The sequence below is a fragment of the Triticum urartu genome, chromosome 7A (genome assembly GCF_056163025.1).
Source record: "Triticum urartu cultivar PI428250 chromosome 7A, HENAU_Tu73, whole genome shotgun sequence".
In the NCBI taxonomy this organism is placed as follows: Eukaryota; Viridiplantae; Streptophyta; class Magnoliopsida; order Poales; family Poaceae; genus Triticum; species Triticum urartu.
This window is the reverse complement of record NC_141879.1, coordinates 705,388,729-705,523,833: the sequence shown is the minus strand read 5'-3', so window position 1 is coordinate 705,523,833 and position 135,105 is coordinate 705,388,729. Positions and strand designations below refer to the sequence as shown.

Sequence of the window (135,105 nt, the reverse complement as noted above, 5' to 3'; positions counted from 1 at the left end):
ATCTTCTCCGCGAGGAGGTCTTGAATCCAAAGGGATCTTCTCCGAAGAGGCCGCGGTCTCTCACGAGGAGTAGATCCGATGTGGATCAAGATGGCAATGGGGCCCCGAAACCCGCGTCCCCGTGGTTTTTTACCCTATTAGGGGACGGGGATGGGCATCTTTTCATCCCCGCGGGGCTGTTATTGGGCACATTATACAACCCGACACGTTTCGTGGGTTTACACCCGTTTCGGTAGTCCCCGAACCCGAAACCCGGCAATACCCGCGAAGTTACATTATTTTTTATCACCGTAGTCATCTTACCCCCGAAATCTTAGATGCCTAGATGTGTTCACAAGATTGGATAAGAAACAAATGTAAAGGTGTGTCTTTCTTTACATATCATCATAAAGTTTATCATTATCTTGCTGCAATGTTTCATAAGATGTTCATTACTACTTATTTGGTTCTCATAGATGCTGACAATGAATAAGGACAAAGCTTTTGGAGTTGTCTTCAAGACATTCAAGAGGGAATGCAGGTGAAGTACATGTACTTGCAAATTTCATATACTAATTTGCATATTTTTCTCATGTTTAACTTTAGCTTGAGCGAGTTTTGATCTTCCCTAGTACTTGGCACTTTGATTTGGCATTGGAAGATTTGAAGATGGTCATTTGGAGGCTTGGAGATGTGAAAGATGCCATGATGATTCCAACTTTAAAGTGAGTTGTGAACTATAAGTTTTAGAACTCATATAGTTGTTGAACCATCTACTATTGTTTTTTGTTGAAATTTACTCAAGTTATGCTGCTGAAATATGCTTGTTTTGCTGCTGAAATGTTATTCTTTGTCGCCACTATGTTTGTTTAAATATTTTGATTTTATCGTGGGTTCCCCGTGGGTTCCCTGAAACCCGATGGGTTTAGGGGATGGGCAGAAAACTAGCCCCGCACACGGTGATGGAGACGGGGACGGGTTTACGATTTTCTCATGGGGATGGGTTTAGGAAGGCAAAACCCGATGGGTTTCATCCCCGTTGCCATCTTGAGATGTGGATGAGCAATGCTCTATCTCTAAAATGAGCTAAACCAATGCTAACCCTAGAAAGTCGTACGGGGTGGAGTATATATAGTCTAGGGGGGAGAAGGGATACACGGGCCTCGGCCCTTCACTGTGCGCAGACAAGGGAGGCCGGATGTCCGGGCTTTCAGGCGACGCCGGATGTCCGGGCTGGGGGGCGGATGTCCGGGCTTTCAGGCGACGCCGGATGTCCGGGCTGGGGGGCGGATGTCCGGGCTGGAGTGGTGGCATTTGTTGCTCTCGGGTTCGGAGGGGCCGGATTTCCGGGCCGGTGGCCGGATGTCCGGGGGCTCGGGAGAGGCCGGATGTCCGGGCTGTCGGGGCCGGATGTCCGGGGCCTGTAGTTTCCGGCGGCTGTGCTGCTGTAGTGGATGGCGCTCGAGGGGCCGGACGTCCGGGGCCTTGGCCGGATGTCCGGGACCTGGGAGATGCTCTTGGCTCCTTCCGTTGGTTCTCCTTATCCGTGGACTTGGGGACTTGTACATCTTCATGCGCATCTTCGGGAGGGCCCTCTTGGTGCCTAATCATGCACAACACCTCGGACTTACGTAGTAGCCATGTCTCATGCATAGAAAGTGGAAGTTCGGAGAGGAGTGAGTTCACCTTATCTTCGATAGCTTTGGCTCGGGCTCGTGTCATTGGTCCAAGTGGTGTCGTTGGAGGTGTAGGTGCGTCCATGGGGATGATCATGGGATGCTCTGCATCATCTCCCCTCCCTTGGGGAAGATCCGTCCTCGGATTGAAATCCTCATCACCATGGTAGGGCGAGAGATCTTTGATGTTGAAGATGTCGCTCACGGAGTACTTGTCATGAGGGATGTCGATCTTGTATGCGTTGTTGTTGTAGCGTGCAAGCACCTTGAATGGTCCATCCACGCGTGGTCGAAGTTTGGACTTGCGTTCGTGGGGAAAGCGGTCCTTGCGAAGGTGTAGCCACACGAGGTCTCCAATGTTGAGTATCATAGGGTGCTTGTTGACGTTGAGCGTGGTCGCAAGGCGTTGTACTTGACGCTCGATGGTATTTCTTGTATCTTCATGCACCTTCTTGAGATGGGTCGCTCGTGCACTTGCGTCCAAATTGATCCGCTCTTGGAGTGGTAGAGGGAGAATATCCAATGGTGACAAAGGGTTGAATCCGTAGACCACCTCGAAAGGGGACTTGCCGGTTGTTGAGTGTCTTGCTCGGTTGTAGGCGAACTCAGCGATGGGTAGACACTCCTCCCACTCCTTGATGTTCTTCTTGATGAGTACTCGAAGGAGAGCGGAGAGTGTGCGGTTTGTCACCTCCGTTTGGCCGTCGGTTTGAGGATGGTACGCCGTGGAGAAGAGTAGCTTGATTCCGAGCTTGGCGCATAGGGTCTTCCAAAAGTAGCTAAGGAATTTGACGTCGCGGTCCGGGACGATAGTCTTTGGCACACCATGGGGACACAATATTTCCCAATAAAGATATTAGCAACATGTGAAGCATCGTCTATCTTGTTGCAAGGAATACAATGTGCCATTTTTGAGAAACGGTCCACAACGACAAATATGGAATCTTTCCCATTTCGAGTCCTAGGCAAACCTGTTGGGGATCGTAGCAGAAATTCAAAATTTTCTACGCATCACCAAGATCAATCTATGGAGTAATCTAGCAACGAGGGAGAGGGAGTGCATCTTCATACCCTTGAAGATCGCTAAGCGGAAGTGTTGCAAGAACGCGGTTGGTGGAGTCGTACATGCAGCGATTCAGATCGCGATCGATTCCGATCTAAGCGCCGAACAACGACGCCTCCGCGTTCAACACACATACAACCCGGCGACGTCTCCCAGGCCTTGATCCAGCAAGGGGAGAAGGAGAGGTTGGGGAAGACTCCTTCCAGCAGCAGCACAACAGCATGGTGGTGGTGGAGGAGCGCGGCACGCCAGCAGGGCTTCACCAAGCACTGCAAGAGACGAGGAGGAGAAGGTATTGGAGGGGAAGGGGCTGCGCCAAGTGCTTGGGTCTGACCACCCTCCCACCCCTCCACTATTTATGGGTGGGGAGAGAGGGGGCCGGCCCCCCTAGATCCCATCTAGGGTTGGGGCGACGGCCAAGGGGGGGGGGAGGAGTGCCTCCCAAGTCAAGTGGAGGCCCTCCCCCTTAGGGTTTCCCCTCTCCCATGCGCATGGGCCTTGGGGGGGGGGGCTGGTGCCCCTGGACCATTAAGGCTAGGGAGCCCCCCTACAGCCCATGCTGCTGTATTGGACATGGTGGAACATTTTCCGGACCTCCGGAATCCTCTGGAACCTTCCGGAAGCTTCCCGGTACAATACCGAAAAAAACGAACTTTTCCTGGAACCCGAACAACAACTTTCCATATATAAATCTTTACCTCCGGACCATTCCGGAACTCCTCGTGACATCCGGGATCTCATCCCGGACTCCGAACAACATTCGGTAACCACGTACAAACTTTCCCTATAACCCTAGCGTCATCGGACCTTAAGTGTGTAGACCCTACGGGCTCGGGAATCATGCAGACATGACCGAGACATCTCTCTGGTCAATAACCAACAACGGGATCTAGATACCCATGTTGTCTCCCACATGTTCCACGATGATCTCATCAGATGAACCATGATGTCAAGGATTCAATCAATCTCGTATACAATTCCCTTTGTCTACCGGTATAGTACTTGCCCGAGATTCGATCGTCGGTATCCCAATACCTTGTTCAATCTCGTTACCGGCAAGTCTCTTTACTCGTTCCATAACACATCATCCCGTGATCAACTCCTTGGTCACATTGTGCACAATATGATGATGTCCTATCGAGTGGGCCCAGAGATACCTCTCCGTTTACACGGAGTGACAAATCCCAGTCTCGATTCGTGCCAACCCAACAGACACTTTCAGAGATACCCGTAGTGCACCTTTATAGCCACCCAGTTACGTTGTGACGTTTGGCACACCCAAAGCATTCCTACGGTATCCGGGAGTTGCACAATCTCATGGTCTAAGGAAATGATACTTGACATTAGAAAAGCTTTAGCAGACGAACTATACGATCTTGTGCTAGGCTTAGGATTGGGTCTTGTCCATCACATCATTCTCCTAATGATGTGATCCCGTATCAATGACATCCAATGTCCATGGTCAGGAAACCATGACCATCTATTGATCAACGAGCTAGTCAACTAGAGGCTTACTAGGGACATATTGTGGTCTATGTATTCACACATGTATTACGGTTTCCGGTTAATACAATTATAGCATGAACAATAGAAAATTATCATGAACAAGGAAATACAATAATAACCATTTTATTATTGCCTCTACGGCATATTTCCAACAGTCTCCCAGTTGCACTAGAGTCAATAATCTAGTTCATATCACTATGTGATTGTAATGAATCCAACACCCATGGGGATGTTCATATCTTGCTTGTGAGAGAGGTTTATCAGTCAATGGGTCTGAACCTTTCAGATTCATGTGTGCTTTACAAATCTCTATGTCATCTTGAAGATGCAGCTACTACGCGCTACTTGGAGCTATTCCAAATAACTGCTCTACTATACGAATCCGCTTTACTCCTCAGAGTCATCCGGATTAGTGTCAAAGTTTGCATCGGCGTAACCCTTTACGACGAACTCTTTTACCACCTCCATAATCGAGAAAATTCCTTAGTCCACTAGTTACTAAGGATAAGTTCGACCGCTGTCATGTGATCCATTCCTGGATCACTCTTGTACCCCTTGACTGACTCATGGCAAGGCACACTTCAGGTGTGGTACACAGCATAGCATACTATAGAGCCTACGTCTAAAGCATAGGGGACGACCTTCGTCCTTTCTCTCTCTTCTGCCGTGGTCAGGTCTTGAGTCTTACTCAATACTCACACCTTGTAACACAGCCAAGAACTCCTTCTTTGCTGATCTATTTTGAACTCCTTCAAAATCTTGTCACGGTATGTATTCATTTGAAAGTACTATTAAGCGTTTTTGATCCATCCTTATAGATCTTGATGCTCAATGTTCAAGTAGCTTAATCCAGGTTTTCCATCGAAAAACACTTTTCAAATAACCTTGCATGCTTTCTAGAAATTCTACATCAATTTTGATCAACAACATGTACTCATCAAAAATTCTATAGTGCTCCCACTCACTTCTTTGGAAATACAAGTTTCTCATAAACTTTGTATAAACCCAAAATCTTTGATCATCTCATCAAAGCGTACATTCCAACTCCGAGATGCTTACTCCAGTCCTTAGAAGGATTGCTGGAGCTTTGCATACTTGTCAGCATCTTTCAGGATTGACAAAACCTTCTGGTTGTATCACATACAACCTTTCCTCAAGAAAAACGTCGAGGAAACAATGTTTTGACATCCTATCTGCAAGATTTCATAAATAATGCAGTAACTGCTAACATAATTCCAACAGACTCTTAGCATCGCTACGAGTGAGAAAGTCTCATCGTAGTCAACTCCTTGAACTTGTTGGGAAACATCTTAACGACAAGTCGAGCTTTCTTAATGGTGACACTTACCATCATTGTCTGTCTTCCTTTTAAAATCCATCTGCACTTAACAGCCTTACGACCATCAAGTAGTTCTTTCAAAGTCTATACTTTGTTTTATACATGGATCCTCTCTCGGATTTTATGGCCTCGAGCCATTCGTCGGAATCCGGGCCCACCATCGCTTCTCCATAGCTCGTAGGTTCATTGTTGTCTAGCAACATGACTTCCAAGATAGGATTACGTACCACTCTGAAGTAGTACACATCCTTGTCGACCTATGAGGTTTGGTAGTGACTTGATCCGAAGTTTCATGATCACTATCATAAGCTTCCACTTCAATTGGTGTAGGTGCCACAGGAACAACTTCCTGTGCCCTGCTACACACTTGTTGAAGTGACAGTTCAATAACCTCATCAAGTCTCCACCATCCTCCCACTCAATTCTTTCGAGAGAAACTTTTTCTCGAGAAAGGACCCATTTCTAGAAACAATCACTTTTGCTTCCGGATCTGAAATAGGAGGTATACCCAACTGTATTGGTTATTCTATGAAGATGCATTTATCCGCTTTGGGTTCAAGCTTATCAGCCTGAAACTTTTTCACATAAGCGTTGCAGCCCCAAACTTTTAAGAAACGACAGCTTAGGTTTCTCTAAACCATAGTTCATACGGTGTCATCTCAACGGAATTGTGTGGTGCCCTATTAAAGTGAATGCGGTTGTCTCTAATGCCTAACCCATAAATGATAGTGGTAATTCGACAAGAGACATCATGGTATGCACCATATCCAATAGGGCGCAGTTATGATGTTCGGACACACCATCACACTATGGTGGTCCAAGCGGTATTAGTTGTGAAACAATTTCCACAATGTCTTAATTGTGTGCCAAACTCGTAACTCAGATATTCATCTCTATGATCATATCATAGACATTTTATCATCTTGTCACGACGATCTTCAACTTCACTCTGAAATTACTTAAACCTTTCAATAATTCAGACTTGTGTTTCATCAAGTAAATATACTCAACATCTACTCAAATCATCTGTGAATTAAGAACATAACGATATCCACTGCGTGCCTCAACACTTATTGGACTGCACACATCAAAATGTATTACTTCCAAAAAGTTGCTTTCTTGTTCCATCTTACTGAAAACGAGGCCTTTCAGTCATCTTGCCCATGTGGTATGGTTTGTATGTCTCAAGTGATTCAAAATCAAGTGAGTCCAAACGATCCATCTGCATGGAGTTTCTTCATGCATATCTACCAATAGACATGGTTCGCATGTCTCAATCTTTTCAAAAACGAGTGAGTCCAAAGATCCATCAACATGGAGCTTCTTCATGCGTTTTATACCAACATGACTCAAATGGCAGTGCCACAAGTATGTGGTACTACCATTACTATCTTATATCTTTTGGCATGAACATGTGTATCGCTATGATCGAGATTCAATGAACCATTCATTTTAGGTGCAGGACCATTGAAGGTATTATTCAAATAAACAGAGTAACCATTATTCTCCTTAAATGAATAACCATATTGCGATAAACATAATCCAATCATGTCTATGCTCAACGCAAACACCAAATAACAATTATTTAGGTTTAACACCAATCTCGATGGTAGAGGGAGCATGCGATGCTTGATCATATCAACCTTGGAAACACTTCCAACACATATCGTCATCTCACCTTCAGCTAGTCTCCGTTTATTCCGTAGCCTTTTATTTCGAGTTACTAACACTTAGCAACTGAACCGGTATTTTAATACCCTGGTGCTACTAGGAGTACTAGTAAAGTACACATTAATATAACGTATATCCAAAATACTTCTGTCGACCTTGCCAGCCTTCTCATCTACCAAGTATCTAGGGTAGTTCTGCTTCAGTGACCGTTCCTGATAACCCACAAGTATAGGGGATCGCAACAGTTTTCGAGGGTAGAGTATTCAACCCAAATTTGTTGATTCGACACAAGGGGAGCCAAATAATATTCTCAAGTATTAGCAGCTGAGTTGTCAATTCAACCACACCTGGAAACTTAGTACCTGCAGCAAAGTGTTTAGTAGCAAAGTAATATGATAGTGGTGGTAACGGTAACAAAGTAAAGACAGCAAAAGTAATGTTTTTGGTATTTTTGTAGTGATTGTAACAGTAGCAACAGAAAAATAAATAAGCGTAAACCAGTATATGGAAAACTCGTAGGCACCGGATCAATGATGGATAATTATGCCGGATGTGGTTCATCATGTAACAGTCATAACATAGGGTGACACAGAACTAGCTCCAGTTCATCAATATAATGTAGGCATGTATTCCGTAAATAGTCATACGTGCTTATGGAAAAGAACTTGCATGACATCTTTGAAGGAAATATGCCCTAGAGGCAATAATAATGTTATTATTTTATTTCCTTATATCATGATAAATGTTTATTATTCATGCTAGAATTGTATTATCCGGAAACATAATACTTGTGTGAATACACAGACAAACCAAACGTCACTAGTATGCCTCTACTTGACTAGCTCGTTAATCGAAGATGGTTATGTTTCCTAACCATAGACATGGGTTGTCATTTGATTAATGGGATCACATCATTAGGAGAATGATGTGATTGACATGACCCATTCCATTAGCTTAGCACCCGATCGTTTAATATGTTGCTATTGCTTTCTTCATGACTTATACATGTTCCTATGACTATGAGATTATGCAACTCCCGTTTGCCGGAGGAACACTTTGTGTGCTACCAAACGTCACAACGTAACTGGGTGATTATAAAGGAGCTCTACAGGTGTCTCCAAAGGTACATGTTGGGTTGGCGTATTTCGAGATTAAGATTTGTCACTCCGATTGTCGGAGAGGTATCTCTGGGCCCTCTCGGTAATGCACATCACATAAGCCTTGCAAGCATTACAACTAATGAGTTAGTTGCAAGATGATGTATTACGAAACGAGTAAAGAGACTTGCGGGTAACGAGATTGAACTAGGTATTGAGATACCGACGATCGAATCTTGGGCAAGTAACATACCGATGACAAAGGGAACAACGTATGTTGTTATGCGGTCTGACCGATAAAGATCTTCGTAGAATATGTGGGAGCCAATATGAGCATCCAGGTTTCGCTATTGGTTATTGACCGGAGACGTGTCTCGGTCATGTCTACATTGTTCTCGAACCCGTAGGGTCCGCACGCTTAAGGTTTTGATGACAGTTATATTATGAGTTTATGCATTTTGATGTACCGAAGTTTGTTCGGAGTCCCGGATGTGATCACGGACATGACGAGGAGTCTCGAAATGGTCGAGACATAAAGATTGATATATTGGAAGCCTATATTTGGATATCGGAAGTGTTCCGGGTGAAATCGGGATTTTACCGGAGTACCGGGAGGTTACCGGAACCCCCCGGGAGATATATGGGCCTTAGTGGGCTTTAGTGGAAGAGAGGAGAGGTGGCCAGGGCTGGGCCGCGCGCCCCTCCCCCCTAGTCCGGATAGGACAAGGAGAGGGGGGCGGCGCCCCCCCTTCCTTCTCTCTCTCCTCTTTTCCCCTCCCGAATCCTATTCCAACTAGGAAAGGGGGGGGGGAATCCTACTCCCGGTGGGAGTAGGACTCCTCCTGGCGTGCCCTCCTCCTGGCCGGCCGCACCTCCCCCTGCTCCTTTATATACGGGGGCAGGGGGCACCCCTAGACACACAAGTTGATCCACGTGATCATATTCTTAGCCGTGTGCGGTGCCCCCTTCCACCATAATCTTCGATAATATTGTGGCGGTGCTTAGGCGAAGCCCTGCGACGGTAGTACATCAAGATCGTCACCATGCCGTCGTGCTGACGGAACTCTTCCCCGACACTTTGCTGGATCGGAGTCCGGGGATCGTCATCGAGCTGAACGTGTGCTAGAACTCGGAGGTGCCATAGTTTCGGCGCTTGATCGGTCGGGCCGTGAAGACGTACGACTACATCAACTGCGTTGTGCTAACACTTCCGCTGTCGATCTACAAGGGCACGTAGATCACACTCTCCCCTCTCGTTGCTATGCATCACCATGATCTTGCGTGTGCATAGGAAATTTTTTGAAATTACTACGTTCCCCAACAGTGGCATCCGAGCCTAGGTTTTATGTGTTGATGTTATGTGCACGAGTAGAACACAAGTGAGTTGTGGGCGATATAAGTCATACTGCTTACCAGCATGTCATACTTTGGTTCGGCGGTATTGTTGGATGAAGCGGCCCGGACCGACATTACGCGTACGCTTACGCGAGACCGGTTCTCCCGACGTGCTTTGCACAAAGGTGGCTAGCGGGTGACAGTTTCTCCAACTTTAGTTGAACCGAGTGTGGCTACGCCCGGTCCTTGCGAAGGTTAAAACAGCACCAACTTGACAAACTATCGTTGTGGTTTTGATGCGTAGGTAAGATTGGTTCTTGCTTAAGCCCGTAGCAGCCACGTAAAACTTGCAACAACAAAGTAGAGGACGTCTAACTTGTTTTTGCAGGGCATGTTGTGATGTGATATGGTCAAGACATGATGCTAAATTTTATTGTATGAGATGATCATGTTTTGTAACCGAGTTATCGGCAACTGGCAGGAGCCATATGGTTGTCGCTTTATTGTATGAAATGCAATCGCGCTGTAATGCTTTACTTTATCACTAAGCGGTAGCGATAGTCGTGGAAGCATAAGATTGGCGAGACGACAACGATGCTACGATGGAGATCAAGGTGTCACGCCGGTGACGATGGTGATCACGACGGTGCTTCGAAGATGGAGATCACAAACACAAGATGATGATGGCCATATCATATCACTTATATTGATTGCATGTGATGTTTATCTTTTATGCATCTTATCTTGCTTTGATTGACGGTAGCATTATAAGATGATCTCTCACTAATTATCAAGAAGTGTTCTCCCTGAGTATGCACCGTTGCGAAAGTTCTTCATGCTGAGACACCACGTGATGATCGGGTGTGATAGGCTCTACGTTCAAATACAACGGGTGCAAAACAGTTGCACACGCGGAATACTCAGGTTATACTTGACGAGCCAAGCATATACAGATATGGCCTCGGAACACGGAGACCGAAAGGTCGAGCGTGAATCATATAGTAGATATGATCAACATAGTGATGTTCACCAATGAAACTACTCCATCTCACGTGATGATCGGACATGGTTTAGTTGATTTGGATCATGTAATCACTTAGAGGATTAGAGGGATGTCTATCTAAGTGGGAGTTCTTTAAGTAATATGATTAATTGAACCTAAATTTATCATGAAACTTAGTACCTGATAGTATCTTGCTTGTTTATGTTTGATTGTAGATAGATGGCCGGTGCTGTTGTTCCGTTGAATTTTAATGCGTTCCTTGAGAAAGCAAAGTTGAAAGATGATGGTAGCAATTACATGGACTGGGTCCGTAACTTGAGGATTATCCTCATTGCTGCACAGAAGAATTACGTCCTGGAAGCACCGCTGGGTGCCAGGCCTGCTGCTGGAGCAACACCAGATGTTATGAACGTCTGGCAGAGCAAAGCTGATGACTACTCGATAGTTCAGTGTGCCATGCTTTACGGCTTAGAATCGGGACTTCAACGATGTTTTGAACGTCATGGAGCATATGAGATGTTCCAGGAGTTGAAGTTAATATTTCAAGCAAATGCCCGGATTGAGAGATATGAAGTCTCCAATAAGTTCTATAGCTGCAAGATGGAGGAGAACAGTTCTGTCAATGAGCATATACTCAAAATGTCTGGGTATAATAATCACTTGATTCAATTGGGAGTTAATCTTCCAGATGATTGCGTCATTGACAGAGTTCTCCAATCACTGCCACCAAGCTACAAGAGCTTCGTGATGAACTATAATATGCAAGGGATGAATAAGACTATTCCCGAGCTCTTCGCAATGCTGAAAGCTGCGGAGGTAGAAATCAAGAAGGAGCATCAAGTGTTGATGGTCAACAAGACCACTAGTTTCAAGAAAAAGGGCAAAGGGAAGAAGAAGGGGAACTTCAAAAAGAACAGCAAGCAAGTTGCTACTCAAGAGAAGAAACCCAAACCTGGACCTAAGCCTGAAACTGAGTGCTTCTACTGCAAGCAGACTGGTCACTGGAAGCGGAACTGCCCCAAGTATTTGGCAGATAAGAAGGATGGCAAGGTGAACAAAGGTATATGTGATATACATGTTATTAATGTGTACCTTACTAATGCTCGCAGTAGCACCTGGGTATTTGATACTGGTTCTGTTGCTAATATTTGCAACTCGAAACAGGGACTATGGATTAAGCGAAGATTGGCTAAGGACGAGGTGACGATGCACGTGGGAAACGGTTCCAAAGTCGATGTGATCGCAGTCGGCACGCTACCTCTACATCTACCTTCGGGATTAGTATTAGACCTAAATAATTGTTATTTGGTGCCAGCGTTAAGCATGAACATTATATCTGGATCTTGTTTGATGCGAGACGGTTATTCATTTAAATCGGAGAATAATGGTTGTTCTATTTACATGAGTAATATCTTTTATGGTCATGCACCCTTAAAGAGTGGTCTATTCTTATTAAATCTCGATAGTAGTGACACACATATTCATAGTGTTGAAACCAAAAGATGCAGAGTTGATAATGATAGTGCAACTTATTTGTGGCACTGCCGTTTGGGTCATATCGGTATAAAGCGCATGAAGAAACTCCATACTGATGGGCTTTTGGAACCACTTGATTATGAATCACTTGGTACTTGCGAACCGTGCCTTATGGGTAAGATGACAAAAACACCATTCTCCGGTACTATGGAGAGAGCAACAGATTTATTGGAAATCATACATACAAATGTATGTGGTCCGATGAATGTTGAGGCTCGTGGCGGATATCGTTATTTTCTCACCTTCACAGATGACTTAAGCAGATATGGGTATATCTACTTAATGAAACATAAGTCTAAAAATTTGAAAAGTTCAAAGAATTTCAGAGTGAAGTTGAAAATCATCGTAACAAGAAAATAAAATTTCTACGATCTGATCGTGGAGGAGAATATTTGAGTTACGAGTTTGGTGTACATTTAAAACAATGTGGAATAGTTTCGCAACTCACGCCACCCGGAACACCACAGCGTAATGGTGTGTCCGAACGTCGTAATCGTACTTTACTAGATATGGTGCGATCTATGATGTTTCTTACTGATTTACCGCTATCGTTTTGGGGATATGCTCTAGAGACGGCCGCATTCACGTTAAATAGGGCACCATCAAAATCCGTTGAGACGACGCCATATGAACTGTGGTTTGGCAAGAAACCAAAGTTGTCGTTTCTGAAAGTTTGGGGCTGCGATGCTTATGTGAAGAAACTTCAACCTGATAAGCTCGAACCCAAATCGGAGAAATGTGTCTTCATAGGATATCCAAAGGAAACTATTGGATACACCTTCTATCACAGATCCGAAGGTAAGACTTTTGTTGCTAAATTCGGAAACTTTCTAGAGAAGGAGTTTCTCTCGAAAGAAGTGAGTGGGAGGAAAGTAGAACTTGACGAGGTAACTATACCTGCTCCCTTATTGGAAAGTAGTACATCACAGAAACCAGTTTCTGTGACACCTACACCAATTAGTGAGGAAGCTAATGATAATGATCATGAAACTTCAGAACAAGATACTACTGAACCTCGTAGATCAACCAGAGTAAGATCCGCGCCAGAGTGGTACGGTAATCCTGTTCTGGAAGTCATGCTACTAGATCATGATGAACCTACGAACTATGAAGAAGCGATGGTGAGCCCAGATTCCGCAAAATGGCTTGAAGCCATGAAATCCGAGATGGGATCCATGTATGAGAACAAAGTATGGACTTTGGTTGACTTGCCCAATCATCGGCAAGCAATTGAGAATAAATGGATCTTCAAGAAGAAGACTGACACTGACGGTAAAATTACTGTCTACAAAGCTTGACTTGTCGCAAAAGGTTTTCGGCAAGTTCAAGGGATTGACTACGATGAGACCTTCTCACCCGTAGCAATGCTTAAGTCTGTCCGAGCAATTGCCGCATTTTATGATTATGAAATTAGGCAAATGGATGTCAAAACTGCATTCCTGAATGGATTTCTGCAAGAAGAGTTGTATATGATGCAGCCGGAAGGTTTTGTCGATCCAAAGGAAGCTAACAAAGTGTGCAAGCTCCAGCGATCCATTTATGGACTGGTGCAAGCCTCTCGGAGTTGGAATAAATGCTTTGATAGTGTGATCAAAGCATTTGGTTTTGTACAGACTTTTGGAGAAGCCTGTATTTACAAGAAAGTGAGTGGGAGCTCTATAGCATTTCTGATATTATATATAGATGACATATTGCTAATCGGAAATGATATAGAATTTCTGGATAGCATAAAAGGATACTTGAATAAGAGTTTTTCAATGAAAGACCTCGGTGAAGCTGCTTACATATTGGGCATTAAGATCTATAGAGATAGATCAAGATGCTTAATTGGACTTTCACAAAGCACATACCTTGACAAAGTTTTGAAGAAGTTCAAAATGGATCAAGCAAAGAAAGGATTCTTGCCTGTATTACAAGGTGTGAAATTGAGTAAGACTCAATCCCCGACCAATGCAGAAGATAGAGAGAAAATGAAAGATGTTCCCCAGGCTTCAGCCATAGGCTCTATCATGTATGCGATGCTGTGTACCAGACCTGATGTGTGTCTTGCTATAAGTCTAGTAGGGAGGTACCAAAGTAATCCAGGAGTGGATCACTGGACAGCGGTCAAGAACATCCTGAAATACCTGAAAAGGACTAAGGATATGTTTCTCATATATGGAGGTGACAAAGAGCTCATCGTAAATGGTTACGTTGATGCAAGCTTTGACACTGATCCGGACGATTCTAAATCGCAAACCGGATACGTGTTTACATTAAACGGTGGAGCTGTCAGTTGGTGCAGTTCTAAACAAAGCGTTGTGGCGGGATCTACATGTGAAGCGGAGTACATAGCTGCTTCGGAAGCAGCAAACGAAGGAGTCTGGATGAAGGAGTTCATATCCGATCTAGGTGTCATACCTAGTGCATCGGGTCCAATGAAAATCTTTTGTGACAATACTGGTGCAATTGCCTTGGCAAAGGAATCCAGATTTCACAAGAGAACTAAGCACATCAAGAGATGCTTCAATTCCATCCGGGATCTAGTCTAGGTGGGAGACATAGAGATTTGCAAGATACATATGGATCTGAATATAGCAGACCCGTTGACTAAGCCTCTTCCACGAGCAAAACATGATCAGCACCAAAGCTCCATGGGTGTTAGAATCATTACTGTGTAATCTAGATTATTGACTCTAGTGCAAGTGGGAGACTGAAGGAAATATCCCCTAGAGGCAATAATAATGTTATTATTTTATTTCCTTATATCATGATAAATGTTTATTATTCATGCTAGAATTGTATTATCCGGAAACATAATACTTGTGTGAATACATAGACAAACCAAACGTCACTAGTATGCCTCTACTTGACTAGCTCGTTAATCGAAGATGGTTATGTTTCCTAACCATAGACATGTGTTGTCATTTGATTAATGCGATCACATCATTAGGAGAATGATGTGATTGACATGACCCATTCCATTAGCTTAGCACCCGATCGTTTAATATGTTGCTATTGCTTTCTTCATGACTTATACATGTTCCTATGACTATGAGATTATGCAACTCCCATTTGCCGGAGGAACACTTTGTGTTATACCAAACGTCACAACGTAACCGGGTGATTATAAAGGAGCTCTACAGGTGTCTCCAAAGGTACATGTTGGGTTGGCGTATTTCGAGATTAGGATTTGTCACTCCGATTGTCGGAGAGGTATCTCTGGGCCCTCTCGGTAATGCACATCACATAAGCCTTGCAAGCATTACAACTAATGAGTTAGTTGCAAGATGATGTATTACGAAACGAGTAAAGAGACTTGCCGGTAACGAGATTGAACTAGGTATTGAGATACTGACGATCGAATCTCGGGCAAGTAACATATCGATGACAAAGGGAACAACGTATGTTGTTATGCGGTCTGACCGATAAAGATCTTCGTAGAATATGTGGGAGCCAATATGAGCATCCAGGTTCCGCTATTGGTTATTGACCGGAGACGTGTCTCGGTCATGTCTACATTGTTCTCGAACCCGTAGGGTCCGCACGCTTAAGGTTTTGATGACAGTTATATTATGAGTTTATGCATTTTGATGTACCGAAGTTTGTTCGGAGTCCCGGATGTGATCACGGACATGACGAGGAGTCTCGAAATGGTCGAGACATAAAGATTGATATATTGGAAGCCTATATTTGGATATCGGAAGTGTTCCGGGTGAAATCGGGATTTTACCGGAGTACCGGGAGGTTACCGGAACCCCCCGGGAGATATATGGGCCTTAGTGGGCTTTAGTGGAAGAGAGGAGAGGTGGCCAGGGCTGGGCTGCGCGCCCCCTCCCCCCTAGTCCGAATAGGACAAGGAGAGGGGGGCGCCCCCCTTCCTTCTCTCTCTCCTCTTTTCCCCTCCCGAATCCTATTCCAACTAGGAAAGGGGGGAATCCTACTCCCGGTGGGAGTAGGACTCCTCCTGGCGCGCCCTCCTCCTGGCCGGCCGCACCTCCCCCTGCTCCTTTATATACGAGGGCAGCGGGCACCCCTAGACACACAAGTTGATCCACGTGATCATATTCTTAGCCGTGTGCGGTGCCCCCTTCCACCATAATCTTCGATAATATTGTAGCGGTGCTTAGGTGAAGCCCTGCGACGGTAGTACACCAAGATCGTCACCACGCCGTCGTGCTGACGGAACTCTTCCCCGGCACTTTGCTGGATCGGAGTCCGGGGATCGTCATCGAGCTGAACGTGTGCTAGAACTCGGAGGTGCCATAGTTTCGGCGCTTGATCGGTCGGGCCGTGAAGACGTACGACTACATCAACCGCGTTGTGCTAACGCTTCCGCTGTCGGTCTACAAGGGTACGTAGATCACACTCTCCCCTCTCATTGCTATGCATCACCATGATCTTGCGTGTGCGTAGGAATTTTTTTGAAATTACTACGTTCCCCAACAATCTTTTGTCCTACCCTCCCGTGGCAGCGGGGTCCTATTGGAAACTAAGGGATATTAAGGCCTCCTTTTAATAGAGAACCGGAACAAAGCATTAACACATAGTGAATACATGAACTCCTCAAACTATGGTCATCACCGGGAGTGGTCCCGATTATTGTCACTTCGGGGTTGCCGGATCATAACACATAGTAGGTGACTATAGACTTGCAAGATAGGATCTATAACTCACATATATTCATGAAAACATAATAGGTTCAGATCTGAAATCATGGCACTCGGGCCCTAGTGACAAGCATTAAGCATAGCAAAGTCATAGCAACATCAATCTCAAAACATAGTGGATACTAGGGATCAAACCCTAACAATACTAACTCGATTACATGATAAATCTCATCCAACCCATCACCGTCCAGCAAGCCTACGATACAATTACTCATGCACGGCGGTGAGCATCATGAAATTGGTGATGGAGGATGGTTGATGATGACGACGGCGATGAATCCCCCTCTCCGGAGCCCCGAACGGACTCCAGATCAGCCCTCCCGAGAGAGATTAGGGCTTGGCAGCGGCTCCGTATCGTAAAACGCGATGAAACTTTCTCTCTGATTTTTTTCTCCTCTAAAGCCAATATATGGAGTTGGAGTTGGCGTCGGAGGGCCACCAGGGGGCCCACGAGGTAGGGGGGCGCGCCCAGGGGGAGGGGCGCGCCCCCCACCCTCGTGGACAGGGTGTGGGCCCCCTGGTCTTCATATTTGGCGAGGATTTTTTATTATTTATTCTAAGATATTCCGTGGAGTTTCAGGTCATTCCGAGAACTTTTGTTTTCTGCACATAAAACAACACCATGGCAATTCTGCTGAAAACAGCGTCAGTCCGGGTTAGTTCCATTCAAATCATACAAGTTAGAGTCCAAAACAAGGGCAAAAGTGTTTGGAAAAGTAGATACGATGGAGACGTATCAACTCCCCCAAGCTTAAACCCTTGCTTGTCCTCAAGCAATTCAGTTGACAAACTGAAAGAAAAAAATAAAAACTTTTACAAACTCTGTTTGCTCTTGTTGTTGTAAACATGAAAAGCCAGCATTCAAGTTTCAGCAATTATTATGAACTAACCATACTCACAATAACACGTAGGTCTCACAATTACTCATATCAATAGCATAATCAGCTAGCGAGCCATAATAATAAAACTCGGATGACAACACTTTCTCAAAATAATCATAACATGATATAACAAAATGGTATCTCGCTAGCCCTTTCTGAGACCGCAAAACATAAATGCAGAGCACCTTTAAAGATGAAGGACTGACTAAACATTTTAATTCATGGTAAAAGAGATCCAGTCAAGTCATACCCAATATAAACCAATCATAATGAATGCAAACGACAGTGTGCTCTCCAGCGAGTGCTTTTTAATAAGAAGGGTGATGACTCAACATAAAAGTAAATAGATAGGCCCTTCGTAGAGGGAAGCAGGGATTTGTAGAGGTGCCAGAGCTCGATTTTTGAAATAGAGATAAATAATATTTTGAGCGGCATACTTTCACTGTCAACGCAACAACTATGAGATGGTTGTATCTTCCATACTACATGCATTATAGGCAGTTCCCAAACAAAATGGTAAAGGTTTATACTCCCCCTCCTCCACAAGCATCAATCCATGGCTTGCTCGAAACAACGAGTGCCTCCAACATTCAACGGGTCCCAGGGGGAGTTTTGTTTAATTATTTTGATTTGCTTTGATCTTTTTGGATCATGGGACTGGGCATCCCGGTTACCGGCCCTTTCTCGTGAATGAGGAGCGGAGTCCACTCCTCTTGAGAATAACCCACCTAGCATGGAAGATATAGGCAGCCATAGTTGCACATGAGCTGCTCGAGCATACAAAACAGAATTTCATTTGAAGGTTTGGAGTTTGGCACATACAAATTTACTTGGAACGGCAGGTAGATACCGCATATAGGAAGGTATAGTGGACTCATATGGAACAACTTTGGGGTTTAAGGAGTTTGGATGCACAAGCAGTATTCCCGCTTAGTACAGGTGAAGGCTAGCAAAAGACTGGGAAGCGACCAACTGAGAGAGCGACAACAGTCGTAAACATGCATTAAAATTAATTCACACCGAATATAAGCATGAGTAGGATATAATCCACCATGAACATAAATATCATGAAGGCTATGTTGATTTGATTCAACTACATGCGTGAACATGTGCCAAGTCGAGTCACTCAATTCATTTAAAGGAGGATACCATCCTATCATACCACATCATAATCATCTCAATAGCATGTTGGCACGCAAGGTTAACCATTATAACTCATAGCTAATCAAGCATGGCACAAGCAACTATAATCTCTAAATGTCATTGCAAATATGTTTACTTCATAATAGCTGAATCAGGAACGATGAATCATCATATTTACAAAAACAAGAGAGGTCTAGTTCATACCAGCTTTTCTCATCCCAATGAGTCCATCATATATCATCATTATTGCCTTTCACTTGCACGACCGAACGGTGTGTATAATAATAAGAGTGCACGTGCATTGGACTAAGCTGGAATCTGCAAGCATTCAACTCAAGAGAGAAGACAAGTAATATGGGCTCTAAGTTAAATAAACAATCATGCATATAAGAGCCACTAAGCATTTTCAATATAGTCTTCTCGACCCCCAAAGAAAGGAAAAGAAAAATAAAAACTATTTACACGGGAAAGCTCCCAACAAGAAAAAGAAGGACGGGAAATATTTTTGGGTTTTCTTTTTAATTCTACTACAAGCATGGAAAGTAGACTAACACTAATTTTTTTTGTTTTTCTTAAGGTTTATTAAACGCACAAGAAGAAAGCAGGAAAAAGGAAAATAAACTAGCATGGATATTACAATGAAAGAGTATGAGCACCGACATCTAGCAATGAGTGTGTGTGAACATGAATGTAATGTCGGTGGGAAATACATACTCCCCCAAGCTTAGGCTTTTGGCCTAAGTTGGTCTATTGCCAGGGATAACCTGGCTGATATCCGTAGATGAAGCTGGGGTCGTACTGCGATGCAGCGGCTACCGCCTGCTGAGCAGCAGCACGGCGTCGGGCTGCTTCCACTCCCCTCTCGTACTCATCTGCCTCCTCTCTGGTAATAATATATCTTCCTCTCACCTGAAAATCAAAGAAGGTAGGAGCAGGAAGAGCAACACGGACCACACGCCGTCTGTCAAAGATTAGTCGATACTGGTAAGGTGGTCCAGTCCTCTCAATGAACTGGTGGGAAAACATAGGATCAAGATCTAAATAAGAAGTGGGCAACTCCACATCACCCTCACGAATGTCTACATCAAGAAAATTAGCTAAGCGGGTTGCATAAATTCCTCCAAAGAAATCTCTGTTACGTCTATTAAGATGCAACCTACGAGCTACAATGGCTCCCATATGATAAGCTTGGTCCCCTAACACAGCACTTCTGAGAATGCTGAGATTAGGGGCACACATGTGACATGCTTCATCCTTAGCAGTTATACATCTACCAATGAAGAGAGCAAAATAATGTATAGCAGGAAAGTGAATGCTCCCTATAGTGGCCTGTGCTATATCTCTAGATTCCCCCACAGTTATTCTAGCAAGAAAATATCTATATTCAGATTTAGGGGCATCCCTGATACTACGCCAAGATGGAAGTTTGCATGCACGAGTGAAATCCTCTAAGTCCATGGTATAAGACTTGTCATAAAGGTCAAACATGACTGAAGGAGAATTACACGAAGATGAATAATCAAACCTCCCCACAAATGAACTTGTGAGATAACGATACTGGGGGCATTTATCAGCTTCAAAGTCCTCAAGACCTGCATTACGCACATATGCGTAAAATTCTTATTTAATTCCCACTTGATTCATAAAATTTTCCGAAGGCCATTCACAGGGCCTCACGAGAGCGTCTCTTGGTGGTTCCTCGTCACCATCACGCATTGCAAGTCTGGGACCTTGCTTCCTTGAAGAACCACCTTGGAACATCCTCCTAAGCATATTGTTTTCTCTGAAAATAATTCTGAAATTTTTAGTAACTTCAAACAAAAGTGAACCAACTTCAATAAGATTAATAGCAACTACTCATACAAGTGCCTAGAGCATAAATCAAGCATTAGAACTACTTGGAACCATATATATTTGACATGCAAGCTCAAGAACATGGTCACCTATGCAGCGCAAATTTGCAATGAATAAAGCACTAGAACAAAAACTAATTGGACCAATGGAGGAGTCACATACGAAGGAACAATCTCCCCAAGCAGTTTTGCGAGAGGTGCTTTGAGCAAGGAGATCGAAAATCGCAGCAAAAGTTGCTGGAACACGAGCTTGAGTTGGTTTTTCGGGTTTGTGCGAGACAGAGGAAGAAGATGGGTGCAGGAATAAGTGGAGGAGGGCCACCGTGGGCCCACGAGGCAGGGGGGCGCGCCCAGGGGGGTAGGGCGCGCCCTCCACCCTCGTGACCAGGTGGCAGCTCCCCCCGCGGTAATTTTTGCACTAAAAATCCTTAAATATTCCCGAAAAAATCATATTAAATTGGCATGGCATTCTGAGGACTTTTATTTTTGGGATATTTTTATATTGCACGGATAAGTCAGGAAACAGACAGAAAAATACTATTTTACTTTATTTCTACTAAAGAACAGAAAATATAAAGAGGGTACAGAAGGTTGTGCTTCTAGTTTCATCCATCTCATGCTCATCAAAAAGAATCCACTAACAAGGTTGATCAAGTCTTGTTAACAAACTCATTCCGATAATCATGGAACCGGAGAAATTTCGAATAACACTATGTTACCTCAACGGGGATATGGACATCCCCAACAATAAGTATATCATATTTATTTTTGACAGTAGGAAAAGGAAGTTCAAAACCTCCAAATATAATCGATGGGATTTTTCCAATAGAGTTGACACTATAAACTTGAGGTTGTTTCCTCGAAAGTGCACCGTATGCTCATTACCATTAACATGAAAAGTGACATTGCTTTTGTTGCAACCAATAACAGCCCCTGCAGTATTAAGGAAAGGTCTTCCAAGAATAATAGACATACTATCATCCTCGGGAATATCAAGAATAACAAAGTCCATTAAAATAGTAACGTTTGCAACCACAACAGGTACATCCTCACAAATACCGACAGGTATAGCAGTTGATTTATCAGCCATTTGCAAAGATATTTCAGTAGGTGTCAACTTATTCAAGTCAAGCCTACGATATAAAGAGAGAGGCATAACACTAACACCGGCTCCAAGATCACATAAAGCAGTTTTAACATAATTTCTTTTAATGGAGCATGGTATAGTAGGTACTCCTGGATCTCCAAGTTTCTTTGGTATTCCACCCTTAAAAGTGTAATTAGCAAGCATGGTGGAAATTTCAGCCTCCGCTATCTTTCTTTTATTAGTAATGATATCCTTCATATACTTAGCATAAGGATTTGTTTTGAGAACATCAGTCAATCGCATACGCAAAAAGATAGGTCTAATCATTTCAGCAAAGCGCTCAAAATCCTCATCATCCTTTTTCTTGGATGGTTTCGGAGGAAAAGGCATGGGTTTCTGAACCCATGGTTCTCTTTCTTTACCATGTTTCCTAGCAACGAAGTCTCTTTTATCATAACGTTGATTCTTTGATTGTGGGTTATCAAGATCAATAGCAGGTTCAACTTCTACATCATTATCATTACTAGGTTGAGCATCATCATGAACATCATCATTAACATTTTCACTAGGTTCATGTTCATTACCAGATTGTGTTTCAGCATCAGGCATAGAGATATCATTTGGATTATCAGGTGGTTCAGCAATAGGTTCACTAGAAGTTTGCACAGTTCTATCATTTTTCTTTTTCTTCCTTTTAGAAGAGCTAGGTGCATCAATATTATTTCTTTGAGAATCTTGCTCGATTCTCTTAGGGTGGCCTTCAGGATACAAAGGTTCCTGAGTCATTCTACCAGTTCTAGTAGCCACTCTAACAGCATAATCATTTTTCTTACTATTCATTTCATCAAGCATTTCTTTCTGAGCTTTAAGTACTTGTTCTACTTGAGTGGTAACCATAGAAGCATGTTTGCTAACAAGTTTAAGTTCACCTCTAATATTATCCATATAATCACTCAAGCGTTTAATCATAAAGGTATTCTGCTTTAATTGTCTACCAAAATAAGCATTAAAGTCATCTTGCTTAAACATAAAGTCATCAAACTCATCCAAGCACTGACTAGCAATTTTAGTAGGAGGGACTTCAACTTTATCATATCTATAGAGAGAATTTACCTTTACTACAATTTTAGTAGGAGGGACTTCAACTTTATCATATCTATAGAGAGAATTTACCTTTACCTTTACTACCGTGACAAAACCACGACAGTATTCCGGACCCCTCTGATCTGCCTAACCGGTCATAATATTCATGACCGGAACACAAGCAGCGCTTCACTCTTCGACAGCCGCGGCAACGATCTCCGGTTCAGCAGCGGCAACGGTTGCCGGGGCGGGAGGCCCTGTGCGCCCACCGGCTCAGGTTCTATCAGAACTATTTGATGCGTTGGCTGTGCTTATGACAGAAGTTAATCCGCCAGATCAGGACGCTCACAACGCGGAGAAAAGGTAAAGGAACAAATCACCCAGGCCAAAACGGATCTGGCGGCTGAGGACACCAGGATGGCCGCAGAGCGGGCCGCTTTAGACGCACAGGCCTACAGGCTTATGTTGGATCAGAGCGCGTCGCATGAAGTCATGAGGAGGAAGCACCGGTCCCGCTTACCTCCAGTTTTCGAGGCCAGAGACCTTTTCAACACTCCAGGACCAAGAGCCAGTAATCCGCTGGAGGGGAACCGGGCAGAAGCCCCTGGGACGGGTGCACCGGTTCAGCCCCGTCAGATGGACCCACCTCGTCAAAACACCGTTATACCTCGGGATGTTTTAACACCTTCGGGTCACTACTCCAACCCAATGGACAATCTTGTTGCCGCTGCTGCATGACTGGAGGCCATTCCAGTTGAAGGTGACTCGCCACAAGCAGTAGAGACGCGACGGGTCAAGGAACTTCTGAGGACAGCTTTGGCCCAATAGGAGGCGTACTTGTACAGCCGCGACCGAATCCATTCGACCCCCCGTCCAAGCCGAAGCTATAGCAGACATATGGATGAACCAGCAGTGTCGAGTAATGAACGACGTGGAGCTCCCCGTTGTAACAACCCGACGGGTGGTGCTGATGACGCTCAGGAAGTGGTGAACCGGGCCCGAGCGCGTAGGGAGGCCGAGTTAGCCGCACAGCATTTGGCTCGGCAGCTCACGCCGGTTCGTCCAACCATTTCGATCGAACCTGGTGTTCTTCTAGTTCTTTGGGGGTGCCTTGCCTCGTCCCCGCTTTACGCAACGTGCGCTTGCCCAAGGATTTCAAAGGCCCACGCAAGGTACCAAATTATACGGCGGATCAACCACCAGAGACATGGGTAGAGAGCTATGAGATGGCCATGGAGATGCTTGATGTGGATGACACGGCGTGTGCGAAATACTTCACCATGATGCTTGAAGGAACGGCCCGTACTTGGTTAAAAAGCTTGCCCGCTAATTCTATCAGTTCATGGGCCCAATTACGAGCCCGGTTTATCAACAATTTCAAGGATACCTGTAAACAGCCTATGTCGATAGTGGACTTAGCTGCATGCGTCCAGGAGGAAGGAGAGTCAACGACTCATTGGGTGCGCCGGGTTTCACAAGTGTTGCACTCCTCAGACCACATCAACGCTGACACCGCAGTATTAACCCTAGAAGGCAACTGCCGGTTTGGGCCCCTGAAGTTGAAATTGGGACGGATGAAGCGTCATTGCACCGACATGGGGACCCTCATGGCCGCTTTGGTAAAATATGCTGATTCTGATAGTACCAAGGATCCCGAATCTGATGATGACAAGACAGGGAAGGGGAAGAAGAACAGCAGCTCCAAAGGTCAGCAGCATCACTGGGTAGGCAATGGCGGAGGAGGCAAGCGTAAAGCGGATGGCAACATGGATTTTGTGGCTAATACCAACGTACAGGACAATGGCCAGCGGCGCAAGGGTAGGCCGAAAAATCGTAGTGGAGCGCCCAACCCCAACCCAAACCGCCTGAACTATCTGCTAAGCTAGCCCTGTCCAAGACATGGGACGAAGGAGGAGCCAGCAAACCACCTTTGGAAGGATTGCTTTATTATGCAGGAGTTCAAAAATTCTAATAATTTCCGGTATGATCACGGATCTGGCGGTGGTTCAGGGTCCGGGCCGGGTTACGGTGGAGGAAGTTCCGGTTCAGGATTTAATGGTAATCCGGGCGGACATAATGGTCAAAATAGTCAGAACAACCAGGGTGGTTACAACCAATAGCAGCAACAGTCAGGTTACCAAAGCAACCCAAAGCAGTTGAGTAATGGGCAGTACCATGTCTTTACCACTAGCTTGGACAAGCGAGACCGGAAGGTTCAGAGGCGGGCAGTCAACTCTGTTGAACCGGCCACACCCCGTTATCTACATTGGTCTGAACAGCCAATCATATGGAGCAGAGAGGATCACCCACTCCAGGTCGATAATCCGGGCCAGTTGGCTCTGGTGGTGGCGCCTCAGGTGGGAGGTTATAAGTTCACCAAGGTGCTCATGGATGGAGGGAGCAGCATTAACATCCTATACTATGAGACCTTCCGTCGTATGGGACTTACAGATAAGAATCTCAAACCGTCCAATACAGTATTCCACGGTGCAGTGCCTGGCAGATCAGCGTATCCCATTGGTAAGATAGCTCTTGAAGTGGCCTTTGGGGATGATCACGATTCCAGGTCGGAGACAATAACGTTTGAAGTGGTGAAAATCCAAAGTCCATATCACGCCCTGTTTGGGCGTCTGGCATACGCCAAGTTTATGGCTTGGCCCTGTTATGTGTATTTGCAGCTCAAGATGCCGGGTCACAAGGAGACAATAATGGTTCACGGAAGCCGCAAAATCACTTTGGAATGCGAGGAAGGAGATGTGGCTTATGCAGAGTCGGTTTGTGCCACCGAGGAGTTGAAGTACTATAAAGACAATGTTGATCCAGCGGACATGACTCCGTTGAAGAAGCCAACTACGGAGCATGATCCGGCCCTGAAGTTCAAATCGGCAGCAGAAACTAAGCTTGTTGACTTCGTACCTGGCGATTCGTCCAAGAAGTTCAGCATTAGTGCCAACTTGGATCCGAAATAGGAAAGCACGCTCATCGAGTTCATCCATGAGAATCGGGACATTTTTGCATGGAAGCCCTCTGACATGCCAGGTGTACCGAGGCAACTCGCTGAGCACACACTTAATGTGGATCCTAAATACAAACCGGTGAAACAGTTCCTCTGCCGGTTTAATGAAGAAAGACGCAAGGCAATTGGAGAAGAGGTAGCCAGGCTCTTAGCAGCTGGTTTTATTGTTGAAGTTTTTCACCCTGAGTGGCTTGCCAATCCGGTGCTAGTCCTTAAGAAAAATGGCACCTGGCGTATGTGTGTGGATTACACAGATCTTAATAAAGCTTGTCCGGCAGATCCTTTTGCCCTCCCCCATATTGATCAAATCATTGATGCTACGGCGGGTTGTGAGCGTTTAAGTTTTTTGGATGCATATTCTGGCTATCATCAGATCAAAATGGCAGTTAAGGACCAGGAGAAGATGGCATTCATAACTCCCTTTGGAGCCTTCTGCTATGTGTCTATGCCCTTTGGGCTCAAAAGTGCCCAGGCAACTTATCAACGGTGTGTACAAAATTGTCTTCACAAGCAGATTGGCCGTAATGTACATGCTTACGTGGATGATATCGTGGTTAAATCCAGGGAGAAGGAGACTCTGGTTGATGATTTGAAGGAAACCTTTGATAACCTAAGGACGTACAAGATGATGCTTAATCCGGACAAGTGTGTCTTTGGTGTACCGGCGGGCAAGTTATTGGGTTTTCTGGTGTCCAACAGGGGAATTGAGGCTAATCCGGAGAAGATCACAGCCATCACCTCCCTGGCTAAACCAAAGTGTATCAATGATGTTCAACGCCTGGCAGGCCGGATTGCCGCGTTAAGCCGGTTTATCAGCCGCCTTGGTGAGAAGGCGATCCCTTTGTATCAGATGTTGAAGAAGACGGATCAGTTCGTCTGGAGTTCTGCTGTTGATGAAGCATTTGAGGATTTAAAGCGGCAATTGGCCAATCCGCCTGTGCTCGCCGCTCCCATTGACAAGGAGCCGTTACTGCTATATGTTGCTGCTAATGCTCGTGCGGTCAGCGTGGCTATTGTGGTGGAACGAAAGGAGGCAGGTAAGGAGCATCCGGTTCAACGTCCGGTCTATTATATTAGCGAGGTACTCATTGAGTCCAAGCAAAGGTATCCGCATTGGCAGAAGCTGGTGTACGGAGTTTTTATGGCAAGCCGGAAGCTTAAGCAATACTTCCAAGGGCACCCAATTACGGTGGTCAGTTCTGCTCCTTTGGGAGATATCATTCAAAACCGGGAAGCAACTGGCCGGATTGCAAAGTGGGCTATAGAGCTGGGGCCGTACGGTTTGAAATATGTGCCTCGGACAACGATTAAGTCTCAAGCACTTGTTGATTTCATCAATGATTGGACAGAAATGCAAGCACCTGAAGAAAAGCCGGATCATACGTATTGGACCATCCATTTTGACGGATCCAGGCAGTTGGAAGGCTCAGGGGCTGGAGTCGTATTAACTTCCCCACGAGGTGATAAGTTTTGTTATGTTCTCCGTTTAATGTTCCCTTGTACTAACAATGCAGCTGAGTATGAAGCCTTGCTCCATGGTCTTCGGATGGCTAAGGAGATGAATCTAAGTCGAGTTAAGTGCTTCGGTGATTCGGACCTTGTGGCTCAGCAAGTGTCTGGCACTTGGGACTCCAAGGACCCACTCATGGAAGCATATCGTCGTGAGGTGGATATTGTTGCAGGTTATTTCAGAGGCTATCAGGTGGACCATGTGGACCGGCGGAAAAATGAAGCGGCGGACGCTTTAAGCCGGCTGGGCTCTCAGCGCAAACCGGTCCCACCCAATGTTTTTCTGGATGTGCTGCACAACCCGTCGGTGAAGATCCCTGGTGAAGAGGATTTGGCCATTCCTGATCCGGAGGCTCGATTGGTGGCAGTTCTTCATGTTATTCCGGATTGGACGCTTCCTTATCTGGCGTACAAGAACCGGGGCGAGTTGCCAGAAGATGAGATTCTGGCCCGGCAGATAATCCGGCGATCCAAGTCCATGACTGTCATCAACGGTGAGTTGCATCATTGCAGTGTATCAGGAGTTTTTCAACGTTGTGTGTCTCCTGAAGAAGGCCGTGAAATTTTGCGGGAGATCCACGAAGGAGATTGTGGTCACCACGCCGGTTCAAAGTCTCTGGTGGCTAAAGCGTTTCGCCATGGTTTCTATTGGTTAACTGCTCATGCTGATGCGAAGGATCTGGTCAGACGATGTGATGGTTGCCAAAGGTTTTCAAGACGTGCTCATGTACCGGCTCAAGAATTGAGGATGATTCCAATTACTTGGCCGTTTGCGACTTGGGGGCTAGATATGGTTGGGCCTTTCAAAAGGTCCAAATATAAGAAGACCCACCTCCTGGTGGCGGTGGACAAGTTTACAAAGTGGGTGGAGGCAGAACCTGTTAGCAAGTGTGATGCGGCCACAGCGGTTCAGTTCATCAAAAAGGTGATTTTCCGGTTTGGCTTTCCGCACAGTATTATCACAGATAATGGTACCAATTTATCCAAAGGTGCTATGAAGGAGTTCTACGAACGGGAGCACATCCGGCTCGACGTTTCATCAGTGGCACATCCACAGTCCAATGGTCAAGCAGAAAGAGCTAATCAAGAGATCTTGAGAGGCATCAAGCCCCGGCTCATGGTTCCTTTGCAAAGAACGCCGGGTTGTTGGGTAGAAGAATTACCATCTGTGTTATGGAGCATCAATACAACACCCAACAGATCAACAGGATACACACCGTTCTTCATGGTTTATGGAGCGGAGGCGGTTCTCCCCAGCGATATCCATCATGACTCACCTCGTGTCACGGCTTATGTTGAAGCGGACAACGAGACAGCACGACAAGATGCTTTGGACCGGTTGGATGAAGAGCGTGACATCGCAGCCGCCCGGTCGGTGATTTACCAGCAGGATCTTCGTCGTTATCACAGTCGCCGAGTCAGAACCAGAGCCTTCCAGGAAGGAGATTTGGTGCTTCGGCTCATCCAAGATCAGACTGATATGCATAAGCTATCCCCACCTTGGGAGGGGCCTTTTGTGGTCAGCAAAAATCTGCACAACGGGTCGTACTATCTGATCGATATTCGAGAGCATAAGGACTCACGTACATCAGAGGAGGAGACTAACAGGCCGTGGAATATAGCTCATCTTCGGCCTTACTATACCTGAGCCATTGGCTATACTTATGTACATACAATGTATATATTATGATTAAGTAAAATAAACCGGAACCTCAGCTAAAGCGGGGTATCTGTTCTTTTACATCATGTGAGGTTACACGGAGTTGCTCTAAAGGGGCCTCCGATTTACCCCTTGAGTTCGCTTTGCTAAAAGCATCGTGTTATATCACTTGGAGGATTGGTCGTGTCCGAACCAATACCATGCCTCTTGATAGGCGAAAGCCACCAGATCACTTGGGGACTTGGTCATGTCTGAACCAGTCATGCCTCTTGATCGGCCTAAGGCCACAGAATCACTTGGGGGCTTGGTCGAACCCGAACCATGACCACGCCATTTGGTCGGCATAAAATGCCACAAGAATCACTTGGGGACCTGGCTAACAAGAACCATAGTTACACCTAACGGGAGCTTGGTCGTGTTTGGCCATGGTTACGCCATTTGATCAGCTTAAATAAATCTTTTTTGGCAAATGTTTTTTTCGTTGCTTTTGCTTCATACTTTTCTTTGAAGGGTTTTTTTTTGCTTTTTATTGTGTTCTTTAAACTGACAAAGTTTTTTAACCAATCAATTGACGGAACACAGTTCACGTCAATCCGGAGACTATTTGTCCGGTTTGATCCTTGTTGCTAACATCCTCTTATGGAGTAACACAGTGTTCATTATAACCCGGCATGGTTTACATGGTAACCAGTGTCATATACATATACAGGAGTTGTTATTTCCTCCAATAGTGTGGGTTTGCAAAAGCTCCGCTTCAAGGTTGGCCAAGCCAACTTCACACTCAATGGTGGCAGGTATTATGTATCTCAAATTTTTTGATCATATACTTAAAATTTTGTTTTGGGTGTTTTGACTTTATATATACAAAACATCATATTCCGCCTGACGGTACAACCGCGGTGGCACTTAATGAATTTCTTATTAGTATTTTGGAAAGTTCATTACCACAGGAAGAACAAATTATGCGCGAAGGCATATCAACATCAAAGGTATCAGCTAGCCTATTACAAGGCAACATGGTGCCCATAATAACATAATTGTTTTGCACAAAGGAGAGACAGTTTTAAAACCGGCTTCCGGTTTAAGCTTGGCCACCAGCCTGGCCTGATGGTTGTGGGTCATCCTGCGCCGCTTCAGCTTCCGTTTCTCTACCCAGTGGCTGAAAATCCACAGTTATCCAGTCGATTCCCATCAATGCTTGAAAAACAGCTTTGTCATGGATTAGCGAAGAGGGGTCAATATCGGGAGCGTAAGTATGCTTACGGATTGGAGGGATCAGGTTTTCCGATTCATGGATTGGTGCAGCTATTCGCTTGTTCTGGCTGTCATATTGGGCTTGATAATGAGACAAATCTGCTTCCTCAGCCAGTTGACAAGCTAACGGACGTACCTCCCGGTTTATGGCTCGCAGATCCACTTCACCAAATTCTGACCCGTCTTCCTTCAAACTGGGATAACCTTGAGCCGCTTCAATAGGATCAAAATCTGGCACCCAGGCTTTTGCCCGGATTAAAGCATTGATTGCACCGGTTCGAGCAGCAGATTTCTTCAGCTCTTCAACCCGGGCAGGAAGCACTGACAGTTTCATCAAAGTATCTTGAATCAAAGTAGGCGCCGGTTTGTTATGAGATGCAGTACAGATGATCCGCTGGGCACCAGTATACAATTGTTCAACCAAGGTATAGACGGCTTTCAACTTCTTCCACACATCTGACCCCAAGTGACCAATGCGTGTCCCTGAAATACCATAAAAGGTTAATAAATCGGCGACTCTGTAAGAAGGTAGAACCAATTCAGAAGGCAAGCTAGCTTACCAAAGATAGAAGTGGTCATGGCATGAATGTGCCGCTTTATGCTGGTCAGTTCATCCGTCACTGGTTTCAGTGCAGCCTCGGCATCCTCTGCTCGTTTGATCAAAGCGGACTTTTCAGTGGCCCAATCCGCCCGTTTCTTCTTGAAGTTCTCCTTAAGTTGTTCCATGGCGCTTAAGGCACTGGCCAATTCCTCTTTTGCCTTGGAGGTTTCAGCCTGTTGGGTTTTCAGGTTTTCTCGCAGATCGATGACTTGGCTTTCTTTCGCCTTCAGCTCCGCCTGCAGGCATACAGATATATGTTTCAACAAATCGGTAGAAGGATTCAAGTACCAACCACATAACAAGTTATGCCCTTAGCACTTGGGGGCTAATGCATATTCGATCTGCATCTTTCAATTGTTTACAAAGTCCCAAACTCAATACAAGTATTCAACTTGGTACTTGGGGGCTAATGCATATTCGATCTGCATCTTTCAATTGTTTACAAAGTCCCAAGCTCAATACAAGTATTCAACTTGGCACTTGGGGGCTAATGGCTATTTGATCATATGTATTCTGATGCGGCAGTTTCAATTACTTAAAGTACCAGTTTAACTACGCTAAGTTGAACTGGCCCTTGGGGACTACATCAGCAAATTTCAAAGTATCAAGATTCATATTATTAAGTCCCGGTTTGGAAGGATATTTTAAATTGGCCCTTAGGGGCTAGGAGAGTCAGCAAGAATGAAAGCATACAAGCAGGAAGGAGCATATGGAAGCTACCTCATATTTATCCTTCATCATGTTAACCAGACCGGCTTCATAGTCATGGCTGGTATACAGCCGGTTCAGATAGCCGGAATGGATATCTTGGGCGTTCAGATCAGCGTAAGCCGTCAGATCAGCATTCCACTTGCCTTTGCCAAAAGCAGCTAATTCTTCCTTGGCAGAATGTTTGGATAAAGCGACAGGATTGCTTGGCTCAGTATGGCCAGTGCCAGTAATGAGAACTTCATCATCATTGGTACCGCCGGTTTGCACTAGAGCTGTTGGCTTGTCAGTAGGTTTTGCGGGACCGGTGGAGCTTTCAACCCGGAGGGAACCTGTGGGCTGATGGATAGGACCTGAGGTATCAGTAGGTCTTTCCTCAGCAGTAAGATCATCATCTGGCTACGGTGGATCATTGGGAATATCCTCAGGAATAGCCGCTTCAAGATTGGGTGTGGTGCCTGGTTCAAGAATGACATCTTCTTCGGCCGCTTTATCCAGGCGGGCCTTCTTGCTCGGCCTAGGTTTGGCCCTGAGAAGAATAACAAAATTAAATACAACATATGTTCTAAGGCAATATACTGCAAACATCACAATAAATATAGCTTACCCAAGCACCGTTTTGAGCGGTGGGAGCTGAGTAGCCGATGACTCGCTAGAAGATGAGTGGGAAATAACCTGATAATCGGAGTCAGACGGATTAAGAGGTTGAAGAAAGCAGCCCGCTTTAGGAAAAGCACTAACAAGCGAATTAGAGACCTCGGAATGACGTTTCCGAACCGGACTGTTCGGTAAACCGGCGGAGGTAACTACCTGGCCGCTGTGCCGGGTGGTGTGGCGAGCTTCGTGTTGTTGAGTCTTCATAAGAAGTTTAGGATCCAAATAAGCAAGAGGATGAGAAAATTTAACTTTCCGGTTTTCCTGACGGATTTTTTGTGAAGGCAAAGTTTCTGAATCGGAAGAGAGAATAATTACCTCTGCAACATTCGCATGGCTGGCTTCGGCATCATCCTAACAAATATCATCATCAATAAGATGCATGAAAAATAAACCAACTGAGTCAAGCTCTACCTCAAAGTCTGGATTATCCACCTCGTCATCAGGGGCCGGATTAGAAGATGCAGTGGTTCTTTTCCGGTGGGCGGTCTTCTTCACAGCTTTAGTTTTTTGCCGGGTTGCTCTTTCCGGTTTATCTGTTTTCTCTGGTTTCTCCTGCGGCAGCTTTTTGCTCCAAAACGGATCATCGCCCTGGTTATGCAGACACTGATATTAAAAACAATGACCAGACATATCAATAACAGATTCAGCAAAGAGAAAAATCAAAGTCTTACAGCTGGCGGTTTGTTGGTGGCACAGAAGGGAAGCAGGCCGGTTCTAGCGCAGATGTGCTCCGGTTCATTCAGTATTTTACGCACAGCCTCTGTGATTTTTTCACCAGAGAGCTGGAGTCTTGAATGTCGCAGTGGGTCATTCACACTATCAGTATATTCGCACATCAAACCGGAGCGCTGACTAAGGGGCAGTATGCTCCATGATATCCAACAGCGAGCAAGGTCAACCCCTGTTAAACCGTTGGCCATAAAGGCTCTGAGCTTTGACAGCTGAGGAGCATATTTGCTTCTCTCCTGGGCAGTCAATCGTTGAGGAAAACGATGGGTATTGCTGAGCCGCTCCGGACGAAAGCCAGGCAAGGGATTCTCACCAGCAGGGGAGGTATCTTTGCAGTAGAACCATGTCTGATTCCACTCCTTGGGGTGACTGTGCAGCTTGGCGTGAGGGTATGTGACCTCTTTCCTTTTTTGAATTGCCATGCCACCCAACTCCGTATTAGAGCCATCAGTAAACTCAGTACGGCGGTTTAGATGGAAAAGATCTCTGAATAATTCCACTGTGGGCTCCTCTTGAAAGAACACCTCACAGAGCACTTGGAAGTGGCACATATTTGTAACAGAGTTGGGGCCAGTGTCTTGCGGATGGAGTTGGAAATCAGCTAGAACATCCTGGTAGAATTTAGAACCGGGCAGTTTAAAACCCCGGGCTAAGTGGTCTACGAAAACAACAACCTCTCCTTCTCGAGGTATGGGGGGCATTCTTTGCCAAGAGCCCTCCAATGGACGGTGTCTTTGCTGCCCAAGGCGCCAATCAGGACTAAATCATCCAGTTGATCCTCTGTGACGCGAGAAGGGACCCAATTGCACTCATACACTTGCTTGGCCATGATGAAATCTACAAAGTACATTGATATGTGCAATGTTAAACCGGAAGCAGATCTATCTAAACCGGAGTTCATGAAGCAACAGCATCCCGGCGGTTCAACAAGGGGACTAATGATATATGATAGATTGCTTTTTCAAAGGTGAACCGCCTATGTGGTAAAGAGGATACAGATCTAAGGCAAGAATGACTAAGGAAGGTAAAAACAGATTTCATAAGGTCGCAGTGAAATTTTGGATCTACCGTAAGACAGGAAAATAAAAGGATTTAGACCTAAAAGGTCGATCTCAAAGCAATTCACAAGGGACCAGATCAGTGTTTTATGCGCATAAAGGTTTGCTTTGGTAACATAAGATAAGCCATTACGGAGAATACATCAGGTTTGAAGTTTTATTCATGGGCTAAATAAGAAACAAAGGAAGAACAGCGCCAGAGTCTTGATGAACTTCGACGAACGAGGAAACCCTAGAACAGATCTGCGGGGGGAAAGAAGATTTACCGGAGCTGAGGAAGAAGCAGAAGGTCGCCGCGATGCTCTGGTGTGCTCAGGTTGATGCAGCGGCCAAGGTTGATGCAGAGGTCGACGGTGGCGGCGGAGCTCCGAAGCTGGGCGACGCGAGGAAGATGAAGCAGAAGGGGTCAGAGGGAAAGAGAAAGGAAATGACCCTTCGGTCCTATTTATAAAGAAAGGGATATGTCAGGCGCGAGAATCAAGGAGCCGCGAGTTTGGAAACAAAGCTGCGGCCTTAATTGTCACAGGCTTGTTATAAGGATAAGGTTCTTTATAACCAGTGACGTCACACCGGTCTACCGCGAGCAGAGAAGATGACATCACGGCGGGTCAACAAAATACAAGAAGATGTTGAAGATGAAGATTTTTGCTAAGGATTGACATGAACCTGTTCAAATCAATTTGGGGCCTAATGTTGGGGATATTACTACTGGGCATAAACCGGCCAGGACAAGCCGGGTTAACTTCATCAGTAGTTGAGTGTGATAAAAGCCCATGAGGGCAGATGAGGGCTAAAGGCCCATAATCAGTTTAAGGCCTATAGCTATAAACCGGCGTCGGTATGTAACTTGTGTTATAAGTTAGGAATAGTGGAGACCGAACCGGACGCATCTATGAGCCGGTATCGGGACTCTGTAAACCGCCGCGCGCCACCCATGTATATAAGGGGACGACCCGGCGGTGGTTCAAGGACAGACAACAACTCGAGACATAGGCGAAGCTTATTTGCTCCCTAGTCATCGAAACACCCATCAATTCCATCACAACTAGACGTAGGCTTTTACCTTCATTGAAGGGGCCGAACTAGTATAAATTCTCTTGCGTCCTTGTGTCCGCTTTAACCCCTTCAAGCTAACCCGTAGCGATGGCTCCACGACTAAGTCCTTTCTCTAGGACATCTGCCGTGACAAAACCACGACACTACCTGTGTCGGGATATCGGGAGGTTCTTCAGTAAATAAGTAATTGAGATCATATACTTCTTCAACAGGCGGTAAATTAAGACCATGTATTTCTTCAATAGGAGGTAAATTCTTAACATCTTCAGCTTTAATACCTTTTTCTTTCATAGATTTCTTTGCCTCTTGCATATCTTCAGGACTGAGAAATAGAACACCTCTCTTCTTCGGAGTTGGTTTAGGAATAGGCTCAGTAATTGGCTCAGGAGCTAGCTCAGGAGTTGGCTCGGGAGGTGGCTCAGGAGGTTCCCAATTATTTTCATTTGCCAACATATTATTCAATAAAATTTCAGCGTCATCCGGTGTTCTTTCCCTGAAAAGAGAACCAGCACAACTATCCAGGTAATCTATGGAAGCATCAGTTAGTCCATTATAAAAGATATCAAATTTTTCAGGTTTCTTAAGAGGATGATCAGGCAAAGCATTAAGTAACTTGAGAATCCTCCCCCAAGCTTGTGGGAGACTCTCTTCTTCAATTTGCACAAAATTGTATATTTCCCTCAAAGCAGCTTGTTTCTTATGAGCAGGGAAATATTTAGCAGAGAAGTAATAAATCATATCCTGGGGACTTTGCACACAGGCAGGATCAAGAGAATTAAACCATTTCTTAGCATCACCCTTTAATGAGAACGGAAATATTTTGAGTATATAAAAGTGGCGTGATCTCAGATTATTAGTAAACAGGGCAGCTATTTCATCTAACTTACGAAGATGTGCCACAACAGTTTCAGATTCATAGCCATAAAAAGGATCAGATTCAACCAAAGTAATTATATCTGGATCAACAGTAATATCATAATAATCCTGATCAGGAACACAGATAGGTGAAGTAGCAAAAGCAGGGTCGGGTCTCATCCTACCTCTAAAAGATTCCTTACTCCACTTAATTAGTAACCTCTTACGTTCAGGTTTATCCGGACAAGCAAGAATAGCTTCATAAGATTCATTATTAAAAAGATAACCCTCAGGAATAACATGCATAGGTTCATCATCACTAACATCATTGTGTTCAGGTTCACTAATTTCTCTTTCTATAGACTTAGAAATTTGCTCATCTAGAAATTCACCAAGTGGCACGGTAGTATCAAGCATAGAAGTAGTTTCATCATAAGTATCATGCATAGCAGAAGTGGCATCATCAATAACATGCGACATATCAGAATTCATAGCAGTAGTAGGTTTAGGTGTCGCTAGCTTACTCATAATAGAAGGTGAATCAAGTGCAGAGCTAGATGGCAGTTCCTTACCTCCCCTCGTAGTTGAGGGATAAATTTTTGTCTTAGCGTCTTTCAAGTTCTTCATAGTGTCCAGCAGATATAAATCCCAAGTGACTCAAATAATAGAGCTATGCTCCCCGGCAACGGCGCTAGAAAAAGGTCTTGATAACCCTCAAGTATAGGGGATCGCAACAGTTTTCGAGGGTAGAGTATTCAACCCAAATTTGTTGATTCGACACAAGGGGAGCCAAAGAATATTATCAAGTATTAGCAGCTGAGTTGTCAATTCAACCACACCTGGAAACTTAGTATCTGCAGCAAAGTGTTTAGTAGCAAAGTAATATGATAGTGGTGGTAACGGTAACAAAGTAAAGACATCAAAAGTAATGTTTTTGGTATTTTTGTAGTGATTGTAACAGTAGCAACGGAAAAGTAAACAAGCGTAAACCAGTATATGGAAAACTCGTAGGCATCGGATCAATGATGGATAATTATGCCGGATGTGGTTCATCATGTAACAGTCATAACATAGGGTGACACAGAACTAGCTCCAGTTCATCAATATAATGTAGGCATGTATTCCGTAAATAGTCATACGTGCTTATGGAAAAGAACTTGCATGACAGCTTTTGTCCTACCCTCCCGTGGCAGCGGGGTCCTATTGGAAACTAAGGGATATTAAGGCCTCCTTTTAATAGAGAACCGGAACAAAGCATTAACACATAGTGAATACATGAACTCCTCAAACTATGGTCATCACCGGGAGTGGTCCCGATTATTGTCACTTCGGGGTTGCCGGATCATAACACATAGTAGGTGACTATAGACTTGCAAGATAGGATCTAGAACTCACATATATTCATGAAAACATAATAGGTTCAGATCTGAAATCATGACACTCGGGCCCTAGTGACAAGCATTAAGCATAGCAAAGTCATAGCAACATCAATCTCAGAACATAGTGGATACTAGGGATCAAACCCTAACAAAACTAACTCGATTACATGATAAATCTCATCCAACCCATCACCGTCCAGCAAGCCTACGATGCAATTACTCATGCACGGCGGTGAGCATCATGAAATTGGTGATGGAGGATGGTTGATGATGATGACGGCGACGAATCCCCCTCTCCGGAGCCCCGAACGGACTCCAGATCAGCCCTCCCGAGAGAGATTAGGGCTTGGCGGCGGCTCCGTATCGTAAAACGCGATGAAAATTTCTCTCTGATTTTTTCTCCTCGAAAGCCAATATATGGAGTTGGAGTTGGCGTCGGAGGGCCACCAGGGGGCCCACTAGGTAGGGGGGCGTGCCCAGGGGGGAGGGGCGCGCCCCCCACCCTCGTGGACAGGGTGTGGGCCCCCTAGTCTTCATCTTTGGCGATGATTTTTTATTATTTATTCTAAGATATTCCGTGGAGTTTCAGGTCATTCTGAGAACTTTTGTTTTCTGCATATAAAACAACACCATGGCAATTCTGCTGAAAACAGCGTCAGTCGGGACTAGTTCCATTCAAATCATACAAGTTAGAGTCCAAAACAAGGGCAAAAGTGTTTGGAAAAGTAGATACGACGGAGACGTATCAGTTCCCCTCATTACAGAAGCACTTAGTCTCGGGTTTGGGTTCAACCTTGGGTTTCTTCACTAGAGCAGCAACTGATTTGCCGTTTCATGAAGTATCCCTTCTTTCCCTTGCCCTTCTTGAAACTAGTGGTTTTACTAACCATCAACAATTGATGCTCCTACTTGATTTCTACTTTCATGGTGTCAAACATCGCGAATTGCTCAAGGATCATCATGTCTATCCCTGATATGTTATAGTTCATCACTAAGCTCTAATAGCTTGGTGGCAGTGACTATGGAGAACTATCACTATCTCATCTGGAAGATTAACTCCCACTCGATTCAAGCGATTGTAGTACTCAGACAATCTGAGCACATGCTCAATGATTGAGCTTTTCTCCCTTAGTTTGCAGGCTTAAGAAACTTGTCAGAGGTCTCATACCTCTTGACGTGGGCACTAGTCTGAAATACCAATTTCAGTCTTTGGAACATCTCATATGTTCTGCGACGTTTCAAAAACGTCTTTGGTCCCATAATTCTAAACTGTTAGCATTACGCACTGAACTATCGCGTAGTCATCAAAACGTGTATGTCAGATGTTTCCCAACATCTACAGACGGCGCTCGAGGTTGAACACACTGAGCGATGCATTAAGGACATATCCCTTCTGTGCAGCAATGAGGACAATCCTCAGTTCACGGACCCAGTCCGCATAATTGCTACTGTCAACTCTCAACTGAATTTTCTCTAGGAACATATCTAAAACAGTAGAACCAAAGCGTGAGCTACGACATAATTTGCAAAGACCTTTTGACTATGTTCATGATAATTAAGTTCATCTGATTATTTAATGAACTCCCACTTAGATAGACATCCCTCTAGTCATCTAAGTGATACATGATCCGAGTCAACTAGGCCGTGTCCGATCATCACGTGAGACGGACTAGTCATCATCGGTGAACATCTTCATGTTGATCGTATCCACTATACGACTCATGTTCGACCTTTCGGTCTTCCATGTTTCGAGGCCATGTCTGTGAAGGAAATATGCCCTAGAGGCAATAATGAAAGTTATTATTTCCTTATATCATGATAAATGTTTATTATTCATGCTAGAATTGTATTAACCAGAAACATAATACATGTGTGAATACATAGACAAACAGAGTGTCACTAGTATGCCTCTACTTGACTAGCTCGTTAATCAAAGATGGTTATGTTTCCTAACCATGGACAAAGAGTTGTCATTTGATTAACGGGATCACATCATTAGTTGAATGATCTGATTGACATGACCCATTCCATTAGCTTAGCACCCGATCGTTTAGTATGTTGCTATTGCTTTCTTCATGACTTATACATGTTCCTATGACTATGTGATTATGCAACTCCCGTTTGCCGGAGGAACACTTTGTGTGCTACCAAACGTCACAACGTAACTGGGTGATTATAAAGGAGCTCTACAGGTGTCTCCAAAGGTACATGTTGGGTTGGTGTATTTCGAGATTAGGATTTGTCACTCCGATTGTCAGAGAGGTATCTCTGGGCCCTCTCGGTAATGCAAATCACTGAAGCCTTGCAAGCATTGCAACTAATGAGTTAGTTGCGAGATGATGTATTACGGAACGAGTAAAGAGACTTGTCGGTAACGAGATTGAACTAGGTATTGAGATATCGACGATCGAATCTCGGGCAAGTAACATACCGATGACAAAGGGAACAGCGTATGTTGTTATGCGGTCTGACCGATAAAGATCTTCGTAGAATATGTAGGAGCCAATATGAGCATCCAGGTTCCGCTATTGGTTATTGACCGGAGACATGTCTCGGTCATGTCTACATTGTTCTCGAACCGTAGGGTCCGCACGCTTAAGGTTTCGATGACAGTTATATTATGAGTTTATGAGTTTTGATGTACCGAAGGAGTTCGGAGTCCCGGATGAGATCGGGGACATGACGAGGAGTCTCGAAATGGTCGAGACGTAAAGATCAATATATTGGATGACTATATTCGGACATCGGAAAGGTTTCGAGTGATTCGGGTATTTTTCGGAGTACCGGGTAGTTACGGGAGAAGCAATGGGCCTTGATGGGCTTTAGTGGGAAGAGGAGAAAGGGCCAAGGGGCAGCTGCGCCCCCCCTCCCCTCTGGTCCGAGTTGGACTAGGGAAAAGGGGGCCGGCCACCTTTCCTTCTCCTCCACTTCCTTCTCCCTTCCTCCCCTCTTGGTGGACTCCTACTAGGACTTGGAGTCCTAGTAGGACTCCACATCCTGGCCGCACCAATTGCCTTGGCCGGCCTCCTCCTCCTCCATCCTTTATATACTGAGGCAAGGGGCACCCCATGAACACAAGTTGATCTTCGTGATCGTTCCTTAGCGGTGTGCGGTGCCCCCCTCCACCATATTCCACCTCGGTCATATTGTAGCGGTGCTTAGGCGAAGCCCTGCGATGGTAGAACATAAAAATCGTCACCACGCCGTCGTGCTGACAGAACTCCTCCCCGACGCTTTGCTGGATCGGAGCCCGGGGATCGTCATCGAGCTGAACGTGTGCCAAGAACTCGGAGGTTCCGGAGTAACGGCGCTTGGATCGGTCGGATCGTGAAGACGTACGACTACATCAACCGTGTTGTCACAACGCTTCTGCTGTCGGTCTACAAGGGTACGTAGATCACACTCTCCCCTCTCGTTGCTATGCATCACCATGATCTTGCGTGTGCGTAGGAATTTTTTTTGAAATTACTACGTTCCCCAACAGTCTGTACATGCTAGGCTCGTCAAGTTAACCTAAGTGTATTGCGTGTGTAAATCTGGCTTACACCCGTTGTATGTGAACGTTAGAACCTATCACACCCGATCATCACGTGGTGCTTCGGAACAACGGACCTTAGCAACGGTGCATAGTTAGGGGGAACACTTTCTTGAAATTATTGCGAGGGATCATCTTATTTATGCTACCATCGTTCTAAGAAAATAAGATGTAAACATGACAAACATCACATGCAAATCATAAAGTGACATGATATGGCCAATATCATCTTGCGCCTTTGATCTCCATCTTCGAGGCGCGGCATGAACACCATCGTCACCGGCATGACACCATGGTCTCCATCATCATGATCTCCATCATCATGTCTTCATGAAGTTGCCTCGCCAACTATTACTTCTACTACTATGGCTAACGGTTAGCAATAAAGTAAAGTAATTACATGGCATTTTCATTGACACGCAGGTCATAAATAAATTAAGACAACTCCTATGGCTCCTGCCGGTTGTCATACTCATCCACATGCAAGTCGTGATTCCTATTACAAGAACATGATCAATCTCATACATCACATATATCATTCATCACATCCTTTTGGCCATATCACACCACATAACATACCCTGCAAAAACAAGTTAGACGTCCTCTAATTGTTGTTGCATGTTTTATGTGGCTGCTATGGGTTTCTAGCAAGAACATTTCTTACCTACGCAAAACCACAACGGTGATATGTCAATTGCTATTTACCCTTCATAAGGACCCTTTTCATCGAATCCGATCCGACTAAAGTGGGAGAGACAGACACCCGCCAGCCACCTTATGCATTGAGTGCATGTCAGTCGGTGGAACCTGTCTCACGTAAGTGTACGTGTAAGGTCGGTCCAGGCCGCTTCATCCCACAATGCCGCCGAATCAAGATAATACTAGTAACGGCAAGAAAATTGAACAAATCATCGCCCACAACTACTTTGTGTTCTACTCGTGCATAGAATCTACGCATAGACCTAGCTCATGATGCCACTGTTGGGGATCGTAGCAGAAATTTAAAATTTTCTACGCATCACCAAGATCAATCTATGGAGTAATCTAGCAACGAGGGAGAGGGAGTGCATCTTCATACCCTTGAAGATCGCTAAGCGGAAGCATTGCAAGAACGCGGTTGGTGGAGTCGTACATGCAGCGATTCAGATCGCGGTCGATTCCGATCTAAGCGCCGAACAACGGCGCCTCCGCGTTCAACACACGTACAGCCCAGTGACATCTCCCACGCCTTGATCCAGCAAGGGTAGAAGGAGAGGTTGGGGAAGACTCCGTCCAGCAGCAGCACGACGGCATGGTGGTGGTGGAGGAGCGCGGCACGCCAGCAGGGCTTCGCCAAGCACTGCAAGAGACGAGGAGGAGAAGGTATTGGAGGGGAGGGGGCTGCGCCAAGTGCTTGGGTCTGGCCACCCTCCCACCCCTCCACTATTTATAGGTTGGGAGAGAGGGGGCCGTCCCCCCTAGATCCCATCTAGGGTTGGAGCGGAGGCCAAGAGGGGGGAGGAGTGCCTCCCAAGTCAAGTGGAGGCCCTTCCCCTTAGGGTTTCCCCTCTCCCATGCGCATGGGCCTTGGGGGGCTGGTGCCCCTGGCCCATTAAGGCTAGGGAGCCCCCCTACAGCCCATGCTGCTGTATTGGACGTGGTGGAACATTTTCCGGACCTCCGGACCCCTCCGGAATCCTCTGGAACCTTCCGAAAGCTTCCCGGTACAATACCGAAAAAACGAACTTTTCCTGGAACCCGAACAACAACTTTCCATATATAAATCTTTACCTCCGGACCATTCCGGAACTCCTCACGATGTCCGGGATCTCATCTGGGACTCCGAACAACATTCGGTAACCACGTACAAACTTTCCCTATAACCCTAGCGTCATCGGACCTTAAGTGTGTAGACCCTACGGGCTCGGGAATCATGCAGACATGACCGAGACATCTCTCTGGTCAATAACCAATAGCGGGATCTGGATACCCATGTTGGCTCCCACATGTTCCATGATGATCTCATCGGATGAACCATGATGTCAAGGATTCAATCAATCCTGTATACAATTCCCTTTGTCTATCGGTATAGTACTTGCCTGAGATTCGATCGTCGGTATCCCAATACCTTGTTCAATCTCGTTACCGGCAAGTCTCTTTACTCGTTCTGTAACACATCATCCCGTGATCAACTCCTTGGTCACATTGTGCACATTATGATGATGTCCTACCGAGTGGGCCCAGAGATACCTCTCCGTTTACACGGAGTGACAAATTCCAGTCTCGATTTGTGCCAACCCAACAGACACTTTTGGAGATACCCGTAGTGCACCTTTATAGCCACCCAGTTACGTTGTGACATTTGGCACACCCAAAGCATTCCTACGGTATCCGCGAGTTGCACAATCTCATGGTCTAAGGAAATGATACTTGACATTAGAAAAGCTTTAGCAGACGAACTATACGATCTTGTGCTAGGCTTAGGATTGGGTCTTGTCCATCACATCATTCTCCTAATGATGTGATCCCGTTATCAATGACATCCAATGTCCATGGTCAGGAAACCATGACCATCTATTGATCAATGAGCTAGTCAACTAGAGGCTTACTAGGGACATATTGTGGTCTATGTATTCACACATGTATTACGGTTTCTAGTTAATACAATTATAGCATGAACAATAGACAATTATCATGAACAAGGAAATACAATAATAACCATTTTATTATTGCCTCTAGGGCATATTTCCAACAAAACCAAGTACGAAGTCCATGCTAATGTCTTCCCATGGTTGGTATGGAATTGGTAGAGGCATATAGAGGCCATGAGATTGAGCTTTGGACTTAGCTTTGCGACATGTAGAGCATCGGCTGGTGAAACGATTGATGTCCCGAAACATCTTTGGCCAAAAGTAGTTCTTCGAGAGCGTGGCGGATGTCTTGTCTCGTCCGAAATGTCCCATTATGCCTCCTCCATGAGATTCCTGCAAAAGCAACAAACGAAGAGAGGACTCAGGGATGCAAAGTTTGTTAGCTATCATAAGATATCCGTCTTTTATGTAATAGCGTTCCCAAGATGTATTCGACAAACACTTGGCATAAGGAGTAGCAAAAGTTGCATCATGCTCATACAAGTCTTTGATATGCTCAAAGCCAATGACATCTAACTCAAGTTGTGTAACAAGCAAGCATACGCGGGAAAGAGCATCCGCTACAATGTTTTATTTTCCCTTCATGTACTTGATGACATAAGGAAAAGACTCAATAAATTCACTCCATTTAGCATGACTCTTGTTCAACTTGGTTTGTCCCTTAAGATATTTGAGAGTCTCATGATCAGTATGAATGATAAACTCATGGGGACGAAGGTAATGTTCCCATTCATGCAAACCGTAGACTAAAGCATATAGCTCTTTGTCGTAGATGGGATAGTTGAGTTGCGCTCCGTAAAGTTTCTCACTAAAGTAAGATATGGGGCGCTTCTCTTGCATTAACACACCTCCTATGCCATTACCACTAGCATCACAATGAATCTCAAAAGGCTTGTTGAAGTTGGGTAAAGCAAGCACAGGAGCATGAGTAAGCAAATTCTTAAGCTCATTGAATGCGGTATCTTGGGATGGTCCCCAAACAAAAGGTGCATTCTTCTTGCTCAAAGCATGCAAAGGCAAAGCAATGGTGCTAAAATCCTTCACAAAGCGACGATAGAAACCCGCAAGGACAAGAAAACTATGCACTTGATGCAAGTAGGTTGGTTGCGGCCAAGTCTTAATAGCATTGATCTTGGACTCATCAACATGAACACCCTTACAAGAAACAACAAAACCCAAGAAAACGAGCTTATCAACACCAAAAAGGCATTTCTCCATATTAGCATAGAGGCGCTCTTTTCTAAGAGTTTGCAAAACGGTGCGGACATGGGTGGCATGCTCTTTGATAGATTTGCTAAACACAAGAATGTCATCGAAGTAAACCACAACAAATATACCAATGTAAGGGCGAAAGACATGATTCATAAGGCGCATAAAAGTGCCCGGTGCTTTGATGTCTACTACGCAACCTTCTTCTTGTAGACGTTGTTGGGCCTGCAAGTGCACATGTTTGTAGGACAGTAGCAAATTTCCCTCAAGTGGATGACCTAAGGTTTATCAATCCGTAGGAGGCGTAGGATGAAGATGGTCTCTCTCAAGCAACCCTGCAACCAAATAACAAAGAGTCTCTTGTGTCCCCAACACACCCAATACAATGGTAAATTGTATAGGTGCACTAGTTCGGCGAAGAGATGGTGATACAAGTGCAAAATAGATAGTAGATATAGGTTTTTGTAAACTGAAAATATAAAAACAGCAAGGTAGCGAGTGGTAAAAGTGAGCGTAAACGGTATTGCAATGATAGGAAACAAGGCCTAGGGTTCATACTTTCACTAGTGCAAGTTCTCTCAACAATAATAACATAGATAGATCATATAACGAGCCCTCAACATGCAACAAAGAGTCACTCCGAAGCCACTAATAGCGGAGAACAAACGTAGAGATTATGGTAGGGTACGAAACCACCTCAAAGTTATTCTTTCAAATCAATCCGTTGGGCTATTCCTATAAGTGTCACAAACAACCCTGGAGTTTTTACTAGAATAACACCTTAAGATACAAATCAACCAAAACCCTAATGTCACCTAGATACTCCATTGTCACCTCAAGTATCCGTGGGCATGATTATACGATATGCATCACACAATCTCAGATTTATCCAACCAACATAAAAGTACTTCAAATAGTGCCCCAAAGTTTCTACCGGAGAATCAAGAACGTGTGCCAACCCCTATGCATAGGTTCATGGGAGGAACCCGAAAGTTGGTCACCAAAACATACATCAAGTGGCACGTGATATCCCATTGTCACCACAGATAAGCACGGCAAGACATACATCAAGTGTTCATAAAAGACTCAATCCGATAAGATAACTTCAAAGGGGAAACTCAATTCATCACAAGAGAGTAGAGGGGGAGAAGAAACATAAGATCCAACTACAATAGCAAAGCTCGGGATACATCAAGATCGTGCCATAGATAGAACACGAGAGAGAACACGAGAGAGAGAGAGAGAGATCAAACACATAGCTACTGGTACATACCCTCAGCCCCGAGGGTGAACTACTCCCTCCTCGTCATGGATAGCGCCGAGATGATGAAGATGGCCACCGGAGATGGATCCCCCCTCCGGCAGGGTGCCGGATCAGGGTCCCGATTGACTTTTGGTGGCTACGGAGGCTTCTGGCGGTGGAACTCCCGATCTATTGTGTTCTGGAAGTTTTAGGGTACGACGGTATATATGGGTGAAAGGAGTACGTCGGTGGAGCTACGGGGGCCCCACGAGGCAGGGGGGCGCGCCCAGGGGGGGAGGGCGCGCCCCCCACCCTCGTGAGCACCTCCCGTATCTTCTGACGTGGGGTCCAAGTCCATCAGGTGGGTTTCCTTCCAAAAATAACTTCTCCAGTTGATTTCGTTCCGTTTCGACTCCGTCTAATATTCCTTTTCCTCGAAACACTGAAATAGGCATAAAACAGCAAATCTGGGCTGGGCCTCCGGTTAATAGGTTAGTCCCAAAAATAATATAAAAGTGGAAAATAAAGCCCAATATTGCCTAAAACAGTAGATAATATAGCATGGAGCAATCAAAAATTATAGATACGTTGGAGACGTATCAAGCATCCCCAAGCTTAATTCCTGCTCGTCCTCAAATAGGTAAATGATAAAAAGATAATTTTTGATGTGGAATGCTAGTTGGCATAATTTCAATGTAATTCTTCTTAATTGTGGCATGAATATTCAGATCCATAAGATTCAAGACAAAAGTTTAATATTAACATAGAAATAATAATATTTCAAGCATACTAATCAAACAATTATGTCATCTCAAAATAACATGGCCAAAGGAAGTTCATCCCTACAAAATCATATAGTTAGGCTATGCTTCATTTTCGTCACACAAAGATGTTCCCAACTTCTATACCCCTGATGACAAGCCAAGCAATTGTTTCATACTCAAATAATCTCAAACTTTTTCAACCTTCATGCAATACATGAGCACGAGCCATGGACATAGCACTATGGGTGGTATAGAATATGATGATGGGGATTGTGTGGAGAAGACAAAAAAGGAGAAAGTCTCACATCAACGAGGCTAATCAATGAGCTATGGATATGGCCATCAATTGATGTTAATGCAAGGAGTAGGGATTGCCATGCAACGGATGCACTAGAGCTAAGAATGCTCAACAAAAGAAAACTAGTGGGTGTGCATCCAACTTGCTTGCTCATGAAGACCTAGGGCATTTTGAGGAAGCCCATCATTGGAATATACAAGCCAAGTTCTATAATGAAAAATTCCCACTAGTATGAACAAGACAACTTATGAGACTCACTATATGAAAATCATGGTGCTACTTTGAAGCACAATATATGAGACTCACTACATGAAGAACAAGGTGCTACTTTGAAGCACAAGTGTGGAAAAAGAGATAGTAGCATTGCCCTTTTTATTTTCTCTTTCTTTTTTGGTCCTTTCTTTTTTTCTTTTTGGCCTTTCTCTTTTTTTGATTGGGCAATGCTCTAATAATGATGATCATCACACTTCTATTGATTACAACATAATGATTACAACTCGATACTAGAACAAGATATGACTCTATATGAATGCCTCCGGCGGTGTACCGGGATGGTGCAATGAATCAAGAGTGACATGTATGAAAAATAATGCATGGTGGCTTTGCCACAAATACGATGTCAACTACAAGATCATGCAATGGCAATATGACAAAAGTAAAGCATGTCATGATGATGATGATGGAAGTTGCATGGCAATATATCTCGGAATGGCTATGGAAATGCCATGATAGGTAGGTATGGTGGCTGTTTTGAGGAAGATATAGGGAGGTTTATGTGTGAAAGAGCGTATCATATCACGGGGTTTGGATGCACCGACGATGTTTGCACCAACTCTCAATGTGAGAAAGGGCAATGCACGGTACCGAAGAGGCTAGCAAATGGCGGAAAGGTAAAAGTGCGTATAATCCATGGACTCAACATTAGTCAAAAGAACTCATATACTTATTGCAAAAAATTAGAAGTCATCAAAAATCAAGTACTGCGCGCATGCTCCTAGGGGGATAGATTGGTAGGAAAAGACCATCGCTCATCCCCGACCGCCACTCATAAGGATGCACAAGCCAGGTACACTTCATGCTTCAAATTTGTTACACAACTTTAACCATACGTGCATGCTACGGGACTTGCTAACTTCAACACAAGTATTTCTCAAATTCACAACTACTCAACTAGCACGACTATGATATTATCACCTCCATATCTCAAAACAATCATCATGCATCAAACTTCTCTTAGTATTCAACACACTCATAAGAGAATTTTTATTATTCTTGAATACCTAGCATATTAGGATTTTAAGCAAATTACCATGCTATTTAAGACTCTCAAAATAATCTAAGTGAAGCATGAGAGTTCATCTATTTCTTCAAAATAAAACTACCACCATGCTCTAAAAGATATAAGTGAAGCTCAATGAGTAGTCGAATAATTATGCAACTATGTGAAGACTCTCTAACATTTAATAATTCCAGATCTTGGTATTTTATTCAAACAGCAAGAAAATCCTAACAAAATAAATTGACGCTCCAAGAAAAACACATATCATGTGGCGAATAAAAATATAGCTCCAAGTAAAGTTACCGATGAACGAAGACGAAAGAGGGGATGCCTTCCGGGGCATCCCCAAGCTTAGGCTCTTGGTTGTCCTTGAATATTACCTTGGGGTGCCTTGGGCATCCCCAATCTTAGCCTCTTGCCACTCCTTATTCCATAGTCCATCGAATCCTTACCCAAAACTTGAAAACTTCACAACACAAAACTTAAAGTAGAAAACTCGTGAGCTCCGTTAGTATAAGAAAATAAATCACCACTTCAAGGTACTGTAATGAACTCATTCTTTATTTATATTGGTGTTAAACCTACTGTATTCCAACTTCTCTATGGTTTATAAACTCTTTTACTAGCCATAGATTCATCAAAATAAGCAAACAACACACGAAAAACAGAATCTGTCAAAAACAGAACAGTCTGTAGTAATCTGGATCAAACGTATACTTCTGGAACTCATAAAATTCTAAAATAAATTGCTGGACCTGAGGAATTTATCTATTAATCATCTTCAAAAATAATTAAATAAATATCACTCTCCAAATAAAAATGGCAGTAATTCTCGTGAGCGCTAAAGTTTCTGTTTTTGACAGCATGATCAACAAGACTTTCCCCAAGTCTTCCCAAAGGTTCTACTTGGCGCAAACACTAATTAAAAGCATAAAACCACATCTAAACAGAGGATAGATGAATTATTTATTACTAAATAGGAACAAAAACCAAGGAACAAAAATAAAGTTGGGTTGCCTCCCAACAAGCGCTATCGTTTAACGCCCCTAGCTAGGCACGATGATTTCAATGATGCTCACCTAAAGGATAAGACTTTGAACATAAAGAGAGCATCATGAAGAATATGACTAGCACATTTAAGTCTAACATGCTTCCTATGCATAGGGATTTTGTGAGCAAACAACTTGTGGGAACAAGAATCAACTTGCATAGGAAGGTAAAACAAGCATAACTTCAAAATTTTAAGCACATAGAGAGGAAACTTGATATTATTGCAATTCCTACAAGCATATGTTCCTCCCTCATAATAATTTTCAGTAGCATTATGAATGAATTAAACAATATAACCAGCACCTAAATCATTCTTTTCATGATCTACAAGCATAGAAAATTTACTACTCTCCACATAAGCAAATTTCTTCTCATGAATAATAGTGGGAGCAAACTCAACAAAATAATTATCATGTGAAGCATAATCCAATTGAAAACTAAAATCATGATGACAAGTTTCATGGATATCATTATTCTTTATATCATACAATTCATCACAATAATCATCATAGAGAGCAACTTTGTTCTCATAATCAATTGGAACCTCTTCCAAAATAGTGGATTCATCACAAAATAAAGTCATGACCTCTCCAAATCCACTTTAATCAATATAATCGTCATAAATAGGAGGCATGCTCTCGTCATAATAAATTTGCTCATCAAAACATGGGGGACAAAAAATATCATTTTCATCAAACATAGCTTCCCCAAGCTTGTGGCTTTGCATATCATTAGCATCATGGATATTCAAGAAATTCATACTAACAACATTGCAATCATGCTCATCATTCAAATATTTAGTGCCAAACATTTTAAAGATCTCTTCTTCTAGCACTTGAGCACAATTATCCTTTCCATCATACTCACGAAAGATATTAAAAAGATGAAGCATATGAGACAAACTCAATTCCATTTTTTGTAGTTTTCTTTTATAAACTAAACTAGTGATAAAACAAGAAACTAAAAGACTCGATTGCAAGATCTAAAGATATACCTTCAAGCACTCACCTCCCCGGCAACGGCGCCAGAAAAGAGCTTGATGTCTACTACGCAACCTTCTTCTTGTAGACGTTGTTGGGCCTGCAAGTGCACATGTTTGTAGGACAGTAGCAAATTTCCCTCAAGTGGATGACCTAAGGTTTATCAATCCGTAGGAGGCGTAGGATGAAGATGGTCTCTCTCAAGCAACCCTGCAACCAAATAACAAAGAGTCTCTTGTGTCCCCAACACACCCAATACAATGGTAAATTGTATAGGTGCACTAGTTCGGCGAAGAGATGGTGATACAAGTGCAAAATAGATAGTAGATATAGGTTTTTGTAAACTGAAAATATAAAAACAGCAAGGTAGCGAGTGGTAAAAGTGAGCGTAAACGGTATTGCAATGATAGGAAACAAGGCCTAGGGTTCATACTTTCACTAGTGCAAGTTCTCTCAACAATAATAACATAGATAGATCATATAACGAGCCCTCAACATGCAACAAAGAGTCACTCCGAAGCCACTAATAGCGGAGAACAAACGTAGAGATTATGGTAGGGTACGAAACCACCTCAAAGTTATTCTTTCAAATCAATCCGTTGGGCTATTCCTATAAGTGTCACAAACAACCCTGGAGTTTTTACTAGAATAACACCTTAAGATACAAATCAACCAAAACCCTAATGTCACCTAGATACTCCATTGTCACCTCAAGTATCCGTGGGCATGATTATACGATATGCATCACACAATCTCAGATTTATCCAACCAACATAAAAGTACTTCAAATAGTGCCCCAAAGTTTCTACCGGAGAATCAAGAACGTGTGCCAACCCCTATGCATAGGTTCATGGGAGGAACCCGAAAGTTGGTCACCAAAACATACATCAAGTGGCACGTGATATCCCATTGTCACCACAGATAAGCACGGCAAGACATACATCAAGTGTTCATAAAAGACTCAATCCGATAAGATAACTTCAAAGGGGAAACTCAATTCATCACAAGAGAGTAGAGGGGGAGAAGAAACATAAGATCCAACTACAATAGCAAAGCTCGGGATACATCAAGATCGTGCCATAGATAGAACACGAGAGAGAACACGAGAGAGAGAGAGAGATCAAACACATAGCTACTAGTACATACCCTCAGCCCCGAGGGTGAACTACTCCCTCCTCGTCATGGATAGCGCCGAGATGATGAAGATGGCCACCGGAGATGGATCCCCCCTCCGGCAGGGTGCCGGATCAGGGTCCCGATTGACTTTTGGTGGCTACGGAGGCTTATGGCGGCGGAACTCCCGATCTATTGTGTTCTGGAAGTTTTAGGGTACGACGGTATATATGGGTGAAAGGAGTACGTCGGTGGAGCTACGGGGGCCCCACGAGGCAGGGGGGCGCGCCCAGGGGGGAGGGCGCGCCCCCCACCCTCGTGAGCACCTCCCGTATCTTCTGACGTGGGGTCCAAGTCCATCAGGTGGGTTTCCTTCCAAAAATAACTTCTCCAGTTGATTTCGTTCCGTTTTGACTCCGTCTGATATTCCTTTTCCTCGAAACACTAAATAGGCATAAAACAGCAAATCTGGGCTGGGCCTCCGGTTAATAGGTTAGTCCCAAAAATAATATAAAAGTGGAAAATAAAGCCCAATATTGCCTAAAATAGTAGATAATATAGCATGGAGCAATCAAAAATTATAGATACGTTGGAGACGTATCATGCTTCTGAAAGACCCATAGGCATGACTAACCACTCATATAGACCAAACTTGGTTTTGAAGGCGGTTTTCCATTCATCACCCTCTTGTATGCGGATTTGATAGTAACCACTCTTAAGATCATTTTTGGAAAATATAGTGGCACCGCTAAGCTCATCAAGCATATCATCTAGGCGTGGAATGGGGTACCTACAGCGAACGGTGATAGCATTGATAGGTCTACAATCGGAGCACATGCGAAAGCTACCGTTACGTTTTGGCACAAGAATGACTGGGATGGCACAAGGGCTCAAACTTTCACGCACATGTCCATGGTCGATGAGATGTTTTACTTGCCTTTGTATTTCTTTGGTTTCGTCGGGGTTGACACGGTATGGAGCTTTGTTCGGAAGAGGTGCTCCGGGGATGAGGTCGATTCCGTGCTCAATGCCTCGTAGAGGAGGTAGACCCGGAGGTAGCTCATCGGGGAAAACATCTTGAAATTCCTGCAAAAGAGAAGATAACACTAGAGGAAGAGTGTGAGAAGTGTTAGTTCATGGGGCATTGTCCTTGCACATGAGGACGTAGTGTAGGACACTAGATGGGTTCTCACACACTTCTCTGATCTCACGTTTGGTGGCAAATAGAACTAGGTTCTTGTTTTCGCTCATCGTGGAGGCACTCGATTTTGTCTTGTGCCGCTCACTCTCTTTTTGGTGGCTCGCTCTCTCACTATGATCTCCACGATGGGTGGCTTGCTTGTCGGCGAGCACTTGACTTGGCGACAGTGGACGGAGGACGCACTCCTTGCCCTTCATCTTGAAGATGTAGTGGTTCGTTCGGCCGTTGTGGACGACTCCTCTATCAAATTGCCATGACCGTCCAAGGAGAAGATGACAAACGGTCATTGGAACGACGTCGCACTCCAAGGCATCTTCGTAGGCGCCGATTTTGAAGGAGACTTGTACTCGGTGCTCGACTTGGATGGTGCCGGAGTCACTAAGCCATTGCACTTTGTATGGATGTGGATGCTTCGTCTTGGGCAATTGGAGCTTGGAGCAAAGTTCTTCACTTGCGAGATTATGACAACTCCCTCCATCGATGATGACCTTGACGGATCGTCCATTGATGTCGGCCTTGGTGTGGAATATGTGGCATCGTTGGTCTTCTTCTTGGTGATGTTGGAGAGTCAAGACTTTGGAGACAACAAGTGCGGGACTTGAGTCTTCATCGCAAAAGACTTGTCCTTCTTCATTGTTCACTTGGCGGTGCATGGCGACTTGCTCGAGGGCTTCCATTTCGCCTTCTCGCATGGAGTCATAAGTGCCATCGTCGTTAAAGACCATGGTTCGCTTGTTGGTGCACTCGTAGGATTTGTGGCCTCGGCCTCCGCAAGTGAAACACTTGAAGGAACTCGTCTTGATGGTCTCATCGGTTGGGTTTGACGATGATGAAGCTCTCGGCTTGAAGTTGCTCGTAGTAGGATGGCTTGTAGTTGACGAAGCTTTCTTGGAAGTCGACTTGTCGATGTTGGAAGTAGAAGGCTTTGTAGTCGGTGTTGGAATCGTTGAAGCTTGGTTGTTGGAGAAGCCGTAGGACTTGGATGAGAACTTGGCATACTTAAAATCATCTTGCACTTGGTGTTCCGCTTTGGTAGCTTGGTGCACTAGCTCGATGAGATTTGAGTATGGTTGGAAGTCGGCGATCTTCTTGATGGGATGATTGAGTCCATTCAAGAAACGTGCCATTGTTTGCTCATCATCTTCCGTGACATTGTCTCTTATCATTGCAATCTCCATCTCCTTGTAGTATTCTTCAACGCTCTTTGTTCCTTGCTTGAGTTGTTGGAGTTTCTTAAAGAGGTCGCGGTTGTAGTAGGTAGGTATGAAGCGTGCTCTCATGACATCCTTCATTTGCGCCTAAGTAGTGATGGGTGGTTCACCTCTTGCCTCTCGGCGCTCTATGATCTGTTCCCACCAAATGAGTACATAGTCTTGGAACTCAAGGGATGCCATCACGATCTTCTTCTCTTCTTCATAATTGTGCAAACGGAAGATCTTGTCAACCTTCAATGCCCATGAAAGGTACTCTTCGGGATCGTTGCTTCCGTTGAACTTGGGCATGGTGAACTTGAGTTTGCCATAGTGTTGCTCTTCATTGTGTTGGGGTCGGGGATGATGACGCCCATGTTGTTGATGATTGTTCAACTCGTGTTGCTCTTGGTGCGGAGGGTTGTCATCTTCATGGTGTTCTTGTCGTGGAGGATCTCCATTGTCTTCATGCTCTAGATTGACTCGTTGTTCTTGGCGAGCTTGTGGAGGAGCTTGTCGAGCTCGAGGAGGAACTTGACGATGCACACGAGCTTGAAATCTTCGTTCTTGACTTTCTTCGCGAAGTGCTTCCTCTTGTTCACGGGCTTGTCGGCTTCGGTCGGCGACGGCTCGACTCGAATCGCGTAGAGCTTGTTGCGCCGCAAGTGCTTGAGCGTCATGGAGTTATTGTTCTTGACGTTGTGCCTCGGCATCTTGAGCATTTTTGTGTAGACGCACTCGCTCTTCCCCTTCATGTTGTCGTTGCCATTCTCGTGCTAGGGCAAAGGCCTCTTGAGTTTGACGTTGTCGGTGCTCTTGAGAGTTGGTGTCGCGTAGGGGATTGAGGCTTGCTTGACAGTCAGAGCGCGCGTCTCGACGAAGAGTGTTCGATGTCAGTGTACTTGAGCCGGAGAGAGTGAAGTCGGAGTGGCGGCTTGAACGGCTCCTTCTTGAAGTGGAAGACGAGCGGTTGAGCAACAAAGCACGAATTTTGTCCATCCTTGCGTCATTCTCTTGCTTGTGATCGTCAAGCTTGTGGTCGAAGTAGTCCCTTGTATGCTGCTCAGAAAGTCGCAAGTTGGTGGCAAGGTTATCGATGCGTTCACTCATAGCTTGTTGCTCTTGATGCAAAGCACATTGTGCACCAAAGAGGTGACTCTTGGTGACGAAGGAGTTCATGTCGTCGTCTTGCTCCATGAAGAGTGGGTTGGTAGAAGTACTTGGCCTATCCATCATTCCAAGACAAATGTGAGTGGTAGAAAGAGAAGAACGAGTACCAAATGTACCTTGACCGAAGTTGAAAGTGGATCGAGGATCACTCCAATGTAGGACAAGGAAATAGCACAATTGGTACTAGATCTTGTCGGTTTCTCACACCTACACAAGTAAAAGCTTTTGGTGGAGGTTGGTTAGGATGGTGGCACAAAATTTGATGCAATTGTAAGTGAGCTTCAATAATGTTGGAAAAGATTCGCAAGATGCAATGTAACAAGTAGACCAAGCATATAAGGTACATGGAAACACACACACAAAAAATATAAGTGGGGTTGTGCAACCAAGGGTGAGCCAAAATGTGGAATCCACAAAAATGCTCTTGTTGCACAACACTAGAGAGACGCTAGCACGACTGCACAATAGGCGGATACAAGAACTTGTGCACAACCTACTTAGCAAAATTGCAACGACTTCTATCCCAAATATGTTCTATGCAAGGTGTTGCTATGATATGATCCAAGATGACCGAGTATGACAATCTTAATGGTGTAAGATGCTTTGGTTCTTGCTTAAAAGCTCTTTGCTTATCTTTTCTCTTTGCTTAAAAGCTTGTTTGGCTCTTTGATGTTTGAGCTCTTTTCTCATGCAATGCTTGACGAACCAAGATAGCAAATGAGGATGCGATGACAACTTTGTGACACAAGAGATGATACCAATATATGCAACAATGATGTATGTATGCTATGGGAAGTATGATCACTAATGTGCACAAGTCTCGTTGCCGGCAATACTCAATGGCTAGTCTCGATGGGTAAGCAACACAAAGAATTAAGGCTATGATGGCTATCAATGTAATGGTAAGAGTGATATGTCCAATACCACGATGAGGTTACCGGTCTTGCTTCCGGTATGGTGTCAAAATGGTGGCACAAATACCAAGGTGTAGTCGAGGTGGTCGTTGTTAATGACGATGTAGGATGGCGGTGATGATGTAGGACACGTCCGTGGCGAAGATGAGAGGCGGTGATGTCGATGTCGAATCGTACCTAGATAGCTGAAACACAAAGGGATACGGTACCGCAACTCAATTTCTCAAACCTCAAAGTAGCAAATGTGTCGGAGAGTGAAATGGTCCAACAATGGTTGGGTTATGTGGAAGTGGTGGAGGTATGCGGAAGTATATATGGTATATGGTGGGCACCGGAACAAAATTTGGTGAAAAATGGATGAAAAACGGGGCGGTGGATGGAGATGTTGGACGAAAATGGATGGGAAGCTAGATCCACTCAAAACAAAGCAAATCCACGGATCCAAACCAACAAAATCTCAACACACCAACAAATCACAATTTTTTGGGGCTATTTTTGGTGGGGAATTTTTGAATTAGGATGAAAAACAACAAAACAAGGCTAGAAACACAACGGGGAGGCTCCGAAATCGTGATCAACGTGGCTCTGATACCAAGATGATGTAGGGTAGAACCCTAATCGCCCGGTCTTTCATGAAAGGAGCGGATCCCGCGAAGAACACGAGGAACACGAGGGGAAAACGAGGTAAATCACGAGGGGAAAAACGAGAGAAACACTAAACCAACAAGAACAAGTTACACATGCACTAGATCCTCAAGTACATAAAGTAAGATACACGATCCACGATCAACTAGGGGCGATACACGGTAACCGGTCTTCTCCATGAGGAGGTCTTGAATCCACGGGGGGGTCTTCTCCGCGAGGAGGTCTTGAATCCAAAGGGATCTTCTCCGAAGAGGCCGCGGTCTCTCACGAGGAGTAGATCCGATGTGGATGAGCAATACTCTATCTCTAAAATGAGCTAAACCAATGCTAACCCTAGAAAGTCGTACGGGGTGGAGTATATATAGTCTAGGGGGGAGAAGGGATACACGGGCCTCGGCCCTTCACTGTGCGCAGACAGGGGAGGCCAGATGTCCGGGCTGGTCGGGCCGGATGTCCAGGCTGGGGGGCGGATGTCCGAGCTGGAGTGGTGGCATTTGTTGCTCTCGGGTTCGGAGGGGCCGGATTTCCGGGCCGGTGGCCGGATGTCCGGGGGCTCGGGAGAGGCCGGATGTCCGGGCTGCCGGGGCCTGTAGCTTCCGGCGGCTGTGCTGCTGTAGTGGATGACGCTCCAGGGGCCGGATGTCCGGGGCCTGGGAGATGCTCTCGGCTCCTTCCGTTGGTTCTTCTCATCCGTGGACTTGCGGACTTGTACATCTTCATGCGCATCTTCGGGAGGGCCCTCTTGGTGCCTAATCATGCACAACACCTCGGACTTAGGTAGTAGCCATGTCTCATGCATAGAAAGTGGAAGTTTGGAGAGGAGTGAGTTCACCTTATCTTCGATAGCTTTGGCTCGGGCTCGTGTCATTGGTCCAATTGGTGTCGTTGGAGGTGTAAGTGCGTCCATGTGGATGGTCATGGGATGCTCCGCATCAATCAGAGTTCATTCATCTGCAACATGAATAAGTCCCTCGGTTTTTTTAGACTCAAAAAGCTTTATTGATCGGAAATGATAAGTACCTGACATCAGGTACGAGCACGTGGAAAATCAAATGTTTTTGATGATAATTTTAGTGATGCAGGGGGATGACAAGTTAGTTGACACACATGGCAATTTTCTGTCGAAAAATAATTTGAAACACAAAGTTGCCATCTCTCGTGAACTAAACTTACCATCCTCACATCACTAAACTTGCCATCAGGGATGAAAGCAAGGTTTCGGGTTGGCTTAACCAAATATGGCGGCGAACCCCCAACGTTAATACATGCTTTGCGAGATTATTCGCCTCCACATTCGAGGTCCTAAACCCATATTTAAAAAACAGAAGAAAGAAATGACGATGAGTACTCTATGATTTCATGCATCACAGCTCCATAGCTTACTAAACTTCGGCTTTTTATAACTTCAATTGTGACTTGGCAATCTGAGGTCACCACCACCAACCTATGCACATAAAGATCCGAGGATAGGCCAAGAGCTTCTATAGTTGTCAATGCTTCAAGTGTTGATTGGTCATCGATACGTGGGAAGATCATAGAGTAGACCGGTAGCTTGGGCAACTTATTTTATGAGTACCTCCTTCCCTACCGTTGATAGCAACTTCTCCATCCATCCTTGTATTTTCTCCCACACCCTGTCTCTCAAGTATCTAAAAGTGCCATCCTTGGATTGACCGACATTAGTTGGCTTTCCCAAGTGTGTGTCACTCAGAGTTTCATTCTACATATTAAGAGATTTTTTTACAATTTCCCTTAGTGATTAGGGACACCCTGTACTAAAACATACAAAGGATTTTTCATGATTCACCCTTTGACCTGAAGTTCCAGAATAAGAATTGAGCAGGTTTGATACCTCATTAACACCTTTAACATTTGATTTGAAAAGCAACATGCTGCCATCGGCAAATAAGAGATGGTTTACAGCCGGGGCTGTTGGTGCCACCTTGATCCCACTAAGCACCGATGACTGAGAACTGGATTCCAGGAGGCACGAAAGATTCTCTGCTGCAATCAAAAAAAGGTAAGGGGAAATAAGATCTCGCTGCCAGATTCCTCTTGTAGATTTGAATTATTCTAGTTTTTCTCCATTGAAAATAACTGAACAAGACACTGAACCGACAATGCCCATAATAATATCAATCCATACCGGAGCAAAACCAAGCTTACCATGATGGGCCTGAAGATAAGACCATTCAAGCCCGACATACGCTTTTTCATCATGTCTAGATTGAGTGCACAAATAACTATTGACCTTGGATTTACTTCTTTTAGTGAAGTGAAGACATTCGTAGGCACTAATGATGTTATCTATAATGAGCCTTTCAGGCACAAATGCTGACTGTTCCTTAGAGATAATGTCGGGCGGGATAACTTTCAACATGTTTGCTATCACCTTTGATGCTATATTATAGAGCACATCACAAAAACTTATGGGCCTAAACTGAGAAATAAGTGTCTGGTTTATTACCTTGGGGATTAACACCAGCAAAATATCTTGAAGCATTATGCAGGAATTCCCTATGCCTCGCTCATTGCGTTGATAGTTCGACGCAATGCACAGGCGTAGCGCACAAAGCACGGGATCTAGGCGGGCCAACTTTAGAGCGTGACCACAGGTAGGTGCCAACCGGTTTTGGGAACCTTCTAGAAGGTTCCCTGAACCAATTTCTTTCTGTTTATTTTCTTCTATTGGTTTTTTCGGGTTTTCTTTAGTGTCTTTTCAGTTCTTTTTTCCTTCACTGTTTTTTCCTTTATTATTTTTCTTTTTCCTTTTTCTTTTTCTTAAACATTTCAATATTTCTTCCGAATTTTAAAAAATGTTCTAATTTTCAAATCTGTTCACATTATTTCAAATAGCATCGTATTTTCAAAATTTTGTTCATAATTTCAAAAAATCTTTCTATTTTTCACATTTTTGTCACAATTCGAAAAGATGTTCAAAAATTCCAAATTGTATTCGCAATTTCCCAAAATGTTTGGAATTTTTATTCATGTTTTCAAAAAATATTTGGAGTTTTGGCATTTTGTTCACGTTCCAAAAGATGTTTGAAATTTTCGAATTGTGTTCACATTTTTAAAAATTGTTCGCGATGTTAACGAATATTCTAAATTAATGAAGACAATCATTTTTTGAAAAATGTTTGGAGTTCCAAAATTTTGTTCGCATTTTGAAAAAAAAGTGTTCGCCATTTAAATATCGGTCGTGTTTTCAAAAGAGTTTAGAGTTTAAAATTTTGTTCATGTTTAAAAAAATTGTTCAGAATTTGTAATTTTTTTCATGTTTTAAAAAAAGATCAGAGTTTCAAAATTCTTATGTGTATTCAAAAAATTATTCGCATTTTCGAAAGAAACTAGAATTTAATGAATTGTATGTTTTCTTAAAATGATAAAATCTTTGAGTAATGTTGAGTTATATCTCTTTTGTTCTTGATATTTAGCGCTACCCATATGTCACAACCTCTGAGTGACTGGCTAGAGATGTTCCGACCTCAATAAAACTTCCCAGGATCGACTCCTGGCTTGCACAAATTTCCCTTTAAGTGTTTTTGTGCTCCATTCTACACTAAGGGTTTGACCTCAATGGGACGGCCCAATTCAGGTGCGGTATGTGCGAAGAGCCGTCTATTTGCCGCAAGGAGCTCCCCATTCTGCACAATGAGTCCCTTAGGTGTAACAAACGCCATACATATACTGCTCCTACCAGGCCCACACAAGGACATCCCTTGGACCATCTTGTAGCCCACACGCAGTTACAAACCACACGGTGACAGCCCATGCAGGGGGTGTTACATGACCTATGTTTTCGCTCACGGGATCAAATTGGCGCCTCTCGCGGAATCAAAACTATGCCTCTCCCGAAAGAAAAAAACATGTTTTTTTTTCGTTTTATAGAGGCATGCTCGCGTGGAAGCAAGACCATGTCTCTCACAGAAGAAAAAAAGAAAGAGAAGACACATTTTTTTCGAGAGGCACGGGCCATGCCTCTCGCGGAAGCAAAAATAAATATGTTTTTCGCGGTGACTGAGAGTGCGCCAAGACCCACCCCCAAGTGATTGTTGGGAGGCTCTGGAAGAAGAGCTCGTCAACTAGTTGCTCTCGGATGCCCCTTGGTGCCAACTCTCTGCGTAGATACGTGTTAGGCCGCGCTTGGAATCATTGTAATTTAATAATATGGAGGTGCTTATTTTACACTTGAATCTTACCGGCGGCTTAGCAATTTTCAGCCGGAGACAAAACGATGAGCTGAGACGTGTATTTTTTTAGGTGTATTTAAAAAGAACACAATAATTCAAACAGGGCCTTACTAATTTATAAGCGTTTGTAAATCTTAAGTATCTGAAAACTTTCTTGGGTCGGGCTCCTTGTTGTAGTGGGAAATAATTTATTTAGACTAGTAACATGCATGTGTTAGGGTATTTCTAACATGGCTAAAATGGATACTGGATCCATCCGTGGACAGGTCCGGACACTGATACGGGAACCGGCCATCCATAGCTAGCCGCAAACGCCTGGTCACATTTGATGCAAATTTAAACAAACTAGACAATTTTCATATAGACTTGGAGAATTTTTACATAAAACCGGATGATTTTCATCTAAACTGGAGCACATACATTACATTGTTGACATATTTCAATAAAACTATAGTGGACTAGGTTATTATAACCTAGTCTAAAAGATCGCCGGCAGTGGTGGCACCTATTTCCCACAACATGCCTTCCCATTTCCGGCAACGACCATGAGCCCTGGAAAATGAAGCTTCAATAGAAAAGGAAAGTAGCCCCTGCCTCCACAAAGCGGGCAAGCTCACCGACCGGCGATGAGCCCACCAAGTTTAGCTTCAGCACGAGGGGATGAATAGTGGCCTCCACCTCTGTGAAGCGGGCAAGCCCACCGGCTGTGAGGCGTGACACGACTTTGGAGGTGGCTTTCTTGAGATCCAAGCAGCGGCGGCCTCCAATGTTCTACTCTTCCTCACTATCGGTTGCGGCCTCCTATGTTATACTCTTCCTCGTTATCGGTTGTGACCTCCCTTGTTCTACTCTTCCTCAGTACCGGTGGCCTCCTTTTTTCTTGCTTTTTTCTTCCGGTTTTTTCTTTGTTGTTTCGTTTTTTTTTCTCATTTTTATTTCCTTTATTTTTTTCCTTTTTCAAATCCTCGAACTTTTTATGTCAAACTCTTGAACTTCTTCAAATCCGGGAGCAATTTTCAAATCTTGGAACATTTCTGGAAATTCGTGAACATTTTTTAAATCAATAATGCCTTTTCGAAACTTGTGAACATTTTTTGAATCAATTAACTTTTTTGAAATTTGGTAACATTTTTTTAAATCAAGAACATTTTCTGAATTCATTAAACAATTTTTCAATTTTTGAATACTTTTTTACTTCATAATTTTGTAAAAGTTCATGTAAAGTTTTTGAAATTAAGAACTTTTTTGAAATTCCAAACATTTTTTTGAAATTGAGATTCATGAACAGTCTTCAAAGCGAAAAAAACAAAAAACAAAAGACACAAAAAAGGAAAATGAAAGGAGAAAACCATTAAAAAATAGGAAAGCCGGTTGGTGGCTATTCAGCAACCTACGCGTGAAATGGGGGCTCCCTGCAATCTGGTGCACTCGATAGAAAGCCACAACCGAATTTGAATATATGAATGTATGCAATAATACTGGGATTGGAAAAGCAATGTACAGAAGTTAAGTACATAATGAAGCTCTGACAAACATTGGGCAATCCTTTCAGAAAAAGAATTGGGCAACATCAAAGCGTAGACCCATTAAAGATGGCAAATCCATTTCGACTTTTGAGAGCATATGCTCCTGCACATCAAATATGTTTTTTGTAAATGTCAAACAAATCTGACAGAGAAGAGATGGCGCCGATCGCGCTAGCTGGTCTGATCAGAGAAGAGATCAAGATGTTCTACGAGGCTACCAGGGAGGCGGCCGCTGGGGACACATAGTTGAGAGGGGTTTTTCTCCTTTTTTGTCAGTGTTTTGATGTACTTGTCTTCAGAGTGCCGGCTGGGTTCCCCCTGTCCCCGGCTGACTGTCTTGTAATACTTCTTTTCTTCTTCAATGCAAAAGCAGAGCTCTTGCTGTTCACGTCAAAAAAAAATCTGAAAAAAATTATATGGGTTCATTGTCATACTCAAATGCCAGGGAAAGCTTAAGCATTTTGACCAGTGCCAAAAGAAAACAAGTCAAACCCCAAATGTGACCTTCAAACGTTACACTTAATTTAATTTTTTTTAACTGACAAAGTACTGCTATACCGTTTCTCATGAAAATTGTCAAGCACGCTTGTTACACTAACAAGAGCATCTACACAAAAATTCAGAATTTTTAAAATGTATTGACTATTTATTTTGATTTTACTGTTTATTCGAGAGCATATGCACCCCAGAGGCAAAACGGCCTTCCCCACAATATACTTTTGGATAAAAAGAGATGTCATATGTTCAACCCAGATTAGCAAATAAATTTCAGGACAAAAGATGCCTACAATGCTCTGCTGTGAAATTTGCTAATACGGATGGACTGCAGTGTACTTTTGTCCACACTGAAATATGAGACAATACTCTTTTCTTTTTAGGCAACACAGTATTCTTCTTGCAGTAGCGCAGCTTAAGGTAGCACACAAATTTCAGTACAAAAAGATGGAACACATGATGCTCTGCTGTCTAAATATACAGATGGACTGCAGGGTATCTCCACACAGAAAGAGTAGTCACACAATACTCTGATTTTTCTCCCATCTGGTAATTGGTCTGTACATGTGAATCTAGTAGTAAATCCATGAACACACAGCCCAACAAATTGAGAGCACAAATAACCAAATGATGGCCATAAGCTATGAGCCAGAATAAAAATCAGTCAGAGTCATACAAACTACGAAAAATGGCACCCGGTCAGTTAAGAAACATCAGAAATAACCCAAGACTTCCTCTGCTCTGAGCAAGCGCGAAACCTACATGGAAGGCTCTGGCATATACTTTTTGCCGCATGCGCTGTCACCTTGTGGAACGCCAGGAATGCACAGATTTTCGACAAGGACTTCTGGGGTGCCAGACGTGTCTAAAATGATCTATCTTTTCATTTCAAAAAAAGTTAAGAAATTTAGTGAGATTTCTTCAGAAATTGTTTTAATTGTAAAGTATATCACAAAATGACACAGCATACATACGACAATATACAATTCATCGATACCAAGCATAATAGAAGCACAAACTGAAATCCGTTCTCCTAGTATCACAATCTGTTTATTCCACAAGCATAACAGGCACACGGATAATAGCAGGTCCAACGCAAGCCAATGCACTGAACCAGCTGCTTCTGTGTTCAGATTAACACACTCGCAAACCACACCAGGCAGCCCCGTAGATGCACGCAGGGACACAGGGCTGCTACTTAGTCAATCACTCCAAGTTCATACTCATGCAGCCAAGAGGCAGTAAGCAGGCATCCTCAATCGCAAGCCATACTTCCGCGCGCACACACGTCAGTGCAAGCAGCCAAGAACCATGCTGCTTCTTATTTGAAAGCCACAAAGGTGAGCGCCACCACAAGCTCACACCTGACACAACAACACACAGTAGCAGTAGGAGCCGATCGACCGATGACCGACACCACCAGCAAATCTCTTTCAAGCAACCCGGGAAGCACACAATAAACCAAACATGCAGCAGACAGCAGGACCTGCAGGAGGGAGCGTCCATCTGGTCTCCCATTAAGGATGGAAGAACCACATCAGTGCAGCACAGCGCAAGGATCACCTACACAATGTAAGTGGCAGAGTGCAGAAAAAAAAGGGTGAGTAGCAAAACTGACATTGAGTATGATATTGGCAGTTTACAAAAATGGATTTGTTACATGTCAGAGAGAGTACCTGAGGACGGAGACCCTGGGTAGTTTCTTCTTGTAGTAGCGTGAGTGCAGCGGTGCCTCAAAGTGGCCAGGGGCCACCTCCTCGTCCCAGTCCAGAGCGCCCCAGACGTCTTTCTCGATCTCGACGGTCGGCTTCTTCATGTCTCCGCTGCGGGCACCCACCACCGGCAGCCGGCGCAGGCCCCAGCATCCTCTGATCTTGATGGTATTGAGCTTTGGTGCCACCATCTTCACCTCGCAGATCTGCTGCAACACTGGCAGGTCGTGCAGGTGGATGGTTGTCAGCCTTGGGAATGCTACAACTTGGATGGATGTTTCCCCTGGGCACCACCGTTTGTCTAGCACGAATATATGCCTGAGGTCTCCGCAGTGGATGATGTGGAGGGTCTCCAAACTTGGGAAGGAGCGGAACCACACAGGGAGCACGAACTGGAGGCTGGGGCAAGAGCGCAACCGTAGATGCTGCAGCTTTCCGAACGAACCATCATTGAATTCGCGGTAACCTTTACTGCATATCCAGCGGGTTGTTAGGAGATCGGACGCCCAGAAGGTCTCCAGCTTCAGAAATTCAAATGTTTCCGAGGGGAAGGCTTCACCCAACTTGGGGCACCTCTCCACGCGGCACTGCCTGAGCAACCTCCATAATACCGTAGGCAAACTAGCACTTGTTGAGACATCATGGACATGCAGGGAATCAGCAAACCTTGTCATCACATATCCCAGTCCACTGTCCAAGACGTGGCTCCCTTTAGTAATCTCGATATGCCGATCCAGGTTGTTAGCCGGAGGCTTAGGAAAGGCTGCAGCAGGGGCATCACCAACCATGCTTTGGACATCACTGTACCGGTCTGCTTGAACAAGCTGCAGCAGGCTAACTTGATCTCCATACATGTCAATCTTCTTCTCCTTTTCTTTCACTTTGGATTGACTCAGCTCACTATACACAGCAGAGGTGACATGGATATTAAGATAAACATTCTCAGCAGCTGCATAATGATTACATAATAGTTGCCACACTGACCGAGCAAGCCTTGCATCCACAACAATGGCGTGCACCTCCAACTGAAAGGAATTGTTCCGGTCAATGCATGGCCGAGAACGGCCAGTTCCAGCTCGCGTATCAATGCATAACAATTCCAACTTGAAGCTATCAGTAAGGCTGCTCCAAATTATTGCCCGAAGGTGCTCACATCCTAGCAGAAATAATCGCTTCAACATTGGTACTTCTAACACCATAGTATTGAAATTAAGTGTCTTGATTGCAGCTCCGGAGAGGTCAAGCTCAACGAGATTGGCCAATCCACGAACAAACAAATTCTCCAATTGTGAGCAACCTTCGAGGGAAATCTTAGAGATACTGGCACCCTCCTTTGTTGTTGGGGTAGATGGACGTTCTTGTTTCGAAGGTAGCTCAACAGTTGGTGCCCGGCAGGAAGCAGACCCATATCCATCAAAGCTGAAGGACTTCAGCAAGCGAGGTAGCCCATCAGGGACAACAACATCTTTAAGCTCATTGCAACCATCCAGAATAAGCACTTGGAGCCTACTTGCCTTAGATAGGCTGTTTGGTACAATGTTCATCTCACTGTTGCCAGACAGGTCAAGTATTTCTAGCTTTGCTTTGTCCATGAAGGAGTTGCTTGGATCTGTTGAAATATCGGGTCCACGTGTAGGCTTGATTATCCTGAGCCTTTGAAGATTCGGTAGCCGGCCTTGTAAGCAACTTATGTACTGCCAACACCAGACTCCCTCCATGCTAAGCTCCACGAGGTTATCCATTAGATCCAACTTTTCCTGTGATAAGATTTCATTCCACACAGTGTAGCGTAGGTCCAACACCCACAAGCTATGCAGAGAAACCCACCCGGCATAATCCTTTCCTTCACCTGTTTTGTCATCTGTACAATTGTCCAGCCCAAGGAATCGTAGGCCATGGCATTTCAAGAAAGGAGGTGATGCAAAATTGAAGGCACAACAACAGAGGGATAGCACACCAAGGTTGTTGGAATGTTCAAACAAACCATCTGGTAATGCTACTGGCTTATCGGACATTACAAATTCCAAGAAGAATGACGATGTCTCTTCAGGTAAAGATTTCATAGCATGTATTTCCCTATCACTTGACCTGGTTGAAATCCAACGGTATTGTCCTTCTTCATACACACCATCTTCTTTAACAATCAGGAAAGGAAGCTTGAAATCTTCCTTGAACTTTGCGAGCACATTATCATCACACTCCCAGCTTATCTCTCGGTGCAACACGTCACGTATCTCCAATGTTATGTCTTTCTGCAGTATCCCATCACATATCCAACAATTGGAAGCAACACCAACCCAATCAGAATTGGTCTTGTTGTGAAAACTACGTTGCAGGAATAGTGTGTAAACATAACAGTCAGCAACCTTCATTGGATTGACTCCCCACAAGCATTGATAGCGAGCAGCTATGAAGGCAGCCTCTTTACACAATAGTGCATACAACTGTCCACTTGTTAAATAATTTTCTCTATCATAAGCCAAAAGATGGGTGTACCTCAGTTTTTGTATTAGTTTATGTTGTTCGTATTCTGTTATGGTCAATATCCTCCTTTTGTATGTCCATATCATTATGTTCTTTGTGAACTTGCCAAATGAAGGAATACCAAGGGGATATAGATCGATCTCATCATCAATCCCGGAATGGAAAATAAGAATAAATCTACTGTCCTTCAGAATGTGATAGATCTCTCCTGACACAGCTGTTATTTCATCCCTTGAAATTTCATCAACTCCATTAAAATCATCATCTCCATCCTGCTTATCCAGTATATCCATTACTGAGCTGTCAAGGTGTAGCTCCTCTGCAATTGCCCTCTGCAACGCCCTCCTACCTTTCCACTCCGAGCAATCTATATGAATTATTTTATCAAAGCATAGTTCCGGAGTGGTTCTCTTAGAAGGGATAACTTCTGCTATGGATCTAAGAACGGTAGATGCCCCAAGTCCACTCCAACCATGAAAATAGATGACCCTTTCTTCTCCCTTGTTACGAAGAATTCGGAATATTGCTTCTCTGGCGCCATCCACATCTATGGCATTGGTAAACTGAATTAACACAAGAAAAACTGTAATTATACCAAGTTTGCTAGTTGCATAATCCAATTCATGTAAATGGATAATCTGAGTATACACGAATTCGGTGAACTAAAAAGTTGGTGTGTGAGCACCCATTTGGAGTTTGGATCACAAATCCACAACTGATATATCTTGTGGGGCCAGCATATGGGCGTTGGTACAAGGAGGGGGTCAAATCATCTGACAACTAAGCCTATCTTTAGTTTACTTGAATGTCAGTTTAGCTACTTATTTTGGTAGATAAAGATTATTTGTGTTGGTTGGAAAGTTAAGATCAGGTCTGCATCAGCCAACCCTATATATAATGGTATGCTCAGATAGTACGTGATATCATAGAATCAATAAAGAAGAAAAAATTAGGCTTATCCCATAACCAAACCTTTCTCGTGCCCATGACACACTAGTACTGAACTTAAGACATATCTCCGCATACCATCTATGGCCAAGCAGTGTCGAGCCCAAGATGGGGCTAGCACATCGACAGTGAGCAATCTTTCAGGACCTTACCTCAAGCAAGATAGCATTGATGACAATCATGTCGCCCCAAGTTCCATCCAACCTTTGACGGGTCAAAAGATGCACGGAAAGTCGGAAAGGTAGGACGAGCTCCTACCATTTGGCAGGTCTGCAGTTCTATGGTACAGGAGGTACAACATTTCACAACGGCTCCTTCATGGACGGTGTTTGCGAAACACATCTGACCCTGTTTCGGACCCAAAGTCTGTAATGCTTAGCTCGACGCGATCAAAAACTCACAATACACCAGTATAGTGAACATCCCAATCTCGTATGCTTGTGTGAAGGACTTAACGGAGCGGCACTAGGCGGAGTCGTTCGTGGTTGACCTTCACAAGCTACTCCAGACGGACGTACCTATGCTGAAATATCCGGTCACCTTGCAGTGGAGTGGAGGATGCCATGGACCATGCCATGTACGTGCTGACGAGGAATGGGAGAGCCGAGAGGAGGACAATGTCACCCCTGCATTAGAGCAACACCGACGCGCCGATGCATTTCGTGTGCGCGTGTCCGTTTAGGTTGAAACAGAAGAAAAACGCCTTCCCAACGTGCTGATGCAAACTTAAAATTGGTCCCCTCATTGTCTGCCTGGACGCATGCTCAGCCCATATGTGCACCTGATTTGCTTCCACACAGACACGAGACGAACGCTTCGTGCGGCCAGTGGAAGCGACCCGAGTCCACACTTATTTTTAATGGCAAGCGTGCGGGGCCCGGTCTCGTCCACTTGCCACTCCCGTCCACATCTAGCCACACTTGCACCTCGCCGGCGTTAGAAAACCATAGCCCTAGCCATGGTTGTGGCTTCTTCGGCAAGGGGAAGGCCAAGGGCAAGCAGGAGGAGAGCAGCTTGTTGCACGCCGACAAGATGGACGGTACGGTGGTGCCAGCGGCAGGGAGGGCTCACCGGCCACGGGACCGGCTGGTACATCCCAGTGCAGCACGCACGGTACCACTTGGAATACCGCATCCCGCTGCCATGACCCAATGTAAACCTCCCCCATGGATGGCACCTCGACCCCCACCACACCACGGTGCTGGCAGTGCCACAGTCACTGCGCGCATGTGGAGGAGGTACGCACGCACCGCACCCTCCTGATGCCTGAGCAACGACATGACCCGGTGTACGCGCTAGACTTCCCCAACTAGGAAGTCTGGTTTGCCACCGAGTACGACGTCCGTCGTCGTGGCGCCATCCAGCTCGGCGCCAACTTCACACCCCCCCATAGTGGCGCAAGAGGACGAGAAGACGGAGGCGGCCTGTTACGCCGCACTAGAGGAGGCGCTCTAGCGCGCCCTCAAAAGTTCACCGTGCGAGGGGGACGCGCACTGGCCAGGCATGAGGAAGCGTTGTTGCTGTCGGCGGCGGGGGATTGCGTCTATCCCCTGCCACCTCCGCTTCTCCCCGAACCCAAGCCCGAGCCCACGCCGCCCCCGGGAGGTACCAATGGGAGGGTGTCGTTCGGGAGTGGATCAGTGCCCCCGCCATTTGGATTGGTGCGACGGAGGAGCAGGAGGTGGCCTACCTCCAGCACTGGAAGGCGTGCGCTCTAGCGGAGGAGCATGCCAAGGGGGAGCGCCTCATGCGGCTAGAGCGCGAGGAGGAGCGCCGACAGTGCTGGGCAGGCGAGGAGGAGGAGCGGTGGGAGCGCGACGGAGGAACATGAGGCGACCTATCTCCAGAAGTGGATGGCGTGCACGCTGGCAGAGGAGCGGGCCTAGGGGGGCGCCTCATGCAGCTGCAGTGCAAGGAGGAGGAGCGCTAGCAACGCTGGGTACGCGAGGCGGAGGAGCATGGAGAGTGCGAGGAGGAGTAGCGCGTGTGCCACACAGGAGAGCAACCGATGTAGCAGACGATGGAGGAGGTGGCACGGGCAGCGTACTAGTGGGCCTTCCTGTGGGCTCCGACGCGGCAGCCCTTCTTCGGCCTCACCGGCTCCGACAACGAGGGCTGCGGGCTAGGCGACTGAGAGGCGCCTTTTTAAAGTATTTTTATTAATGCTGAATTCTGTTGAAGTGAACTTTGGCCCGAGATTGACCGACTGTTTTGATGTATAATTATATTTAGTTTATTTGCAAGTTTTAAATTTATGCCTATTTACTTCTTTTTAAGGCCACGTGGACTAATGTGTCGGTCGTGTTTGGTGCACCAGCTGACCCAAACCAAAAAAACGGACACACGCATGCATCCACTCGGCCGACCCAAACAGATAAAAAGCAGACAAAAACAACGTTTGTTTGTGTCGGTCAGTTAAAGTTGCTCTTAGAACAAGAACAAGGGCATCTCGATTCTCGGGCCGGCCCTTGCCCGGAACCTTCTCGAGCTTTCTTGTAGACACATTCTTTATTGGTTTTGATTTGATTGAATACCATCTTAGCTAGTTATCTTCATAGATAAAAACTATGAATATGGCTTGTGCATTGCAACGGAATAAAATTTCTGTCAAAATTTGCACCGTGTGTTGGCTCTAGAGAATTGGCTCACGAGCCTTCTAATCCTGGACAGAGGTAGTATATGGAATTGATCAAAATACAACAGTAGCAAATAGGCCAGTGCATAGTTGCAACGGTAATAAAAATTGACGTGCATTCAAATTTAGTGAGGGTTATATGTGCATCAACATTTTGGTTCTAGGTTCCGCACAAATCATTACACTTAATGCTATTACTTACTATGTCTGTTATTTATTAATATTAGGTTGGGAGTAATTCAATATGCTAAGTGTGTGCTAATCCCAAGTGCACTACCAATATATTATTATGCATAAACTGTAATCACATTTTAATTACAATGACACCACGCCATGCATGATATCCATAAGGCCAATGCTAGACGTCATTCGGATGTGGGAAGGAAAAAGAAAGAAAAGCTTGTTCGCAACCGTCTTCGTGTAGCCGTTAATTGAGTGAACGCCGTTTCCCCCTTCTCATAGTTATCCACCTCACACACTTATCGTTACTCATCAATCCCCATGTGCCACGTCGCTGCAGCCGGCTCGCTGACATTGTCGACCACTGCCGGTCACCGCTGCTGCATCCCCCGTCACAGCAGCTGGCTTGTCGCCGACCACCTTTTCTACAACCTCCCATTTGTAGCAGCCGACGTTGTTGTAGCTAGCTCATCTTGCCCTTCGCTAACCTTGCAAAATCCCCCGTTGAAGCTTTTTGGACGTGGCTAGCCAGTACCTGGCCGTCCGTTGGTGCGATCGGGCGCCTGTACCATAAATGGTAGGACGTCCTAAAGAGTGCAGTCAGTCCCCCATGTCCTTTCTATAAAAAAAGAGCCCCCCCCCCCCCCCCCACACGCCAGCTCCACTGAGCCTACGTGATTCTAGGTTGCCAAATAAAACAGCTAAGGCCTTGTCACATGTGCATTAATTTGAGGTTTCAATTTTTTTAAAAAGCCTTAACTTTTGATTCGAGCGCCCGAATTCAAAACCGTTTTCATCGGTGGGTTTCTCACGACGAGTTCTTCAAATCTAGATCCCATATGGATAGGTTTCGTCGATATTTTTTGGATGAGCAATTTTGGGTGTAATGAAGGCAACTTTAGTGCTATAGGAAAGCAACTTCTTTTTTTGGCTTAGTAGGACTTCTATGATGTTGGTTTGTGTAAAAATGAGAAAATCAGACAAAACATGGGGCACCTTTAGTACTACATACAAGCAACTTCACTGTATTATGCGTACCTATGAATTTTGCTAACGTTATTTCAACTTGCCTATTCATGGTTGCTTAGTTTTCTATCGTTGAATGTCAGTTTTCTATGGTTGATGCTCAGTTTCCTACAAGTACTATAAAATTGTCTACCATTGATGCCCAGTTGCTTGCTATTGGTAAAATAGTTGCCTATCATTGCTACTTTGCAAAATTAGTTGCCTATTTAAGCGACTACATTACCCAAAACCAAGCAACTGTCTATACAAAACCAAGCAACTGTCCATACAAAACCAAGTGACTGTCCTAGCAAATCCAAGCGACTACATTACCCAAAACACCGTGCAATACTTTTCAAGAAAAACCAAGCAGCTGTCCTAACCAAACCAAGCAACTGCATTATGACACGATGCAACTCTTCTAGCAAATCCAAGCGACAACTTTGTCCTCATACCAAACCAAGCAACTGCATTACAACTAGAGAAACTCTTCTAGCAAATCCAAGCGATTGCTTTGTCCCCCATAATTCACATAATTGCGAATCTATTGACTGCAAAAATTAACGCACTGATTCAAACTAAAATGCCATGCATCTGGACAAGACCCCCCCCTGGATTTTTGGTAATAGGCAACTTCATAAGTAGACAACCGGGAGAAATGTTTTGTCTCCTTTTACAAAATATGGACAGGCGATAATAGCACAGCGTATGAATGCACCTTCATAACACAAGTTGCCTCCTTTAGTACCGAAAGTTGCCTCCATCTAATACCAAAGTTACTTACGGATGATGTTCAGTTGCCTACATATGATGAAAATTTGTCCGGCATGGTTTCTATGTTTTCTACTATATACTTGCTAGATAAATTCACTAGTACACATGGTGCAAGAAAGTTGCTTCTGTTTAGCAATAAAGTTGCCTCAACTAGAACCAAAGTTGATTTAAAAAAATCATTGAAACCTATTCATATGGGGATCTAATTTTGAAGATCTCGTCGCGAGAAACCTAATGGTGAAAACGGATCTTCGTTCTGATGCTTGGTTCAAAAGTTATAGCTTTTTGAAAAAAATAAGACGGAATAAAGTGAGATGACATCAGCATATGCATACGGTTAATCTTTAGGGACAACCCAGCACCTCACGATGCCAGGTACATCACGAGGGGGAAGGAGGCCATTTTTCTAACAGTTTGTCGTGTAGCGCAATTGCGTCAGCATCGGATGGCTTGCATGCGTGCGCTTGACTCCACCGAATAGCGCAGCTGCATCATCTAGCATTTAGGCAGCTATTTCAGACACCATTGTTGTATGTATGTGTGTGGACGGGGATCGGTGGAAAGAAACGACTGGATCACTGGCCTCGACCGCCTCTCGTTGTCTCCCTCTCTTCAAGCCTCGTGGCTTCGAGGCCCTCTCTCCTCGTCCGGTGGAGATCGCCAGGTCTACCCCACTCGAATTAATTATGGACACTGTTCTGTTGCAGGTCTCACATATGCATGCTGTTTAATTAGTCCAAGGGTCTCTCCCATTAATTTCTTTTTTGACTAACTCCTTCGAGAACTCGCAAACATATTTGAACAGGTGGGATTGTGTACAAGAAAATGATGTGAGACTATCTATTGACCAGAATTTTCTCCTTTCTACACAAACACCATCTAAATCATCTGGTTGACCCTGACAAACGACGTAGGGGATGGACCGGGGGGCTGAGACCGAAGAGGCAAATGCGTCAGCCACAAGAGACAACATGCGTACAAGAATTTTGCTAGACAGACGAAAGCAAATGAAACGGAAGGATGCAAACGAACATTAAGGACGAAAATTTGGGACTGTGGGTTGAATACTAAATCGAATTGAACGTTGGCAGGAGAACTGCCAAATTCATTGATAGAGAGAGGTATTACAAGAACACCCCCAAAGAAGGAAAGCACCGCAAAATGCAGCATAAAAAGAAACGAAAGAAAAAGACACTGTCGGCACCACCACAAATCCGAGCTCCGCCAACAGTTTAGTACACCATCAGAAACCATCGACGGGATCTCCAAGGTGATGCCTCCAAAGAGGAAAACGATGTTGAGGACACCGTCATCACCCGATCTGCCACATCTTAGATTTTCATCCGGAGATCTCACACCTTGAGGTACGAAGAGCAAAACAGGCTCCACAACAGCACCTCCAGGGAGGAAGACGACGTCCGCGGACGCCATTACCGTCGGCAACCGAAAAAATCGATGCAGGATTTTCATCCGAAGCCAGGCCTTCCATCCTCAATCTTGGGTTCCGAGGCCACCCAACGCCTCAGGTTAGAACGAAACCGGGCACACACTACCAAACACAGATTGGTCGCCGCCGCTCGCAGGAACAAGGCGCGCACACACCAACTTGACCGGGCTGCACCGCCGCACGCAGGACCTGGGCGAACCCAGCCAGATCTGGCCGTCCTCCAACCTTCGTGCGCAGAACTAGGCGAGACCCCGCACCGCAGCGCAACGGAAAGGCCGAGGGAAAACAAGAACTTGCCGGCCCGCACCGCCGCGCGCTGGAACTTGGCAGAATCGAGCCAAAGCTGAGTGGCTCGCACAGCCGCGCGCAAGAACAGGACTAACTGTACTGGAATGATCTGCCCGAGTCTCCTCTAGCTCCATCCACGTAGGACGGCGCCACAGCTCCAAGGAGCCGAGTGTGTACCATGCTTGGAGGAAGAGCCCACCCATCTTCCGCCGACCCCCCGCTACCGCCACCACCGGCCAGCCGACGCCGCGACCAGCCACCAAGAGGCAGCCATACTGGCCCAGATCGGGCCTCCTCCCCACCGAGCACAGCGCCGAAGGGCACCACCAGATCTGGGCAGCCGCGCAAGCACGCCCAGGCATCCAGCAGATCCGCGCCGGGAACGACCACCAGCGCCACATGCGCGCGCGCACGCGTTGCCCGTGCCTGCCGCCCCCGCGCCGCGCTAGCTCGCGCCAGGCCGAGCCTGGCCGCACTGCGCAAGCCCCCACCTAGCCGCGACTGGACGCGCTGGGCTGACCGCACCACGCTCACCTGGCCACGCGCCCGCCGCCACCACCGGCGCAAGCTCGCCGCGTCCATCGATGCCAGCACGCCGCGCCCCCACGCCTCTCCTCAGCCGAGCGGCCCCCGCAGCGCCCAGGCCTCGCGAGAGGAAAAAATGAAAGGCCCCGCCGCCGCCGAAGCCACACGGGCTTTGCCCGGCGGCGCTTGCTGGCGGCGGCGAGGGGAGTGGGAGATCGGGGAGGGGGAGTTCTCTGGCGGCTAGGGTTTCGCCCGGGCCGCCCGCGGGGGACGGCACGAGCGACTGGCTATTCTATAAAATTGCTGACGGTGAACGGAGAGAAGCAATCGATACTTTATTAATAGGTAAATATTGTGTTAATATCCCTCATAAAAATTACGCTAATAAAGAAGAAAGGATGGACTTTCCTCCAAATAAACACCCTAACATCTTTTTCTTTTCATGATAAAACGTGTCTCATTCATATCATAAAAATTAGAGTGCAAATCACGTAAAGACCGACATAACAAAACTGAAAAGATAACAGAATGTCTAAAACACCCAAACATCTATCTTGCCCACTCCAACACAAGGATCTGCCTGGCTAAACTCTTCAGAGTCTAGGTTGTGACATACTAACGGTCGCAAGTTAATGTATTTAGCGTTGTTCATTTTTTTTTTCATGCTAGTATGTCTCTCATTTATATAGTAAAAGTCAATACCCATCAGCCAAGAAGACTAGTCTTTATGCAAAGAACCACCAGCCAAGAAGTAGAAATATAATTAAGACCAAAGAACCCTCGGAGCTTGACACTAACACCCGTCACCTTCCTTTGGCACCATTGTATTAGCCACCAAAGAAAAATATGACGGACCACCTCGTCACCCGAGCTACACGCGGTGGCTCCATCGCTGATGTAGGTTTTTGGACATCAAAAGTGGCTTGAAGCCATTCCCATTGAAAGAATCTCGCCGGGGAAATACCCAGGAAACGCCATCGAACTCAAGATCTTGCAGCCCGCTCAACTAAAATGTCGAATGAAGAAACCGTACATGTTAGTTGCAAACCATGAACCCAACACACACTCCACCGCCTTCCATATTCCGTCGATGTAGATCAAATTTGCGATGGCTCCTAGACTAGCTCCCAAACTCCGCACCAACGCTGAAGCAAGCATCGTCGCAAATGCGGAGCCGATGATACAAGTCCACCATAAGAATGCTCTCGTGTCCAAGCCATCCCTCCATGAACAAAATAGTTTCCAAATCTATCATCAACAATAAGATGCATCGCCTCGTCGAAGAAAGATTTGGAGCTTCTTTATTTTGCGCCACCGTCGGAGGTCAAGGCGTTGAACGACCAAAAACCTAAACGTTATAGTGTTCTAAACCTATAGCTATACACGCCCGCAAGCGTGAGATCCGTCAACCCCTGCACCACGACCAAGAGGTCGTCCACGGAGGGGAGCCTCCGGAAAGAGAGTCGCCATGCATGGCCACGGCACCAAGATCGCATTTCTTTCTTCAAAAGAAAGAAAACCATTCGCGTCTACTCTACCCTCCATCTCATTCGTATTTTTTTTTTGCGGAGAGAAAGGATGTTTTATTCCATAATGAGAGGGTTACAATCACGAGACACCAATTCCTCACACCACGGAGGAATCGAGTTCAACCATACCGCAGTACAAGCTTCAGTACGACTATAGTGTGCCAATTGATGTGCTACCCTGTTTTGATATCTGCTAACTTTTAGAGGAACAAACTTCCTAACTACCAAATGAGCTTTAATCTCAGCAGCTAGATGACCATAGGCCGACCTGGAAAAATTGTCGCTCGAGAGAATGGCCAGAGCATTTGAAGAGTCTGATTGAACAATCACTGGGCAGTCCGAATGTTGAATGGCCAGTGCCATACCCTGCATAATAGCATGAATTTCCGCTTCCAGGGCATCATTACAGTGGAAAATGTATCTGTATGCCGCAAAAATTGTAGATCCATTCTCCCTGTGAAGCACCATGCCAATCGAAGCGCGTCTATCCTGGCACGAGAATGAACCGTCTACCGACAACGCAACCCAACCCATAGGCGGAGGAGGCCAAGGCGTGGGGGATTCTGTAATTTTTACACACTTTGGTCGACTGTCCTCATACAACGGCATCTTCCCTTTGACGATTTCCTCCATGCTATAGTTCCTTACCAAATTCAGTGACTTATAATAACTGTCAAGATAATCCACAGTTACCTCTACTGGGGTCTCATTCTTTCCGTGTGTTATATCATTTCGGAGTTGCCAAATACGCCAGATCGTCATAATTACCAAGTCCCTGGTCTTGTCCGAACATTTTGAAAGTAGCTACAGTACTCAGTCCTTACCGGAGTCCACTAGTAGTGAGTCATCAGGCAAGGGCCAGATTGCACGTAAGCCCTTCCAAACACGTCGGGCGTGCATGCATGAAATCAATGCATGAAAACTGCTTTCAATCTCCGCTCCACAAATAGGACATGATCTCTGTATATGAATACGATGATGCACTTTGCCTAGATTAGTTGCCAATGCACCCGTCGCCGTCTTCCATGCCATAATACGCATCTTTAGTGGAACGTTATATTTCCAAATCGAATTCCAAATCGATCTGTCACCGTCCGGTCTAGTACTGCATGCGCCCCCTGAATGCATCTCATCATGTGTTTCCGTCGCCAACCTGTAGGCACTTTTGACTGTAAAATTCCCATGCGGCTCGAGAAACCAGCCGATGAAGTCCTGCCGGTTCCTAGGAGACGTGCGTATCTTAAGAATCTCAGCAACATCCATCGGCCAAAAATGCTCCTCGACACGGTCTCTGATCCAAGCACCATTATTATCTAAGAAATCAGAGACATGGTTAAACCGGCAGTTCCTTTTAGGAGTAATTGGTCGAAAATCGTATCGTCGAGGAATCCAAGGATCTCTTCACGTTCTAACCGATGCACCATCACCAATCCTCCATATTATTCCTTTCTTAACAAGATCCAAACCATGAGCTATTCCTTTCCATACGGCCGATGAATTTCCAGTGAAAAATGTATCCAAAATACTGCCGTGTGGAAAATATTTTGCCTTCAATAGACGAGCACATAAACTGTCAGGGGAATCAATCAATCGCCACGCTTGTTTTGCCAATAACGCTTGATTAAAAGCACACATATCCCTGAATCCCATACCCCCCTTGTTTTTAGGGAGTCTCAGCTTATCCCAGCTCAGCCATGCCATTTTTCTCTTGCCACTCTCAACTCCCCACCAGTACTGCCTCATCATCCTTGTAAGATCGTCACATACCGAAGCAGGTAAGCGAAACACGCTCATAATATATGTGGGAATAGCCTGGGCTACAGATTTGATTAAAATCTCTTTGTTACCTGAAGACATGAATTGCTCGCTCCAGTCCACTAGTCTCTTCCTCAATCTTTCCTGGGTGGTTTCAAACCTCCCTTTATGCATTCTCCCCTCAGGTACCGGCAAACCCAAATATTTGGGTTCAAACGCTTCACTTGTAATCTCCAAAATACTCCTTACTTCCCCAGATACCACCTCAGTGCAGTTACTAGAGAAACGGATGGAACACTTTGACGGGTTTATAAGTTGTCCCATAGCCAGCGCATAAGTGCTCAACAAACCTTTCACAATTGTTGCTTGCTGTTCCGAGGCTCGAAAAAACAATAGTGAATCATCCGCAAATAATAAGTGAGATATCGTCGGTGCACGACGACAAATTTTAACACCCTCCAGCCCCTCCTCCGTAATAGCTTTGTTGACCAAACAAGATAGGGCATCAGCAACAAAGAGAAATAAAAATGGGGACAAGGGATCACCTTGTCTGAGGCCACGATAGGGTATGAAAGACTCCAATAAATTCCCATTCAATTTCACCGAATACTTCACAGAGGAAACACACGCCATGATCCAAGAAATCCACACCTGAGAAAAACCCCAATTGCGTAGGGCCTTCTCCAAGAATACCCAGTCCACCCGGTCATATGCCTTAGAAAGATCCAATTTATACGCACAACATGCCGGTGAACTGCCACTAACAGACTGAATATGATCAATACACTCGAAAGCTATAATAGAATTATCAGTAATAAGTCTCCCTGGAATAAACGCGCTCTGATTTTCCGAGATGAGCTCCGACAAAATGGGGCGTAGTCGGTTTACCATGCATTTAGAGACTATTTTGTAGATCACATTACACAAGCTTATCGGTCTAAAATCCTTGAGCTCCTTTGGAAATTGGACTTTTGGAATCAACACAATAGCTGTGTCATTAGCTCCGTCTGGCATAACCCCAGAAGCAAAAAACTCCAATACTGCTGCAATAATTTCTCCTTTCACCACCGCCCAATTACGTTGAAAAAAACGAGCAGGAAAACCATCGGTACCTGGGGCCTTAATGGGGCCAATCTGAAAGAGAGCGTTTGAAATCTCCTTCTCAGTGAACGGAGCACATAAAACATCATTCATCTCTACAGTAACTTTCTCCTCAATACACTCTAGCACAACATCTGGGATTAAAGTCGGGTCTTTACTGTACACCTCCTGAAAATATGATCTCGTCATTAACTCCATCTCAGAAGGAGCATTACACCAAGTGCCATCAAGTCGACGTAGCCGAAGTATATGATTTCGTCTAGCTCGCCAAACAGCCCTTCGATGCAAGTATTATGTGTTCCTTTCTCCTTCTTTTAACCAAGTTATCCGCGAACGTTGCAGCCACAACATCTCTTCTCTGTATAGAAGCTCATCAAGTTCATGCATCTTCTGCCGAATCAAACAACGATCGGCATTATCTTCTTGTAAGCTTCCTCAATATCACGCAGGACATGCCCAAAATTTTTGCTGCTCCATTGCCGAAGGTTTTTCATCAGTTCTTTCAACGAATTTGAAACCGATCCCAAGTTTCCAGCCGGTCGGTTCCTCTCCCATGCACGTCCAATAATGTCTTGCAGGTTGGGATCCCTTTCCCACATAATTTCATATCGTGCCGCCCCTCATCGCCTATGATTTGCATCGGATGGGACCATCTCGAGGACGATCAGGCAATGGTCTGAGCACGAAGACGCAAGGTGGACCACTCTCGACGCTGGGAAAAGGTCACGCCACTGCTCATCCGCACATACACGGTCCAACCGCACTCGCACATTGCTGTTTCCAACTTGCCCATTATCATATGTGAATGGCATCCCCGAGAAGCCAAGATCCACCAATTCACAAAGCATCAGGCAGTCCCTAAATGCGGTCATCTGAGTTTCTGATCTCATAACTCTTGACATATGTTCGTGTTGCAAAGAGCTTCGTTGAAGTCCCCACATCCTGAAGGAAATATGCCCTAGAGGCAATAATAAATTTATTATTTATTTTCTTATTTCATGATAAATGTTTATTATTCATGCTAGAATTGTATTAACCGGAAACATAATACATGTGTGAATACATAGACAAACAAAGTGTCACTAGTATGCCTATACTTGACTAGCTCATTAATCAAAGATGGTTATGTTTCCTAACCATAGACATGTGTTGTCATTTGATTAACGGGATCACATCATTAAGAGAATGATGTGATTGACTTGACCCATTCTGTTAGCTTAGCACTCGATCGTTTAGTATGTTGCTATTGCTTTCTTCATGACTTATACATGTTCCTATGACTATGAGATTATGCAACTCCCGTGTGCCGGAGGAACACTTTGTGTGCTACCAAACGTCACAACGTAACTGGGTGATTATAAAGGTGCTCTACAGGTGTCTCCAAAGGTACATGTTGGGTTGGCGTATTTCGAGATTGGGATTTGTCACTCCGATCGTCGGAGAGGTATCTCTGGGCCCTCTCGGTAATGCACATCACTTAAGCCTTGCAAGCATTGGAACTAATGAGTTAGTTGCGGGATGATGTATTACGGAACGAGTAAAGAGACTTGCCGGTAATGAGATTGAACTAGGTATTGGATACCGACGATCGAATCTCAGGCAAGTAACATACCGATGACAAAGGGAACAACTGTTGGAAATATGCCCTAGAGGCAATAATAAATTGGTTATTATTATATTTCCTTGTTCATGATAATCGTTTATTATCCATGCTATAATTGTATTGATAGGAAACTCAGATACATGTGTGGATACATAGACAACACCATGTCCCTAGTAAGCCTCTAGTTGACTAGCTCGTTTATCAATAGATGGTTACGGTTTCCTAACCATGGACATTGAATGTCGTTGATAACAGGATCACATCATTAGGAGAATGATGTGATGGACAAGACCCAATCCTAAGCCTAGCACAAAGATCGTGTAGTTCGTATGCTAAAGCTTTTCTAATGTCAAGTATCATTTCCTTAGACCATGAGATTGTGCAACTCCCGGATACCGTAGGAATGCTTTGGGTGTATCAAACATCACAACGTAACTGGGTGACTATAAAGGTGCACTACAGGTATCTCCGAAAGTGTCTGTTGGGTTGGCACGAATCGAGACTGGGATTTGTCACTCCGTGTAAGCGGAGAGGTATCTCTGGGCCCACTCGGTAGGACATCATCATATGCGCAATGTGACCAAGGAGTTGATCACAGGATGATGTGTTACGGAACGAGTAAAGAGACTTGCCGGTAACGAGATTGAACTAGGTATTGGATTCCGACGATCGAATCTCGGGCAAGTAACATACCGATAGACAAAGGGAATTGAATACGGGATTGATTAAGTCCTTGACATCGTGGTTCATCCGATGAGATCATTGTGGAACATGTGGGAGCCAACATGGGTATCCAGATCCCGCTGTTGGTTATTGACCGGAGAGTCGTCTCGGTCATGTCTGCATTTCTCCCGAACCCGTAGGGTCTACACACTTAAGGTTCGATGACGCTAGGGTTGTAGAGATATTAGTATGCGGTAACCCGAATGTTGTTCGGAGTCCCGGATGAGATCCCGGACGTCATGAGGAGTTCCGGAATGGTCCGGAGGTAAAGAATTATATATAGGAAGTGCTATTTCGGCCATCGGGACAAGTTTTGGGGTCACCGGTATTGTACCGGGACCACCGGAAGGGTCCCGGGGGTCCACCGGGTGGGGCCACCTGCGCCGGGGGGCCACGTGGGCTGTAGGGGATGTGCCTTGGCCTATATGGGCCAAGGGCACCAGCCCCAAGAGGCCCATGCGCCAAGAGAAGAGAAAAAGGGGAGAGTCCTAAAGGGGGAAGGCACCTCCGAGGTGCCTTGGAGAGGATGGACTCCTCCCCCCCTTGGCCGCACCCTTCCTTGGAGGAAGGGGCAAGGGCTGCGCCTCCCCCTCTCCCTTGGCCCTATATATAGTGGGGAAAAGGAGGAGCAAACATACCTAAGGCCTGGCACCTCCCTCTCCCTCCCGTGACACATCTTCCTCCTCCCGCAGCGCTTAGCGAAGCCCTGTTGGAATCCCGCTACTTCCACCATGCCGTCGTGCTGTTGGATCTCCATCAACCTCTCCCTCCTCCTTGCTGGATCAAGGCGTGGGAGACGTCTCCGTTCCGTACGTGTGTTGAACGCGGAGGTGCCGTGCGTTCGGCACTTGGTCATCGGTGATTTGAATCACGACGAGTACGACTCCATCAACCCCGTTCACTTGAACGCTTCCGCTTAGCGATCTACAAGGGTATGTAGATGAACTCTCCTTCCCCTCGTTGCTAGTCTTTCCATAGATAGATCTTCGTGACACGTAGGAAAATTTTGAATTTCTGCTACGTTCCCCAACAGTGGTATCAGAGCCAGGTTTATTGCATAGATTCTATGCACGAGTAGAACACAAAGTAGTTGTGGGCGTTGATTTTGTTCAATATGCTTGCCGTTACTAGTCTTATCTTGATTCGGCGGCATCGTGGGATGAAGCGGCCCGGACCGACCTTACACGTACTCTTACGTGAGACAGGTTCCACCGACTGACATGCACTAGTTGCATAAGGTGGCTAGCGGGTGTCTGTCTCTCCTACTTTAGTCGGATCGGATTCGATGAAAAGGGTCCTTATGAAGGGTAAATAGCAATTGGCATATCACGTTGTGGTTTTGCGTAGGTAAGAAACGTTCTTGCTAGAAACCCATAGCAGCCACGTAAAACATGCAAACAACAATTAGAGGACATCTAACTTGTTTTTGCAGGGTATGCTATGTGATGTGATATGGCCAAAAGGATGTGATGAATGATATATGTGATGTATGAGATTGATCATGTTCTTGTCAAGGGAATCACGACTTGCATGTCGATGACGAGACAACTTCAAGAAGACACGATGATGGAGATCATGATGATGGAGATCATGGTGTCATACCGGTGACAAGATGATCATGGAGCCCCAAGATGGAGATCAAAGGAGCTATATGATATTGGCCATATCATGTCACTATTATTTGATTGCATATGATGTTTATCATGTTTATACATCTTATTTGCTTAGAACGACGGTAGTAAATAAGATGATCCCTCATTAAAATTTCAAGAAGTGTTCTCCCCTAACTGTGCACCGTTGCTACAGTTCGTCGTTTCGAAGCACCACGTGTTAATCGGGTGTGATAGATCCTTACGTTCACATACAACGGGTGTAAGACAGTTTTACACATGCAAAAACACTTAGGGTTAACTTGACGAGCCTAGCATGTACAGACATGGCCTTGGAACACAGAAGACCAAAAGGTCGAGCATGAGTCGTATAGAAGATACGATCAACATGAAGATGTTCACCGACGTTGACTAGTCCGTCTCACGCACAGATCGGACACGGCCTAGTTGACTCGGATCATGTAATCACTTAGATGACTAGAGGGATGTCTATCTGAGTGGGAGTTCATAAGATGAACTTAATTATTCTGAACATAGTCAAAAAGGATTTTGCAAATTATGTCGTAGCTCGCGTTTCAGTTCTACTGTTTAGATATGTTCCTAGAGAAAAATTAGTTGAAAGTTGATAGTAGCAATTATGCGGACTAGGTCCGTAAACTGAGGATTGTCCTCATTGCTTCTTAGAAGGCTTATGTCCTTAATGCACCGCTCAGTGTGCTAAACCTCGAACATTGTCTGTGGATGTTACGAACATCTGACATACACGTCTTGATAACTACATGATAGTTCAGTTAAACGGTTTAGAATTGAGGCACCAAAGATGTTTTGAAACGTCGCGAAACATATGAGATGTTTCGAGGGCTGAAATTGGGATTTCAGGCTCGTGCCCACGTCAAGAGGTATAAGACCTCCGACGATCTTCTTAGCCTGCAAACTAAGGAGAAAAGCTCAATTGTTGTGCTTGTGCTCAGATTGTCTGAGTACAACAATCGCTTGAATCGAGTGGGAGTTGATCTTCCAGATGAAATAGTGATGGTTCTCCAAAGTCATTACCACCAAGCTGCTAGAGCTTCATGATGAACTATGATATATCAGGGACATATATGATGATCCTTGAGATATTCGCGATGTTTGACACCGCGAAAGTAGAAATCAAGAAGGAGCATCAATTGTTGATGGTTGGTGAAACCACTAGTTTCAAGAAGGGCAAGGGAACAAAGGGATACTTCATGAAACGGCAATTCAGCTGCCGCTCTAGTGAAGAAACCCGAGGTTGAACCCAAACCCGAGACTAAGTGCTTCTGTAATAAGGGGAACAACCACTAGAGCAGTATTACCCTAGATATTTGGTAGATTAGAAGGCTGGCAAGGTCGATAGAAGTATATTGATATACATTGTGTTGATGTGTACTTTACTAGTACTCCTAGTAGCACCAGGGTATTAGATACCGGTTCGGTTTCTAAGTGTTAGTAACTCGAAATAAAAGCTACGGAATAAACGGAGACTAGCTAAAGGTGAGCTGACGATATCTGTTGGAAGTGTTCTCAATGTTGATATGATCAAGCATCGCACGCTCCCTCTACCATCGAGATTGGTGTTTGCGTTGAGCATAGACATGATTGGATTATGTCTATCGCAATACGGTTATTCATTTAAGGAGAATAATGGTTACTCTGTTTATTTGAATAATACCTTCAATGGTCTTACACCTAAAAAGAATGGTTTATTGAATCTCGATCGTAGTGATACACATGTTCATGCCAAAAGATAGTAATGGTACCACCTACTTGTGGCACTGCCACGTAAGTCATATCGGTATAAAACGCATGAAGAAGCTCCATGTTGATGGATCTTTGGGTTCACTCGTTTTTGAAAAGTTTGGGACATGCGAACCATGTCTATTGGTATATATGCATGAAGAAACTCCATGCAAATGGACCGTTTTGTACTCGCTTGATTTTGAATCACTTGAGACATGCAAATCATACCACATGGGGAAGATGACTGAAAGCCTCGTTTTCAGTAAAATGGAACAAGAAAGCAACTTGTTGGAAGTAATACATTTTTGATGTGTGCAGTCCAATGAGTGCTGAGGCATGTAGTGGATATCGTTATGTTCTTACTTCACAGATGATTTGAGTAGATGTTGAGTATATTTACTTGATGAATCACGAGTCTGAATTATTGAAAGGTTCAAGTAATTTCAGGGTGAAGTTGAAAGATCGTCGTGACAAGAGGATAAAATATCTATGATATGATCATAGAAATGAATATCTGAATTACGAGTTTGGCACAGAATGAAGACATTGTGGAAATTGTTTCACAACTGATACAGCCTGGAACACCATAGTGTGATGGTGTGTCCGAACATCATAACTGCACCCTATTGGATATGATGCATACCATGATGTCTCTTATCGAATTACCACAATAGCTTATGGGTTAGGCATTAGAGACAACCACATTCACTTTAAATAGGGCACCACGTAATTCCGATGAGATGACACCGTATGAACTATGGTTTAGAGAAACCTAAGCTGTCATTTCTTGAAAGTTTGGGGCTGCGACACTTATGTGAAAAAGGTTTCAGGCAGATAAGCTCGAACCCAAAGCGGATAAATACATCTTCATAGGACACCCAAAACAGTTGGGTATACCTCCTGTCTCAGATCCGAAAGCAATAAGGGATTTCTAGAATCGGGTCCTTTCTCGAGGAAAAGTTTCTCTCGAAAGAATTGAGTGGGAGGATGGTGGAGACTTGATAAGGTTATTGAACCGTTACTTCAACTAGTGAACAGCAGGGCACAAAGAGTTGTTCCTGTGGCACCTACACCAATTGAAGTGGAAGCTTATGATAGTGATCATGAAACTTCAGATCAAGTCACTACCAAACCTCGTAGGATGACAAGGATGCATACTACTTCAGAGTGGTACGTAGTCCTGTCTTGGAAGTCATGTTGCCAGACAACAATGAACCTACGAGCTATGGAGAAGCGATGGTGGGCCTGGATTCCGATAAATGGCTCGAGGCCATATAATCCGAGAGAGGATCCATATATAAAATAAAATGTAGACTTTGGAAGAACTACTTGATGGTCGTAAGGCTGTTGAGTACAGATGGATTTTAAAAGGAAGACGGACAATGATGGTAAATGTCACCATTAAGAAAGCTCGACTTGTCGTTAAGATGTTTTCCGACAAGTTCAAGGAGTTGACTACGATGAGACTTTCTCACTCGTAGCGATGCTAAGAGTCTGTTGGAATTATATTAGCGATTACTGCATTATTTATGAAATCTTGCAGATGGGATGTCAAAACATTGTTTCCTCGACGATTTTCTTGAGGAAAGGTTGTATATGATACAACCGGAAGGTTTTTGTCAATCCTGAAAGATGCTAATAAGTATGCAAAGCTCCAGCAATCCTTCTAAGGACTGGAGTAAGCATCTCGGAGTTGGAATGTATGCTTTGATGATGATCAAAGATTTTGGGTTTATACAAAGTTTATGAGAAACTTGTATTTCCAAAGAAGTGAGTGGGAGCACTATAGAATTTCTGATGAATATATGTTGTTGATCGGAAATGACGTAGAATTTCTGGAAAGCATATAGGGTTATTTGGAAAGTGTTTTTCAATGGAAAGCCTGGATTAAGCTACTTGAGCATTGAGCATCAAGATCTATAAGGATAGATCAAAACGCTTAATAGTACTTTCAAATGAGCACATACCTTGACATGATCTTGAAGGTGTTCAAGATGGATCAGTCAAAGAAGGAGTTCTTGCCTGAGTTGTAAGGTATGAAGTTAAGACTTAAAGCTCGACCACGGCAGAATAGAGAAAAAGGACGAAGGTCGTCCCCTATGCTTAAGACGTAGGCTCTACAGTATGCTATGCTGTGTACCGCACCTGAAGTGTGCCTTGCCATGAGTCAGTCAAGGGGTACAAGAGTGATCCAAGAATGGATCATAGGACAGCGGTCAAAGTTATCCTTAGTAACTAGCGGACTAAGGAAGTTTCTCGGTTATGGAGGTGGTAAAAAGAGTTCGTCGTAAAGGGTTACGTCGATGCAAGCTTGACACCTATCCGGATAGCTCTGAGTAGAGATACCGGATGCATATAATGGAGCAACAATTTAGAATAGCTCCAAGTAGAACAATTATTTGGAATAGCTCCAAATAGAGCGTGGTAGCTACATCTAGGAGATGACATAGAGATTTGTAAAGCACACACGGATCTGAAAGGTTCGGACCCGTTGACTAAAACCTCTCTCACAAGCAACATGATCAAACCTAAAACTCATCGAGTGTTAATCACATAGTGATGTGAACTAGACTACTGACTCTAGTAAACTCTTGGGTGTTGGTCACATGGCGATGTGACCTGTGAGTGTTAATCACATGGCGATGTGAACTAGATTATTGACTCTAGTGCAAGTGGGAGACTGTTGGAAATATGCCCTAGAGGCAATAATAAATTGGTTATTATTATATTTCCTTGTTCATGATAATCGTTTATTATCCATGCTATAATTGTATTGATAGGAAACTCAGATACATGTGTGGATACATAGACAACACCATGTCCCTAGTAAGCCTCTAGTTGACTAGCTTGTTTATCAATAGATGGTTACGGTTTCCTAACCATGGACATTGAATGTCGTTGATAACGGGATCACATCATTAGGAGAATGATGTGATGGACAAGACCCAATCCTAAGCCTAGCACAAAGATCGTGTAGTTCGTATGCTAAAGCTTTTCTAATGTCAAGTATCATTTCCTTAGACCATGAGATTGTGCAACTCCCGGATACCGTAGGAATGCTTTGGGTGTATCAAACGTCACAACGTAACTGGGTGACTATAAAGGTGCACTACAGGTATCTCCGAAAGTGTCTGTTGGGTTGGCACGAATCGAGACTGGGATTTGTCACTCCGTGTAAGCGGAGAGGTATCTCTGGGCCCACTCGGTAGGACATCATCATATGCGCAATGTGACCAAGGAGTTGATCACGGGATGATGTGTTACGGAACGAGTAAAGAGACTTGCCGGTAACGAGATTGAACTAGGTATTGGATTCCGACGATCGAATCTCGGGCAAGTAACATACCGATAGACAAAGGGAATTGAATACGGGATTGATTAAGTCCTTGACATCGTGGTTCATACGATGAGATCATCGTGGAACATGTGGGAGCCAACATGGGTATCCAGATCCCGCTGTTGGTTATTGACCGGAGAGTCGTCTCGGTCATGTCTGCATTTCTCCCGAACCCGTAGGGTCTACACACTTAAGGTTCGGTGACGCTAGGGTTGTAGAGATATTAGTATGCTGTAACCCGAATGTTGTTCAGAGTCCCGAATGAGATCCCGGACGTCATGAGGGGTTCCGGAATGGTCCGGAGGTAAAGAATTATATATAGGAAGTGCTATTTCGGCCATCGGGACAAGTTTCGGGGTCACCGGTATTGTACCGGGACCACCGGAAGGGTCCCGGGGGTCCACTGGGTGGGGGCACCTGCGCCGGGGGGCCACATGGGCTGTAGGGGATGTGCCTTGGCCTATATGGGCCAAGGGCACCAGCCCCAAGAGGCCCATGCGCCAAGAGAAGAGAAAAAGGGGAGAGTCCTAAAGGGGGAAGGCACCTCCGAGGTGCCTTGGAGAGGATGGACTCCTCCCCCCCCCCTTGGCCGCACCCTTCCTTGGAGGAAGGGGCAAGGGCTGCGCCTCCCCCTCTCCCTTGGCCCTATATATAGTGGGGAAAAGGAGGAGCAAACATACCTAAGGCCTGGCACCTCCCTCTCCCTCCCGTGACACATCTTCCTCCTCCCGCAGCGCTTAGCGAAGCCCTGTTGGAATCCCGCTACTTCCACCATGCCGTCGTGCTGCTGGATCTCCATCAACCTCTCCCTCCTCCTTGCTGGATCAAGGCGTGGGAGACGTCTCCGTTCCGTACGTGTGTTGAACGCGGAGGTGCCGTGCGTTCGGCACTTGGTCATCGGTGATTTGAATCACGACGAGTACGACTCCATCAATCCCGTTCACTTGAACGCTTCCGCTTAGCGATCTACAAGGGTATGTAGATGAACTCTCCTTCCCCTCGTTGCTAGTCTCTCCATAGATAGATCTTCGTGACACGTAGGAAAATTTTGAATTTCTGCTACGTTCCCCAACAACAACATTTGTTGTTATGTGGTCTGACCGATAAAAGATCTTCGTAGAATATGTAGGAACCAATATGGGCATCCAGGTCCCGCTATTGGTTATTGACCGGAAACGTGTCTCAGTCATGTCTACATTGTTCTCGAACCCGTAGGGTTCGCACGCTTAAGGTTTCGATGACAGTTATATTATGAGTTTATGCGTTTTGATGTACCGAAGGTTGTTCGGAGTCCCGGATGTGATCACGGACATGACGAGGAGTCTCGAAATGGTCGAGACATAAAGATTGATATATTGGAAGCCTATGTTTGGATATCGGAAGTGTTCCGGGTGAAATCGGATTTTACCGGAGTACCAGGAGGTTACCGGAACCCCCCGGGAGGTATATGGGCCTTAGTGGAAGAGAGGAGAGATGGCCAGAGATGGGCCGCGCGCCTCTCCCCCCCTTGTTCCGAATAGGACAAGGAGAGGGGGCCGGCCCCCCTTCCTCCTCTTTCCCCCCTCCACGAATCCTATTCCAACTAGGAATAGGGGGGGAGTCTTACTCCCGGAGGGAGTAGGACTCCTCCTGGCGCGCCTCCTCTTGGCCGGCCGCCCCCCCCCCCCTTTGAGCCTTTATATACGGAGGCAGGGGCAACCCCTAGAGACACAAGTTGATCCACGTGATCATATTCTTAGCCGTGTGCGGTGCCCCCTTCCACCATAGTCCTCGATAATATTGTAGCAGTGCTTAGGCGAAGCCCTGCGACATTAGTACATCAAGATCGTCACCACGCCGTCGTGCTGACGGAACTCTTCCTTGACACTTTTCTGGATCGGAGTCCGGGGATCGTCATCGAGCTGAACGTGTGCTAGAACTCGGAGGTGTCGTAGTTTCGGTGCTTGATCGGTCGGGCCGTGAAGACGTACGACTACATCAACCTAACGCTTCTGCTGTCGGTCTACAAGGGTACGTAGGTCACACTCTCCCCTCGTTTCTATGAATCACCATGATCTTGCGTGTGCATAGGAATTTTTTTGAAATTACTATGTTCCCCAACAGTGGTATCAGAGCCAGGTTTTTTTATGGTTTGATGTTATATGCACGAGTAGAACACAAGTGAGTTGTGGGCGATATAAGTCATACTGCTTACCAGCATGTCATACTTTGGTTCGGCGGTATTGTTGGACGAAGCGGCCCGGACCGACATTACGCGTACGCTTACGCGAGACCGGTTCTCCCGACGTGCTTTGCACATAGGTGGCTTGCGGGTGACAGTTTCTCCAACTTTAGTTGAACTGAGTGTGGCTACGCCCGGTCCTTGCGAAGGTTAAAACAGCACCAACTTGACAAACTATCGTTGTGGTTTTGATGCGTAGGTAAGATTGGTTCTTGCTTAAGCCCGTAGCAGCCACGTAAAAATTGCAACAACAAAGTAGAGGACGTCTAACTTGTTTTTGCAGGGCATGTTGTGATGTGATATGGTCAAGACATGATGCTAAATTTTATTGTATGAGATGATCATGTTTTGTAACCGAGTTATCGGCAACTGGCAGGAGCCATATGGTTGTCGCTTTATCGTATGCAATGCAATCGCGTTGTAATGCTTTACTTTATCACTAAGCGGTAGCGATAGTCGTGGAAGCATAAGATTGGCGAGACGACAACGATACTACGATGGAGATCAAGGTGTCGCGCCGGTGACGATGGTGATCACGACGGTGCTTCAGAGATGGAGATCACAAGCACAAGAAGATGATGGCCATATCATATCACTTATATTGATTGCATGTGATGTTTATCTTTTATGCATCTTATCTTGCTTTGATTGACGGTAGCATTATAAGATGATCTCTCACTAAATTATCAAGAAGTGTTCTCCCTGAGTATGCACCGTTGCGAAAGTTCTTCGTGCTGAGACACCACGTGATGATCGGGTGTGATAGGCTCTACGTTAAAATACAACGGGTGCAAAACAGTTGCACACGCGGAATACTCAGGTTATACTTGACGAGCCAAGCATATACAGATATGGCCTCGGAACACGGAGACCGAAAGGTCGAGCGTGAATCATATAGTAGATATGATCAACATAGTGATGTTCACCAATGAAACTACTCCATCTCACGTGATGATCGGACATGGTTTAGTTAATTCGGATCATGTAATCACTTAGAAGATTAGAGGGATATCTATCTAAGTGGGAGTTCTTAAGTAATATGATTAATTGAACCTAAATTTATCATGAACTTTGTCCTGGTAGTATTTTGCAAATCATGTTGTAGATCAATAGCTCGCGTTGTTGCTTCCCTGTGTTTATTTTGATATGTTCCTAGAGAAAATTATGTTGAAAGATGTTAGTAGCAATGATGCGGATTGGATCCGTGATCTGAGGTTTATCCTCATTGCTGCACAGAAGAATTATGTCCTTGATGCACCGCTAGGTGACAGACCTATTGCAGGATCAGATGCAGACGTTATGAACGTTTGGCTAGCTCAATATGATGACTACTTGATAGTTTAGTGCAGCATGCTAAATGGCTTAGAATCGGGACTTCAAAGACGTTTTGAACGTCATGGACCATATGAGATGTTCCAGGAGTTGAAGTTAATATTTCAAGCAAATACCCGAGTTGAGAGATATGAAGTCTCCAACAAGTTCTATAGCTAAAAGATGGAGGAGAATCGCTCAACTAGTGAGCATATGCTCAGATTGTCTGGGTACTACAATCACTTGAATCAAGTGGGAGTTAATCTTCCAGATAAGATAGTGATTGACAGAATTCTCTAGTCACCATCACCAAGTTAGTAGAACTTCGTGATGAACTATAATATGCAAGGGATAACGGAAACAACTCCCAAACTCTTCGTGATGCTGAAATCAACGAAGGTAGAAATCAAGAAAAACATCAAGTGTTGATGGTTGACAAGACCACTAGTTTCAAGAAAAGGGCAAAGGGAAGAAGGGGAACTTCAAGAAGAACGGCAAGCAAGTTGCTGCTCAAGTGAAGAAGCCCAAGTCTGATCCTAAGCCTGAGACTAAGTGCTTCTACTGCAAAGGGACTGGTCACTGGAAGCAGAACTACCCCAAGTGATTGGCGGATAAAAAGGATGGCAAAGTGAACATAAGTATATTTGATATACATGTTATTGATGTGTACTTTACTAGTGTTTATAGCAACCCCTCAGTATTTGATACTAGTTCAGTTGCTAAGATTAGTAACTCAAAACGGGAGTTGCAGAATAAACAGAGACTAGTTAAGGGAGAAGTGACGATGTGTGTTGGAAGTGGTTCCAAAATTGATATGATCATCATCGCACACTCTCTATACTTTCGGGATTCGTGTTGAACCTAAATAAGTGTTATTTGGTGTTTGCGTTGAGCATGAATATGATTTTATCATGTTTATTGTAATACGGTTATTCATTTAAGTAAGAGAATAAATTGTTGTTCTGTTTACATGAATAAAACCTTATATGGTTACACACCCAATGAAAATAGTTCGTTGGATCTCGATCGTAGTTATACACATAAACATACTATTGAAACCAAAAGATGCAAAGTTAATAATGATAGTGCAAACTTATTTGTGGCACTGCCGTTTAGGTCATATTGGTGTAAAGCGCATGAAGAAACTCCATGCTGATGGGTTTTTGGAATCACTTGATTATGAATCAGTTGATGCTTGCGAACCATGCCTCATGGGCAAGATGACTAAGACTCCGTTCTTCGGAACAATGGAGCGAGCAACAGATTTGTTGGAAATCATACATACTGATGTATGTGGTCCGATGAATATTGAGGCTCGCAACAGGTATCATTATTTTCTGTTCTTCACAGATAATTTGAGCAGATATGAGTATATCTACTTGATGAAACATAAGTCTGAAACATTTGAAAAGTTCAAAGAATTTCAGAGTGAAGGGGAAAATCATCGTAACAAGAAAATAAAGTTTCTGCGATCTGATCGTGGAGAATAGTATTTGAGTTACGAGTTTGGTCTTCAGTTAAAACAATGTGAAATAGTTTCACTACTCACGCCACCTGGAACACCACAGTGTAATGGTGTGTCCGAACGTCGTAATCGTACTTTATTTGATATGGTGCGATCTATGATGTCTCTTACAGATTTGCCGCTATCGTTTTGGGGTTATGCGTTAGAGACAGCTACATTCACGATAAATAGGGCACCATCTAAATCCGTTTGAGATGACACCGTATGAACTATGGTTTAGCAAGAAACCTAAGCTGTCGTTTCTTAAAGTTTGAGGTTGCAATGCTTATGTGAAAAAGTTTCAACTTGATAAGCTCAAACCTAAATCGGAGAAGTGCGTCTTCATAGGATATCCAAAGGAAACTATTGGATACACCTTCTATCACAGATCCGAAGGCAAGACTTTTGTTGCTAAATTCGGAAACTTTCTGGAGAAGGAGTTTCTCTCGAAAGAAGTGAGTGGGAGGAAAGTAGAACTTGACGAGGTACCTGTACCTGCTCCCTTGTTGGAAAGTAATACATCACAGAAACCTGTTTCTGTGACACCTACACCAATAAGTGAGGAAGCTAATGATAATGATCATGAAACTTCAGAACAAGATACTACTGAACCTCGTAGATCAACCAGAGTGAGATCCGCACCAGAGTGGTACGGTAATCCTGTTCTGGAAGTCATGCTACTAGATCATGATGAACCTACGAACTATGAAGAAGCGATGGTGAGCCCAAATTCCGCAAAATGGCTTGAAGCCATGAAATCTGAGATGGGATCCATGTATGAGAACAAAGTGTGGACTTTGGTTGACTTGCCCGATGATCGGCAAGCGATTGAGAATAAATGGATCTTCAAGAAGAAGACTGACGCTGACGGTAATATTACTGTCTACAAAGCTAGACTTGTCGAAAAAGGTTTTTGACAAAGTTCAAGGTGTTGACTACGATGAAATTTTCTCACTCGTAGCGATGCTTAAGTCTGCCAAATCATGTTAGCAATTGCCGCATTTTTATGAAATCTGGCAAATGGATAAACAAAACTACATTCCTTAATGGATTTAAAGAAGAGTTGTATATGATGCAACCAGAAGGTTTTGTCAATCCTAAAGGTGCTAACAAAATATGCAAGCTCCAGCGATCCATCTATGGACTGGTGCAAGCATCTCGGAGTTGGAATATACGCTTTGATAAGTTGATCAAAGCATATAGTTTTATACAGACTTGCGGTGAAGTCTGTATTTACAAGAAAGTGAGTGGGAGCACTACAATATTTCTGATAAGTATATGTAAATGACATATTGTTGATCGAAAATAATGTAGAATTATTCTGCAAAGCATAAAGGAGTATTTGAAAGGAGTTTTTCGAAGAAGGACCTCGGTAAAGCTGCTTACATATTGAGCATAAAGATCTATAGAGATAGATCAAAACGCTTGATAAGTTTTTTTCAATGAGTACATACCTTGACAAGATTTTGAAGTAGTTCAAAATAGAACAGTCAAAAAGGAGTTCTTGCCTGTGTTACAAGGTGTGAAGTTGAGTAAGACTCAAAACCCGACCACGGCAGAAGATAGAAAAAGAATGAAAGTCATTCCCTATGCCTCAGCCATAGGTTCTATAAAGTATGCCATGCTATGTACCAGATCTATTGTATACCCTACACTGTTTTTTTTTGCAAGGGAGTACAATAGTGATCTAGGAGTAAATCACTGGACATCGGTCAAAATTATCCTTAATGGAATAAGGATATGTTTCTCGATTATGGAGGTGACAAAAGGTTCGTCGTAAAAGGATTACGTTGATACAAGTTTTTGGCATTGATCCAGGTGACTCTAAGTCTTCATCTGGATACATATTGAAAGTGGGAGCAATTAGCTAAAGTAGCTCCGTGTACAGCATTGTAGACATAGAAATTTGCAAAATACATACGGATCTGAATTTTGGCAGACTCATTGACTAAGCTTCTCTCACAAGCAAAACATGATCACACCTTAGTACTCTTTGGGTGTTAATCACATATAGATGTAAACTAGATTACTGACTCTAGTAAACCCTTTGAGTGTTGGTCACATGACGATGTGAACTATGGGTGTTAATCACATGGTGATGTGAACTATTGATGTTAAATCACATGGCGATGTGATCTAGATTATTGACTCTAGTGCAAGTGGGAGACTGAAGGAAATATGCCCTAGAGGCAATAATAAAGTTATTATTTATTTCCTTATTTCATGATAAATGTTTATTACTAATGCTAGAATTGTATTAACCGGAAACATAATACATGTGTGAATACATAGACAAACAAAGTGTCACTAGTATGCCTCTACTTGACTAGCTCATTAATCAAAGATGGTTATGTTTCCTAACCATAGACATGTGTTGTCATTTGATTAACGGGATCACATCACTAGGAGAATGATGTGATTGACTTGACCCATTCCGTTAGCTTAGCACTCGATCGTTTAGTATGTTGCTATTGCTTTCTTCATGACTTATACATGTTCCTATGACTATGAGATTATGCAATTCCCGTGTGCCAGAGGAACACTTTATGTGCTACCAAACGTCACAACGTAACTGGGTGATTATAAAGGTGCTCTACAAGTGTCTCCAAAGGTACATGTTGGGTTGGCGTATTTTGAGATTGGGATTGGTCACTCCGATCGTCGGAGAGGTATCTCTGGGCCCTCTCGGTAATGCACATCACTTAAGCCTTGCAAGCATTGGAACTAATGAGTTAGTTGCGGGATGATGTATTACGGAACGAGTAAAGAGACTTGCCGGTAACGAGATTGAACTAGGTATTGGATACCGACGATCGAATCTTGGGCAAGTAACATACTGATGACAAAGGGAACAACGTATGTTGTTATGCGGTCTGACCGATAAAAGATCTTCGTAGAATATGTAGGAACCAATATGGGCATCCAGGTCCCGCTATTGGTTATTGACCGGAGACGTGTCTCAGTCATGTCTACATTGTTCTCGAACCCGTAGGGTCCGCACGCTTAAGGTTTCGATGACAGTTATATTATGAGTTTATGCGTTTTGATGTACCGAAGGTTGTTCGGAGTCCCGGATGTGATCACGGACATGACGAGGAGTCTCGAAATGGTTGAGACATAAAGATTGATATATTGGAAGCCTATGTTTGGATATCGAAAGCGTTCCGGGTGAAATCGGGATTTTACTGGAGTACCGGGAGGTTACCGGAACCCCCCGGGAGGTATATGGGCCTTAGTGGAAGAGAGGAGAGATGGCCAGAGATGGGCCGCGCGCCTCTCCCCCCCTTGGTCCGAATAGGACAAGGAGAGGGGGCCAGCCCCCCTTCCTCCTCTCTCCCTCCTCCACGAATCCTATTCCAACTAGGAAAAGGGGGGGAGTCCTACTCCCGGAGGGAGTAGGACTCCTCCTGGCGCGCCTCCTCTTGGCCGCCCCCCCCTTTGAGCCTTTATATACGGAGGCAGGGGCAACCCCTAGAGACACAAGTTGATCCACGTGATCATATTTTTAGCCGTGTGAGGTGCCCCCTTCCACCATAGTCCTCGATAATATTGTGCTTAGGCGAAGCCCTGCGACATTAGTACATCAAGATCGTCATCACGCCGTCGTGCTGACGGAACTCTTCCCCGATACTTTGCTGGATCGGAGTCCGGGGATCGTCATCGAGCTGAACGTGTGCTAGAACTCGGAGGTGCCGTAGTTTCGGTGCTTGATCGGTCGGGCCGTGAAGACGTACGACTACATCAACCTAACGCTTCCGCTGTCGGTCTACAAGGGTACGTAGGTCACACTCTCCCCTCGTTGCTATGCATCACCATGATCTTGCGTGTGCGTAGGAATTTTTTTTGAAATTACTACGTTCCCCAACAATACCAGCCATGGGTCTTGCGACACCGCTCTCAACCGAGTTAGATGATCCCATATAAGGTGCCTGTTCTCAACCCTTGGCTCACCATAAATAAAAGTCATATGCCACGATTATTATACAATCTCTAAAGCACGCTCTCACCCCGCTTCGTAGATAAAGGACAACACATGACCAAATGATACAGGGTAATGAGGTGGCCCACTTACAACCAGATTCTAGGATAACCAGCCAACATAAATACATGTGACTAAGCTTCCGAAAGCTAACATAGGAAGGACTGAATAACTACGCCATGTCAAGCTCTAAGGCACCTAAGCTCCACGGCATCGCTCTCAGGAGGGTGCATGGCGTGAAGCGTCATCGCTGCAGAGTTCGAGAGGAATAAGGATTTTCATCTAAAACACTGGCACAGAGAGGAGAACCACAATGGCGTCCCCAAAAGGATAGCGGCACCAACTCGTGTCACCTTCATCGGTGCCAAACGTGCGGAGCTTTCGCTTGATACCTCGTCCATTTCACCACAATGCATCCAAGGAAATTGCGACAAGCACAAGCCTTCAGCTCCCGTATCTAGGCGCCGCCACTGCCAACAATAGAAAGCGAGCTCGAGCCTCCCCTTCACTACACCCCTTGCCGCCCAGACAACCAAGAGGGATAGTACCGCCATCGTGCTCATCATGGAGCCACTCATGCGAACCACCATCCGGGGATGCCGCCCCTTCTTCGATGGCCCAATGCACCACCAACCCTCCGCACCACAATATGCTAGCCATAGTAGTAATAGCGGAAGGCCATCCTTCCATTTCTAGCCCGGCATCAGCCGCCAGGTCTGGGTCGAAGACTCCACCGTAGGAGCACTGATACCATCAACCCGAAGCAGTCCCGGTGGACTAGGGAGCCATGACCCAATGTCTACCGACGGCCACTACCGAGCAATCTCTGACCTGAGCCCTCTGGCCAAGCATGGACTATCTCAAATGCCGTCATGCCCGTGATCATCGACATCGATCCGTCGATGGCATATCAGTGACAGCAAGCCCAACTCGAACCGACATGACGAACGCGCCATAGGCAAAGAAAGCACAACACGAAGTTGAGCACCAACACAGACAAGTCGGCGCATTGTACCTGTGACACCAGACATCGTCCACCCCCGCTGACCAGGTCCACGCCGCCCCGCCACAGCCAGCCAGCCTCACAACGTCAACACAAACATCACCGCCGCCCAACACCAACAGAAGTGTTGCCCCATCACCGCCCAGGGAGACTCTAGCAACGCCACCACACTACTAGGGAAAAGCCTAACAGCAGCGCGGGTTTTGGGCCTATTAGCAGCGCGGGGGCCGGTGCTACTAATAAGGCGCTACAGCTAACGTATAGCAGCAGCGCGGGTGCCACCCGCGCTACTACTACGTCCGTTAGTAGTAGCGTGGGTAAAAACCCGCGCTACTACTAACCCGCGGAATTTTTTTCAAATTTTTTGCGCGAATTTTCAATTTTTTGAATTATTTTAACCTCTAATCTCTAATCACCCTCATCGCTGCTCAATTTAATCTCTAATCACCCCTCATCATTCCAAATCATCTAACTTCCGGGACGGTCACCCATCCTCTCACTACTCCAGCCTGAGCACGCTTAACTTCCAGGTTCTATTCTCTCTCGATTCCAAGTCTGCACTTGTTGTTTTCCTGACAATAGTAAGATGTCAATCCTATTAACCCTCGGGAGTTTAGCTTGAGCATGAAGTCACACATTTCGCTGTTTGAGTTTAAAACTATTGTTCTAAAAAACAATAATTATTTAGTAACACTAATATTTCTTGAATAAGGAGTTTGACCACATTTTGACCAAAGTTTGACCACAGTTTGACCAGATTTGACCAAAATTCCAAAAAACTGAAATAATTATTTAGTAACACTAATATTCTTGAATAATTATTTAGTAACACTAATACTTCTTGAATAAGTAGTTTGACCACAGTTTGATTTGACCAAAATTAAAAAAACTGAAATTTGAGCATAACTTTTTTTCCTTTTAGAATTTGAGGATTCTAAAAATTTGCAAACAGGCCATAGGCGGTCTCCATCGTATGCGGATTTTCGTGCTGAACATTTTGATATATTATACGTTTTTTTCTGACATCATATGCAAAAGTTATAGCCGTTTTACATTTTTCCTACACTTTTTGCAAAACATGTCCAAATTTAAGTTTTTAAATTTTCCTAACTAGTAGATGTAGTAACATAACTACATCTCGAAGGATTTTAATTTTTGAAACGTTTTGATATATTATACGTTTTTTTCTAACATCATATGCAAAAGTTATAGCCGTTTTACATTTTCCCTACACTTTTTGCAAAACATGTCCAAATTTAATTTTTTAAATTTTCCTAACTAGTAGATGTAGTAACATAACTACATCTCGAAGGATTTTAATTTTTGAAACATTTTGATATATTATACGTTTTTTTCTGACATCATATGCAAAAGTTATAGCCGTTTTACATTTTTCCTACACTTTTTGCAAAACATGTCCAAATTTAAGTTTTTAAATTTTCCTAACTAGTAGATGTAGTAACATAACTACATCTCGAAGGATTTTAATTTTTGAAACATTTTGATATATTATACGTTTTTTTCTAACATCGTATGCAAAAGTTATAGCCGTTTTACATTTTCCCTATATTTTTTGCAAAACATGTCCAAATTTAAGTTTTTAAATTTTCCTAACTAGTAGATGTAGTAACATAACTACATCTCGAAGGATTTTAATTTTGAAGTTTTTACCATTTTCTTTTGCTTTTTACAAAACCGAAAAGGCGATCCACGGGGGGGGGGGGGGGGAGGGGGGGTAGAGTTTCAAAATGGGACCTTTAGTAGTAGCGAGGGATTTTACCCCTCGCTACTACCATGGCATGTCCCGGAGGGGCACGGTTGAGACTTCTTAGTAGTAGCGTAGGGTAAAAACTTAGTAGTAGTGCGAGTTTATAACCCTCGCTACTACTATGGCATGGCCCAGGGGCACGGTAGAGACCGCTTAGTAGTAGCGAGGGGTAAAAACCAGCGCTACTGCTATCAACTTAGTAGTAGCGAGGGTTAAAAACCCGCGCTACTACTATGCCATGTCCCGGGGGGCACGGTAGAGACCGCTTAGTAGTACCGAGGGTAAAAAACCGGTGCTACTGCTATCAACTTAGTAGTAGCGAGGGTTAAAAACCCGCGCTACTGCTACTTAGCAGCAGCGCCTGATTTCAAAGCGCGCTGCTGGTAAGATTCTGTGTATAAGCTTTTCCCTAGTAGTGTCACACCGGAGCGAGCCGCCACCCAAATCTGTCGTAGATCCAGGGCTAGGATGCCATCTTTTGGCCTGTGACCTAAGCGGCAACCACACTGCATCACCGCTAACTCCCTGCGCTGCATGCCAAGGCCAGGTTCCTGGATTTGGGAGCCACTTGACACCGCACGCGTCCTCCAGAGAGCGCCAACCCATGTGTAGCCACCGCACAGCGAGCCCGTGCTGCGAGCCCATGCCCATGTTGAAGCTACACCCCTGACGCAAAAGGCGCCGCCATCCGCACCTCCTGCCGCACCGCTGCCCCACGCGAGCAAGGTGCCTCCGCGCGTCCAAGCCGTCACTCGCTAGCCTCCAGACCCGAGAGGAGGGGAGGAGATGCCTGCCGCCACCAACGCAAACAGGGCTTCGCCTAATGGCAGGGTGGCTGGGGAGGGAGCGTGAGGAGGGTGAGGAGAAGTCAATGGCTAGGGTTCATCCTCTCGGTCGCCTGTAGGGGCAGCGTGAGAGAGAGGGGATTTTTCGGGAAAGAATTTACTGCTGATTAATATTATACATCAACAAATTTAGTTTGTTATGCTAATTAATATCAAGTGGTTCAAAATTTAATGTACGCATCTTTATCGTCTTTGATCAAGTGCATGAGTACATTGGGCCACAAAAGGCTTTGGATTCTTCGGAGCTATCTGTATTTGTTTTTCAGTTTTCTTCTATTAGTGTCAATATTGACTTAAACCAAAAATGGCCTGCAGTTTGCTAACCACCTTTTTCCACGGGTTGCAAGAGGTGAATTAGTTTGCTAACCAACATTGACTTAAACAAACCCAGATAATTAACGCCCCAGAGGTTCATTTGTTTTGTGATGGTCACTAGATTGAACTTGAAATGACGACACCAATGAACAAGCAGAAAATAATAAAATTTGGTCAAGACCCTTTTGCATATGTAACAAGATATTTAAATATCGACCGTGATATTTAGGTATACACGATTCATTTATTGTCATATAACCGAGACTAACATAAAAATAAAATAAAATGTTAATGAAATTTTGTAGGTGCGTATAAAATATCTACATGTGCATACAGGATTTGTTTCACAAATTTATGGGACTGGCACGGGCTAGCAAGAATGTTCTTGACAAGTCTGGGAGTCGGAGTATACCAGGGAAAGAAACAAGTTTGGTGTTTTGGCTCCTAGCTCCATAGAATCCGGGTATTTTTTTAAAAAGGTTGAAAAGAATATTTAGGAGTACACATGGACATTAATCCGGGTTTCTGGTGACATCAAACTATTTATACATCGCATGCACGATTATAGGTTGATGTATGAAAACGCATGGGACATGAAAATCTCAGCAGAACTAGATGATAGGAAACGATTAATTAGTAAGTTCTATGGAGGTAGGAGCCAAAACACCAGAACTAGATGAAAGAAAACGATGAAAATCTCAGCAGAACTAGATGGAAGAAAACGATGAAAGAAAACATAAATTACACAAGAGTATTACCCATGTGGGAGGAGTCATGATGAAATTCTCTATCAAGATCAAGAAACAAAAGCACCTGCAGATGAACCAATCTAACCCATGGGGTGAAGTTCTGTAACCACTGCCTGCATGCACAGCAGCAACAACATGTCACAATTGATCTTCACCATTGTTAGTTAACTAGTAATACCCCGTGCAATTTTAGCTAGAATAGGGTACAAGGACAAGGTTGAAGTCTCAAACAGAGCTAACAAAATGTCACTATTTTTCAGTAGCATGTGCATACCTTGACAGTAGACAGGAGGAGCAGCTTGAGAAACAGAGACTCGATTTGAACTGTTTGACGTGCCGTGACTTCAGATGAGAGAGATATGCAGGAGGATAGATATGTTTTGCTCTGTCAGCATTCTTTCTTTAACTTAAGAAGGCAGAGTTACTTGCGTGCTCTGAATCTAACCCATCGGATGAAGTTTTGTCACCACCGCATGCCTGTATGCATAGAAAAGATAACATGTTAGGAGTACGTTTCTGCTCCACCATTGTTAATTATAGCAAAAAAGAAAAAGGCACATGAACATTGTTAACAGTATGCTCGTACCTCGGGGACAGATTAAGAGCAGCTTGAGTCGTGTCCAATCAGCTTCCGAAACTGCTAGATATGCAGGAAGGTCGGTATGGTTTGCCCTCTCAGTGAAGCTGAAGGTAGCCTTGTCAGTTTGGCAATTGGCATGGGAACCAGCCCGTCCTTCTCTACACTAAAGAAGGCACAATTCCTTGCGTGTTCTCTGCATACTGGATGGGTCTCTTTCTTTTCACCAAAGCATGTAGTGATGATGATGTCTGGCAGTGTACGCTAGAATTCTCTACAGATGTACTACTAAGCAGTAAAGAAGCAGCAGCAGCAGCAAAGTAAAAACACACGCACAAGCACACGGCTTTGCTCAAAGCAGATTCAGAAGCAGGTCCCGTTGATATTTAACAGGCCCATTTTTGGCTTTGCTCAAAGCAAACATGTTGGAAAAAGCAGAATTCGTTGATTTCTACATGCTCCGACCTAGATCATTGCCTGTTTTATTGAACTAAACAACATGCATATTGAAGCTCTGACAGTAATCACTATCCACGAATACATATTTGGATGCAGAATGACAAGGCAGCGGATCATTGGCAATGCGCCTCAGGGGCTTTTGAGCTTTAAAGTTTCCAGCATCTACAGACTTCTATCAGTGCAAACTTATGTCTTGCCAGTGCTCAAATAGATATGGAAAACATGCTGCCAATTGAAGCATAAAATCTTTTTCTCGCTCTTGGTTCATAACAGATTAAACGCTAGAGCCATGCTTCGGAGGAAGAATTTTTTCATTGAGTATTACTGCTGTGTTATATGTGGCATGCAGACTCTTGAAACCAGAGAGCACCTTTCTTTTCCCACTGTCTTTTTGCAAGGCCTTGCAAGGCTTTGCTGTGTTATATGTGGCATGCAAACTCTTGAAACCAGAGAGCAGCTTATTCTGGTATTGCAGAAGTCAATCAACTCAAGCAGTTTCTCAAGGTTCCCTTTAACTTAGAAATCATCATCCTGGCATCTTGGGCTATCTGGCTTACCAGGAGTGACTACATCTTCAATCCTCCTAGTGTCTACAAATGCAGGCAAAGATTTAAGGAAGAGATTCTTTGGATCAAGCACAGGGCCACAAGGAAAGATTATGCCAGCTTTGAAGATTGGGCTAACAACTTCAGATACTGTGGTCTGACAACCTCCTGTACTTGTTGTATTTATTTTTGTTATTTCTTCCCTTTCTTGTTTTATTTTCTTCTTCTTTGTATTTGATACTCTGTACCATTTATTTAAAAATCAATAAAATAGGAAGCAGAGCCCTGCTGTTTCCCTCAAAAAAAAAAACCAATGAAGCGGATGCGAAGGTTAGTAGAAACCTGCAATGCCTCTTCTGTCAGAGTATACTAGTATACCATTGCTAATAAGGATGCACTGCAGTGTACATTTCTCCACAGAGAACGAGTAAATGAGATCAAAGATCTACAAACTGAGATCACAAATAACCAAAATGATGAGCAGCTGCACTGCAATGCAGCATTATCTTGCCTTTTACGTTTCAAGAAAATAAATGATGACCAGAAGCTACGAACCACAATAATAATCAGTAAAAGCAATACAAACCACACCAAATCAATCGCTTTAAAATTTCTGTGAGATTATTCAGAAATTCAACTGTTGCCACACATTAGTATATATGTATATCACAAAAATGATGACATGCATTGCACGTTTAAATGTCATAAGACAAAACACAAAATGAGACAGACATGGTCAACTCTTGAACGCAGAGAACCCAGTCTTAGCATCAACGCACAAAGGGATCAGTTAGATCCAAGTCACGAACATGGCAGATATCTCCTATATCCCGCAGACATCTATCAGTCGTAAAGTGAAACCGAGAACCTGTTGAAGCCTTGTTTTCCAGCTGTAGCAACCTCTGCTGTTTTGCAATAAATTCCTCGTCAATGGTTTCAACCTTAATTGTCATTGAATCTAGTTCTCTCTCGTTCAGCACAAAGAACGTAGCGAAGTTAACTTCAGACACAATGCCCCGATAAGTTTCCAATACTATAGTCTTTAAATGGATATCAAGACATCCAATAAGATTTTGATGTTTACGGCGCCAAAAATTATTTGGTCTTGAACCTGATACACGGATTGACTAAAAAGGAAGATGGATGGAAAATAAACCCACCTCAGCTCAGAACAAAAATGTATATGAAAAGAAATGCGGAAAGGTGTGACAACACCCGGGTGTCCCGGCACCCTATATCGCAAATCTGACTTGGCATGCATAGCAATGTTTAAATATCCTTGAGACTGATACGACAATATCACAAATTCATCAATTCCAATGCAGTCGACAAACATCATCTAAAAAAAATTCAGTCCATAAACTGGAAATCTATTCCCTTGGTACTATAGGATGTTCATTCCACAAATCCCACAAAGAAGTCGATCGACAGCAGGTCCGATACAAGCCGATGCACTGAACCAGCTGCTTCTGTGTTCAGAACTTCAGATAAACACATGCGCGAACCGAAACCAGACAGCCAAAAAAGGATTTGTAGATGCACGGAGGCACACAGAGCTGCTGCTTAGTCAATCACTCCAAGTGATATTGAACTTGCGAAAAATTTATTCAGATTGAGAAAAATTTATGATCCAATGATATTCATTCGTCTTATGTGCAATTGGATTGTTGATTGGTCGATTTTGAAGGAAAGACTACTGCAGCTGGGAGCAAAACTAATCGAGCTGGTAGCAAGTGAGATTTACAGGGCGACGCAGGGGTGGAGACTGGGAGTTCGGCGGCTGGAGGGCTAACCAGCGAAAGAAGAAAACAGGTCTTCCTCTCTCTGTTTGTTCGGCTTGTAATCTTGAACTTGCGGGAGAATAACTATCTGGCAAATGATGTATGCGATGCATCCCCTTTTGTAATCCCATGCGGCGGAGGGCAGACCTTAGTTCTTAGCGTAGCTTTGTTGCGCCTGTGATGGAACCTGATGGAACTCCTTCATGTTGCTCACTTTTGGTTTCATTAATGAAATCAGAGGGAAACCTCTTTCATTCAAAAAAATAAAATCACTCCAAGTTCATACTCTTGAGGCTGCAAGCAGGCACGCACATGGCAAGCCACTCTTTTCCACACACATCATCGGCGCGAGCATGCAAGAATCATGCCACTTCGATCTTATTTGAAAGCCACAAAGATCACAAGCATAACAGACCCACCGCAAGCTCACACCTGACACAACAACACGCAGTAGCAGTAGGAGTCGATCGACGACTGACGCCAACTGTTGAGATCAAGCAACCCGGGAAGCACACAACAAACCGAACACTTGCAGCAGGTAGCAGGACCTGCAGGAGCCAGCGTCCATTTGATCTCCCATGTACCGATGGAAGAACCGACCGCATCAGTGAAGTGCAGCGCATGGATCACCTAGGCATCGTGAGTGGCAGCAGGGAGTAACAAATTAAAGCTGACTTCGAGTATGACCTCAAAAGTTTAGCACTAACAAAATGGATCTGTTACATGTATCATGTATGTATGAGAGAGTACCATATGTTTGAAAATTTGGACACAAAGTGGCGCCATATTTTTGAAAATTTCAGTTATGATGTTCATTCAGCCTGACAAGGCACTGGATGCCAAGATTAGCAGACAGATTGCAGGGCAAAGAGATGACAACCTGCAATTCTCTGCTATCCAATTCCAAACATACCATATGCTAATACGGATGCACTGCAGTGTACATTTCATCACAGAGAACGAGTATATATAGTCACACAATACTCCACTTTATCTCGAGTGAGGAAATCAATCTGTACATCTGAGCCATACACACAGCTCAACAAACTGACATCACAAATAACCTAAACGACGGTCAGAAGCTACATGCAGTAATAACATTCGGATTCTTCAGAAATTGTACAGTCGCTGTCGCATATTATATCAGATAACTTAACGACATACGTACATAGCATGTTTAATTGTTGTCAAAAGGTTCCACGATGATACTACATACTACAAACACTGAGAATATTACAGTTCATCAATGCAATTCAAGAAACTGAAAGCCATTTGTTTTGTATTATTACAAGCTGTTTTTTAAAAGCATAACAGACACACTCACACAGCCAGCTGATGCACGCAAGCACACAACCAAGCAGGGCAGGCACACTCTCAAACCACACCACGCAGCCTTGTAGATGCAAGGAAGCACACACAACTAAGAGGCACCCTCAATCACAAGCCAAACTTCTGCACACATTAAAGGTGAGAGCCACCACAAGCTCGCACCTGACACAACAAACACACGGTAGCAGTGAGAGGCCATTGATCGACGACCAACACTAGCTGAGATTTTCCTTCCATGATTAAGAAACTAGCTAGCAACCCAGGCAAGCTAACCACAGAAGCACACAACAAACCAAACAAATGCAGCAGGCAGCAGGGCAGAGCTAGCTCGTCCATCTGAGATCTCCCATGTAACGAGCGATGAACCAACCACATCAGTGAAGTGCAGCGCAACTGCGCAAGGATCACCTAGGCAATGTAAGAAACAAATTAAGGGTAAGTAACAAACTAAAACTGATTGACTCTGACTATGATCTCAAAAAATATAACACAACAAAAAATGGATTTGTTACATGGAGGGGTGAATACCTGAGGACGGAGACCCTGGGTAGTTTCTTCTTGTAGTAGCGTGAGTGCAGCGGCGTCTCGAAGTGGCCAGGGGCCACCTCCCCGTCCCACTCCAGCGCATCCCAGACGTCTTTCTCGATCTCAACGGATGGCTTCTTCATGCCTCTGCTACGGGCACACACCACCCGCAGCCGGCGCATGCCCCAGCATCCTCTGATCTTGATGGTCTTGAGCTCCGGTGCCACCATCTTGAACTCAGATATCTGCTGCAGCACTGGCAGGTCATGCAGGTGGATGGTGGTCAGCCTTGGGAATGCTACAACTTGGATGGTGGCCAGCCTTGGGTACCATTTCTCGTCTAGCACGAATATGTGCCTGAGGTCTCCGCAGTGGATGATGTGGAGGGTCTCCAAACTTGGGAAGGAGTCGACCCACACAGGGAGCACGAATTGGAGCCTGGGGCAAGAGCGCAACTGTAAGTGTTGCAGTTTTCTGAACGAACCATCATTGAATCTGCGGTAACCTTTACTGCATATCCAGCGGGTTGTTAGGAGATCTGACACCCAGAAGGTCTCCAGATCCTTAAATAGATCTGATCCCCTCTAGAAGACTTCACCCAACTTGGGGCATCTCTCCATGCGGCACTGCCTGAGGAACTCCCAGTGTACCCCAGGCAAACCAGCACTAGTTGAGACATCGTGGACATGCAGGGATTCGGCAAAAAAATTCATCATATCATATAGTCCACTCTCAAAGGAGTGGCTCCCTTCAGCAATCTCAATATGCCGATCCAAGTTGTTAGTCAGAGGCTTAGGGAAGGCCAGCATCGGAGCATCACCGGCCATGCTTTGGACATCACTATACCGGTCTGCTTGAACAAGCTGCGATAGGCTGACTTTATCTCCATACATGTCAATCTTCTTCTCCTTGTATGCCACTTCGGATTCAATCGTTCCATTATACACAGCTGAGGTGGCATGGATATTAAAATAAACGTCCTTAATAATTGCATAATGACTATATAATGGATGCCACAACGACCAAAGAAGCCTGGCATCCACAACAGTGGCATGCACCTCCAAACGAAAGGATTTTTTGGGGTCAGTGCATGGCCGTGGATGGCCAGTTCCAGCTCGTGTGTCTATGCACAACAAATTCAAATGGAAGCTATCTTTAGAGCTCCAAATTATTGCCCGAAGGTGCTCACATCCTAGCAGAAATAGTTGCTTCAGCATTGGGACTTCTAATACCATAGTATTGAAATCAAGTGTCTTGATTGCGGTTCCAGAGAGGTCAAGCTCAACGAGGTTGGGCAACCCACGCATGAACATATTCTCCAATTGTGAGAAACTTTCGAGGGAAATCTTAGAGATACTGGCACCTTCCTTAGTTGCTGGGATCGAAGGACGTTCTTGTTTTAGAGGTAGCTCGACAGTAGGCGCACGAATGAAAGCTGGCCCATATCCATCAAGGCTGAAGCACTTCAGCAAGCGAGGTAGCCCATCAGGGATAGCAACATTTTTAAGCTCATTGCAACCATCGAGAATAAGCACTTGAAGGCTACTTGCTTTAGATAGGCTGTTTGGTAGAATTTTCATTTCACTGTTGCCAGACAGGTCAAGTATTTCCAGCTTTGCCTTGTCCATGAAGGACCTGCTTGGTTCTGTTGAAATATCCGGTCCACGACTAGGCTTGATTACCCGAAGCCTTTTAAGGTTTGGTAGCTGACCTTGTAAGTGAGTTGTGTATTGCCAACACCAGACACCCTCTATGCTTAGCGTCATGAGGTTATCCATGAGATCCATCTTTTCCGGCCATAAGATTTCATTCCATTCAGTGTAATGTAGGTCCAACACCCACAAACTATGAAGACAAACCCACTCAGTATGATCCTCTCCTTCCCCTGTTTTGTCATCTGTACAGTGGCATAGTCCAAGGAATCTTAGGTTATGGCAGTTTAGGAAAGGAGGTGATGCAAAACTGAAGGCACACCAACAGAGAGTCAGTACACCAAGGTTGCTGGAATGTTGAAACAAACCATTTGGTAATGCTGCTGGCTGATCAGATATTTGAAACTCCAAGAAGAATGATGATGTCTCTTCTGGTAAACTTTTGATACCCAGTATTTCACTATCCCTTGATGTGATTGAAATCCAACAGTATGGTCCTTCTTTATACACATCATCTTCTTTAACTATGAGAAAAGGAAGCTTGAAATGTTTCTTGAACTCTATAAGCACATTATCATCACACTCCCATCTTATTTCTCGGTGCAATGCATCACCTATCTCCGTTGTTATGTCTTTTGGCAGTATCCCATCACATATCCAATAACTCGAAGCAAGACCATCCCAACCAGAATTGGTCTTGCAAAAACCACATTGCAGAAAGAGTTTGTATAGACAACAATCGACAACCACCATTGGACTGAATCTCTCGGTGCATGGATTGCCAGCAACTATGATTTCAGCCTCTTTACGCAGCAGTGCATACAACTGTCCACTTAGTAGACGCTCCATCCTATCATATGCCAAAAGATGAGTGTACCTCAGTTTGTGTAGTAGTTCATGTTGGTCGTATTTTTTAATGGTCAACACCCTCCTTTTGTAGGTCCATATAATCACATTGTCACCAAAACTTGTAACCAAAGGAACACCACAGTTGAATAGGTCAACAATCTCATTGTCACCACCATTATGAAAAATGAACACAAATCTGTTGTATTTCAGAATATGATCGATTGCTCTTGATACACTTCCTATCTCATTCCTAGAGCTTTCATCAACTCCCTGAAAATCATCCTCTTCATCCTGTTTATCCAGAACAGCCATTATTGAGCTTTCAAGCTCTAGTTCCTCTGCGATTGCCCTCTGTAATCCTCTTCTATTTTTCCAGTCTGAACAATCTATGTGAATTATCTTATCAAAGCATAGTTCTGGAGTGGTTCTCCTATATGGGAGCACTTCTGCTATGGATCTAAGGACAGCAGACGCCCCCAGTCCATCCCAACCATGTAAATAGATGACCCTTTTATCTCCCATCCTCCGAAGAATTTGGAATATGTTCTCTCTGCTACCATCAACATTTCTGTTAAGGTAACCCTGGATTAAAACCCGTAATCAGGTTAGACGATATTTGCTAGAAGCATCACTAATTCACGTGAACGCAAAATCTGGATACACATGCATAAAAAACAGGTGCATCAGTAAATTATACACGACTCAGTACTTGGTCATATGGTTAATTTATTGTCATGTCACTGACAGACTAGCATGTTTCTTTCCCTTGTGTATATACTCAACTCCCAGCCTAATCAAGAGCATTGTAGCTAGCCACATAAGTAGTTGTATTTTTTGCATTTAATATTATATCCATCCTCCAGTTAGTGAGTTCGGACTATTTATGCATCACATGCCCAATTAAGGTAAAACGTTGATGTATAAAACAGACACACATGTGGAACCACGGAAATCTCAGCAGAATTAGATGAAGGAAAACGAGTAATTATTTCATGAACATAAATTGAACAAGAGTATTACCCTTGCAGCAGGAGAAGTCATGATGAAATTCACTATCAAGACCAAGAAAGAGAAGCAGTGGCTGATGAGTCAGTCTAACCCATCGGATGAAGTAGTGTCACCACCGCCTACATGCACAGCAACGACAACATGTTACATTTGAGCCTCAAACATAAGTATCAGTGTAGTCTGTACATCTGGTTCTGGAACGGACTTATCTTATATTGGCTAAAAGCCCTAAAACTACAGAATTTCAGCGAATTTCTTCAGAAATTCCGGGGGAGCTGGCTGATGCCTGATTGCCGGCGGTCCTCGGCGCCCCCTTCGTCTTCTCCCGCTCCGGGGTTGCCGGCGGTCCTGTATCCCGCCGCCAGCTTCCTCTTCTTCGAGCCGGAACCAGATCCGCCCGCCTCCGTCTCCATGGCCGGCCGCGGACGTGGCGAAGTTTTTTCTTTTTTGGTCAGCGTATCGATTACGATTCCGCGGCCCAGGCCCATGCTGTACGCGGCCTTTTTCGTTAGGCCAGCCCCATATGTGGGCCGCTTCGATGGCCCATGTGACGTGAACTTTTGTGAATTTCCCCGTACGCTATCCGCTCAGCTCGGCTCTCTCCTCTATCTAATCCCCTTCGGCTCACTGTGGCAAAGCAGAGGAAGAAGGCGCACTCCCCCAACAAGAGCCACGCGAGAGAGAGGAAGCCATGGCCATGTCGCTCTCCCTCGCGCGCCTGGCCCTCCCGCCGGTCCTCCAGGCCCTCCCCGGCAGGAGGCAGGCCCACTCCGCCCTCGCCTTCCCGGCCAACTCATTCTTCGGCGCGCCGCTGGCCGTGGCCGCCGCCGGCGCCGCCGCGCTCTCCCCGGCGGCCCCGCTCCCGCGCTCCCTCGCCGTCGTCGCCGCCGGGAAGGGGTACAAGATGAAGACGCACAAGGTTTCCTCCTCGCCTTCCTCTCTGGGTCGGTCATCATGGAATGCGTTTGTCGCCCTCGGCGTTTCTTGATTTCCTCTGCTCCGGTCTTTGTGTGCGCGCGTGCAGGCATCGGCGAAGCGGTTCAGGGTGACGGGCACCGGGAAGATCGTGCGGCGCTGCGCCGGGAAGCAGCATCTGCTCAGCAAGAAGAACGCCAAGCGCCGGAAGAGGCTCTCCAAGATGGTAACTACATGCTTCCTCTGCTCACTCTGCCACAGTTTCCTTCTTTGTTCAGCTAATGGTAGTTCAGTTACGAGAGCTAAATGTGAATTCAGTAGTGCCCAAACTGTCCACGGTCAGACGGTTTGGTTGGTGTCAACGTTCCGAATGCATTTCCAGGGCTGTGCCCAAACTGCCGCGAATTCCTGTGCTTCCTTTGAGCTGTGACAACAATGTACATAGTGTAGCTGTGTAGGATGTTTGGCATTCAGAAGCTCCTGCTTGTTATCATTGTGACTAGTTCTCTGTAGGTAATTTCAACTCATTCCACAGTTTATGAACCATAACTGATGCTATATCAAGTCGATGCCGAGAAGGTGGCGTTTCTTTCATATGTATTATGCTATTACTGCAAACTGCTAAATGTTGAATAGGGAATTATGATATGCCATGCTTTCAGGAAAATTTTGTCATCTTTAATTTATATGCACTGCAGAAATCATTATTTGGCCCCTTGAGAACAGAGACATATGCCAACAGATTAGCAACCATGAGCTATGGTGTAGTAATAGAAGCACAAGTCGCTGGAAACTTAAGCCACTGGGATAGTAACAGTAATTTGCTCTGTGAAGTTCCATTTTGGTGTATCTTCTTTAGAAACTGTAGTACTATAACTCCATGACAGCTTCATTAGATCGGTGAAACTTGCCATTTTGTGTCGCGGCGCCAATTTGCTTGCCTCTGAGACTGCTCTCTTCCACTGCAGGTCCAAGTTAACAAGAGCGACTACAGCAACGTGATGGGTGCGCTGCCCTACCTCAAAGTGAACAAGAAAGCAGGCTGAGATCTACCGGGTCTGGTGAAATGACTGCCACTGAGTTTCTGTTCACCCACTTGTAATTTTGTGCATCTTTATCTGTATGCCTTTTTTTCTTAAATACATACCAATGCCAGACTTCACATTCCAAGCAATCATAAACAACTATTCATATGGGCAGTCCAGTGATGTTCCACAACACAGATGCACTCACTTGGTTGAGATGTGTGCATGGAGGACTCGATTCACTGACAGATGGTTGTGCCACGAGTATGACACCAGAAACAAGACACTTTCTTGAGGAACTTCAGGTTCTTTGAGTAGTCATTGCACACAAATCATCTCAGTTGTAACATTGGTCAGGGCTTCATACTGAGCCTACGAGTTGGATCTAGACATTGTTGCTTGCTTCCTTGCACTCCATGATATTATGTTTGAATCTAGGTATACTACAAAGCCCCCATCTGACCGTTTGTCATCTGAACAACCTGCCCAATTGGCATAAGAAAAGCAGCTAACCAAGGAAGATGGAGACTTTCTGAATGTGACACCAAGGTCAACCGACCCTTTATGCATCTTCGGATCCAGTGAGCTAAAATAGGTGCATGAAAATAATGGCAAACTTTGTTATCCAAAGAAGCGAGATCCGACCTTGTAAGAATTAAGTACTCAAGTCCTCCAACAACACTTCTATACTTGCTGAAGTCTTGGGCATTCGAAGGTTCTCCTTCACGGGTAGAAAGTGGAGTTGGAATAGCTTGCGATTATTCATATTGACTCTTACGAGTAATTCAAGTGCATACTTTAGGTGAGAAGTTGCTCATCATCTCGCCTCCTTACCTCAACGCCCAAAAGAGTTGCAAATACCCCAAAACTTTAAGGACAAAGTTAGAATTGAGATCGTCTAGAAGTGTTGTGACAGCATACCATCACAAAAATTATAGTAGTGCCCATGCAAATATCCATTTCTGAGCCCAGGCTCATCTGCACCTGGTCAAGAAAAAGTTCACAAAAAATGCAAAACAATTCAATAAAAATCCTTTTTTTTGCATCGTAGATAATTTGGCGCGTGAGGTGCGCTCCAAATTTTAGATTATTTGAATATATGAGTACCTCTCAGCAAAAAACATAAATTGAGTCAGAGCAGTACGTGAACAATAAATATTTTTACAGACCCCAAATTTGTCTTTTTTGTCGAGAGCTACTCAGATGTCCAAATGATCTAAAATTTGAAGCGTGCCTCACGCACCAAATTTTCTATGATGCCAAAAAGAATTAGAATATTGTGAATTTTTCTAGTATTTGTTTTGAATTTTTTCTTCAATGCAGATGCAGATGAGACTGGGCACCGAATGGCTGCTCTCGTGACCATGCCCTTATCATTAAAGATAAATAGGGGCGTATTAAATTTTGAAGCAATAAAGCGAGTGCCTACATTTTTTTTGCTTGACCTAGAGTACCATGCTTGAGGGCCTCTTTCAGGCGATGAAGGGTTTGCCACGTTTTCAAACATAGTGTGATGTTTAGGTGTGTTCATTTTTTCTCCGGTGAAGAGTGGATTTTATTGTCTCAAAATAAAGTATCAAGAGTACACAAACACAACGAACACACATCCGGCCACTACATGACTAGCATGCACACAACCAATATTAACATACAAACACAAAGAGTCACGCCGGCAAAAACATAATCATACAAGAGCGAAGCTATTCCTAGGCGGAGGGAAAAATTCCAAAGCCATCAAAACAACGAGTACAACAATGACTATCTTTTTACATCACAAGGACAATACGAAAGCTTCTCTAGCGGCAACACCTTCAAGAAGGCAACGACAGTTAACCACCGTCGGTTGCAGGATCCAATCATTGAAGGTCTGATCTTGGGTTTTCACCCTAAAGATTAAGTCTGGGAAAATTCGAACAATGCCTTAAAAAGGTAAAAACAAAAAACACTGCCATTGTTAGGTATACCCAACTAGGGTCAGGCCTTGGGTTTTCACCTCGGAGCTCGAGACAGGTTACTCGAGAAGTACCACCAAATTGAAGTCATGTGTCACCTCGGAGGTCAGATCTTGTCGCCACCACTTTCCACGATCCGAGCGTCATGCGTAGTATGGGACGTGAGATGCCACACATGTGAGAGATCATACACGCACAAGAAGGCAGTCAAGAGTGGATCACCACCAAAAGCTCTAAATGATGAATGTCGCCATCGCACATGCGAAGAAGGTTGATGAGGGAGGAAGGTCACATGCACCTCCAAAATCCCAGTTTGGGACGTTCCAGCGGTCCCAACTATCCTCATGCTCCTTTGTTGTTGCCTGTAGCAGCATAATTGATCAGCAAAATATACTCGTCGTTCTCATAGGATCTCAAGGACCTTCGCGCCCATTGTAACAACCGCCTAACAGCGCACAGCCATAGTGCCATCCGCGCACTCGAGCGGAAGACCGCCTCATTAGGACGCAAAAGGCCGTTGCTATCGTCCGTGTGCCCGAAAATGGGATTGCGACCACCAACACCTTGCCACCTGGGAGAGTCGGCCCGACCTGAAATACCAATACCACTTCTGGAAGCCATAACCTCTCCCTCAAATCGTTCTACATAGATCACATCCCATCACTGATGGCTACTAGAGTAGAGACCTCCCTGCGGCCGCCTTCATTGACCAGTGTGGGCGCTTACCCCGACCATTGTTGTAGTTGTGAGAGGAAGGGAGGACGGGGAGGTAGAAGGCGGCTACTGTGGCGGTAGGGAGGAGGTGCAACAGCTGTTGGGAAGGAAGGAGGCCTGGTGGTTGTTTGAGATACACCTGCTCGCATGCAGAACTTCGCGAATTTGATGTATTCTGCACAACAAGCTAGTTGAACACCATCCTCTGGAGATAGCAAGGATTGACAATAACACATACTCTGTCTGATCTAAAAAGGAAGGATATTATAACAGTTACATATATGTTTATGTTGCCCAACATGTGTTACAGATATATGATTGTAGTAACACAAATTGTATGACGGTACCTGGTGTTACAAATTCTTAGGGGAAAATGATATAATTTGATTAAGTGCTTAATAGACGTCATCATCATAACACATACGAACCGTAGAGGACACATAATTCAAGCGGCAACAAAAATGTCAGTCACAGGATTCGAACCAAGGAGAATCCAACAACACATGAGCTAACCATCAAGACAAATTAACATTGGTGTTAAATTGTCACGCTCCTTTCTTTACTATGCATTTAGCAGGGCAGTTGGGCTATGCAATTTTTTTATCTACTAATGGGTCAATGCCTAAAAGCAAAGCCGACCAAGTAGTTTGGCCTGGCCCAGTGTGGGGCCTATAGCGCATCCCTCAACACCGCACGCGTGTTGAGCCAGCCCTGTGCGGAGCCGTGCGTCTTTTTTCATTTTTGTTTCCCTTTATTACCATTTCATTTTAAAAGGAATTCAAAATATGTTCAGGAAGCTTTGAACAATCATCGAAAATTCGAAAAAGGGAATTCAAAAAAAATCATGAATATGAAAAAGGTTTTGTGAATTTTAAAAATGTTTGTTAATTCAAGTATTCCAGGAAAATTCACGAATTTGCAAATAGTGTTCGAAACTTGAAAAAATGTTTGTGGATTTAAGTAGATATCCCAAATAAAAAATGATCATGAATTTAAAAAATATTAGGTAGATAAAAAATTCATGACTTTCAAAACATGATTATGTATTCAAAAAATAATCATGACGTTTCAAAATGTTCATTAGTTCACAAAGTGTTCGCTAATATCAAAAAATGTTCAAGAGTTCAAAACATTCTTGATTTTTGAAAAATGTTCACGAATTTGAAAATATTGTCACAAACTTGAAAAATATATTTGTGGATTCAAAAAGGTTTTCGAAATAAAAATGTTCACAAGATTTAGAAAATGTTTCTTAGTTCGAAAAAAGTTCACGAATTTGTTCATGAACTCAAAAAAGAAATATTATGTTCGGAAACTGTTGTCAGTTCGAAATATGTTAAATTATTTCAAAAAATATTTGAAAGTTTGAAAAATGCTTGTGATTTTTGAAAACTGTTCGCGAAGTTGAATATATTGTTGAAAACTTGAAAAAATTTGTTTGTAGATGAAAAAACTTTTCAAGAAATCAGAAAATGTTCATTTAAAAAAATATTTGCGAGTAAGAGAAATTATCACAGATTGTAAAATAATTTCATGAAGTACAAAAAGATTCATGAGTTCGAGAAGTGTTCACTAATTTCCAAAAATGTTCGGGAGTTAGAAAAATTCTTGTGTTGTTCGAAGAATGTGCATGAATTTGAAAAATATATTAAATAATGTCACAAAATGCTTGTAGATTAAAAAAGGTTCCATGAAATAAAACAATGTTCATAAAGTTTTTAAAAATGTGAGTTCAAAAAATTATCACAACTGTCACAAATATTCATGAATTCAAAAAATAATCATGAAGTTCAGAAAATATTCATGAGTTCGAAAAGTGTTCACTAATTTCAAAAAATGTTCAGGAACTTATAAAACGTTTATGAATTCGAAAAGTGTTCACTAATTTCAAAAAAATGTTTGTAATTTTTTTTAAAAAGTTGATCGATCCAATGTCGAGGAAGAGCCTCTAGGAGTTGGATTTTGAAAGTCGATCACGATCCGTGGCTTTCTACCAAGCCTCCCTCGACACTATCCAAAAATAGGACTTAGTCGCGCTCCAACGAGGCGAGGAAACCTATGTAAGAAAATATCATTGTGTCTATGGCTGTTAGTGTAGGACCTTCTCTATAAGGTCAAGCGAAGTGTGTAATACCCACAAAAATTTCTTTGAAAAATACATCAAAAAATATTGTAGAACCTATGTACAATATTTGGTCAAATGCACAAGATAGTTGGAAAAATAATTTTTTTGTGAGCGAAAAAATTCAGACTCTAAATTTTCTATGGTTTTTCAAGGTTTGTTTATGTGTTTTTGTTTTTTTATTGTAAGTATATGTAAAGTTATAAAATTTGGAATTCTAATCAAATGTTGCACAGATTATGTCATGTCAGGCCAATGGCCACCGCTGACAGACAAAATATCAATGTGAAAGGCGCGCTGGGAGCCGGGAAGGCAAATTTTACAGTTACATATGCAGGGTGTCAAAAATTTCGATCGATTTTTTACATGACATAAAAAATTCGGCCGATTTAACAACACATCGAGTGCCAAGACCTAACATGTCCTGTATCCCACTTCGTGTGCCGCCCCACCCATCGTCGCCGCCCCCGCATCCTCACTCTCCTACTCCTCCCTGAGACTCATGCATCATCGCCGCCCCGCAAGTTGCCATCTAAATCCGTCAAAGACCATGAGTCACCCTTCTCTCATAGTAGCGCAACGCCGCCAATGTCTTCTTCATCGTTCGCAATAGACACGGCCTAGATCTCGAGAGATGGAGCACTGGTGATGCGTGTCTTGGTGAGGAAGGCGGCATCGGTGGCCTTCATCAAGGCTAAGAACTCATGGGGGTTCAGATCACCATAAGAACAATGTGTAGTGGAATACAGTGAGTTCAAAATCATTTTTTTGTCTTTTCCATATGTTGCTGCATGCCTATTGTCACATAGCTGCAAGCTTTCGATCTTTGTTTTCCTCCAATATTGGTGATGTTGGGCTTGTCCTTGATTTGGCGGTGCTCTTCGGAGCAACAATGCGAGATCGTCAGAATATAGGGAGTAGGCCGCTGCTCCGCCTCCGTTCCCGTGTTCATTGTCCGTTTTTCTGATAGAAGATATAAGAATAGGGATGGGCATAAAATTTGACTAACTAAAAACTAAACAGAAACCGAAAATATCGAATTTTGGCCATTCGAGTTCACTGTGTACAGGGAAATTCAGTTAGCTGCCCTACTTTTTTTTCTCAGAATTAGTTTTTTAGTTGATTTTGAGAACTAGTTAGCTGGCCTACTAACCGAACCAAATTCGGTTGATTCGGTATTTTACCCTTTTAACCGAAATGGCCGAAATTATCCCACCTCAAACTCTCCTCAGCTTCGGCCCAGTAGAAGCCCACCCATCCCATTCTTTGTGCACTGTTCTGTATGTGCAAGGGAACTTGGATGTATTGTTGGTGACTTGTTGTTTCATTTTTGCTTATCTTGCCTATATGTTCATATGATCTTAGTGGAGAATCAGGGTTCTGCTAGTATTTATCACTGATTTTAGTGGATGCATGTACTATTGTCATATGATGTTAGTTGTAACTTGTATTTTGGAGTTCTTGTTTAATTATTCTTGCCTCAAATCAGTATAGAAGAATGATCCCATGAATTCTAAATTAACATGCATGTCCTTTCTGTTTTGCAGCTGAGACAATTTAACTCTTCAAAATGGTATGGATTAGCAATTTCTTAGTTAACCTATCTGTTATTTTGTTTGGTTTGCTGTGCAATCTGCTTCAGTTTGGACATTAATGCTGAATAACATAGTTTTTTTCCCCTTCCAATTTTTCTGTTATGTCAGCAATGCCAGTAGTAAATAATGTTCACTAGGCAGCATTCAAAATGACATGCTCTTAATTAGAGGTGTTACTTATTATGTGCATCTTGATCAATAACATAAACTTGGAGGTTTAATATTTTAGTAAATTGTGTACGTATAGTTCTCCATTGTTGTACACATGAACTTGTTATTGTCGTGAGTATTCCAAGAAAAGGACGGCTCTTCCTTCTAGTTTATGATATTTCTGCTTTTCATTGTGTTCTCAAAGTTTCAGTGGTGTATTTGTGTTGTTTTGACAAGAGATATTATATTGACGCGAATGATGTTGGGTCCACCAGAATTTCCAGGAGGTGATAGAAGTTGTGGTTAATATCAACAATCAAATGGAATATGCAGTCCGGACAATTCTGTGGCAGAGGAAGCTAATATTCCTTTAAAAATATGGAAGATACTAATGTATATGAAAGTAGATTTGATATGCACGATGATGTATCTGTAGTACTCTGTACTAAGGTTGAAAACTTGTTTATGTAAATTTGCGTTCAAATCTGATTTTGTTGTTAATAGTGCAGTCCTGTTGTTTTGACTTAAACATTAATCTTACTGTAATGTGCAATGTGTCATGTATTTGGATTTGATCTCTGGAGTATACCTTATGATTTGCAAAACCTGCTTTTATCTTTGTTAGAATTAAGTGGAGACGTGTCTCTTCCTTACTTTCTTACGCGGGAAGATTTAAACCATGACCTAGGCATATTCAGCGAATGCAAAATGATAGTTATGTGCTCCAGCATGGTACATTAGGCCTGCTTTTTTTACTATCAAATGTGTTACTAGATTGATTGACCACCATGAATTATTGTGTTACAGTTTATGGAAAATTATGTTACTCAATGTGTTGCTAGTGATAAAATAATATGTTACCAATTATGTTATGAGAGTTAAAAAAACGTGTTACTGTCGTAGTTACTATATCTATGAAAATGTGTTACTAATCGTGTTGCTATAGCTATAAAAACGTGTTACTAGCGCATTTAGTAACACACATGATATGTGTTACTATAGCATTGTAACACATTTTTAACATATTGGAACAAATATCATTTGTGACAATGGGTACATCTTAGTAACATGGCCTAGCGTAACACATCTCAAAATGTGTTACTATATGATGCAGTAACACGTTTCTGAACATGTAGTAACACAAGTGCATGGTACAAAAGCTCTGTCCTCCTGTAGTGACCATGGCAGATATTTTGATTCCCACATGGAACATAAATTCCACACCGCATCATATTATCATATAATTTTTGGGCGGAACAATACTGTGTTGAGCCCGCAGGCGTGTGGTTATGAGGAGGCTACAAAACGCCAGTTGTTGCACACAGAGTAGAATTTATTGACGCCAAAGACTCCTCGTGCCTTGGAACTCATCTAACTCGAGGGAACACATGTGTGCTCACACTTGAGTTAGCCGGCGCCCGACTCGAGGTGGACATGGGTATGAAGTTTGGCGCTGTGAAGATCAACTATACCTCGTTGGACTATGTGTCATGGGTGGAACAATATGCCTTGGACTAAGTGCAGATTTGGACGATTGCAGCCCAAAATTTCTGCACCATGTACATGGTTGTTTCCCCATTTTGAGCATCTAATTCTTTATTTTCTCCTCTGATTTGATCTTATACCTACCATGTGTCCGACATACTAGACATGCAACCTCCATTAGAAGAGTTAGTATTGTTGTAAGTCATTCGGCTAGTACGAACATGATTATGGCCATTATCAACATAGTTGAGGAGTCTTTTGCCACGTTTGCAAACATAGTATCATGTTAAGGTATTTTCATTTATTTTTCTCCAATAAAGAGTGGATTTTAGTGTCTCGAAATGAATCATCAAGAGTATACAAACACAACGAGCACACACCCGACCACTACATGACTAGCATGCACACAACCAATATCAACATACACACAAAGAGTCACACCGGCAAAAAGCATAGTCATAGAAGAGTGAAGCTATTCATAGGCAGAGGGGAAAACTCCAAAGCCATCAAAACAACAAGTACAACAATGACCATATTTTTATATCACAAGGACAGGATGAAAGCTTCTCTAGCAGCAGCACCTTCAAGAAGGCAATGACAGTCAACCACCGTCGGTCGTTCGATCCAACCATTGAAGGTCCGATCTTGGTTTTCCACCCTGAAGATCAAGTCTGGGCAAATTCGGACAATGCCTTAAAATGGTAAAAATAGAAAACACTGCCGTTGTTAGGTATACCCAACAAGGGTCAGACCTAGGGTTTTCACCTCGGAGCTCGAGATAGGTTACTCAAGAAGCACCACCAAATTGAAGTCATCATGTGTTGTCGCCACACTTTCCGCGATCTGAGCAGTGTCATGCGTAGTATGATCTTGACGTGAGATGCCACATATGTGATAAATCATACCCGCACAAGAAGGCAATCAAGAGTGGATCGCCACCAAAGGCTCTAAATGATGAATTTCGCCATCGCACTTGCGAAGAAGATTGACGAGGGAGGAAGGTCACATCCACCTCCAAAATGCCAATTTGGAACGTTCCAGTAGTCCCAACTATCCTCATGCTCCTCTGTTGTTGCTTGTCGAGGCATAATTGACCAGCAAAACATACTCATCGTTGTCGCAGGATCTCAATGACCCTCCCGCCAATTGTAACAACCGCCTAACATCGCACGACCACAATGCCATCCGCACGCTCGAGCGGAAGACAACCTCATTGGGACACAAAAGGTCGTTGCTATCGTCCGTGTACCCAAAGATGGGATCGCGACCGCCGACACCTTGCCACCAGGGAGAGTCGGCCCAACTTAAAACACCAGTGCCACTTCTACAAGCCATAACCTCTCCCTCAAGTCGTTGTACATAGATCACATCCCATCGCCAATGGCTACTGGAGTAGAGACCTCCCCGCAGGCGTTTACATTGACCAATGTGGGGGCTTACCCCGAATATTGATGTAGTGGTGAGAGGAAGGGAGGACGAGGATGTAGAAGGCATCGACTGTGTTGGTAAAGAGGAGGCAACAGATGTGTGCAAGGAAGGAGGCCTGGTGGTTGTTTGAGATACACGTTCACGCATGCAGAACTTCATGAATTTGATGCATTCTGCACAACAAGCTAGCATGAACACCATCATCTGGAGACTGCAAGGGCTAAGCCAAGCCTTATAGTGAAAGGTTGTACAATAGGGCTAAGCGTCATGATAGTCAAAACTTTAATGTTGCTTGAAGACTTTAGCAATAAGGCACACTTGATACCTTTCAATTGAGTCATGTTCCTTTTTCTTAATACAACAAGCCTTCTCCCCGAAAAAATGCAACAAGCCTATTTCTAGTCCATTGTAGTTTACCTTGTGGCGGGGGAGTAAGTGCCATCATTTATTCTTCGTCCACAACTTTTCTCCATTTTTAGTCATGACTGCATCGCAGATGTTTTGATTCCCACATGGAACATAAATTCCATACCTTAACATATCATCGTATAATTTTTCGATTGAACAATACCGCGTTGAACCCACGGGCGTGTGGTTATGAGGAGGCTACAAGAATGCTAGTTGTTGCACACGGAGTAGATTTATTGACGCCAAAGACTTCCCATGCCCCGGAACTCATCTGACTCGAGGGAACACATGTGTGCTCACATTGGAGTTAGCCGGCGTCCGATTGGAGGTGGACACGGGGTATGGAGCTTAAGATCGGCTATACCTCATTGGACTATGTGTTATGGGTGGAACAATATGCCTTGGACTAAGATCGGATTGGACGATTGTGGCCCACAATTTCTGCGCCATGTACATGGTTGTTTCCCCATTTTGAGCATTTCATGTTTTATTTTCTCCTCATTCGATCTTATACCTACCATGTGTCCTACATACTAGACAGTCTCCATTAGAAGAGGTAATATTGTTGCTAGTCATTTGGTTAGTACGAACATGATCATGCCCATTATCAACATAGTTGAGGAGTGTGGGATGTCTTGGTGAAGGGTAGATCATGTATATGAGCGGAGGGTCTCAAAGGGAACATATATGCACCCAGATGAGATATTTTGGCACTTACTCCTTTATGTTGAGAGTTGCAACCAAGAAAAAGCGCATTGATTAGAGTGCTAATCAAGCTTCCGCGAGTACATGTGGACAACAAACACAACCAAGACTCTAAGTGATGTATAATATGGATTACTAGAGATGAAACACTCAATGAGTGTTGGACCCCAAATATCACTGAATACTTGTTTGCAAGCATCACATACCGAAGCAAAATGAGAATCATGAGAACATGGATGCTCATTATTATTATGAAGTTTTTGAACTACTGAAAAGATAGATTTCCTACATGATGGTGCCATCACCAGTAGAAAACGACCCATTTTTCCCGGTTACAGAGGTCCATTAGCCCCGGTTCTGGAACTGGGACTAAAGGGTCGTGACTAAAGCCCAAAACCTTTAGTTCCGACCGGGACAGGAGGGTCTCCACGTGGCCGCTGCGGGGCGCCCAGGAAGGAGCACCTTTAATCTCGGTTTGTAACACGAACCGGGATCAAAAGGCATCCACGCGTCAGCAGCTGGCAGGAGCCGGGGTTTTTGTTTTTGTTTTTTGAGGGGGGGGGGGTTAGGGGTTTTGGAGGGTTAATTTAGGGGTTTCATATTGCGTTAGCTAGCTAATAGAGAGAAGTGACCTCTCTTATCTTCATGCTTGGTCGACCCTAGCTACTATACGTATAGAGAGAACTCGACATGCTAGCTAGTAAGCAAATGAAGGAACCATTAATTACACAAGATCGTCATGAACATATACAGAGAGGAGTGACCTCTCTTTCTCCGAGAGATTTGTCGAACAACAAGTTTTTGTATATCTATCCGATGCTACTAGCTACATATATACAATATAAGATCTCTTACAATCCCTAACATCTCATGTCTATAGCAATTTCCACATGGCATTCTCTGGCTTTATTGATGACGTGGTCAAGAAAGAATCCCGCCAATTCCTCTTGAATTGCTCGTATGCGATCTTGTGGTAGGAGTTCATCCCGCATCTGCCAGATCTAATTTGAAGAAGAGGGTCAATACATATGTATATGAATGAAACTCAACACAAATGATGGTAATAAAATAAAATTATGAATATTTTTGCTTATGCACTTCAAATTGTTTTTTAGAGTAGCCCGCTTAGAGGCCGCCGCGTTGTAGATGAACTCGCAAACGTAGTATCCACAAAAATCATTCTCGGCTTCCTGCCACAAGCACTTTACGAGAAATAGAGGTTAATCAAACTGATAAGCAAGAATGCTACGGTATTGATGAAATTAGCTAGAATCAATGGGACATGCGCGGAACTAGGTAGTAGTACTTACTTTCGGTTGTGTAAATCGCAGCTCGCTCGGCAGTCCCGGAGTAATTACGGCGAACTCTTTCCAAACCTTGCCAGATAAAGAAAATAATTACTTGATATCAGGAAATGAAGAAAGTTGCCGATATGGTGCGATAATGATCGATTGAACTTACTTTTGGAGCATTTCAGTCATGTCCGCATAGTCCTAGGGATCTTTTTGTCTCGAGTCTAAGACGTTTACTACTCCCCGGTCAAGCTTAATCTCTAGTAGAATAAAGTGGAAGCTGCGCACGCATGCATAACTCATCAATTACATTACTATAACCTCGAGTAATAAGGGAAACTGAATATGCACAAGACAATAACACTCACATGAAGTTGTAAGGAAAGAGTATTTTATCTTTTTTTATTTTAAGCAGCGGTTGTAGGAAGTTGTCCTCGGTATCTGTGACTCCATTTTAACCATCCATTCATGTATGATATTTGGGTTAATGAACCCAATGTCATAGATTTGTGCTTTTCTGCATTCGACGATCTTCAATCTACATAATATAGTGTGGATAATTATATATACATGTAGTGAAAGAACTAAGCTATATATATAGAGAGACTTAATTACAAAAGTAGTACTTACAGACATTAGAAAGTCAGGAGTGTTTTGTCGAGGGCCCTTTGATTGTATAACTGGAATAACTCGTCAAATTCAACAAAGAACATACCAGTTCCAATGTGGTGCTCCTCTTTAATTCTCATCGTCAAAGTATCCTTCCCAGACTCGTTGCAGATTTTCATGTACTCCCTCCATCCGTGAATAAGTGTACATCTAGATTTTGTCCTAAGTCAAAGTTTTAAAACTTTGACCAACTTTATAGAAAAACATAGCAGCATTTATGGCACTAAATTAGTATCACTAGATTTGTTTTGAAATGTACTTTCATAATATATCAATTTGATGTCATATATGCCAATACTCTTTTCCATAAAGTTGGTCAAAATTTAAAACTTTGACTTGGTACAAAATCTAGATGTACACTTATTCACGGACGGAGGGAGTACCATTGATGGAATATTCGCATCAACATTGTTAGAGAAGGATGGCCATCTTTGACGAGAGGCTTCCCGTACTGGTATCTGAATTCGTCCACCTTGTTTCAAACTGTACATCATCGCCCAGGTAATCACCATGATTGGTACTGAAGGAAATATGCCCTAGAGGCAATAATAAAGTTGTTATTTGTATTTACTTATATCATGATAAATGTTCATTATTCATGCTAGAATTGTATTAACCGGAAACTTAGTACATGTGTGAATACATAGACAAAACAGAGTGTCCCTAGTATGCCTATACTTGACTAGCTCGTTAATCAAAGATGGTTAATTTTACTGACCATAGACACGTGTTGTCATTTGATGAACGAGATCATATCATTAGGAGAATGATGTGATGGACAAGACCCATCCGTTAGCTTAACATGTTGATCATTCAGTTTTATTGCTATTGCTTTCTTCATGACTTATACATATTCCTTTGACTATGAGATTATGCAACTCCCGAATATCGGAGGAACACCTTGTGTGCTATCAAACATCACAATGTAACTAGGTGATTATAAAGATGCTCTATAGGTGTCTCCGAAGGTGTTTGTTGGGTTGGCATAGATCGAGATTAGGATTTGTCACTCCGAGTATCGGAGAGGTATCTCTGGGCCCTCTCGATAATGCATATCACTATAAGCATTGAAGCAATGTGACTAATGAGTTAGTTGCGGGAGGATGCATTACGGAGCGAGTAAATAGACTTGACGGTAACGATATTGAACTAGGTATGATGATACCGAGGATCAAATCTCGGGCAAGTAACATACCGATGACAAAGGGAATAACGTACATTGTTACGCGGTTTGACTGATAAAGATTTTTGTAGAATATGTAGGAGCCGATATGAGCATCCAGGTTTCGCTATTGGTTATTGAACGGAAATGTGTCTCGGTCATGTCTACATAGTTCTCGAACCCATAGGGTACGCATGCTTAACGTTCGATGACAATTTATATTATGAGTTATATGATTTAATGACCGAAGTTTGTTCGGAGTCCCGGATGAGATCACGGACATGATTAGGAGTCTCGAAATGCTTGAGAGGTAAAAATCGATATATTGGAAGGCTATATTCGGACATCGGAATGGTTCCGAGCGATTCGGGTATTTTTCGGAGTACCGGAGAGTTACGGGAATTCGCCGGGGGAAGTTAATGAGCCTTATTGGGCTTTAGTAGAGAGAGGGAAGAAGGGCCACGAGGTGGCACACGCCTCCCCACTACCCAAACCGAATTGGACAAGGGGTGGGGGCGCGGCACCCCCTTTCCTTCTCCCTCTCCCTCCTTTCCTTCTTTCCTACTTCGAAAAGGAAAGGGAATCCTACTAGACTTGGGAATCCTAGTAGGACTCCCTACACTTGGCGCGCCCATAGGAGGGCCGGCCTCCCTCCCTCCCTCCTTTATATACGTGGCCAGGGGGACCCCAAAGGCACTCCAAGATTTGTCTTAGCCGTGCGGTGCCCCCCTCCACAGTTAAAGACCTCGGTCATATTGTCGTAGTGCTTAGGCGAAGCCCTGCGCCAGTAACTTCATCATCACCGTCACCATGCTGTCGTGCTGACGGAACTCTCCCTCAACCTCAACTGGATCAAGAGCTCGAGGGACTTGATGACCCACAAGTATAGGAGATCTATCATAGTCCTTTCAATAAGTAAGAGTCTCGAACCCAACGAGGAGCAGAAGGAAATGATAAATGGTTTTCAGCAAGGTATTCTCTGCAAGTACTGAAATAAGTGGTAACAGATAGTTTTGTAATGAGATAATTTGTAACGAGCAGCAAGTAACAAAAGTAAATAAAGTGCAGCAAGGTGGACCAATCCTTTTTGTAGCAAAGGACAAGCCTGGACAAACTCTTATATAAGGAAAAGCACTCCCGAGGACACATGGGAATATCGTCAAGCTAGTTTTCATCATGTTCATATGATTCGCGTTTGGTACTTTGATAATTTGATATGTGGGTGGACCGTTGCTTGGGTGCTGTTCTTACTTGAAAAAGCATCCCACTTATGATTAACCTCTATTGCAAGCATCCGCAACTACAACAAAAGTATTAAGGTAAACCTAACCATAGCATGAAACATATGGATCAAAATCAGCCCCTTACGAAGCAACACATAGACTAGGGTTTAAGCTACTGTCACTCTAGCAACCCATCATCTACTTATTACTTCCCAATGCCTTCCTCTAGGCCCAAATAATGGTGAAGTGTTATGTAGTTGACGTTCACATAACACCACTAGAGGCTAGACAACATACATCTCATCAAAATATCGAACGAATACCAAATTCACATGACTACTAATAGCAAGACTTCTCCCTTGTCCTCAGGAACAAACGTAACTACTCACAAAGCATAAACATGTTCATAATCAGAGGGGTATTAATATGCATAAAGGATCTGAACATATGATCTTCCACCAATTAAACCAACTAGCATCAACTGCAAGGAGTAATTAACACTACTAGCAACCTACTAGCACCAATCCCGGACTTGGAGACAAGAATTGGATACAAGAGATGAACTAGGGTTTTGAGATGAGATGGTGCTGATGAAGATGTTGATGGAGATTGCCCTCTCCCGATGAGAGGAGCATTGGTGATGACGATGGCGATGATTTCCCCCTCCGGGAGGGAAGTTTCCCTGGCAGAACAGCTCTGCCGGAGCTCTAGATTGGATCCGCCAAGGTTCCGCCTCGTGGCGGCAGAGTTTCGTCCCGAAAGGTTGCTTCTTATTTTTTTCTCGATGAAAGACTTCATATAGGAGAAGATGGTCATCAGAGAGCCACCAGGGGGCCCACGAGGCAGGGGGGCGCGCCCTAGGGGGGGCGCCCCCCACCCTCGTGAGAAGGGTGTGGGCCCCCTGGTCTTCATCTTTGGCGAGGATTTTTCATTATTTATTATAAGGTGTTCCGTGGAGTTTCAGGACTTTTGGAGTTGTGCAGAATAGGTCTCTAATATTTGCTCCTTTTCCAGCCCAGAATTCCAGCTGCCGGCATTCTCCCTCCTTATGTAAACCTTGTAAAATAAGAGAGAATAGTCATAAGTATTGTGACATAATGTGAAATAACAGCCCATAATGCAATAAATATTGATATAAAAGCATGATGCAAAATGGACGTATCAACTCCCCCAAGCTTAGACCTCGCTTGTCCTCAAGCGAAAAGCCGAAATCGAAAAATATGTCCACATGTTTAGAGATGAAGGTGTCGATAAAAATAAAATACGGACATGAGGGCATCATGATCATTCTTATAACAGCAACTTATATAATTTTTGTCATATGATATCTAATTCTAGAGTAATAATTCAATCACAATATCAGGTATGAATCGTAAACTTCATTGAAAACTAACAAACTACAATCTCGGTCATTGAAGCAATTGCAATTTATCATAACATAGGAAAGAGTCAATGTATAAGATCTTTTCAGGAAGTCCACATACTCAGCTATCATATAATCTTTCACAATTGCTGACACTCACGCAATACTTATGGGTGTGGAGTTTTAATCGGACACAGAGAAAGATAGGGGCTTATAGTCTTGCCTCCCAACGTTTTACCTCAAGGGTAATGTCAACAGTAATAGTTCATGAAAACTCACATCCAATTAGCCATATATACTAGGATCTTTCCAACATACTGTGCTTGCCAAAGGATAAAGTGTAAAAAGGAAGGGTGAAAATCACCATGACTCTTGCATAAGGTAGAAGATAATGATAAAAGATAGGCCCTTCGCAGAGGGAAGCAGAGGTTGCCATGCGCTTTTATGGTTGGATGCACAAAATCTTAATGCGAAAGAACGTCACTTTATATTGCCCCTTGTGATATGAACCTTTATTATGCAGTCCGTCGCTTTTATTACTTCCACATCACAAGATCGTATAAAGCTTATTTCTCCCACACCAATCAATCATACATATTTAGAGAGCAATTTTTATTGCTTTGCACCGATGACAACTTACTTCCCCCAAGCTTGGTGGTTGCCAAGGGGAGTGCCCATACCCATGTGATTATGTCTCTCTTTTCGGGGATGGTGATGTGATGTTTTTGGCGATGATGCCCTTCAAAATACGATTATCCTCCTCAAGCTTGTTGACTTGTTGCTTGAGATCCATTATTTCCTTTCGGAGTTTTCCTGTAACAACCAAAGCTCCCTGCACCCAAGGGTGCTGCATAGCTGCGGGAGAACCAGTGACACTCTTTTTCATATTCTCATAAGAAAGAAATCTAACATTGGAAGGGATAACCGAGTTTGGAATAGCTGAGCTCTGCAGTTCTCCCATTGCGAATCCAGCTTGGAAGCGAGAGGTGACTTCTTGATCCTCCATGGCATCTACCCTCATTAGGTCAGCCTCCATCTCTTCCTCCATTGCTGGCCCAAAGTGGTCAGGGTCGCTGTTTGCCCTTGGTTCCGGTGTTGGATTAGATACTCGGCTCTCCCCGACTGACTCTTGAGAAGACATCTTGCTCTAATCTGCAGCAGCAACAACTCAAAACAAAAAACAGAGGATTTTGCGTGATACGGGAGTCAAAACCCCCGAGAGATTATATAATGAATTTTTACCGACCAAAATACGTATCGTGCAAGAAAACGGAGTCCGGAAGGCACACGAGGAGCTCACGAGGTAGGGGGGCGCGCCCTCCACCCTCGTGAGGCCCTCACGTCCTTCCCGGACTGCTACTTAATTTTCTATTTTTCTAAATATTCCAAAATGGAGAAATATTGCCTTAAAAATTGTTTTGGAGTCGGTTTTCTTACCGTGCCACATACCTATTCCTTTTCGGAGTCTGAAACGTTCTGGAAAGTGTCCCTTATGTATTCCTCCGGGGTTACGGTTTCAATAATATTGGTTTCAACATTTATGGGATTACCCGAGATATAATGTTTGATTCTTTGACCGTTTACCACCTTCGGATTTGTGCCTTCGAAGTTGTTGATTTTTATGGCACCGGAACGATAGACCTGCTCGATAACATAGGGGCCTTCCCATTTAGAGAGAAGTTTCCTTGCAAAAAAATCTCAAACGAGAGTTGTATAACAGTACATAATCACCTACATTAAACTCACACTTTTGTATCCTTTTGTCATGCCATCTTTTAACCTTTTCTTTAAACAACTTGGCATTTTCATAAGCTTGGGTTCTCCATTCATCAAGTGAGCTAATATCAAATAACCTCTTTTCACCGGCAAGTTTGAAATCATAGTTGAGCTCTTCAATAGCCCAATATGCCTTATGTTCTAGTTCTAGAGGTAAGTGACATGCTTTTCCATATACCATTTTATACAGAGACATACCCATAGGATTTTTATATGCATTTCTATAGGCCCATAATGCATCATCAAGTTTCTTGGACCAATTCTTTCTAGACCTATTGACAGTCTTTTGCAAAATTAATTTGAGTTCTCTATTACTCAATTCTACTTGACCACTAGACTGTGGGTGATACGGAGATGCAATTCTATGATTGACGTCATATTTAGCAAGCATTTTACGGAAAGCACCATGAATAAAATGTGAACCACCATCAGTCATTAAATATCTAGGGACTCCAAACCTCGGAAAAATAACTTCTTTAAGCATTTTAATAGAAGTGTTATGATCATCACTACTAGTTGGAATAGCTTCTACCCACTTAGTAACATAATCAACAACAACTAAAATATGTGTATATCCATTAGAGGCAGGAAAAGGTCCCATATAATCAAAGCCCCATACATCAAATAGTTCAATAACAAGTGAATAATTCATAGGAATTTCTTGATGTCTACTAATATTACCAATTCTTTGACATTCATCACAAGATAGGACAAACTTACGGGCACCCTTGAAGAGAGTACGCCAATAAAAACCGGATTGCAATACCTTATGTGCAGTTCTATCTCCCGCGTGGTGTCCTCCATAAGTTTCTGAGTGGCACTCGCGTAGGATCTGTTCCTGTTCATGCTCAGGTACACAACGTCTAATAACACCATCTACTCCTTCTTTATAAAGATGTGGGTCATCCCAAAAGTAATGTCTCAAATCATAGAAGAATTTTTTCTTTTGTTGGTATGTGAAGCTAGGTGGTATAAATTTAGCAACTATGTAATTAGCATAATCAGCATACCAAGGGGTACTACGAGAAGTACTTATGACATTTAATTGTTCATCAGGAAAGCTATCATCAATAGGTAGTGGGTCATCAAGAACATTCTCTAACCTAGATAAGTTGTCTGCAACGGGGTTCTCAGCTCCTTTTCTATCAACAATATGCAAATCAAATTCTTGTAGCAAGAGAACCCATCTAATAAGTCTAGGTTTAGCATCTTTCTTCTCCATAAGATATTTAATAGCAGCATGATTAGTGCGGATATTTACTTTAGAATCAACAATATAAGGTCTGAACTTATCACAAGCAAATACAACTGCTAAAAGTTCTTTTTCAGTAGTAGCATAATTTCTTTGAGCATTGTCTAGAGTCTTACTAGCATAATGGATAACATTTAATTTCTTATCAACTCTTTGACCTAGAACAACACCTATAGCATAATCACTAGCATCACACATAATTTCAAAGGGTAAATTCCAATTAGGTGGCTGAACAATAGGTGCAGAGACTAATGCTTTCTTAAGTATTTCAAATGCTTCTACACAATCATCATCAAAGACAAATGGTATATCTTTTTGTAATAAATTAGTCAGAGGCCGAGAAATTTTTGAGAAGTCCTTAATGAACCTCCTATAAAATCCGGCGTGACCAAGGAAACTTCTTATACCTTTGATGTCCTTGGGACATGGCATCTTTTCAATAGCATCAACCTTGGCTTTATCAACTTCAATACCTCTTTCAAAAACTTTATGCCCCAAGACAATACCTTCATTAACCATAAAGTGGCACTTTTCCCAATTCAAGACAAGTTTGGTTTCTTCACATCTCTGCAAAACTCGATCAAGATTGCTCAAGCAATCATCAAAAGAAGATCCATAGACGGAAAAGTCGTCCATGAAAACCTCACAAATCTTTTCACAAAATTCAGAGAATATAGCCATCATGCATCTTTGAAAGGTAGCAGGTGCATTACATAAACCAAAAGGCATACGTCTATAAGAAAAAGTACCAAAAGGGCATGTAAAAGTAGTCTTTGATTGATCTTTAGCCGACACAGGTATTTGAGAGAAACCAGAATAACCATCTAGAAAGCAGTAATGTGTATGTTTGCATAATCTTTCTAGCATTTGATCGATAAAAGGTAAGGGGTAATGATCTTTCTTAGTAGCCTTATTTAATTTGTGGAAATCAATTACCATCCTATAACCGGTAATAATTCTTTGTGGAATCAATTCATCTTTATCATTAGGAACAACAGTAATACCTCCCTTCTTAGGGACACATTGAACATGACTTACCCACTGACTATCAGCAACGGGATAAATTATACCTGCCTCTAGAATCTTTAGTATTTCTTTTCTTACCACTTCTTTCATTTTAGGATTCAGACGTCGTTGAGGATCACGAACTGGTTTGACATCTGCTTCCAAATTTATTTTATGTTGACATAGAGTGGGACTAATGCCCTTAAGATCATCAATACTATATCCAATAGCAGCACGATGCTTCTTTAGAGTTTTCAATAATCTTTCTTCTTCCTGCTCTGAAAGGTTAGCACTAATAATAACAGGATATATCTTCTTTTCATCAAGATAAGCATATTTAAGATTATCAGGCAACGGTTTAAGCTCAAACACGGGATCACCCTTAGGTGGAGGAGGATCCCCTAGGATTTCAATAGGCAAATTGTGTTTTAGCATAGGTTCTTGTTTAAAGAATACTTCATCTATTTCCCTTCTTTCATTCATAAACATATCATTCTCATGGTCTAGAAAATATTGTTCTAAAGGATCATTAGGAGGTACGGCAATGGAAGAAAGACCAATAATTTCATACTTACTAGGCAATTCTTCTTCACGGTGTTGTTTACTAAATTTAGAGAAATTAAACTCATGAGTCATATCATCCAAGCCAATAGTAACATAACAACATTCTTTTCGCAGTCTATCCTAGCATTAACTGTACTCAAGAAGGGTCTACCAAATATAATGGGACAAAAGCTATCTTGCGGAGAACTAAGAACAAGAAAATCAGTAGGATATTTAGTTTTCCCGCACAAGACTTCAACATCTCTAACAATTCCCATTGCTGAAATAGTATCTCTATTAGCAAGTTTAATTGTGACATCAATATCTTCTAACTTAGCAGGTGCAATTTCATGCTTGATTTCTTTATACAAGTCATAAGGTATAACACTAGCACTAGCACCCATATCACATAAGCCATGATAACAATAATCTCCTATTTTAACAGAAATAACAGGCACACCTACCACATGTCTATGTTTATCTTTAACACAAGGTTTAGCAATTCTAGCAGTTTCACCGCAGAACTGAATAACATGCGCATCAATATTATCAGACAAGAGATCCTTAACAATAGCAATATTAGGTTCTACTTTAACTTGCTCAGGAGGTGTATATGTTTTAATATTGCTTTTACGAACCACAGTTAAAGCTTTAGCATGATCCTTTATCCTAACAGGAAAGGTGGTTTCTCAACATAACAAGTAGGAACAATGGGATCATTATAAGTGACAGTATTTTCTTCAACTTTAATAGGTGCAGCTACTTTTACTTCTATGGGAGGATGATATTTAAACCACTTCTCCTTAGGGAGATCAACATAAGTAGCAAAAGATTCACATAAAGAAGCTACTATCTCAGAATCAAGACCATATTTAGTGCTGAACTTACGGAAAATATCGGTATCCATAAAAGATTTAACACAATCAAACTTAGGTGTCATACCTGACACCTTACCATTGTCGAGGTCCCAATCTTCAGAGTTGCGTTTAATTCTATCCAATAAATCCCATTTGAATTCAATAGTCTTCATCATAAAAGAGCCAGCACAAGAAGTATCAAGCATGGTGCGATTGTTATCAGAAAGCCGAGCATAATTTTTTTTGAAGAATTATTTCTCTTGGAAGCTCATGATTGGGGCATGAATATAATATTGATTTAAGCCTCCCCCAAGCTTGAGCGATGCTTTCTCCTTCGCGAGGCCAAAAATTATATATATATAATTGCGATCACGATGAACAAGATGCATAGGGTAATACTTTTGATGAAATCCCAATTTCAATCTTCTATAGTTCCATGATCCCATATCATCACATAGCCTATACCATGTCAATGTGTCTCCCTTCAAAGATAAAGGGAAGACCTTCTTCTTAGCAACATCATCGGAAATACCTGCAAGCCTAAATAATCCACAAACTTCATCCACATATATTAGGTGTTCATCAGGATGCTTTGTTCCATCTCCTGTAAAAGGATTAGATAGCAGTTTTTATATTATACTCGAAGGATACTCATAAGGAATTTCATCTTCAACAGGTTCAGTAGGTTGAGGAGCAACTCTTTGCTCTACTGGTCGGGGTGAAGATACCCCAAACAAGCCCCTCAGAGGATTACTTTCCATTGTAACAAGTGACAGTAAATTTCAGCACACTATATAATTTTTTCCTTA

The 135,105-nt window shown here is 43.9% G+C and overlaps 4 protein-coding genes across 4 annotated transcripts; 1 reads left to right on the top strand and 3 right to left on the bottom strand.

Moving 5' to 3' along the window:
• Positions 1-63,777: 63,777 nt before the first annotated feature.
• On the bottom strand, positions 63,778-102,306 carry LOC125525257 (uncharacterized). Its single transcript, XM_087536680.1, has 4 exons — positions 102,205-102,306; positions 101,940-102,043; positions 64,495-67,561; positions 63,778-64,381 (listed from the first exon to the last, which is right to left on the bottom strand). The coding sequence occupies exons 2-4, from the start codon at positions 101,941-101,943 to the stop codon at positions 64,378-64,380; spliced, it is 3,075 nt and encodes a 1,024-aa protein (XP_087392806.1). The 5' UTR covers positions 101,944-102,043; positions 102,205-102,306; the 3' UTR covers positions 63,778-64,377.
• Positions 102,307-106,896: 4,590 nt separating this feature from the next.
• LOC147961834 (uncharacterized) lies at positions 106,897-107,376 on the bottom strand. Its single transcript, XM_087536622.1, has 2 exons — positions 107,150-107,376; positions 106,897-107,029 (listed from the first exon to the last, which is right to left on the bottom strand). The coding sequence occupies exons 1-2, from the start codon at positions 107,374-107,376 to the stop codon at positions 107,026-107,028; spliced, it is 231 nt and encodes a 76-aa protein (XP_087392748.1). The 3' UTR covers positions 106,897-107,025.
• Positions 107,377-107,718: 342 nt separating this feature from the next.
• On the bottom strand, positions 107,719-110,786 carry LOC147961833 (uncharacterized). The gene is made up of 2 exons (XM_087536623.1): positions 110,668-110,786; positions 107,719-110,229 (listed from the first exon to the last, which is right to left on the bottom strand). Exons 1-2 carry the CDS (start codon positions 110,686-110,688, stop codon positions 107,731-107,733), a joined length of 2,520 nt encoding a protein of 839 aa, XP_087392749.1. The 5' UTR covers positions 110,689-110,786; the 3' UTR covers positions 107,719-107,730.
• A 466-nt stretch (positions 110,787-111,252) lies between these two features.
• Positions 111,253-112,769, top strand: PRPL35 (Ribosomal protein L35). Its single transcript, XM_048687427.2, has 3 exons — positions 111,253-111,574; positions 111,680-111,796; positions 112,539-112,769. Exons 1-3 carry the CDS (start codon positions 111,347-111,349, stop codon positions 112,614-112,616), a joined length of 423 nt encoding a protein of 140 aa, XP_048543384.1. The 5' UTR covers positions 111,253-111,346; the 3' UTR covers positions 112,617-112,769.
• The last annotated feature ends 22,336 nt before the right edge of the window (positions 112,770-135,105 follow it).

Bases quoted from the DNA above. Each gene is read 5' to 3' on its own strand.
- LOC147961834 (XM_087536622.1), bottom strand. From the start codon at position 107,376: ATGGTGGCACCGGAGCTCAAGACCATCAAGATCAGAGGATGCTGGGGC.
- LOC147961833 (XM_087536623.1), bottom strand. From the start codon at position 110,688: ATGACTTCTCCTGCTGCAAGG. The intron at 110,230-110,667 runs GTAATACTCTTG...GTTTTAATCCAG, and splicing joins TGACTTCTCCTGCTGCAAGG to GGTTACCTTAACAGAAATGT.
- PRPL35 (XM_048687427.2), top strand. From the start codon at position 111,347: ATGGCCATGTCGCTCTCCCTCGCGCGCCTGGCCCTCCCGCCGGTCCTC. The intron at 111,575-111,679 runs GTTTCCTCCTCG...GCGCGCGTGCAG, and splicing joins ACAAGATGAAGACGCACAAG to GCATCGGCGAAGCGGTTCAG. The intron at 111,797-112,538 runs GTAACTACATGC...CTTCCACTGCAG, and splicing joins GGAAGAGGCTCTCCAAGATG to GTCCAAGTTAACAAGAGCGA.